This window comes from Cannabis sativa, chromosome 1, assembly GCF_029168945.1.
Source record: "Cannabis sativa cultivar Pink pepper isolate KNU-18-1 chromosome 1, ASM2916894v1, whole genome shotgun sequence".
NCBI lineage: Eukaryota > Viridiplantae > Streptophyta > Magnoliopsida > Rosales > Cannabaceae > Cannabis > Cannabis sativa.
Window position 1 is genome coordinate 33,896,976 of NC_083601.1, and position 144,179 is coordinate 34,041,154.

Below are 144,179 nucleotides of genomic sequence, written 5' to 3' on the forward strand. Positions count from 1 at the left end.
AAGACAATACAAACAACAAATAAACAGAGTAAGAGTAGAACAACTCTTCTCTACAAATCAAAGACTCTCTTTTCTAAAGATATGAATGGAATTCAAAGATACAAGAGAGGTACCAAGAGAGGTACTAAACAAAGACACTCTTTCCTTAAGATATGAAAGCAATTCTAAGTGTATGAAAGAGATGCAAAACCTAGCAGCTATAAGATGTATTTATAATGAATATACATCTCATAGACGACTTACATTCGGTACGAACAAGACCTCAACCCACTAGAAACTTCCCTAAAATAATTCTTCAATCGGTCCAGGAATTTCCGTTTCGTACCCGCGTAATCGTGGGCGATAACTACAACTTTCCTTTTATAGAAAAGGAAAGTTTAGCTCCGGTTTTCTCTTCAAGAAACCTGATCTAAGAAAATGGGAAACTCAACACAAGATCAGATTACACAGCTGGTTAGATAAAAACGAAATGGGTAACCAAACTTACTATTTTTACCTTTTTTCCAAAAATAGGAAAGCTAGACAACTTTCCTTTCAAGTTTGAATACACCAAATAGGAAACCATATTAATGTATACCAGCCGAAAATATACAATGAATAATAAAATATTTTTGTCAATTAAATATGCCAAAAATAGAATTAACAATCTCCCCCTTTGGCACTTTGATTGACAAAACATTTTATTATGAGAAAACCTGCATCAAGTGTTAGAAACCAAAGCAAATAGCTTTTTAAAGATACAAGAGTATAGAAAATACTCCCCCTGCATGAAAGCTCTCTAACACATAAAACATAGAACTTTTTTTGGACGGAAAAGCTTGCAAACCGAAGAACACAACTTTTTAAATGGAAAAGTGTTAAACCACAAACAAGCAACTCCCCCTAAAACCAAGGGTCCAGAGTTGTAACAAAGAGTTCAATGAATCCAAAAAAATAATACTACTCCCCCTTTTTGTCTATCAAGGAGCCAAAGATAACAAAAACAAACATGGACAAAGTCATAAGTTCAAATAAACATTAATAAAAAACAAAAGATAAAAGATTGAACCACTTATTCATCATCATTGGGACGGAAGTATTTCATGATGCTGTCCATCTTCCTAAGAAGCAGGGCCTGACTAGTCTCCATTCTTCCCAAACGCAAATTGAATTCTGCCATTTCTGTAGAAGCAGAAGTTGAAGCAGGTGCAGCAGCAGGATCATTTGTAAGACCAGGGGAAGCAGACCGAGCCTTTCTTTGAGCAGCTTTTCCTTGAGGAGGCTTCTCAGGAATTTTGAAAGTGGGTCCAACAGTAGGCATCTCAATTGATTCATTCTCAAGAATCAATTCCTCTTGATTAGATAAAATTTTATAGATTAAGTGAGGAAAAATGAGATTGAGCCTAGGTTTCTTACCCTTTCGAAGAGAAACAATTTGCTCCCAAATCATGTCAGCCAAATCAATTTTAGCACCAATTGAAACTTTATACAAAAAGAAAGCAAGTTCATTTGAAACATTTACCGGATTGGAGCAAGGAAACCAATTGGATAGGGCAAACCTCATGAGAGCAGCATGTTGATAGGTGAGTTGAGACATATGCATGGTGTAGGAGAGTTCAATTTCATTATCACCAGAGAGATAACCGAACACCTTTTGATGATCAAACTCCACATCAGTTGGCTCAATTCCCATAGGCAAATTGAGAGCCTCAGCAACATCCTTCACAGTAAAGGAATACCAGTGTCCTCTGACAAAAACTTTGCCAAACATGAAAGAGTCCTCATCGAGAAACTCATCAGTGATGTTAGCATAAAATTCCTTCACAATTCTATCCACATACCCATCAAAACCGATCAAGGTATCTACCCATTGTCTTTCTTTCAACATGTTATACACTCCAAAAGGCTTATGAGCAATAACATTAAAATTTTTCTCCACAATAAAATTCCTATTCTCATAGAATTTCATATCTCTAGCATGATCATTATAACAAAAATAATGAGAGTGGGGCTTGAAGTTATCAAGAGAAATACCAGAGGGCCTCTTTCTTTTCTGTGGAAGAACAGGATTTGTAGAGACAATGGGCCTTTTTTCCTTTGTCCTTCTTTGGTACAAATAGGGACCGGAACAGATGCAGAAGTGACGGTGGTCGGTCGGTTCTTCACTCTCGGATCCGTAATCATCAATAACGGGAAGATCTTTGGGCACAAATTCTTCACTTGAATCGGACAAGCCCTCCGAATCATGATCCTCCTCACTTTCTTCGGTTCGTAATCCGAGGAAGAGACCGAAGGGGGATTCTCCTTGAGATTTTTGGCCTTTGAAGATGAAGAAACCACCTTTTTCCCTTTGGATGCAATTTTAGGTTTAACCACTTCAGGCTTTTTAGGAGTGGAAACCTTGGACCTTGTTTGAGAACTCACCGTGGGCAAGGTCACCAAAGCTTGGTCAACATAAGGAGCACCATTCGAAGAAGAGGACTTCGACAATGTGTGATCGGATGAATGGGATTCATCATGATCACCCAACCCAGGTGTTGGAGAAGCAATAGGAGTGGCACCAACAAGAGGAGATGAGAAATTTGCCACTGATTTTCGAGCTTGGGTCTTCGATTTCTTGGCAGACGTCGTCGGAGCAGAAGACGAACCAGAAGCTCGATTCTTTGGTGCGGTGCGGCGCGGAGGCGGAGTCACCGGAGAAGCGGGCGGCATCCACGAGTGGGCTTCTTGGATGGTTGGGCATTCTTAGTTTTGGCCATTTTTCTTTGAAACCCTAGAACACAAACTCTCTTACACTTTGAACAATGTTAGACCTTTGAAAAAAAAAATAGAAGGAGAAGAGAGAGTGGTGATCGTGGGTTTATGGGTAGTTGAGAATATATAACTTTCAATTTTAAATACCCAATTAAAGAAAAAAAAACTGAAAAGGAAGGTAACTTCCTTACCTTTGACCCACGTGTGGAGAGGAAAAAGGAAACCAAAAAAGGTTTTTCAAAATTTGGTCAATGTTTCCTTAAATGAAAAAAGGAAACCAACAATCCCCACAAAATCTAAGAATTTAAAGGCCCTTACCAAAACCGAAATTGCCACCAAAAAGGAAACCAACAAATAATTAATTATTTAATTACAAGTTTCCTATACACACCAAAAAGACCAAATCTCCACAAATAAAGGAAACATTCTAAAATAAATACAATTAAAACATGTTTCCATAAAATGAAAAAATAAAAGAAAAAAAATATTTACAAGGATTCGAAAATGAATTCGAAAAGAAAAATATGCCCCCCTTTTTCTTTTACTTTTTCAAAAAATGTCCCCCAAAGAAAAATTGCAAATAAGGAACAAGAGAACACACCAAGACACAAAAGCACTAATCACCACTTAAGAGCAAAAATTGTGTCTAAGAACATAATGAAACATAACAAAAAAATAACAAAATTTTTAACAAAGCTCACTTGACAACTCGATCACGAACCCTTTTTTTTTATTTTTTTTTAATTTTATTTTTTGATTAAAAGACAGAAAAATAAATTAACCTTGATATTTTTGCAACTAGAATTCACAATGTCCATTTGTCTTTGTCCCTGATGAAAAAATCAAACTCATAAGAATAATTAGAAATTATTTTATCAAACTAATGAAGTAATAGAATGAGGTCATACCGGTTCACAGGAAAAATTGACTCCATCACCAAGAATATTAAAGCACATCAAACAGTATGTAATAGCTTTATAACACCATTTTCGAGAATAAACAAATTTTACCACAAACTGTGTCAAGCATTAGTGTGTGAAAGTGTAAGCAGGGAACATTGCCCAATTTGTCAAAAAGACTTTTTCTGATAAATTGTACCCATAGGAGACGCTGTCACACTACCTCAATGGTAGCCCTTTTCAATGGTAGCGTATCTTCTACATAACTCCTAATTACATAGTTCCAACTTACTCAGAGATGACTTTCACACATTGAGATAGGTAGCTCTATTCATCCAATGGAGCTTGAACACACAGTTTTTTGAACAACATCATTCGAAAATGGTAGCTTACATAACACTGTTTGATGAACCTGAATATTCCTGTGAGGAGTGGACAATTTTCCTGACAAACCTGTATGACATCATAATATTACAACATTAGCAATAAAATAATGACTGAAATTCTTATAAGGTTGAAATTTTCTTCTAGGACAAAGACAAGACATTATGAACTCTAAGACAACTCAAATATCAAGGACTATGGAAAAATAAAAGCATTAAACAGTACAAACCCCTAAGGATTTCCTTAGAGAAATAAATCGGACCGAGTCAAGAGCTTTAGTAAAAATATCTGCAATTTGTTTGCTAGTTTCAACATATTCTAAGACAAGAATTTTATTTTCCACAAGCTCTCTAATAAAGTGATGACGAATGTCTATGTGCTTAGTGCGAGAGTGTTGAACAGGATTCTTAGAAATGTTTATAGCACTAGTGTTATCACAAAAGATGGTTAAAGTTTTCAAATCAAACCCATAATCTGCCATCATTTGTTTCATCCATAACAATTGGGTACAACAACTACCCGCAAAGAATGTACTCAGCCTCTGCTGTGGACAGAGAGATTGAGTTTTGCTTCTTGCTATGCCAAGAAACCAAATTGTTTCCAAGATAGAAACATCCACCACTAGTACTTTTTCTATCATCAACATTACCTGCCCAATCAGCATCACTAAAGCAAACAAGGTTAGAATTAGTGTCTTTTGAAAACCAAATCCCAAAATCAATAGTGCTATTTACATAGCGAATGATTCTTTTCACAGAAAGATGGGATTCCATGGGATTAGCCTTAATAACGTGCACAAACACCAACACTATAGCAAATGTCGTGACGACTAGCGTAAGATAAAGCAAACTTCCTATCATACTTCGATACAAAGTTTGATCTACCTTTACTCCTTGTTCATCTTTGCTTAATTTCAAAGTTGTGCTCATGGGAGTGTTGGTATGTTTGGCTTTCTCAAGGCCAAACTTTTTCACCAAATTCTTAGCATACTTGCTTTGAGTGACAAAAGTTCCCTCATCTGATTGCTTCACTTGAAGACCGAGAAAATAAGTGAGTTCACCTACCATACTCATTTCGAACTCCTTTTGCATTTGGGAAACAAAAACCTGCACTTCGGAGTTAGAGGTAGAGCCAAACACAATATCATCAACATATATTTGAGCAACAATCACATCAGAATTAATGTTTTTAATGAAAAGTGTTTTATCAACATTTCCTCTCTTGTAATCATGAGAAAGCAAGAATTCTATTAGACGCTCATACCAAGCACGTGGTGCTTGTTTTAGACCATACAATGCCTTGTCTAACTTATAAACATGATCGGGAAAATGTGGATCCTCAAACCCTTTAGGTTGTTCCACATACACTTCTTCTTTTAATGTACCATTCAAAAAAGCGGATTTGACATCCATTTGATACAATTTAATACCAAGAATGCAAGCTATGGAAAGAAGTAACTTTGATCGATTCCAGTCTAGCTACTGGAGCAAATGTTTCATCAAAGTCAACACCCTCAACTTGAGTGTATCCTTGGGCAACCAACCTTGCCTTGTTTCGAATGATAGTGCCAAACTCATCACTCTTATTTTTGAAGATCCACTTGGTTCCAATGATGTTCACAAATGGTGGTCTTGGAATCATTTTCCAGACTTTGTTTCGAACAAACTGATGAAGCTCATCCTGCATAGCTAAAAACCAATCTTCATCCATTAAAGCTTCTTTTACAGATTTAGGTTCTAAAGAAGAAATAAAACATAAAAATTGAATTATATTGGCATATTTTCTTCTTGTAACCATGCTCTCATCCAAGTTTCCAAGGATGAGATCTGAAGGATGATTCTTTTTAACCCCGGAGGATGGTTCCCTCGTATTGGATCGGTGATTGAATTTAAAGGATACTCGGATTCTTTTGTTGTTGGATTTTCTGTAGCAACAGATTCCTGCACAGTAACCTCGACGACTGCTTCTGAAACTTTGTCAGGTTCCTTTTCCTCAGCAGCAGGCTTTTCAAGCAAATCTTCAATCTGTTCTTCTGTGGAAAACTCAGAAAAATCTTTTAGATCATCAACAACAACATTAGCAGATTCCATAACAGTTTGGGTTCTCATGTTATACACACGATATGCCCTACTATTTGTGGAATATCCTAAGAAAACACCTTCATCACTTTTAGAATCAAATTTACCAATGTAATCACGATCTCGTAAAATATAACGCTTACATCCGAACACATGAAAGTGACTTACATTTGGTTTCTTACCTTTCCAGATTTCATATGGTGTTTTGTGAGTACCTGGGCGCAAGAATACTCTGTTGATGGTATAGCAAGCAGTGTTAATGGCTTCGGCCCAAAGGCGCTTTGTGAGCTTCTTGCTATTCAACATTACTCTAGCCATTTCTGTTAGAGTACGATTCTTTCTTTTAACCACTCCATTTTGTGGAGGAGTTTTAGGAGCAGAAAATTCATGAGAAATACCGTTAGCTTTACAAAATTCATCATATACGGTATTTTCAAATTCCTTACCATGATCACTCCTAATCCTAACAATTTTGCCAATGTTACAATCTTTTTCAACTCGTAATTTCAAACACAGAGTTTGGAAAGCTTCAAAAGTATCAGATTTTTCTCTCAAAAAATCCACCCATGAGAATCGAGAAAAATCATCAACACAAACAAAAATATACCTTTTACCATTTAAGCTTTCTACAGGATTGGACCCATTAAGTCCATGTGCAAGAGTTCGAGAACTCTAGAAGTATTCACATCTGGGACACTCTTGTGAGAAATTTTCAGTTGCTTACCTAACTGGCATGGACCACATTTTCCCAATGACTCTTTACCTAATTTAGGTAATCCTCGAACAATCCCTGAAACAGATAATTTTTTCAGATTTTTAAAGTGAATGTGACCAAGTTTTTCATGCCATAGGTCAGTAACATTTTCAATGACAGAATGACAAGTGGCATGCGTAGTGAGAGTATAACAATTATCACTAGATCGCAGCCCTTGTAACACAATTTCATCAAGAATATTATATACGTAGCAATGATTGCTATCAAAGCTCACAGTATAACCCTGATCACAAATCTGACTAATGCTAAGTAGATTAGCTTTTAGTCCTTCAACCAACATGACATTTTTTAGTTTAGGAAGCCCTTCGAACTTGAGAGTTCCCATTCCTACGACTTTACCAGTAAGACCGTTACCAAATGTAACTTCTCCACAGTGCATTGGTCTTATGTTCACAAGAAATTCTTTTTCACCTGTCATGTGTTTGGAACAACCACTATCAAAATACCACATTTTAGAAGCAACAGTTTTAAAACAAGTAGAACCTACCAAGCATTTATTTTTGACAACCCATTTTTGTTTTTGTAAAACATGTTTATTTCCAATGTAATTAGATTTAAACATGTTATGCATGGTTATGCATTTAGGTCGAATGTGACCTTTTACTCCACAAAAATGGCAAATAGGAATGAAACGTCTTCCTTTCCCTTTGAAATTGTCAAACTTACCGTGCTGCTTCTTTTCTGTAACAACAGAGTGCTTTGCTGTCGAGACAGAAACCTGCGAGGTAGAAACAGTTCTTCCAGAAATAAAATTATTAGTGGTATTAGACACAGGTTGATTTGGAACATAACCCAAATTTCAAAGCATGATTGGTTTGGCCGATTTTTGAATTTTTTCAAAAATGGTGGAACTCGGATTTAACATTTTAACATTCTTTTTAATGTTATCAATTTCCTTGGTTAAAGAAATAATTTTTGACTCTTTTAAAGACAATTCGCATTCACAACATTTGAGTTTATCTTCCAACTCATTAATGTTGTTACACAAAATTTTATTATCTTTAACCAGGAGCGATTTTCAAGACTAGTTTCCAACCACTTACCAAACATTACCTTGTAGGATTCAATCATGGAATCCTCATCAATTTCGACTCATCCGATTCGGACCTGGATTCTTCCTTGTTGTCATTGATCGTGGATATTGTTCAAGCAAATGCTTTTTCCTTTTTCCCGCAAATTTCTTGACAAAACACTTGTTAGGACAACTTTTTCTTTTTCATCCTCACTACTCTCGGAATCATCACTCCAAGTAACATTCAATCCCTTTTTATTTTTCTTTAAGGTATTAGCACATTCGGATTGAGTGTGACAAAAACCTTCACATTCTCTCGCATTTAATACCTTTTTTATTGTTAGATGGAAAAGGTTCTAGGAATGTTACCGTAAATGTTACCTTTTGGGTTCTTTGAAAAGAACTTTTTATTTCCACCAGATTTCATGAATTTTTGGAAATTTTTTGCCAATAGAACCATTTCATCATCATTTTCATCATCAGAAACAATATTTTCAGAAGCATTAAAGGCAATACCTTTGCTTTTCTCATTCGAGAGATTTTGCTTACTCTTTTTCTTGATTTGTTGATTCAACTCAAAGGTTCTTAAAGATCCCATGAGTTCCTCAACCTTCATTTTGCCAAAATCTTTCGCCTCTTCCATTGCAAGCAATTTTGTATCAAACTCCGTCAGAAGAACTCGAACAATTTTTCGAACCAAGACAGATTCATCTAGTTTTTCTCCCAAGGCAAAAACTCATTAGAGATGTCGATAATCTTTCATAGAAATCATTTAAAGTTTCGGTATACGACATTCTCAATTCATCAAATCTAGTTTGAAGCATGGTAAATCGTGATCTCTTTACATCACTCGTACCTTCAAATTGAATTTGAAGGATTTCCCATGCTTAACTTTGCAGATTCACAAGATGAGATTAATTTAATAAAACCTTCACCAACACCATTAAAAATAGCATGTAAAGCCTTATTATTATAACTGCATGCTTTTTCATCTTCGGTGGTCCAACCGAGTTCGATTTTACCCGAGTATTACCTTTTTCATCATTTTCGCAGTTGAGACCACCCCGTAAGAATAGCTCTCCATGCTTTCTCATCTTGCGATTTGATGAAAGCTCTCATCCCGACCTTCCAATAAGGATAATTCGACTCATTCAATAGAGGAGGTCCAGAGATGGAACTTCCTTCGCAAACAAAGACATCTCACACAAAACAAGTTAAACGGAATAACCTCAAGATCTCACTAAGAATTTACCGACTCGCTTCCGATACCAATTGAAATTCCGTATTTTAATATTCCCAGTTTGATTAATTAATTAAATGATTAATTAAATGCGGAATAATAAAACCGTACCGAAAATGCTTTTACGTAGTTACAGAATGCAACTCTGTAACTCCAGAGAAACCCAGAAAAATAAACAGTGCATAAAAGTAAAAACACACAAGATTTTTGTACGTGGTTTCAACAATCCTTTCAGATTGTTACTAGTCCACGGGGCCACGGCCAGAGATAAGATTCATTAGATCGGTATCAAAAATACAAAGTAATTGACTTATGCATAAATAGACTCCCTCTTATTGTATGCCGCAAGCTTGATGTATTCCACCTACTAACCGAATCTTGATAAAACTCTAAGTGCTCGAACTCCCTTCGATCACCTTGAAGAGTGCTTGAATCCTCCCGATTCAAGGCTTAAAGGCTATCTCCCGAAAGCCTATACAACCATCTCCCGAAGGTTGTGTGCTTGTATCCTCCCGATGCAAGACTTCAAAAGCAATCTCCCAAAAGCTTGTAAATACCCTTCTCCCGAAGGTGCACTGATGTTCTTCTTCGTTGTAGACTTGAATACAGACTCAAGACAATACAAACAACAAATAAACAGAGTAAGAGTAGAACAACTCTTCTCTACAAATCAAAGACTCTCTTTTCTAAAGATATGAATGGAATTCAAAGATACAAGAGAGGTACCAAGAGAGGTACTAAACAAAGACATTCTTTCCTTAAGATATGAAAGCAATTCTAAGTGTATGAAAGAGATGCAAAACCTAGCAGCTATAAGATGTATTTATAATGAATATACATCTCATAGACAGCTTACATTCGGTCTGAACAAGACCTCAACCCACTAGAAACTTCCCTAAAATAATTCTTCAATCGCCCAGAATTTCCGTTTCCGTACACTTGAGTAATCGTGGGCAGTAACTACAACTTTCCTTTTATAGAAAAGGAAAGTTTAGCTCTGGTTTTCTCTTCAAGAAACCTGATCTAAGAAAATGGGAAACTCAACACAAGATCAGATTACACAGCTGGTTAGATAAAAACGAAATGGGTAACCAAACTTACCATTTTTACCTTTTTTCCAAAAATAGGAAAGCTAGACAACTTTGAAAGTTTGAATACACCAAATAGGAAACCATATTAATGTATACCAGCCGAAAATATACAATGAATAATAAAATATTTTTGTCAATTAAATATGCCAAAAATGGAATTAACAAATTTTATATTATATTTTATTAAAATTTACTCAATTTTGAGAGTTTCTTTATATACCTTTACCTTCCACCTAAATATAGTATATGATTTAAATTAATTTAAGTGTAGCACGAATTACGAGACTTCTGATTGTCAGAATCACAAAAAATTTGGACCATTTCTCAATTTGTGCGTGTCATCCTTGTGCAGGGGCCATGCTAATCTTCTCTTTATCGTTCCAATTTTATCGAATGTTTTAATTGTGACAGTCAATAGTCCCGTGATCTGTAAGGGGACATACTGAGTAAGCTGTACAATCCCACATCGCTTGGAGAAGGTCAAGTGTGATGATTCTGAGACTATGTAGGTATGAGATTGCACAGTTAAAGAGGGCTTAAATGGATTGATTGGTAGCCCATCACAAAAGAACTCCACAGTTAAGCGTGCTTGACTTGGGGTAATTTCAAGATGGTTGACTTCTTAGGAGGTTTTCCCAAGAAGCGTGCGAGTGAGGACAAAACACGCTGGAAACACTCACGTTGGTCTGTAGGGTCAGTCGCCAATCCAAGAAATAGCCAGAGTAGCGTACTCGTATATAAAATCTATTATTCCGTAGGTGTAAGAACCCAATAGAAGCTTGAAGCGGGAATTATCTGCAAACAATGAAAAGTAAATAAATCATTAAATACTCCAATCACCAATGTGTTGTTTCTATATTATATTTATATTAAATACTCCATAATTTTATTTATAAATTTATGGCATTATGATTATATTATATTTTTTGTGCATTGTTATATAGAAGTAGTTTTGTTTATACTATATAAGCTAAATATTTTATGAGTACTATTAAGTTAGAGTAGTCTTTCACATGCCATGCGCCCTAATCTAAACCAACAACAATTCATACATCACACATATATATATTAATTTGTTCTAATTTAATTGGTGATTTTCTTTCGAAAGAAAACTTTTATTCTAACCACAAAGAATATTATATGCAATACAAGAGAGCCAAAAGGCATGACACAACACACTGACACTGCACTACCCTTTCAAATATACCTAAAGCTTTCCCAAAAAGCTCAAACCACCATTAAAAGATACAGTGCACGGATATACACTGACAATGAATGTTTAAAAGTAAGATGCAAGAACTGAGTAGTTTATCAAAGAATAGTTATCTTATGGAGGACTTCCACCCCGGCATTGTTATGGGCAGTATGGTTGGAAAGAAACAGTCATCATCTGATAAACTACTCAGTTCCTGCATCGGTGTTGTTCTCATAATAAATGCAACCTTTTTAAACGAGTAGTGACAATAATCGAGGAACCATTTGATCCACATTCTAATACATATTTCAACTTGTCCCATTCCTCATTATCTTCATTCCACACGTCATCCAAAACAATCAAGAATCTCTTTCTTTGAAGCATATCCTCAAGTCGTTTCTGCAAAGGATCAATCTTCATTGCTTCACAAACATTTCCAGTTCCAAATTCTATGATTGCTTTGATCAATCTACGTCTTCAGAAACACAAACCCACATCTTCAACTCAAAATGTTCTTTGAGCAAGAGTTGTCTTTCCCAATCTCCCTAAACCAACAATACAATAAATAGAAGTATCATTGCAGTTGATGGCATCATTAATAAGAAACCCAACAACTCTTCCCTTGTCCTCTTCTCTCCCATACACATGTGGTTGAGTAATAACAAAACCAGTCTGATAACTATCTCTAATCTAATTTCGTCTCTCCCCAATATCAACCTCTTGCAAGTGAAAATCCATTCGCTCATTTCCGATATGATCCAATCTATACCCAATCTCTTTCATCTTTTTAGCAATAGCATGACGAAAGGAAAGATGTTTAGGACCAAAACAAGATAAAGAAGATCGTACCTTATGGATCCACTGATGTTGATGATCATGTTCTAGACTATTCTCCTCCAAACGGAAGGCTTCTGCTTCACAATCATCCAGAACATCCTCCAACTCAAGAGAAACATCTTCCAACTTTTGCAGCCAATATATTCTTGATAGAACAATTTTTCGATTGTCTCTCCTCAACATCTTCAATCACAGCAGAAATGTTTGAGAGCATGCTCCACATCTTTTCCATCTCTTTCTCCACCCAAAGCAGATCCAATTTGCTTTTGGATGAATGAGCTCAGATTCTCTAGGACAACAGTGAGAACAGCTTCAGCCATGATTCCTGGTCAGATCAAAGCAAGCAAAGTGTTCAGACTTGTGAGGAAGCAGATTTGGAAACAAAGTATTTGAGATGGATTATCTTAGCTTCATGGACCTTATGTAACCCATTCCACAAAATAGTTTTATTCTCCATCACATATTTATATTTATACTTTTTTAAAAAGTCATAAATCCAAATGAAGATAGAGAAAAAGACAGAATTTTTCCTAGGTGGTTTGGAATTATGTTCAGAATTTTTATCTCCAAGGTCTGGTTGACAAGACATGCAATTTCTGTCAAAGTAAAACAATTATTTGGTATATCGAAGTGTGTATGTTGATGACATGTCAACTTTTGCTTAGAGATTGTGATTTAACCTCTCAACCCCTTAATGAAATTGCAGAGACATCAAAATTACAAGCCAAAAAAGGTCAACTTAATTATGAATAAATACAAAATTGTAGATACATAAAACAAAACAGAAAAGTCCTATTACTATTGATAAGAATTAAGATATATAAGAAACTCACAAGACTACCAAATCCGATATAAATTGGTTTTCCAGTAGATAGTTTACATCTACTTTTGGACCCAAGTCTGCAAATGAATTAGCATAGTGATCTGCAAACAAATAGAAGATAATACATATAGACCCATGTGTTGTTTATATCATTATCATTTCCTTTTTGTTTTTTAATTTACACCAATGGAATGAGTTACATTGGAAGATATTACTATATCATGTTTGTGAGGCATGTTGTCGAACATGTTGTTACCCAACAATCACAACCTGTATTGTATATGACATGGAACATAATTAATGATTCAAATATCACCATCAAAATTCAAATGAAATCTAATGAAGTTTTGTCAAGTACGAACCATTAATTGCAGAGTTCTGAAGATCCAATTCGAAGATCCCATAGTTGTTTAGGATGATCAATATCGCAAGCGGTGGAAACTTTGGAGACATTAGGTCAAAAATTAAAGGAAAAATTGTAATTAGTATTTTTCTTTTCTAAATATAATTCGAATGTTGAACTATTTAAATTTCATTTTTGACATTGTAATAAATTATTAAAAATTGTTCGGAGGTTGTTTATGGTTTTTGTTCTCGAACTATGATATTGTGGCCCTTAATTTTTTATCACTTAAAAAATAGTTTCTCAACTATTAATAATAATAAATGTAAAAGTATTGAGTCATCCACTCATTACCAATTGGTTTTGAGATGGAACCCATGATTCTAACATGATATCAGAGTCATATTCCTAGCGGGCTTTGGATCTACACATGTCCATATGGTTAGCCAGCTGCACGAGATCCAGATGGTGCAAAGACGCTTGAGATCCGAACAAAAATAAGTGAGCAAATGGTAGGACTGTTCATACGATCCAATCCGCACTTTTTTGGTCAAATAACATCCAATCCGCTAAGTGCGGATTTCATTTTTTGGATCCAATCCAATCCGCACAATAGCTCAAATCCAATCCACAAAAGTGCGGATTGGATCAGTTACTTTTTAATATTAAATTATTTAATATTTATGATTTTTTTTTTTTCACATAACTAGCAACAAAATAAAATAAATTATAGTTATTTTATGTCTCCAACAACACATTAAATAAATAAAATAACAAATAACAAATTCAAGTGAAGAAAAAAAATTGTATATATATAAAAAATATTTAATTTTATTTTAAATTGTATGTTGAAAAAATATATATAAGAATAGAATATACATTTTATTTATTAAGTTTTGCAATATAGTTGTATTATATGTATTAGACTTTTAAATTACTATTTTCTATACATTAAAATACTATTTGTATATATAATTTTTTAATTTTGTTATAAATATGTATGGATTGGATTGGATCGGTTACTTTTACATGTCAATCAACATCCAATCCGCACAAGTGCGGATTTTGAATTTTCCAATCCAATCCAATATGCACAAGTGCGGATATTCGCACTTTGTGGATTGGATTGGATTGGATCGTGCGGATTGGATTGGATCGGCTATTTTATGAACACCCCTAACAAATGGCATGACCTGTGATAAGGTGATTCAAGATTGGTGAGCAAAAATAGCCACCATCTTGAGGGAGATATTGAAGAACATTGTCCCACATGGATTAAATGTAAAAGTATTGAGCCATATATAAGAACATAGGTTACTCCACTCATTGCCAATTGATTTTAAGACGGAACCTCATGATTCTCAATTCTCTTATCAAGTTTTATTATACGTGACAAATATAATGATAATGTAAATATTTATATCAATATCACATTAATACTAAGGTTGGGGGCACTTTCAGGGAATAGGTTGTGGGCGGGTAGAAAGAAGAGAAGGAATTCGACTTCCGACCCTATTTAACTGGTACTTTCCTTATGACTCTAATTATGGTTTTGCCTGAGATTGGACCAATTCTCCCTTTGCTGCTCAACCAGCTCGGTCTGACCTGACTTTGATCGCTTTTTGATAGTTGGTCAATGAAAATCCCAAATCCGTAACCTTATCCTTTGCTGGCTAGTTGTCCCATCAAACAAAGGAATGAAAAGAAGAGTACTTCATTTTATATAAAAAAAAAATATAGTTTTTTTCAAAATCATAAAGCTAAATATTATTTATTTAAGTATAACTAAATTAAAAAATTTAAATATATTTTTTTCAAACTAATTACTCATGTGGTGTGAACATAGAGATAGTATAAACTGTCATATCATCATTTTATTTGCCATATGTGATAAAACTTCACAGACGGACTACTTTACAACAATGAATAATTCAATGATTATTTTTAACGGATTAAAAAATTTAAGAGGTGCAATAATGTATAGGACATAATTCAAGAAACAAAAATTTTAAATTTTGAAAAATAATAGTGAACTGATAGGAAATTTACTTTACTATAATAAACACATTCATGAAAAATAATATTACTCATTATAAATTTTTGAGAGGGTATTGTAGTGTTAGAGCATAAATTATTTTAATTTTATTTTCAATAATGTAAATTATTCGAAATTTTTCTAAAAATGATAAGAGATCTACTATTATAATAATTAACATTATCATGAAAAAAAAATATCACTTATTATAATTTTGAATAGGTTGTGGGCGGGTAGAAAGAAGAGAAGGAATTCGACTTCCGACCCTATTTAACTGGTACTTTCCTTATGACTCTAATTATGGTTTTGCCTGAGATTGGACCAATTCTCCTTTTGCTGCTCAACCAGCTCAGTCTGACTTGACTTTGATCGCTTTTTGATAGTTGGTCAATGAAAATCCCAAATCCTTAACCCTATCCTTTGCTGGCTAGTTGTCCCATCAAACAAAGGAATGAAAAAGAAGAGTACTTCATTTTATATAAAAAAAAATATGGTTTTTTTCAAAATCATAAAGCTAAATATTATTTATTTAAGTATAACTAAATTAAAAAATTTAAATATATTTTTTTCAAACTAATTACTCATGTGGTGTGAACATAGAGATAGTATAAACTGTCATATCATCATTTTATTTGCCATATGTGATAAAACTTCACAGACGGACTACTTTACAACAATGAATAATTCAATAATTATTTTTAACGGATTAAAAAATTTAAGAGGTGCAATAATGTATAGGACATAATTCAAGAAACAAAAATTTTAAATTTTGAAAAATAATAGTGAACTGATAGGAAATTTACTTTACTATAATAAACACATTCATGAAAAATAATATTACTCATTATAAATTTTTGAGAGGGTATTGTAGTGTTAGTGCATAAATTATTTTAATTTTGTTTTCAAAAATTTTCTAAAAATGATAAGAGATCTACTATTATAATAATTAACATTATCATGAAAAAAAAATATCACTTATTATAATTTTGAAGAAGCTATTGAAGTATGTTGTACTATAGACTTTCTTATTATCCATGTATTATTATATAGAGTTGGAAGTTTTTACGGTGGACTCCTAAAAAATGTGTAAATTTATTTTTGTAGTCTTAATTTTTGTGGTATAATAATATATTTTTTAGTTATTTAAAATTATAACTTTTAACTAGTTTTACTACATTAAAGTAATTAACAAATAATTTTGAATATAATTCATATTTAGGTTCTTAGTATGGTTTTTCATTAAAAACAAAATGTATGATTTAGTTTCATACGCACACAATTATTAGTAGTAGCCCTTCTAATTAGCCCATGGTGCAATTGAAGAGTCATAATGTATATATTATAGCTCCATTATTATTATTATTATTATTATTGGTGCATGAAACATTGAACATGAACCTTACTTAGTGCTCACATTTTTTTTCTTTTTCTTCTAAATTTACAAAGTTGTCAATTGCCTAAAATGGCTCCACACCTTCATGAAAGGACAAAATCCCTTGATTTAGGTCCAACCAAAGTGTGCAACATTTGACCAAAATCTCTTTTGTATTCTTTGCCATGTGTTTTAGAGTTTAGTTTTTTTTGGTTTCTTCTCTTCTTTGTCTTCACATGAACAAAAAAAAAACTAAAAAACTATATGGTTTTTATGTTTTGTACAAAGTTGAGATTAAATTGAATTTGTATTTTGTGTGTATGTTTTCTTTTATTATTACATTTTTATTTGCATAACCTAAGTACCCAAGTGGTTTATGTAAATAGTCAAAGTTGGGTTCTTTCTCATAATCACTACTAATTTTAGAAGTTGGTTTGATCATAGGTGGAGTTCAAGTTGGTTTTTGTTAGGTATTTCTTTGTCAACTTGTATTGTTAAAACACAAATTAAATAATTAGCGATCTATATATATTAGCATTTTTTGTAAGTCCAAAATTAAGTAATTGTTAAAAAAAAAAATTAAAAGAAAACTATGTATATTTCTTATTGCCCATGAAAATAAATATATAATATACTCTGATGTTAAACAATCTTAGTTAATACAAAATACAATTTATATTATTATGAAATAAAATCTTAAGAGCTAAGGAAGATATTTCTTGAAAATTTTAATTTTATAACTATATTATGTCATTTTTATTAGAATATAGTATATCATCTCTAGGGGCTTCTAAATGTTTATATATATACAATTAAATTATTGTTATGAAGTTCATAATAACACTTTCTTAGTCACATTATGATTTTTCTAATAGCAATTTTATCTACTCATAGCAACTTATAAATAAGCATCATAAGAGACTTCATATTATTGTTGGTGTATTTTAATATCGGGTCTCATCTATTTTAATGTAATAAATAATATAAAAAATTATTAACTAATTATAGAGTGTCATGTCGATATGATATTAAACACCTAAAGATACCAAATAGCAATACTCATATAAAAATTGAAAAATACTAAAAGATAGTAGTGCTCATAGTATTATAAGTAAAATTAAATATCAAATCCCACATTAATAAATTTAATAATTATTATAAAGTATCATTAGCTATTTGTAAAGTGACATCTCTTAACAATGCTAGATACCACTATAATCTAAGAGAAATACTTAAAGACACCCATGGTGTCTAGTATTATTGTAAGGTGTAATATGTTATTGGTATAATTCAATATCAGGTCTCACTTATTTTACTTTAATAAAGATTGGGCTAATTAGGATTTTTACCCCTTGAACTTTTAAGATGTAACGCCCCGATATTTTGCCTTATTTTACAAAAATACTATTTTCATGTATAATTTGAAAAGATAAAAAAAATAATTTAAATACAACAGTGGATTTTTAAAAAAAATCAAAATGCAACAGAGAAGGATCCTTCATTTGTAAAACAAGATACAGTAAGTAAATAATTTTAAATAATGCATTTCCACTGTGTTAGATTTATCAACTGCTTAAAATAAAACTAAGGCACCACCGGCGTTCTAGATCGTTTGTCCGCCCGTAGCCGCTCACAAGATACGTACTTAACCGACCCTGCTCACTATACATACTTCCCTGTCTAATACCTGTAGGGGGAAAGTAAGGGGGGTGAGCTAAAAGCTCAGTAAGGAAATGCTTATCAAACAATACCATATAATATCACACATACCATTAATGTATTTATTAAGTTTTAGCAATATCATACATGCTCTTTTATAACTATAACCAAATAACTGTACATATGGAAACCTTTATCATACAAGTCTATACTATTTGTTCACACCGTACACATATACAGAGATCATAACTCCAATATCATACTCATAACATAATCATATCAATACTATAGATAATAATAACATTATCACAACATTGACATATCATAGCCATTACTTACATAACCCGGGCCTAGCCTGACCCTACAATATCCTGGGCCTAATCTGCCCATATAATAACATGGGCCTATGCAGCCCTACCATTGTTATAGGATAGGGTATCTCTATATTCAACAAGAATATCACCGTATCATACCCACCATAACAATCTCATACACGACTCAGTAAAATGTAGGGTAGGGTATCTCTACATTCAACGGCCTTATCCCGTATCATACCCCACCATGGTCCCCCACTTTACCTGAGACGTTAGCATACAACATACAACATACAACATGCAACATACAAATATATCATACAACATACAACCTGAAACATACAAATACAACATACAATATATACAAGTCATACAACCATAATCTATGTATCAATTCACAAACTCATATTGTGTCCATACCACACATTCTCGCACCATATACATATTCATAATAACAAATCATAAATCATATTCCAATATATAAAGAATTTAAATTTATGCGAGATAAACACATAGAAAACTATATAATTTCCTTACCTCAAATCCCGCTGCTTAAACTTGTTATCTCGTCACTACTACCTATAATAACACATGGGTCAAGGCCCTAACATTAAAATTCACACTCTTACAGTACAGCAGAAAGAATACTATTTTTGACCAATAACTATACGAATTCAGTAAAAGTTTCCTTCATAAAAATTATAGGAAATTCAATTATCTTTCCAACGATATATAGATCATTAAAAATGGATTAAAACTGAGGGATTTATGATAGTTTTACTGAAACTATTTCTGAGAAGGAATATGGAGTAACGAATCACAAGAGACATCGGAAATACAAAGTTTTGATACTGAAATATTCCAAATCAGAGAATACTCTCTTCATAAAAGTTTTAGAAAATCAAATTCCCTTTCTAATGACACTAAAATCTCTAAAATCGGAGTTATAACGTAAGAGATATAGATATTATACCGAAACAGTTTTCTAGAAATCCTGAAACAAATGGATTTCGAACTACAGCAATAAAACAATAATTTTGACTTAGAATAATCAATAATTAGTGAATGGTTTCTTCATAAAACATTTGGAAAATTGAATTATCTCTTCAACAGTACCAAGATCGCTAGAATCGGATCATTATTCAGAGAGATATTCGGATTTTACTGAAACAACTTATATAGAAAATATGAAAAACGATTTACAACAAACAGCGTAAAAATACTAATTTTTGACATAGATAAATTTCTGATTCAGTAAAACCTTTCTTCATAAGAATTATAGGAAATTTAATAAGCTTTCTATAGACACCAAGATTGCGAGAATCAGATGAGTATTTAAAGAGATATGACAGTTTTACTGAGACATGTTTCATTCTGAAAAATAAGAAAAAGGAGACCTACGAAAATTCTCCTATTGTGATCAATAAATAAGTAAATGTAGAGTTTCTTACCTCAAATACATCAAGCTACTTGGATCGATAGACATAAGATGATGGTGATCAAAGATGAGAGTGAAGAGTGGTATAGATTTGGCTAAGGATGTAATGGAAAGATGACTTGAATTTTTAGGGTTAGTCTTGCTCAGATAGGTGGGAAGAATAGAACGATATAATTTTAGGGTTAATAATGAAACCTATACTATTCTGACTCTTATTAGCTTTAGTTTTATGAATAATAATAATATTAACATAATAACAATAATAATATGATAAATTATTAAATAAACAAATATCTAACTTTTAAATTTAAATTGTAAGCTCTCAATCTCGTAACTTTAGGGCTTAGTTTTGACCTAGAAAAATTACGAATTCTGATATAGTTATTTCTACAAAATTTATAGATCTTTAAATTATCTTTCCAACGCCACTGAAATCACCTCAATCCGAGCTCTAGAACTCCAGATATGATCATTTTAGTAAAACAGTTTTTAATCCTGCGAATTTATCCAAACCTACGAATTTTTAACATTAATTAATTAAACTCACTAAATATATTATAAAACCCTAATGGACCTTCATATTGGGCTTTAATTAAACGATTACTTACTCTGTAAAAATACCATAATATTTTACTTTCGTAGTTAATACAACTTTAACTCTCTCTAGAAAATTGGTACAACTACTCTAAGCAATAATATCAACTCACTAACAACACAAAGAAACAAGATAATTATCCTCGCTCAATTAATATCCAAAAAAAAAAATTAAATACTATTTTAATCTGGATATTACATTCTACCCTCCTTAAAAGAAATTTCGTCCTCGAAATTTAACTTACCAACACTCGGGGTGTTGAGTCGTCATGTCTTTCACCACTTACTGCATTACCTCATTATCTACCATATATATGGACCCAATAAACATGCATTTAACCTATGTCTTATCGGTCAATCCATAACACATAAAATATACACAACTTAATTAAGTATTATTATTTCTCTATACATTACTTTAAATACCAAAATATACTCCATCATAATAACTTACATATACATGCTTTGAATACATAAGTTTTGCAATCAGATGCTCGTAATATATGAAAAGTTTTTCTTTCTCTTATGACCATCCTTACATGCCATTAAGAGTGAAATTATTTATTCTTCTATGAGCATCCTTACATGCCATTAAGAGTGAAATTATTTATTCTTCTATGAGCATCCTTACATGCCATTTAGAGTCACAGTATTTATTCTCTAAATGAACATCCTTACATGTCACTTGAGAACACATTAAACAATACAAAATAACAAACACAAAGAGTAGGGTAAAAGATCTTATGCAAACTTCTCTTTAATTATTCCCATTCTCTCGTTGAATGTTATTACAGACTAAAATCTTACTCTCTCTCTGTCTTTTTTTTTTTTCCACTGTAAAGCTATGGTGTCATTCTTGCAGTTTCATAGTTGTTACTCATCGATAGATACTTTTTCCATGGCACTTGAAAATAAACATGGAATCTCTTTAAAAGGTCTTCTATGTATAAATATTTAACTATCTATCCGACCACCTTTTTGTCTAACGTTCACTTCTTAATTTCCTTTATCCATGCATTCGTTGCACTTGTCATGACTTCCCATTTTCCAAGATAATCGTCTTTGGATCCTTTTGTTGTCTGATTTTTGTATCACTCTATTGTATTTTCTTTGCTAATCTCTCTTATGGTGCTTGGTCCTCCATTACCCCCGTCAATCAGGTTGACTTGATTATGAGATTAGCTAGTTTTCTATACTAACTTTTATCTACTTTGGTATTACATCGATATAGTGATGAAGTTTAAATCGTAATGCCGATAGATTCGATAGTTATGTTCAATGATTGCTTCTTCTAATATACCAGCCATCTGAGGTATCACATAACTTCATACTTATCATATCATTGATTATTCCAGCCATATTCATATCCTATATATATTGTAGCCTTCTTTAATTCACCAAAAAAAAAAAAATATATATCTCAACTTCTTAATTGTACCTCTAAATCTTCCAAATCTCTTAAACATACATTCCAATACTGATTATTTACTTAAGACTATAACATATATGTATTAAAACATAGAAAGCACACTAATAACCCCTTTAAAATAAGTTCAATCCTACCATAGCTTATCGTAGCCCAACTATTTATTATTTGTTGACTTTTAACAATAAGTCAACCATACCAATCTCATAATGTATTGATCATCCAAGTTATCAGGGTAAGGATACTATATATATAATTTGCAAACTATGCCGAAACAGGACCTTACTCGTCCATCACCGTTATACCTCCTATACCCCTACTTGTATTTGATTTATTACTGGAGACTCACTATTTATAATTCCTTAGTCAGGAATTTTTTATTCTTACTTCCCATACTACCTTTAAGCACAAGTCAATAATTTGTTCAAGCGTCTCATTTTACATCCAAACGCCACCAAATTATCAATACCTATCTTGTTTTTTTTTCTTCTTCTAACTTTGCACTTTCAATTGGACAAGACTTAGTAGTGTGCAATAAGTTAGTTATTGTCAGCTTGAAAGAGTCCTTCCAAAGATCTCTATTACTGGCTTTTTAGATTGAGAAAAATATCTAATATTTTTCCTTTTTTTTTTTTTTTTTGCTCTTAACAATTTTAGCTTTTGACAAATCCATAGTCATTTTCTTCTCGGGCACTATAGGGCCTAGAAACACCATCTCTTTTCAGCAGGGCTGGACTTTGTGAGTTTTCCTCTTAGTTTCTCATTAGATGACACTCCAACATACTTATACTATTGCCCATAATATAAGTCGTAATTGGATTGTAGTATCCTTTGCTTACGTTGTGCCTTGAATTCCTTTATGTTGCATGAGTGTATTTTCTAATCCCAACACTTATCAAAAACTTGTATAGTCCTTGACATGCCATGACATTCTTCAATATATGTTACTTTGGTCCTAATTGTGTCTCACTTTTCTCCCGTCTCTAAGTGAGGCTTTCCTAACATTTTCTCATTGAGCTATACTCCACACCATTGTTGTTGCATCAGTGAGTATTTGGAATCTAGGGATGTCACCCTTGAATGCTAATTCCTCCTCTTTCTCAAGTTTTGAATTTGCGATCTACTCTCTATAGTTGTTTGTTGTACACCCGCCACAAAGCTGCATCAACAATCTCTTAGTTGTGTAGTTGTGATCAATTCCGAGTAGTCACCCTCTTAGTTGTCTCTCATTCATGTTGTACCCAAATTGTTAGCCGTGCCTGGACCTTTTTTTGTCTTTCTCCTTTGAAAATGTCTCTATCGAAGCCATACACATTTTTCTCTATTATCTCCTCCACCAAGTAGATGACCTTGAGTTTAAAGTTTACAACTTTCCTTCGGTAATCTAATATTTGTTGATGCTCGCTTATCTCTTAGTGTTTAAGATACCTTCATAAGTTATTACCTCTAGTAATTTTATCATGTCTCTTTCTAACTTCTCATTTTGGATTCTATTCAAAGACACTACACTCCTTTCTATATGATGGCATCGTCCTCTCCCCGACTCATTTCTATAACATACTTATCTCCAATGTCTTTGCATACGTACTCATACTTCTTACCATCTAACTTAGAGTGTGTAACTTATAGAATATCCAACAAGATAGTACCTTCTCCTTAAAGATCTATTATTTCATCCTTCTTAATAAGTAGGTTTCGTAAATTATACTGTCCCAGTCTGGTATAACGTCTACTATTCTAAGTCATCCCTACTTCCTATATGTTGGGCTTCCATTCATGGCTAGGTGTAGACCGCTTCTTCAACCATTCATAGATAGGTGAAAATATATGCGTCGGTACTTAGTTGGCTATTGGTACATTTCATTACGTGCTTCAAGTTCCACTACTAGTGTTGGTGATATTTTGCGAGCTCCGTGAAAACTCTTCAACAAATTGTCTTAGTCATGCTCGTAGTCCTTCCAATACCTCTATTAGATCGTTAGCCTTAACTATTATTGGGTTTTCTAGAACATCAACCATCTGTGGGTCAGCGGAACACACATCCTTAGCCCCCACCTCTATTGGTCGTTCTTTTCACATTGATTCTAACTGATCTTCTAGTTTCATGTGTGAGCTCTTACAAGAAAGGTTAATTTAATAGAAACAAAAGAGTTCAATTATAGGGAGAGAAGATTCCATGAATATATCTAAACTTAATGTTGTCAAGCTTAACTAGTAATATTCTATTTATCAAACAAAGTCTTATGAATTCCTAATATAATTTATTCTAAATTTTCAAGAAAGGAACACTGTCCTTCCTAGTTTCAATTCAAGACAATAAAGAAAAATAAAACATATTCATATTCTTCATAAAAAGTGTAATCAATCATAACAGGTAATATACTCTTAATTTCTCTAAGCACCCACTACAGATGAGGCACTAATTCTAGGAAACATATTTTAACAAAAATCTATGTATCACATATAAAACTATTAACGACAATACCAAGAAAATTAAAACTAACACTTACATAATAGTGAGAGGGATCTTTTTCGCCTCTTCGTATGTATACCGTGAGTATCCTTCGGGCTAACGGACGATCGGCCCGATACCAACTGTAACGCCCCGATATTTTGCCTTATTTTACAAAAATACTATTTTCATGTATAATTTGAAAAGATAAAAAAAATAATTTAAATACAACAGTGGATTTTTAAAAAAAATCAAAATGCAACAGAGAAGGATCCTTCATTTGTAAAACAAGATACAGTAAGTAAATAATTTTAAATAATGCATTTCCACTGTGTTAGATTTATCAACTGCTTAAAATAAAACTAAGGCACCACCGGCGTTCTAGATCGTTTGTCCGCCCGTAGCTCGCTCACAAGATAATGCACTTAACCGACCCTCGCTCACTATACATACTTCCCCGTCTAATACCCGTAGGGGAAAGTAAGGGGGTGAGCTAAAAGCTCGCAAGGAAATGCTTATCAAACAATACCATATAATATCACACATACCATTAATGTATTTATTAAGTTTTAGCAATATCATACATGCTCTTTTATAACTATAACCAAATAACTGTACATATGGAAACCTTTATCATACAAGTCTATACTATTTGTTCACACCGTACACATATACAGAGATCATAACTCCAATATCATACTCATAACATAATCATATCAATACTATAGATAATAATAACATTATCACAACATTGACATATCATAGCCATTACTTACATAACCCGGGCCTAGCCTGACCCTACAATATCCTGGGCCTAATCTGCCCATATAATAACATGGGCCTATGCAGCCCTACCATTGTTATAGGATAGGGTATCTCTATATTCAACAGTAACATCACTGTATCATACCCACCATAACAATCTCATACACGACTCAGTAAAATGTAGGGTAGGGTATCTCTACATTCAACGGCCTTATCCCGTATCATACCCCACCATGGTCCCCCACTTTACCTGAGACGTTAGCATACAACATACAACATACAACATGCAACATACAAATATATCATACAACATACAACCTGAAACATACAAATACAACATACAATATATACAAGTCATACAACCATAATCTATGTATCAATTCACAAACTCATATTGTGTCCATACCACACATTCTCAGTACCATATACATATTCATAATAACAAATCATAAATCATATTCCAATATATAAAGAATTTAAATTTATGCAGATAAACACATAGAAAACTATATAATTTCCTTACCTCAAATCCCGCTGCTTAAACTTGTTATCTCGTCACTACTACCTATAATAACACATGGGTCAAGGCCCTAACATTAAAATTCACACTCTTACAGTACAGCAGAAAGAATACTATTTTTGACCAATAACTATACGAATTCAGTAAAAGTTTCCTTCATAAAAATTATAGGAAATTCAATTATCTTTCCAACGATATATAGATCATTAAAAATGGATTAAAACTGAGGGATTTATGATAGTTTTACTGAAACTATTTCTGAGAAGGAATATGGAGTAACGAATCACAAGAGACATCGGAAATACAAAGTTTTGATACTGAAATATTCCAAATCAGAGAATACTCTCTTCATAAAAGTTTTAGAAAATCAAATTCCCTTTTTAATGACACTAAAATCTCTAAAATCGGAGTTATAACGTAAGAGATATAGATATTATACCGAAACAGTTTTCTAGAAATCCTGAAACAAATGGATTTCGAACTACAGCAATAAAACAATAATTTTGACTTAGAATAATCAATAATTAGTGAATGGTTTCTTCATAAAACATTTGGAAAATTGAATTATCTCTTCAACAGTACCAAGATCGCTAGAATCGGATCATTATTCAGAGAGATATTCGGATTTTACTGAAACAACTTATATAGAAAATATGAAAAACGATTTACAACAAACAGCGTAAAAATACTAATTTTTGACATAGATAAATTTCGATTCAGTAAAACCTTTCTTCATAAGAATTATAGGAAATTTAATAAGCTTTCTATAGACACCAAGATTGCGAGAATCAGATGAGTATTTAAAGAGATATGACAGTTTTACTGAGACATGTTTCATTCTGAAAAATAAGAAAAAGGAGACCTACGAAAATTCTCCTATTGTGATCAATAAATAAGTAAATGTAGAGTTTCTTACCTCAAATACATCAAGCTACTTGGATCGATAGACATAAGATGATGGTGATCAAAGATGAGAGTGAAGAGTGGTATAGATTTGGCTAAGGATGTAATGGAAAGATGACTTGAATTTTTAGGGTTAGTCTTGCTCAGATAGGTGGGAAGAATAGAACGATATAATTTTAGGGTTAATAATGAAACCTATACTATTCTGACTCTTATTAGCTTTAGTTTTATGAATAATAATAATATTAACATAATAACAATAATAATATGATAAATTATTAAATAAACAAATATCTAACTTTTAAATTTAAATTGTAAGCTCTCAATCTCGTAACTTTAGGGCTTAGTTTTGACCTAGAAAAATTACGAATTCTGATATAGTTATTTCTACAAAATTTATAGATCTTTAAATTATCTTTCCAACGCCACTGAAATCACCTCAATCCGAGCTCTAGAACTCCAGATATGATCATTTTAGTAAAACAGTTTTTAATCATAACGAATTTATCCAAACCTACGAATTTTTAACATTAATTAATTAAACTCACTAAATATATTATAAAACCCTAATGGACCTTCATATTGGGCTTTAATTAAACGATTACTTACTCTGTAAAAATACCATAATATTTTACTTTCGTAGTTAATACAACTTTAACTCTCTCTAGAAAATTGGTACAACTACTCTAAGCAATAATATCAACTCACTAACAACACAAAGAAACAAGATAATTATCCTCGCTCAATTAATATCCAAAAAAAAAAAAAAATTAAATACTATTTTAATCTGGATATTACATAAGATCGTTAAAAATTCCTTCTGAACTATTGAAATTGTTGAATTTAAAGAATTTTGTCCAATTTTACTAGGAGAAGTCTGACATATCAAAGTTCGAGTGGCATAATTTGGTAGAAATCAAAATTTGAGGGCATAATGTACTAAAATTGAATGAAATTAAACAAAAATTCTTAAATCCGATAATATCAATAGTTCAGAGGGAACTTTCAAGGACTAAAAATATTCAAAGAGCATGATTTGATACATGTTAAAATTTAAAGACAAAACTTGTAATTAGCCTACATATTATAAAAAATCGCTAACCATTCAGTGTTGTCTCATAGCAATGCTCTATTAAAATTGGAGGTATTGTGTCTTGTTGTTGGAGAATCGCTAAAAAATACTATTAGTGTCTAGTATATCTTTTAGTATCATACTGCTATTGGTATAATTAAGTATTAAATCTCATATAAATCAAAAGAATAATTTTTATTAAATATGGCTAACTAATTATAAAGTATCACCTATAAAAAATATTAGACTCACTGATCCACAATAATAATAATCCTTAGGGGTATGCATAAATCGATCCAATCCAATGAGAACCGACCGATCCAATTACAACTGACCGTCATACATTGGATATCCAATTGTGATCGGATCGGATTGGATGTTATTTTTAAATATCCAATTGGATTGGATCGGATGGTGGATGGTGTGTCTAAAAATCCAATACATCCAACATCCAATCGAACTAATTAGTATTTTCGTTTAGTTTGGATGAGTAATTAGATTTTATATTGTTATACGTCAAATTTTATATGTATATATGAAAATTAACATTAAAATTTTACTCTCTTTTTCTTGGATTAAATGGATCCAGTCCGATCCAATACATACTGGATCTAAAATATTTGATGGATTCGATCCGATTCAAAAAATTACTAAGTCCAAAATATTGGATAAACCCAAAATAAATAAATAAATATATATGAAATACATCCAATAAATAGAACCGATCCAATCTAATATCCGATGGATGTTGGATCGATTGGATGACGAAATTAATTGAATCAGATCGAATGGTAAAATTTAACATCCAATATAATTAGATCGGATCTGAATAGACTTAAAAACATTGGATGTATTCTAATGAACACCCTATTGTCCAAAGGAATCTTTTGGATTGTGGCCTTTTGAGTTAGTGAAATAGATGCTTTTATAGTATTTATTGCATAAGCATAGGCAATAGGCATAGGGATAGTAGAGAAAGTAGACACAAGTCCCTTTCATTCACTTTTCTCAGCTATAAATATCAACATAACACTAAACCAACACCTTTGTGAACCTCTCTACCCATCACCACCTCGCTCACTCCGCCCCAATTATTACAAAAACCCTTTTCTTCTTCCTCCCTCTTCAAATCCACAGGAGGGTTCATCTTGCATCAGATATATCTTCATCTGTAAGTCAAAAGCTTCTTCCTTTTTCTTTCTGTTTCTTTTGTAAATTTTTGGCGTATGGGATTTGATTAGTATTCATTGATTCATGTTGTTTGTGGTTTGGATTGTATTATAATGCTCTTTTGGTATATAGGGTTTGATTATTATCTAATCCTTTTGTTAAGGGTTTGTGTTTTTCAACTCTTTTCTTGGAAGGGTTTTAGGTTTTCTTTTCTCAGAAGGGTTTTTGTTAGATTTTCAATAAATTAAAAACAAGTTGGTTTCTTTAAAGGGTTTTTGTTATGTAAATTTTTCTTAAGAAAAAATATTTCTTTGAAGGTTTTGGTTTGGTTTATGTTGGATTCATGTTCAAACTTTTCTTTCAGCCATTTTTGTCAGAAAACTGCTTCTTGATTTTAGATTTCTTTAGAAATTCGAGTGGTTTTTGAAATGGAGCTTCGAGTGAAGAGCATGAAGCCATGAGCTTGTTTCTTCTCATAAGTGCTCCACAGATCAAATGCTTTCTTGTTTTCAGAAATGAATGGTTTAGTGTCATTTCAATGAAATTCTCGGTTGCATACAATACATTGTATTCTTGACCTTTTATGTTTGATATGTTAAAACAATGAATGAAAGATTATAGCTGTTGAGTTCAATTTCGGGATAGAGTGGTTTCGAAATGGAGCCTCGAGTGAAGAGGATGAAGCCTTGAGCTTGCCTCTTCTCATAGTGCTCCACACATCAAAAGCTTTCTTGTTTTTGAAATGGATGTTTTGGTGCCATTTCAATGATATTCTTTGAGGCATACAATACATTTTTATCTTCCAAACTTTTATATTTGATATGCTCTGATTTTTAGTTGTAGAGATTTTATGTTGAGAAACTGAATGAACGATTATAGCTGTTAAGTTCAATTTCGGGATATAGTCGATTCGAAATGGAGCCTCGAGTGAAGAGCAAAAAGCCTTGAGCTTGCTTCTTCTCATAGTGCTCCACACATCAAAAGCTTTCTTGTTTTCGAAATGGATGGTTTAGTGCCATTTCAATAAGTCTCGAAGGCATACAATATATTTTCTACCTTTTATTTTGATATGCTTTGATTGAATTGTAAATATTTGCTATTGGAAATTTGGAAATTGAATAGAAGATTGTAGCTTCTCACTTCAATTTAGGCCTATAGTGGTTTTGAAATGGAGCCTCGAGTGAAGAGCGAAACAGCCTTATGCTTGCTTCTTCTCATAGTGCTCCACACATTAATAAGCTTTCATGTTTCTGAAATGGATAATTTGATGTCGTTTCTTTGAAATTTCGGATGCTAACAATTCACTTCTAAACTTTTAAAACACTTGCCAGTCCAAATCACTGCATTGAAATAAATAAGAACTCGGTTTGTCCCTTGTTTAAATCTTGCTTAGCAACAAAATGAAATGAGAAGCAACAAATAGTTTGTCTCTTTTTTACTTGCTTTCGGTTTTGATTCATAGAAATTTGTAATGTGAATTTAGGTACAAATATGTCAACCATGTCGGCAACTGCAAGAATCCCCTCACATTGCATGATCAAAACTGCCCCTCAGAACCAACTCGCCACTGCCATTGTCAAATCTCCATTTGCCCTAGGCTCTGTCAAGAACATCTCCAAGTCTTTCGGGTTAAAAGCATCATCTACCTCGTTCAAATCATCAATGGCAGTGTACAAGATTAAGCTAATCGACCCAGATGGCAATGTGAACGAGTTCGAGGCTCCAGATGACAGCTACGTACTAGATGCTGCTGAGACTGCAGGGATCGATCTTCCATACTCGTGCAGAGCAGGGGCTTGCTCTACCTGTGCAGGGAAGATCGAATCAGGCAGTGTCGATCAGTCTGATGGTGCATTTCTCGATGATAAACAATTGGGTGAAGGGTTTTTGCTGACATGTGTTTCGTACCCTACTTCGGATTGTGTGATTCACACCCACAAAGAACATGATCTTTACTGATGAACCGAAAATGTATAATCTGGTATTGGATTAGGGTACTGATGATGATGAGTTTCGGGTATTTGAACACCTTCCTTTTGGAATTGTTATGTTTAGTTTTTCTGTTTGTTGTGGAAAAGGCCATCTAAACTGAATAATAATAATAATAGGAATGTTTTCTCTGCATTCTTCATTTATGAAATTCGTACACTGGTTTGAAACACTAACCAATCCATTTAAAACCGGACCAAATGAATCCGTGGTCTCGACAAATTCCAACTGATTTGAACCAAATAATTCCAATATGGGAATCATAGCTACTAAAAAGCTTAGGTGATACTAGAAAAATAGTTATTGCCTAACTAATTAGGTACACAAGGTGAGTAGCAAATTAGTACTCAAGTCAGAAAAATTTTACATTTTTAAAGAGTAATTAAGGAAAATGAACTTTTTATTTATTTATGTCTTTCATTTTTGACACCATTGCTAATCAATTTCCAGCTACCATTTCTTTGTTACTGTTTTCTTTAGGTAAAGACTTTTTCAGAGTAATAAATAGACTTTGCTAGTAGTTCTATTTTTTTTTTTTCTAAAGGGTGGAAATTTGGATTTCACATAATAATATGATTTAAATACAAATTGTTTTTTTTCAATTAATTTTTTATGTAAATTAAATGACATAACCAATACAAATTCACTATATTAGGCAGCTACATTAATAAAAAAAATGAATTTTTTCATTTTTATACTTCAACACATTTTTTTTTTTTACATTACGAAATTTTACATAAAAACTCTCATAGCAACTAACGAAATAACTTGAATCATAACCAAAATTTATATAGCAACTCACATAGAAACTATTGGAATAATCCAAACTATAAATTTAAAGAAAAATAGTATGTGTAGTAATTTTTCTTAAAAAACCTACCTAATTCAGTAGCATAAATATTACATAGCAAATTGATAACTAATAATGATCCTTGAATTTCTCGGAGAACCATAAAATAATTAATCTTTTGATTAATAAGATAATAATATGACAATATCATTATTGTAGCTGTAAAACTATTTAGTTCCAGCCAAAACTTTTTTTTTTTTTTTTGGAAGACCAGCCAAAACTTTTTGTTAGTGTTAAATATATAAATATAATTTGTCAAAATTAATTACATTTACATATTTTTTTTCTTAAAAAAAAAGCAAAAATTGAAACCTGTCAGACAACCGTGCAACCACCCCAGCTAGAGATAACCAGCTGAGAACGATCATCTTCAGCCGTGAGCATCCGAAGATGATCTAGCCGTTAATCACGCTCTGATTGAACGGTCATATTTCCTCCACCAGGTTTGGTTTCCTGTCTCCTTAGAAATCAAGGAAGCAGAGGTACGAGCCTATAGAACAGATCCTGTTCAAGTAAGGTCGTGACAATTTATCTCAGCAATCTCTATATAAACTTCTCTATGTAGTTGTAAACTATCAATGTGGGAGTTTTGTGACGAGAATTTGTTGGGCTTTTCTTTTTTGTTTTATACTACCAGGCCCTTCTTTAATGTTGGGCCAATTTTCCAATTTTTAGTTGAATAATTAGTTTTTTTAGTCCCTGTACTTATGACACTATACTATGATGTCCTTTAATTTATAAGTGTAGTTAAAAATACCCCCTAAAATATATCAGTTGGAATAGTATAATCCTTCTATCTAATTTTGTTAAAATTGACTAAAGTTGACTGTTAAATTAATAATGTGGTATTATACATAGATAGTAGTTGAAAAATTATATACCATTAGGAAAATAAATTACAAGTCATAAAAATTACAATCACAGGAAAAAAAAAATGAAAAATAACATCCCAAAAAATAGAATATCATTACCTTAATTTTCCAAAAATCTCGTGTTCTTTCTAGTGATATCCATCTCTTCAAATACTGTAGAATCCTAATTTTACACTCTTTTCTAATTTGAACGGCTAAAAAACGATTGGAATTATTTTAATAAAATTATTTTTATTAAATTTTTTTAAAAAGTTATGAAATCATTTCTTAATCATCTTTCATTGTCAGTTATTATGCCACCTCATAGTCAATTTTTCCTCTAAAAAGAGATGAAATTACTACTCTATCCTTTGTTATAATACCACATCATCAATACAAACGGTATTTTTAAACAAAATAAACAGAAGGACTAAATGTATGCATATAAAATTATACAAGGACTATTTATAACAAGCTGAATAGATTAAGGGGCATAATAGTATAGTGTCATAAGTACAGGGGGTAAAAAAGATAATTATTCTTTTTAGTTTGTATAGATTGGATTATACCTTGTTTGTTTGACTACAGATTTTACCAGATGAACTATAATAAATGGAAATCAAAAAGCATTTGAACTATTATACTCAAAAAATAATTTGAAAAAGGTTAATTATAATTTTTTGCCATTTTAACTTTTCATATCTTTAAAATTTTTCTTCAATTATTAAGATTGTTGGATTTAAAGATTTTTGTCTAATTTCTTTCAGTTTTGCTAATATGAAGATTATCCATATTCTAAATCGTGTCCCACAAATTTTAATATTTACAAAATTATGCTCCTTGAATTTTAACATGTACTGAATTGTGCCCCTAAATTTTTATCAAAACCAGACTTTTTTTTAAAGTAAAATTAAACAAAAATCCTTAAATCTAACAATCTTAATAATATTTAGAGAATTTTTAACTATACATATCAAAATTGAAGATAAAATTCCAAATTAGCCTAAGAAAAAAAAAATGATGTAATATAGTTCAACCTAGCAAATATATAAAGCTTTGATAATATGGGATTTTCAAGAAAAGTCACCATGTAAGAACTCAATTTTAATCATGTGTTTATATATGTATGTATGGCAATATATTCATCTAATTGATATGCAAACCCTTTCAATTTTATGGTTAGCTCAATTAGTGTTGTTTATATTAGTATGGTCAACAAATGTTTTGAGTGACAGAGTTTATAGGTGACTTACATTTCTAATAAGCCCTAATATATATGGGTTAGTTGTTTTATATTAATTTTTACGAGTCATTAAAATATACCTTTTGAATTATAAAAATGATTGCAAATATTATTTTTTTAGTTACATTTTGCTTATTTTTGTATGTAATCATAGGTCACAAATATAATTAAAAGTCGACTTAATTAATTTAGGCAAGCTAAAATTAAGTCTATCATACTAAACATACAAATAATTAGGACAAATAAATAGGAGTGTTTATTGAATCATGTTTTTAGGCTTATTTAGATTCGATCTAATTATACATTAGATGTTAGATTTTACTTTCCGATCCGATCTAATTAATTTCAGTCATCAATCGATCCAACATCCATTGAATGTTAGATTGGATCGGTTCTATCTGTTGGATGTATTATATATATTTATTGGTTCAATATGGGTTTATTCAATATTTTACACTTAGTATTTTTTGATCGAATTAGATTTCTCCAATAATTTAGATCCCGTATGTATTGGATTGGACTGGATCCATCTAATCTAAGAAAAAAAGAGTAAAATTTTAATGTTAATTTTTATATATACATATATTTTACGTATAACATTATAAAATCTTTTACTCATCAAAACTAAATGAAAATACTAATTAGTCCGATTAGATGTTGAATATATTGGATTTTTGAACACCCCATCCAACATTCGATCTGATCCAATTAGATATTCAAAAATAACATCCAATCAGATCCAATGACAACTAGATATCCAATTTTTAATGGTCGATTGTAATTAGATGATAGATCGATCGGTTGTTATTATATTGGATCGATTTATGCAAACCCCTAACAATACTATAACTCTAAGAATACAACTATATATTTATTAAATGATCATTAACAATTTAATTTATGCATGTGTTTTTTTTCTAATAATAAAATAGGCCATAAAATATTCATCATATGTTAGATTGAAAAATTGAGTTATTGGTATTTGATATTGTTATTTTAAATAAAGCTGCCTAACCTCATATTAATAAATAAAAAAAAAAGTCTTTCTTTTCTTTTTTTTTTCCTCTCAAATTTAAAAGTTAATAAATGAAGAAAATATATAACAAAACTACCTAAACTAATAAGTAATAAAATCATAGACTTAATATAGTAGAGAGAGACATTGAAATCAATAGATATGATGCCAATATATTTTACTAATTAACAAAAACTATATATGCTTAGAATAAATTAATGGGCCCTAATTTGCTACTTATTATCTTTTAGATTAGATTAGCCAAATCTTATAATAAATAATAAGTTTTACCCACCAAACATTTGGCAATTGGTGATGAAGAAACATTAGTAGTTTAGTCTACTTTTTATTTATTTATTTATTTTCCTAAGGTTGAGTCACAAATAAGGTTTGGTGCGTTTTAATTTTTTTTTTCTGGTGAATTAATTATATAATATAATAAAATAATTATTACTAACTTATATTGTAATTAATTATAGTACTTGATGATGATTCTTCACGCAATAACCAATGATAGAATATTGATTAAAATAGAAGTAAATTGAAATATATCAGATCAAATGGAAAAGTGATTTGATTCTTTATATAAATATATATGTATAATAATGTAATATAGGGTAATGAAATCATAGTAATTAAAAACTAATTAGAGAATTTTAAGTGAGTGTGTGAGTGCCTTTTTATACTTTTAACATATGAAATTAGATGCTATAATAGATATAGTTTCACATATTAAATTTCAGATTATTCAATAAAAATATTATTAAAGATTAAAAATATATCTTGTTCTACATCTATTAGGGTGTGTAATGACATACTTGTTTTTCTCTTATTTGCTGCGAGTGATCCCTGTAAACAGTATTTGAAAAACATTGATACAAAGTTTAGAAATCATAGAAAAAAACTACAACAAGAGTCTAAATTGGTACTAAACACAACAGCAGGAGAACTTGAAATGAAAAAATAATAATAATAATAAATAAATAAATAAAGACAACAAAGCTGGAAGAAAACGTAACACAATGTTGGCGAGACTAAAACAAAGTCCACAGGCAACCACAGAGTGTGCCAAGCAGACTAAACTGGAAAGTAATTAACTATTGCCACCCTTATTTGTTGTTTACTCTTGTCTGGTAGCACTCATATTAAAACCACCCATTTAATCTTTTTATTTTCTTATTATCAAACACTTCTCATAGTCATAACAAATAAAACACTACCTTACATAAGGTGCAAGAGATGACATTGAATAAAACAACATACACAATGATTCTTTTCATATAGATTAACCAATGAGGCTCTCCTTGATGATATATGGGAAGTTGCTTGAAATCTTGAACCCAAGTATGGAGCCGAGGCAAAGTTTTGGGGTCCAAGAGTTTGAGTCCTACAAGTTGTTCTATACATTGATCAAACCAATGAGGTAATTAATTATCCATGTGCTATGTCCACCATGTATGTTTATAGTATCTAGCTCCTAAAGAACTTGGTATTTCCAAGGCTTAATTGCTCTTCCAAGATTTTAAGTGCTTCTACTACTTTTGTTTCATTTTCTCCCTTCTCTCCGCTACTTGTAACTTGTAAGTGTAGGAATTAATACCTACACCTCAGCAAGAGAAAAATCAGAAAACCAAGTCAATTAATATCTTTATGACTCAGTCAAACCTTCCTTTTTGACCTGTGCATTAAATTCTAAAACGACAGCCTTAATTTCCTAGCTACACGTCGTTTAAGCCATACCAGAAACCCTAATCTAAATCAGTCATATATATACTCTCTTTTGCATTTAAACACACATACAGCAGCTCACACAAACAACCCTAGCCGTAAGTCTCTCTTTCTTCACTGTTCTTCTTTGAAGAACTTGAAGAACACAACACAGTACCCAGAAATTTATATCCCCTCAAACCCGAACACCTTCTTCGTTGTTCTTCACTGAAGAACACGAAGAACAGCCCTTTTACACAACCCAGAACAACCCAGAAATTTCCCTCTCTGCCCAGAAAAATAAACCCAAAAATAGCATGAACACAATAGTAATTGCAGAAAATAAATTGGAGAGAACACACCAGAATTTTATAGAGGTTCCCCGAAATTGTGTGGGTACGTCCTCTTCGAGCTCGCCTCGTTTCACTATGAATCTTCAGAGTTACAAAGCTTGGATTCCAACTCACAATGGTAAGAGTGGTAATCCGAATATATACAGTATTTTCTAGCTCTCTATTCTCTCTGTTTCTCTCAAAAATCACTACTAACAATTGTGTATTTTTCTTCTTTGTTACATGAACAACACCTTCTTGAGTTGTGGATCTCCAAACCCAAGCTAGGGCTTCAAGGCAAAACCTCTGTAAGCCTCAACCACGAACTCCCTCCTTTTGTTGCTCTGTTTGATCTCTAGAAGAATATGAATATTTGTCTCTGATCTGGTTTTGTAATGTTCTGTCTTTTGTTGTGTTGTTACTGATCTGGATTTTTTTTCTTCTCCCTTTGATGTTGTAATCTTTGGCTTTATATATATTAGTGGAATACAGTGAATCAGAGAGTATGTTATAAAGTTCTAACAAACTTTATAACTGACTTTATGAACTGTCTAGGTAAATAGAGGCCTAAGGTCACATAGGTTTTATTTACTGCCTTTGTAAACTCTTTGTGTAATATTCTGGTTTTTACAGTGTGGTTAATATGGGGTTTACTTCAACAATTTCCACCTAAACCCCATATAAACAGTTCACTGTAATCTCTGTGTTGTTTCGAGTGTATCCCGAGGGTCTTAGCTCGAACCCATTAAGGGTTTTACCAACCTGTGTCAATCCCCAATAAGCTTAAGCAAAGCTTAAACTTATTGAGGGACACAACCTTAGTGCCCATGTCTGCTGGATTCACTTCAGTAGGCACTTTGTCTATCCCGATCTGTCCTTGTGAAACTTTATCCCTGATAAAGTGATATTTTATCTCAATGTGTTTTGTCCTATCATGAAAATCAGGTTTTTGCATAAATAGATCTTCGCTCTCGACTATCGGAGTAGATTATAGGCTCCTTTTTCATTAACTTCAGCTCCTCCATAAGCCCTTTTAACCATAGAGCCTCTTTAATAGCTTCGTAGTAGCTATATTCGGATCTCGGTAGTGGACAACGCCCGCTGCGGCTGTAATTGTACTTTCCAACTAGTACAATTTCCCCCCGTTAAGAAAAAGTAGGCCGAAGTAGATCTTCTAGTGTCTCTGTCCCCCGCATAATCTGCATCTGTGAACCCTTCGATATTCTGATGTGTTTGGTGACCCTGATAGACCAATCCCAACTTAGATGTACCTTTTAAGTATCTCATAAGCCATTTCATGGCTTTCCAATGCTCCTTTCGGGACTAGACATGAACACGTTTAGCAGCACACTGATTGCATAAGCAAGGTCGAGTCTAGTACTAACCATCAAGTACATTATGGACCCCCCTTTGCATTAGTAGTAGGGAACATTCGCCATCTCTTCTTGTTCTAACTTGGTCTTAGGGCACATAGATTTAGACATAAGGTATTGGTTGGTAATCGGTTTGTGAAACAACCTTTGAATCTTTCATAGAAAACTTTTCTATGATCTTGTTGATATAGTCTTCGATGTAGCATGAGTTTCCCTTTGCCTATCCCTTTGAATGTTGATCCCCAAAATCTTAGTAGCCACACCTATGTCCTTCATTTCAAATTCCGACTTGAGCAAATCCTTGACCTTGTTGACATTTGACCTCTCCTTGCTAATTATTAGCATATCATCCACATAAAGTAGCAAATAAGTGACTTTAGTAATTTCCGAACCTTTAAAATACAAACAAGTGGTCATAGTAGCTATTTTATTGAACCCTTGTTTGGTCATAAAGGTGTCAAACCGTTTGTTCCATTGTCTCGGGGATTGCTTCAATCCATAAAGAGACTTGTCAAGCTTGCAAACATGGTCTTCCTTGCCTTTAACCACAAACCCCTTTGCTGCTCCATATAGATGTCTTCTTCTAGGTCCCCATGTAGAAAAGCCGTGGTCACATCCATTTGGTCAATCTCCATGTCAAACCGAGTGCTAGTGCGAGCATCAACCTTATAGTCTTATATTTCACCACCTAGTGAGAATATTTCTGTGAAGTCTATCCCTTCTTTTCGTGTGAACCCCTTTGCCACCAATCTCGCTTTGAACCTTACCGGGTTCATCCTCGGTTTCTCCTTCCTTGACTTTGAAAAGCCATTTGCAAGATACCACACTCTTGCCATCGGAGTCTAAGTGCAACTCTCCAAGTCTTATTCTTTATGAGAGAGTACATTTCCTCCTTCATTGCTTTCAACAAAGCCTTGTAGTTTCGGTCTTTGAGTGCTTCTTCATAAGATTGTGGCTCATAGATCTCAGCTTTAAGCTTGCACATATAGGCATAGGCAATCCTCTCATCCCACACATTGTAACTGCATTTCCGGTTTGGTTTAGTGGACTCTTTTTGCTCATCTCTTGTAGGCTCTGATATTTCTGTGAGGTCTTCCCCGATTCCCGTCTTCCTCATCTTGAATTTCATGTTCCACACTGAACTTGTTCCACCCGATTTGGTGCTTCGAGGTTCCATTTGAATTGGTTCCACCCGATTTGGATTCAGTTCCCACTTCGCCTGTGAGGTTTTGAGAGACTCGATAGATGTACTGGTTAGTTTCTGTGGAACCTGCATCAAGCTCATTAGTATTTTTACAAGGAAAATCATTTTCTTGAAAAATCACATCTCTACTAATGAGAGTTTTGAAACCTCCTTTCCCTTTCACCCACAATCTATAGCCCTTTACACCTGGGGTAACCGAAACACGCATTTTAGCCCTTGGCTCTAACTTGCCTACACTTTGATGTGCATAAGCCGCACATCCAAAAACTTTCAAATTAGACAAGTCAGGTGGTTTACCAGTCCACCTTTCTTCAGGGGTTTTACCTTCAATTGCGCTAGAGGGACTTCTGTTGATTAGGTATGTTGCGATAACCGCTTCTCCCCAAAATCCATTTGCGAGCCCGCATTGAAAAGCATGCACCTTGCTTTGTTCAATATGGTTCTATTCATCCTTTCGGCAACACCATTTTGTTGAGGAGTTTTTCTCACGGTCCATGCCTTTGGATTCCATTGTCTTGACAAGGTAACTCCGTAAACTCATCATTACAAAATTCTAGGCCATTATCTGTTCTTAGGGTTTTCAATTTCCGGTTAGTTAGGTTTTCAACAAGTAATTTCCAATGTACAAATTTTTGAAAAGCCTCATTTTTATGCTTTAACAGATAAACCCAAACCTTCCTAGAATAATCATCAACAATAGACAAGAAATAGGCACTACCCCCAAAAGTTAGGGTTTTCTCAGGACCCCACAAATCCGAATGAACATAATCTAAGATGCCTTGTGATTTGTGTGTGCTAGTTTGAAATTTAAGTCTATGATGCTTTCCTAGTACACAAAATTCACAAAAATCTACCTTGGTTACCTTGTCCTTACCAAGTAGCTTTTGTTCACTCATAAGTTGTAGCCTCTTTCACCGATGTGTCCCAACCTCCTATGCCATAGGATAGCCTTAGTGTCTTCCGTCACATGTACTCCTTGGTGTTGTGGCAAAAAGCTACGGGGCTTCCTTGCAAGTAGTATAGACCACCATTTTTGAGTCCTTTGATGATAGTCATAGAACCTTTTTGCCAACTTTATTGTACTGCCTCAATTTTGCTAACAACACCAAGATCATCAAGTACACTAATAGAAATTAAGTTTCTAGATAAATCGGGAACATATCTAACATTAGTTAAGGTTCTAATAATGCCATCAAACATTTTAAAATTAATAGAACCTTTGAACCTTCAATGTTGCATGTTTGGTCATTCCCAAAGAATGACTTTGCCCCCTCTAGATTCTGTAATCAAACAAATAAGACTTATTGTTAGTCATGTGAAAAGTACAACCCGAATCAATAATCCAATCATCTTTAAAAGATGATGCAGCCACATAGACATCTCCACTATCATAACCATCACTTAGGTTTGCATTTTGATAGTCATTCTTAGCCTTGTTTGATTTGTTTGATTCCTCTTGATGATCTGAATTTTGTTTCCCATTGCTTTTCTTGTAAAAGTAGCATTCTCTCTTGAAATGCCCTAACTTTCCACAATGGTAGCACCCATTTGGATCTTTAGGACCCTTTGAATTTGATCTCCCTTTGTGATGATGATTGCGCCCTTGTGTGAACCCCTACTAGTGGTGCTTGAACCTCTACTAGTGCTTCTACCCTTATTATGCCATGGTTTCTTTTGTCCGGTGCCTTCCCCTACTTAAAGGTTAACATCCCCATTAGTATGCCGGTCTTTTCAACCTTCATTTCCAAATCTTTCGATTTCAAAGCTGAGATTACTTCTTCAAGAGTGATCTCAGTTCTCCCATACTTAATGGCTGTCTTAACCTCCCTGTAGGATTCCGGTAGTGAATTGAGAATTATAATTGCTTGATTCTCATCACTTAAGGCCTCATTTTCCCCCGAGTTTGCTAACTCAATGTGTAATCTCAAGAACTCATCCAAGTTTTGTTCTAGAGATTTAGATGGACTCATTTTAAAACCAAAGATTCTCTCTTTCAAGTAAATCTTGTTGATCAAAGATTTCTTTTGAAACTGCTCTTCCAACTTGTTCCAAATCTTGGCGGGTGTATCTTCCTTGTCAACCAATCTGATTATAGCATCAGATAGGTTGAAAATGATCAATCCGGCTGTCGTTTCCAAAGAACTCTTCTTGGCAGTCTTTGGTCGTATCACTTGACCATTCCACCGGATCTTTAAGAACCTTCAACAGCTTGTGTTGAGCCAATAGAGCCCTAATCTTCTTCCTCCAAATACGATAATCACCTGAACCATCAAACTTATCTATATCAACCTTCATGGAACTCATAATTGTATATGTATAAAGTTATTTCAAAGAAATTATATAGATAATGAGTTTAGAAAAATCCTGGTGTTGTTCTTTGCAATCTTGGTTTTGTGTGTTTGAATTCTTGCTGGTATGAATGTGAATCTTGATGCTTTCTTGATGATTTCTTTATGCTTTCTTTATGCTTTCTTGATTAATCTTTCTTTACTGATTGTGCCTTGTTTGGCTCTGATACCACTGTAGGAATTAATACCTACACCTCAGCAAGAGAAAAATCAGAAAACCAAGTCAATTAATATCTTTATGACTCAGTCAAACCTTCCTTTTTGACCTGTGCATTAAATTCTAAAACGACAGCCTTAATTTCCTAGCTACACGTCGTTTAAGCCATACCAGAAACCCTAATCTAAATCAGTCATATATATATTCTCTTTTGCATTTAAACACACATACAGCAGCTCACACAAACAACCCTAGCCGTAAGTCTCTCTTTCTTCACTGTTCTTCTTTGAAGAACTTGAAGAACACAACACAGTACCCAGAAATTTATATCCCCTCAAACCCGAACACCTTCTTCGTTGTTCTTCACTGAAGAACACGAAGAACAGCCCTTTTACACAACCCAGAACAACCCAGAAATTTCCCTCTCTGCCCAGAAAAATAAACCCAGAAAAATAGCATGAACACAATAGTAATTGCAGAAAATAAATTGGAGAGAACACACCAGAATTTTATAGAGGTTCCCCGAAATTGTGTGGGTACGTCCTCTTCGAGCTCGCCTCGTTTCACTATGAATCTTCAGAGTTACAAAGCTTGGATTCCAACTCACAATGGTAAGAGTGGTAATCCGAATATATACAGTATTTTCTAGCTCTCTATTCTCTCTGTTTCTCTCAAAAATCACTACTAACAATTGTGTATTTTTCTTCTTTGTTACATGAACAACACCTTCTTGAGTTGTGGATCTCCAAACCCAAACTAGGGCTTCAAGGCAAAACCTCTGTAAGCCTCAACCACGAACTCCCTCCTTTTGTTGCTCTGTTTGATCTCTAGAAGAATATGAATATTTGTCTCTGATCTGGTTTTGTAATGTTCTGTCTTTTGTTGTGTTGTTACTGATCTGGATTTTTTTCTTCTCCCTTTGATGTTGTAATCTTTGGCTTTATATATATTAGTGGAATACAGTGAATCAGAGAGTATGTTATAAAGTTCTAACAAACTTTATAACTGACTTTATGAACTGTCTAGGTAAATAGAGGCCTAAGGTCACATAGGTTTTATTTACTGCCTTTGTAAACTCTTTGTGTAATATTCTGGTTTTTACAGTGTGGTTAATATGGGGTTTACTTCAACAGTAAGTACCGAAACAACATTTTCACCCTGCCGTTTATCGAATGAAATCAAATGAAAAGTAAATAATTAAAACTTTACCCATGAATTATAATGATGTGCTTATATTATTTAATATCAAATATATTATTATGATAAATTAACATTAATATTTACATATTAATAGTTAGGTTTGATTAACTCTTTAAGAAATACTTTTATTTCGAATTTAACTAAAAGTGGAAAAGTATTGTTTAGTAATAATTAGGTCTAATAATTCGTGACACGATATGATAATATCGCATGTAAGTATGTTAGGTAAAGGATCCTCTTCGAGACAGGACAAATCTCTTAAAACATACTCTTTAAGTCAGTGTCACTCCAATTGAACTAAAGTTCTATTTTCTCAATCTCAGTCATTTACACCTTTTATAAATTACTAATAAACCCCTATACTTCATAGTGTAACAAAGTAACTCAAAATTGACAAAATTCTTTCTTCACACCATATCACTATATTTTAGCCAGTGTTTTATTACCATTATTCATGTAATGAACATTAAGTAAAATAATATGACACCAATGATTTCATTTTAATTTGATTTAAATATAACCAAACACTTGAAAAATTCTCTTATTAGCAATTATTCAAATTATTGGCTAATTACCTTATTTTTTATTTTTTATTTTTTTGGTTAATTGCCTTATTTTGATAGATAGTGAAAGGACTAAAAGTATCACAGTCATCACCAAGTAAAAAGTGAGAAAAACCATGTCACCAAAATGGATCATGCATCACTGAAATTTGGCATATATATATAAAAAATAATTACAATACTATATAGAGTGAAATATATATATATAAGTATAAAAAATAAGAGTTGATATTATAAAAGGTCATTTGAGGTGTACAAGAAGAGTAGATTTAGCAAGACACGTAGGCAAGACGTTGAAAGTTCTTAAAGGAGCATAAAAGCAATTTTCACATTTAGAAAAAAAACCATAAAAAACTCAACTTGGTAGAATATTTTTAATTAAAATGTACGAAAAAGTTTTATCTTTGAAGATTATTTTATTAGTTATGATGTGCTAAATATGTAAGGATATGGATTAAGTTTGGCAAAAGAGAGAAACTCAAAGAATAAACAAGAGTATTATAATTTAGGATAAATCTGTCGTGCATTCTCTTAAATAGTAGGTGTTTCGGTAGATTTTTATTTATTTCAGCATCTAGCAGAGTTTTTTCGTCTAATATTTTTTATGATCACATATGTTGTAGCTATATAGGACTACCTGAAAATTTTTAGAAAATTCTGAATAATTTATAATATCAAAAAATAAGATTTACATATTTTACTAGACACATACCTATTTTTCTTATACACATGGTACACTACAAAAAATTGCAACTTTTAGTGACAATTTTTTAGTTGCAATATAATTTTTTTACAAAATATTACTTGTAACTAAAACATAGTTTTTAGATAAGTTGTCATTAATTTAGTTTTAGTCACAACAAGTATTGTGACTAAAAATACATTTAGTCACAACAAATTGTAATTTTTGTGACTAATACTTTTTACCACGGACTTTTTAGTCACAATATAAGAATAATAATTTATAATTAGTCACCACTTTTTTAATTTTAGTCACAAGTTTTGTTGTGACTAAAAGTAAGATTTTTTGTAGTGGTAGTTAACTATTTAAACTTTATTTTTGGCACTATAAAGTAAACTATTCGCAATTTTCTAAAAATTTATAAATAATTTTAAATAGCTATAACGTACACGATCATAAAAAAAAATAAAACTAAAAAACTATCATAAAAATCGAAATAAATAAAAATCTACTAGAACAACCTTTTAAGAGGAATCTACTACAAAAAATTTCCATAATTTATATATAAAGATATAATGAGTTTCTTCTTTTAGATTTATTATTATTATTATTTTTTACCAATTTATTAAACTAATTGCAAAAAGATTCAATTATTAATGTAATCTTAATCCTACTTTAAGTTAGGAAGTACTATCTCTTTCTTTATTGAATTAACGAAATGAGTAAAAAACACCAAATGTACATCTTGAAATAATCTCGGAACAAACAATCAATTTCAAAATGTTCTTTTTTTTCTTGATTCATAGGCAAATATTTTTAACACAATTGTACTTCTCAATACATGACAAGAGCAAGTTTCATCTCAAATAAACAAGAATTTTTCGCTAAATCCAACTCTCACTCGCTAAATTGAGCTATATCTCTCTTTCTTTTAATACTTGAATATTGATTATTACAACCAAATTTACTTTAGCTCTTTCCAACCTTATCACACTACAACAAAAAGTGTTATTAGAGGCGAGAAAAATCCTAATACACCTTGTATTAGCAGTAGAGTAGGAGCCTCGCCATTATTAATAGTTTAAAATAATAAAAAAAAAGGCTATTATAACTAGGGGACATTATTCAATCCAATCTAATTGAACCGAATCGATCCAATTTAATCTAATTACAAAAAATTGGATATCCAATTACAATGAGATGTTAAAAGTTGGATTCTAATTGAATTGGATCGGTTATTGGATATCAATCTCAAAATTCAATTAAAAACTGATCCAATCAAATTACATTTATATATATTAAAAAATTATTTATATAATAAAAAATATTGAAAAATATAATATATATATATTTATTAGATTTTTTTTATGTTGAATTTGTAACACTTGATTGTTTTGTGTATTTATTTTTATGATATTTTGTTTTATTTTATTACTTAAAAATATTGTTGTTTTAATTATTTAAAATTTTTAGCTACATTACACTTGTAACAATAGTAAATTTATGAAGTATTAAACTTAAATAAAAGGTGATACTTAGAGGTTGTTTGGCTTCATAACTTAAAAATTATTTTCTATTTTTTAAAACTGAAAACAATTTTTAAAAACTAATAGGGACCATTTGGCAAAAAATTTTAAAAACAGTTTTTTAAAATTGAGTTTTAAAAAACTTGAAAACAGAAAACATCAAAATGTTGTTTTCAATTTCAAAAATAATTTTTTTTTATCTAACATATTGTATTTTTTATTTTTACTTGCATATTCGGATCCTAGACCTGAAACCATATCCGAACCCAAATGGGTTCGTGTCATGGTATGGTGTTAAAATATTATTTTTTTAGTAAGAAAAAATCTAAAAATATTTTTAAAAAATTTGTGCCAAACACCATTAAATTTTTAAAATGACAAAAAAGTTTTCTATTCTCACATTTAAAATTACAATTTTAAAAACTGAAAACTGAAAATACAGCCAAACAGACTCTTAGTTTTTACGTATTTTTTTTCTTCATATTTTTAAGTTAATATTAAAATTTAGCTATGTAATTGGATAATTCAATTAAAAAATTGATCCAATCTAATTAGTAATTAGATTGGATCTTGAGGTCTAATTGGATTGGATCTGATGATGATTTTCCAAATCCAATTACTAATTTAATTGGATCGGATGAGGAAAAAAAATGTTGGATTGGATCGGATGTTCACCCCCTAATTCTGACAGTTGAGATTAAGAAGAGCTAATTCAATAAATAATATGTTCATACTAAGTCGACGGATTTTTATTTATTTTAATTTCCTTTAATTATATTGATTAGTTTTATAAAAGACAAAGTGTGGCAATATTATGGTGATAGACTAATTAAATCCAGAAAAAGGGTAGCCCATACGTAAGTAATAGCAAATATGTTGGTTAGCAAAATATCATAATGGATGAGTAATAATTTGACTAATGTGTCTTTTTATTTTGTCAATTTTCCACTTTATATATATAGTTTTAAAAATTTATGTGGTATGGTAGAATTCTAGGGTTGTTTTAGTAGATTTTTTTATCTGCCTTTGGTATTTAAAAAAATAATTTAATTTTTATATGATCGCATGTATAGTTATTTATAATTATTTATAATTATTTTAGAAAACTCTAAATAAATTTCAATACTGAAAATTAAATTTAAAAAATTATTTACCACAAATATTAGAAAAATAGTCGTGTAATAAAATATATAAATTTTATTTTTCGATATTATAAATTATTCAAAAAAATTTAAAAATTTATCAGTGGTCTTAAATAACCATAACGCATACAATTATAAAAACATAAATTTTACTTAAAAACTCTTTCATAAGTCATAAGTCGAAGCAGATAAATACTCTACTAAAACATCTATTTAAAAAGTATAATGTAAACTCTTCTCATAATTTAAATTAATAAATATGGTCCAAAAATCCATGTCATATTTGAGATGGAAATATGATTTATGACTAGATGCTTCACCAAATTTCCGCATAAATTCAAAACATTAAAGCTATTAATGACCCATTTTGAAAGTGACTTATTTAGAAAGTGTGTTTCCATTACCAAACATCTCTATGTTTATTTTTGCATACAACACAAAAATTTGTATAATTTACAATTATTGGAATGGACCAATAAATTAATTAGTTTAATAATAGTGTAAGAATTTTGAATATAGTGAAAAAATTGGGGAGCTATTATAGAGTCCTTTGCGTATAATTATGAAACTCTTCATCAAATCTATAAACTCTTTTAAGTGTTCATACTTACTTCATACTATAAATTCATGCAACTCGATTACATATATAATTTTTTTTAATATTAAATGTAGTTATTTAATAAAAATTATTAGTTTAAATATTTAAATTTAATTTAAAAGTATTAAAATTATAGTAATTTATATTGTAAATATTTAAATTTAATTTTCAGTTATAAATAAATACTTTAATTTAATGTTTGACGTCAATAATAATTAAATTATATTTTTACAACTTTAGTAGGTTTTTTATTAGTAAGTGTCAAATTAATATCATATATAAAATAATTATACATAATTTATATATATTTCATATATAAAATTCTGTATTTTGTTTTCTTTATTTATTTATTGCTATGTGTGTGATTGGTATAGAGTACACTAAGTTTACTTTCCGAATTAGAAAATAACAAATCAATCCCAAGATTATTAATGATCCTAAAGGTAATTAAATAATCTTTCAAAAAATTCTTAAGGGTGAAACATTAAACAAAATTATTATCATAAATTAAAAAAAAAAAGTTACTAAAATTGAAATAAGATTAATCTCTTTTAATGACTGGTATAAGATTTTAGAGATCTAGTTGTAGCAAGTTAGTACATAAATAAAAGATTCTTTTACTAATAAATAAATTTATATGTTTTCAATGAGAATAAATGGATATTTTTGGTATGTTAATTTAATAATTAATTTTATTTTACATGAAAAAATGTGATATCACAATCAATACAAAACATCATTTAAAAAAAAAACAATCAATACAAAACATGGCACGTGCGACAGTGAAGTATGTGTAAATTCAACCGAAGAAACCGCCTAAGGACGGTGGCTAACACGTGCGATCAGCTAAGATTCCCGTCACCATTACCTTCCTTTCTTTTATTATTATTTTTAGTTTTTTTTTTCTGAAAAATAGAATTAATATTTTTTAAGAAAAAATGGAAATGGAAATTTTTGATAAAAAAATGAAATCCCAGATTCTTTATTTGATATTTTAAATTCGTCATAATAAATAATTATTAATAAGGTAAATATTAGAAATTTTTACATGAAAAATCTATTTTACACAATTTATTACAAAATTACTCACACACGCCTATGACTACATTTTTACTTACAAAGTTACTTTTATTACACAAATACCACTTAGTCATCATTCCATCCATCATCAATCAAACCCTACTCTCTTCCCTCTCTTTTTTCATTTTCTATCAATCAATCCATCATTTCACTCTTTTTTTTTTCTTTTTATTTTTAATTTTATTTCAGTTTTTAATTTTTAATTTTTAATTTTATTTTCAGTTTTTAATTTTTAATTTTTTTTCCATAACAATTCTTCTTTTCTTTTTATTTTTAATTTTTAATTGTAAAGCTAGTTTCTTATATATTGTTGCTTAGGTCTAGGATTGACTTCTATCAATCAATCCATCATTTCACTCTCTTTTTTTCTTCTTTTCCTTGTATTTTTAATTTTATTTCAGTTTTTAATTTTTAATTTTTAATTTTATTTCAGTTTTCAATTTTAAATTTTTTTACATAACAATTCTTCTTTTCTTATTATTTTTAATTTTTAATTGTAAAGCTAGTTTCTTATATATTCTTACGAAGAAACGGACCTTGATAACATATGGAGCGACTGTGTAGAGAATAAAGCCAGAAAGAGTATAGAAATCATTGTGCTTCTTATGTATGTTTGCTCAACAAATACTGCAGAGATTTCATTGTCAACGTTTCTGGGAAAAAAGCTAATGTTGGTGATGATGTTCGAACCGAGGTTTGTTTTCGGTTTCTTTTTGGTTTTCTCCCATATTTGAAATTTTACACCTTCTATATGTATTTTTTTAATAAGTTTTTTATCTAGTTGTTTCCTGTCCATTTTTATATCATCAATGGGTAACAATGAGATTTATCATGGATGTTGATGTTCAAAGAGTTTTTCCTGTATTTTAGTTTGTATACAGTTGTTTTGTAGTTTTATTATAGTTTTGCTACTTGCATATGTTATTTCACTATAAAATTAATATGCAACTATTTGCACAAAACTTACTATGTATAACTACTATTTTTTAGTCCCCATCAAATTAAATTCTTGCATAATATATAAACTATCATAAAACGATAATGCAACTATAAGGCAACTGTTTGCACTTGCATACAGTTGTTTTGTAGTTTTATTATAGTTTTGCTACTGGCATATGTTATTTCACTATAAAATTAATATGCAACTATTTGCACAAAACTTACTATGTATAACTACTATTTCTTAGTCCCCATCAAATTAAATTCTTGCATAATATATAAACTATCATAAAACGATAATGCAACTATAAGGCAACCAAAACAAAAAATAAATCAAAATGTAACTGTATATAACGTAGATGTATTATTCATGAGGTTTTTTTAAAAATTTCACATCATACATTGTTTTGAATTTTGTGGGAGGTCTAGATCTGTTTGTTACAGATCTACATTTCATGAATCTGGATTTCGATATTAGGGGGAGTTGTTTTGATCGAATAAAACAGAAAACAAATGTGTAATTTCAGTTTCTTCAGCTTTTCCGATTTTTTTTTCGTCATTTTCAGTTTAGATCATTGCAGGTATTTTTTTCCAGTTGTTTTTGCCAGAATTAATAGTTGTATTTTTCTCGTTTTGGTTTCATTTTGGTTGTTTTGCGGTTTTGAAACGAGCGCGTATTTTCATCTTCATGGTTCGCTCCGTATACCAAGGCTTAGTGCATGTGGTATTTTTGTAAATATTTGTATGTGGACTGTATAAATGTTTAATGGGCCGGCCCAAAGTATTTTTGTAATTTTTTTTCTTTTTTGTATTTTTTTGTTTTTTTTCCCTAAATATTATTTTAGATTGAGTAAATACCATTTTAGAATTTGTATTTTATAAAAGTTACCAATTAGACTCTTTATTTTATTAAATGATAAAATAGATCTTGTATTTTTCTAAAATTATACAAATAGGACCCTGAACTAATTTTTTATCAAAATAAAACTTAATAATAATTTGATCTAGAGATGTTATGACAAAAATACTCATGTTTTCTGTATTTGTTCGTGTTAAAAAATACCTTAATGTTAGTTATATTAAAAATAAAATTATTAAAAATTAAACTCAGGGTCCTATTTTTACTATTTTAAAAAATATAAGTTCTATTTTACTATAACAAAATAGATTTGCAAAACACAGAGTCTAAAATAATATCTACCCTTTTAAATTCAGTATTTTATAAAAATTATTGATATCCTTCGCTTTGTCAAATAATAAATTGGAGCTCATATTTTTTTTTTTAAATTGTACTAAATAAAACTCTAAATTAATTTTTTTTTTTATTTTATAAAATAAAATTTAATAATAAACTGATAACTTTTATAAAATATAAAACTAAAATATTATTAACCCTAATTAATATACTAGTTTTTTTTTTCTCATCATATTTATTGAGATCCTGTTGGGACCTTCCAAAAAAGCTAAAACATTTTTTATGCTTGGCTTTTCAGCCAATGAAAGATTCTGATGTTGACATCTGTCCATAGAATTGCTACGTGGAAAATTCACTAATCACTTGTTATATAAAAATGACATAAAATATAATTCCTTTACTTTATTCTTCCACCTATGTTTTTTTTTTCTTTCAATATTGGAAAGTTTTTATTATAGAAAGTTTCTATACAAATAACTTTAATATGGGACTTGAATGAATATTATAATATACAAAGAATAAACATTATTCATAATAAAAATAATTTATTTCCAAAGCAATATCATCTTAAATTCTTAATTACCCTTAATTTTTTGTATAAAGATAAAATCATACTTGGTGAAATCATAGAATAATTGTAAATTCCATAATCTCATTAAACATGTAAATATGTGTATGTATAAATTAATTAATGATCAAGTAAATAATATAAACAAGATTATGTGGAGAGAAAAAACAATAAAATTTTGATATTGTAAGTTAATTGTTTTAATTTAATTATTTTGAATTAATTTAAAGAAAAGTTTATATCTATCTATGTTGATGACTTTACACTAGCTACCAATAACAAATGTATGATTTAAACACATTCAACGAATCAAATTACATATACTATTCACAAATGATAATGTGTAATTAATTTAAAACACATAATTAAAAGTAATGTAATTCTCCCTTAAATTAAAGTATAACTAAACATTCATTCAAAAAAAAAGTATAACTAAACATTATACCAAATATATGATAATTAGAGATTTTAGTTTTCATATTAGTTTAGAGATTTTAGTTTTCATATTAGTTACATGCAAGAAGGTTCTTAGAGCCCATATTTTTTTTTTATTTTGAAAAAAAAAAATTATATTACATTTTTTAGGATTTTGTAAAAACAAAGAAAATTAACAAGTGAGTGGGATATTCACTAACAAGTATTATTATTATAAAAATAAATAAATAAAAATTGGCAACTGAATACGACATAAATAAGAATTTCCTTCATTATCATGAAAAAAACATGGAAAATTAAAAAAAAAAAAAAAATCAATATAGACGAATGGTTTGACCTCTCACATTCCCTTTTCAGGTTTCCTTTTTTTATTTATTTACTCTCATAATAAAATTACACGTAATTAAAAAAATTAATGAAAATTTAAATTCAATAAACAAATAATATGTCGGTAAAAAAGCACATGTTGACTGAGATAGACCATTCCTACGATAAGACACGTGTAATCAAACTATTGGCTAATGAAAACAAAGCGAGTGAAGGCCCACCGTTATGTGAACAGAACCGCGTACACAAAATCAAAGCCCATACGTATACTCAATTAAAACTCTTCTCCGTATATATATGTGTAAAGATTTAGCTGGAAAAGAGAGAAAAAGGGAAACAAAACGTCGTCGTTAGGAGTTTGGGTGGCTCTAGTGGCGGTGGTGGTTGTTTCTCCAATCAGTAATGGCTAACTCTTCTTCTTCTTCAATCTTGTTCTCTTGTTACCCAATTATTCTGATCCTAATTCTCACTTTCTCAGGTATGTTATGTTATTTTCTTTGTTGTGTTTGGTTTCCGAGAATGTGTGGGAAAAAGAGAATTTTGTGTGATTGAGTTGATGGAAAGGAGAAAAGACTCTTTTTTTAGACGAATTTTGTTGTTTCTTACGTTGGGTCTTTCGTGTTTTTGAAAAAGAAGAACTGAAAATTTACTTAACTAACCGACTTTTCAACTTTGCTCTGTTTTACTTCATTTTCTTAGTAACCAAACTGAGCATTTTCATGTATGAGTTTGTTAAGTTTGTTGTCTTTCAACTTTTTCTCAGCTAGAAATTTTTTATCCACCTATCCAAACAGATTTCATCTCAGCTTGAAACTTATTGATCTAGAAATTTTCTCATATTTTCTTTGTGTAATTACTCTGTTTTTCAGCATTTTATTTATGCATTTTTACGTTAAATTTTTCGTCTTTCAACTTTCTTAGCTCGAAACTTATTGATTTAGAAATTTTCTCATATTTTCTTTGTGTAATTCCTCTGTTTTTCTCACTAACCAAACGGAGCATTCCCATATATGAGTTTTACGTAAAGTTTTCTCTCTCAACTTTCTCAGCTCGAATTTCTTTCTTTCTTTTTTTTTTTTTTTTTTTTTTGAAACTTTCTCATCTTTTCATTATTTAATTTCTCTGTTTTTTTCATAACTGAAAATTTTCTCACTAACCAAACAGACCTCTTCCCATATATGAATTTTTTTACGTTACGTTCTCTTTAAAGTTTAAACTTTATCAAAACTAACTAAAAATTTATTACTTTGCTCTGTTTTCCCGTAACTGAAAAATTTCTCATCTTTTCTTTATTTAACAACTACTCTGTATTTTTCGCACTAACCACACAGACCAATTCCCCATATTGCATTTCAAGTTGTTCAACTTTATGTTCAATCAACTAACAAATTTTCTCACTTTTTCTTTCCTCAGCTCCAAAACTTCCCATTTTTCCAAACAGATCTTCATCTCATCACAAAACTTATTAATTTAGAAAGTTTCTCTATCTTTTCTTTGTTTCTTATTTACTCTGTTTTTTCCCACTAACCAAACAGACCCAATTCCCACATATGAGTATTTCACATTAAATTAACCAAACAGAGCATTTCATATAAAACAAACTTATTACTTTTCTGTTATTCATAACTGAAAATTTTCTCACATTTTCTCACATTTCCTTTCTCAGATTCCAGAATCCACGTGGCAAGCATCGGAGTCGGAATAAACTACGGCCAAATAGCAAACAACCTCCCATCACCGTCACGAGTCTCAACCCTTCTCCGATCACTAAACATAACCAGAGTTAAACTCTACGACGCCGATCCAAACGTACTCAAAGCTTTCTCAAACACCCAAACAGATTTCACAATCGGACTCGGCAACGAAAATCTCCAATCCATAGCCAATAACCCAATCAAAGCTCAACAATGGATCCAAACACACCTCTCACCTTACTTACCCCAAACACAAATCACCTCAATCGTAGTCGGAAACGAAGTCTTCAACCTAAACGACACTCAATTAATGTCGTCTTTGTACCCTGCGATGAAAACAATGTACGATACATTAGTCAATTTGGGGCTAAATTCTAGGGTTAGCATAACAACAGCTCATTCATTAACAATTTTATCAAATTCATACCCACCTTCAAATGGTTTATTCAGATCAGATCTAGCTCAATACCTAAATCCAATCCTCAATTTCCATTCACAAACTAAATCACCATTCTTAATCAACGCTTACCCTTACTTCGCTTACAAAGATAACCCTAACGAAGTATCTTTAGATTACGTTCTCTTCCGTCCAAATCAAGGAATGACCGATCCAAATACGAATCTCCACTACGATAACATGTTGTACGCTCAGATCGACGCTGTTTACGCCGCGATCAAAGCCTTGGGACACTCCGGAGTCGAAGTGAGAATCTCCGAAACTGGTTGGCCTTCGAAAGGTGACGAAAACGAAGCTGGAGCTACACCGGAAAATGCTGAGGTCTATAACAGTAATCTTCTTAGAAGAATCGAACAGAATCAAGGTACTCCGGCGAATCCGACGGTACCGGTGGATATTTACGTTTTTGCCCTTTTTAATGAGAATATGAAACCTGGTCCGGCATCGGAGAGGAATTATGGACTGTACTATCCCGATGGTACTCCGGTGTATAACATCGGATTACAAGGGTATCTGCCGGAGCTGGCATTGGATACTTCGTCGTCGTCATCGTCTTCTTCATCGTTCTTTGGTTCAGTTTCTTCTTCTGTTATTATTCATGTAAGAAAATTGGCCTTTTTTAATTTATTTTCTTTTTTTATTTTTCTATTTTTTGTTTATTTTGAATAAATGATAATTTTGATTCAAGTAAGATATTTTATTTAATTTAACTCAATTTTTGTTTGTATTATTTATAAATTTTAATAATATTTTTAGTTAGTTTTTTTTTTTTTTGTAATTTATTACTTTTAAGAAATTTTTTATATTTATACTTTAAAATAATTTTTTTTGTATTTTTATAAAAATCCACATAAAATAATTAATATCTCTATTTTTAATTAATAATTTCGAAGGATAATTAATGTTTTTGTTCTCACAATTTTGATATATATATATATATATATACCATGTCATTGAACTTTTTATTATTCATGTAAGAAAATTGGGGTTTTTTTTTTTTTTTTTTTTACTTTTTTGCATCATCATTATTATTATTATTATTATTATTATTATTATTATTATTATTATTATTATTATTATTATTATTATTATTCATAAACCATTTATTAAAATTGGAGCACACAGAGAGTTTTAACATGTAATAATAAAAATAATCAACTTAATTTCTTTTACTTACTATTTTTATTAATTTAGACACATTTCATTTCTAACTCAGGTTATAAAAAACAGCTACACCACGGTTTTACCGTTTAAAAAATCAGTTTTAAGGTTAATTGCAAACCTAACCAAATTTATTTAGAAAGTTCGGCCATAAAAAATGTTACAAATGTAATAAAATACAGTAATCTGAAAATAGAACGATATCGGTTCTTCATATTAAAAAGTATCTATGTATACATGACAAGGACTAAAAGTAACAAAGATCTTTTTAACCTTGATTTTGATTGCAAATTTTCTCTTTGTTTCATTTTCAAAAAATTCCAAAAGTGGTAGAATAAAGAAAGTGTTTTAGAATATAAAGCTTTTTAGATCATATTGATCATGATATATATTGAGAAAGAAAGCTTAGGAATCACTTGGTTGGAAATTTGGTTTCATATGAAAAAATAAATATATGGTATCTATGACGTATACAACTTTATATAATTATATATATTTATGCAAGAATTGCTAAAAGTTACTATTAATATTTAATTAATATTTTCTTTAGTATTATATTGTTATTGATGTAATTATAGCGGGTTTCATATAATTTTTTTTAAAAAAAAGCTAATTTTTAAAAAATATTACTAATTTATTACTACCTATAAAAAATTTAGGGCACCCTTATGTTATTTATACACATCATTAATCATTGTACCGAGTGGAATATATTGAATGGCCTAACATAAAACTATAATATGTAATAGGCATGTTTGGAAAGTTAATAGGGAATTAGAAATGAGATTATTTCAAAATACACAAAAATAATAAAACAAAATTATAAAATATAGTTGTATGCAATTTTATACATTTTAACATTTGTTATGATTTTATTTACAGAAAATACGATCTTTTGATATATTTTTATATTGTACCCTTGTTAATTTGTTGTTGATTTTTAGTTATTTATATGTTAATTTTTGTTGTTGGTTTGATGTTGTTTTGATGTTATTTTCATGTTACTTTTATGTAGTTTTCTTGTTGATTTTATAAAATACCGTAAAAATATATATATAAAAATATTTGAACGTATAAATATAAAAAAATTACAAAAAAATAATGTTGTGTAATCATCCCATTAGAAAGGAATTATTTGTATTTAATTTTGCATATTTGTTTGACCACGTAATTATATAGTAATTGTGTAACTGGATATAATCGAGAGCACTCGATTATACTCTTCAATTCTCATAACCCTATGAGAATTAAATGTAATTATACTATATAAAAATTATTTTTTTTTATGTAATTATTAATTATTTTGTCAAACAATACTATATTAAAAATAATAATTACACTTACTAATAATTACACATAAACTTTCAACCGAATCAAATAGTGTTAGGGTTTACATACACATATATGTTCTACTTGATTTGTATCAAGCTAATCATTGTATGAATTTAATTATTATTAATATTAATAAATTTTTTTCTAATAGTATTTTCCACTTGCATTCGTGCAAGTGAATCTTTTTATTTCTTTCTTTTTTGAACAAAATTCTTCTTGTCTTAACTTAAGGCTTACAAAAGTCAAAATTAGGTTTCTATCAAAGAAAGAAAAAGAAATCTTTTCTCTTATCTTATCTTCCATTTGATGATGTTTTGAAAAATAACATTTTTCTGTTGTTTCAAAGTTAAATTTGGTTTTACACAAATCCCGTTTGTTGTCGTCTTTCACGAAATATTTGTGACAAAATTACTCAAACTTTTGTGTGTGAGAAGCAACCGTTCAAAATTTTCATTAACGTCAAAATTATTTAAATTTTTTAATATAGCACTCCGCCCCTACTAATTTAGTAGATATTAATTTGCTATCGAAAAATAAAAATAAAAATAAATATTGTAAATGAGTCTTTCATATTTATGGCGAAGTGGCTAATCACAAAGCATTATTATAGCACGATCAAATAGTTTTACTGTCAATGAAAAGCTTCAATATTTTTGTTACATTTATAAAAATTTAAGTAATTTTGCCACCAATATAAAAAAAATTAATTACATACTATTCTTACGAAAACTTGAGTAATTTCACCGCAAATTATCATTATTTTTTTAAAACTAATGTCACTATCTATCTTAATCCAATATTCTTAATTTCTTATGAAAGTTTTTAGACTTCATTAACTCAATCCTTCATGTTATTGAATAGACATTTATTAAGAGCATTATTATTGAGCATTAGTAGTGTCCATACCTTTTATAGTTAGCGTTCCACGATTGATGAGCAATATTCATTAAAAGTTATTTTCTTAAGTTACATGGGACTCGACACTTTATTACACCAATAACAGTATAACACTGAGAAATATACTAAACTCCAATAGTACCTTTTAGTAATTCTCCTATCATAACTTATGAAAATTAAAGTGAAATTGTTTCCACCACATTATTAAATTGATATTTTTCAACAATGGCGATTATTATTATAATTAGCAGCCTAATTAATTAGTGGCTTCATTTTCATAATACATATAATAATGACTAGTTTGACTCTTCAAATTTTGTTGGGTGGTCAAAAACAGATAACTAACACTATTTTATATTATGATATTTTAGAAATATATAATTTTTTCCACTCATATATAAACTTTTCATATAAAAAAATCAACATAAGAATCATGTTTTTGTTTTTTTTCTTTTCTAAGTAAAATAATAATAATAATACTCTATTATAATGTTTGGTGGCTTTCAACATCATGGACCATAAGTATCAAAATCAAAGGATAAATTATTAGAAAAAAAAAACCAACAACAAAGGATAAGATTTACAGATGGCTCAATACACTTTATTATGTGTGAATGTTTAGACTAGTCTAATTTTGTTACCAAATTAGTGAACATAATGACCAAATAAATAAATTATTATATATTATTAGATAATGGATTTTATTTGTTAGAGGATGCATTTTGTTCACTTCATAATTATTAAATTATAATTTAACTGATCGAACGATTATTAATATCTCAAATCAAATTTATAATATAAATATAATTTATTATTATTTTTATATATAAATATAGGACAAGATTATAGTAAGACTTAGCAACAGTTCCTTACCGCTAGAGATTTTTTTTTACCATTGATTTTAGATTATGCGGTTATTATGATATAAGGTGTATACTCTTACGATAAGATTGCTTGTATACAATTAAAACTTTATACATATTATAAAAATATTTAATAATATATTTATTTTTTTAAAAAAATAAAATAATATTAATAATTAAAAAATTTATTATTTTTTTAATTTGAATTATTATTCTTTTAAAAGTTAATTTGAATTGTAAGTATTTATTTTCAAAATTAATTTTACTTACGAAATTTACTATCGATCAATGTTTTTATACTATTAGTTAACTATAACAAAATTGATTACTTAAGTACTTTTACCACTAATTTATTTACATACATAGTTCTACCATAATTATCTTTTAAATTATTTTGCTTTAATATTTTATAAAATTATGTAGTAATATTTTTATTTGAAATATTTTATTATTTTTTTTTTATCAAAAAAGATATTTTCTATTAATATAATCAAGACAATTATATCCACAAGGGATTTTTCTTTAAAAGAAAAAAATTTACAACTCTTTTACATTTTTAAGAACAATTCTATTTATGCTAGACAACTTCTTGTAAGTGTTGTTGTTGAGCTCAAAAAACTTTTTTAATTTTCCAAAAAAGATTAAATCTATTTTTGAATCTTTCTTTAATGTCACTATCTATACAACTTGGATTCACATTTTTTCTTATTTATACACAAATTTTAATTTATTGTAAATATCATTAATTGCACTTGTTAATATACTCTTATGAACATTATATAATTTTTATGATACTTTTTAATATATATTTTTTTAAAAAAAATATCTGTGTTTTTTTTCAATTGCAACAAAAAAAAAAAAAAAACAAAGCTTATCAACTTGAAGCAACAAAAAAATAAAAATAAAAAATAAATCAGTCCCAAAAAAAAATTGCTTTTGTATGGTGGTGTGGTACACTGTGCGGACTGTGTGAATATATTTTATATAAAAAAAAGTATTAAAAATTTGATTTAAAATAAAAAAAGTATTAAAATAGTTCGGGGAGAATTTTTAACGGTCAAAAAAGTTCAGAGAGCACGATTTATTACATGTCAAAATTCAGGAGGAAAAATTACTAATTAGCCTAAATTAAATAATGGGAATATATTCTGCTACAACTCTTTAATGGGATAATATCTACATTTCACTTTTTCTAATTTTCCATTAGTTTAATTTACTTCCCCATAATATGAGGACAAAACCATAGTTCCTACCCTAGGTTTTCCCTATAAATATATATTATGTTATCTTGTTACTTATTAATTATTATCAAACAAGATGAGTAGATGTATAATTTTTACATTGAGAAACACCTACTCTTTCTGGAAGATATTATCTTTATATTTTATTTTATTTATTATTTTTTTTAATAAAAATCATAAGATCTATTAATTAATAAATTCGTTCAAAATAATAGAATGCACTTTAGAGGAATAATCTTCCAACTGTAGCACACGACTTGTAGAGAAACAAGAGTCTCTTGCCAAGCAATGAGCCAACTTATTTGCATATCGTTTTACAAAATACTAATTGTGAAGGCATAAAATACTGCTCTAAATCGATTGGACACACACCAAGCTATCTGTTTCCAACATGACTCTATCCCGCGAATGAGTTGTAATCCAACTCAATGCTTCTTTAATATCTATTATCTCAGCAATTACAGGTTGAATACATCAAATCTTCCCCTTCTTGAATGTTTTTACCATAGCACCATGATGATTCTGAGCTACACAACCCATCCAAAAGACAAGACTCCAACTAGAAAAAACTAAAAGGAAAAGACTAAAAAATCATGTCAAAAGACAAGACTAATGGAAAAACTAAGGTGGCGTTTGGTAACACTTTTTTAATCAGTTTTCTGTTTTTAAAAGTGAAAAAGTGAAAATATTTTTAAAAAACATGTTCTATAAAACTGATTTTACTTTTCAATTTTATAATTAAAAATCAAAATTTTAAAAACAAAAAAAAAAATCACTATCAATATTTTTTTAAACAGTTTTTTTCTTAATTAATCTTTTGAATTACAACCAGACCCGGACCAAAATCCCCTCCTGACGGCCTTGGCGCTGAACCCAACTTCTGACCTGAACCCGAATCCAACCCAGGATCTTGACCTGACTTAAATAAAATCAAAAAATAAAAATAAAAATGAACTTTACAAAACACACTTTTGTTTTCTTTTTTTAAAATTGAAAAAGTTACAGAACGTATTTTTGTTTTTTAAAAATAAATTTTTAAAAACAAAAATTTTACTTTCATTTTGTGATTAAAAAATTAAAAAACAAAAGTGTTACCAAACGACACCTAAATTAGTTTCAACACATAAACACGATCACAGCATTAAAATTAATTAAAAATGAACTTATAATTCTAACCCCGTAAAAACATTAATTGGAATTAAAATATTTATATTTTATTTAGATTCAACTAAAAAAATAACAAAAATGTTTATTAGAAAACTTAAGGGTTAAATTCAATAAAATTAAATAATAATAAAAAAGAAACTATAGATAAATTCAAAATTCAAAAGAAGTACATATAATTTTTCCTTCACAAAATTAATATCTATGCAAAATATCTATTGGTTATATATATTTATTTGTAGCCACATAAATATTTTTTTCCTTCTCTTTTTAGAGAAAATCAATATATAGATTCTATGAAAAATATCTAATATAGTAAGGCACATTATATATAATGACAAAAATAGTAAAATTTGATTGGAGGACTATTTATTGATATATTTAGATATAGGCACACTACTTTCTTTCTTTTTTATGTCAGCATGAATTTCACCTCAAAATAATGAAAGAGATAATAATAAAGCTTTTAAAAAGTGTATATGAATTGATGATATAATAATAGTGACCCTCTTTGTCTTTGGTCCCATTATTAATTATTGTCCCTTTCATTTTCATCACATATTTTTTCAGATAAAAATTTATATTTGTATATATACATATATAATAATAATAATATCTGTTTTGTACAGGCTATTTATGTTGAAAAAGTTGGTCTTGCTTGATTTATTGTATGTTGATTTTCTTTTTAATTAAATTATATAAGTGATTTATAACATCATTTGTCTATTATATTTGCCATCATCAACACCAAAGTTACAACAAGAGCAATTTTCTCTTAACTTCCATGAAGATGGAAAAAGAAAACTTATTAAAACAAAAATTAATTAATAAATTAAAAAATAAGACATATTTGCAGTAATAATACTTAAATTTGTTCGATTGTTACACATTAAACTCAATTATTTTTCAATAAATACCATTTTAATTCTATATTTTACAAAGTTATTAATTTAACATTCCATTTTATTAAATAACAAATTAAACTTTATATTTTTTAAAATTATACACAAACAAAATAATCTCCTAACTCAATTTTTGTTTATTATTTTTTTTTAATATAACCAATCTAAAATTAATTTCTAACACCATAAGATACCAAGTAATATAATTAATCTAATTTTAGAAAATAAAAAGTCTTCAAAATAGTGCCTACTCCTTTTTTTTACGGTAATAATACATAATACATAATGTTAATATTTTGTTACAATTAAGTACAAATCATTAAATTTTGTTCTTAAAACAATAACATGGCAACATATATTTTAATACATTTTTATTTAGTTTATACTTCATAAATATTTTTGTTATATATGAAAATATAAAGTTAATACTCACAATAAATATGTAAATAAATACTACTTTGAACCCTATATTTTGTAAAAATTACCAAATAAATCCTATATTTTGTTAAATAACAAAATAAATCTTGTATTTTCTAAAATAGTAAAAATAAAACCCTAAGCTTAATTTTTAACAATTTTTTTTTTAATATAACCAACCTGAAAAACAATTCCTAAAAAGAATTGATACCGAAAATATAAACAATTTTATCATAGTATTTTTAAATCAAATTATAATTAACTTTTATTTTAACAAAATATCAATTTAAGATCCTACTAGTATCATTTTAAAAAAATACAAGATCCATTTTATGTCAAATTAATAACTTTTGCAAAATACAAGATCTAAATGATATTCCTAAATATTTAAAGAGATCGAGTAAATATCCAAAGGACTAGGGGTGGGCATCCGATCCAATCCAACTTTTTTTTTCTCATCCGATCCAATCCAATTAGTAATTGGATTTGGAAAATCATCATCCGATCCAATCCAATTAGACCTCAAAATCCAATCCAATCCAATCCAATCCAATCCCTAATTGGATTGGATCGGTTTTTTAATTGGATATCCAATTACACATCTAAATTTCAATATTAACTTAAAAATATAAAGAAAAATACGTAAAAAACTAAGTATCATTTTTTATTTAAGTTTAATACTTCATAAATATACTATTCTTACAAGTGTATTGTAACTAAAAGTTTTAAATAATCAAAACAACAACATTTTTAAGTAATAAAATAGAACAAAACATCATGAAAATAAATACACTAAACAATTAAGTGTTACAAATTCAACATACAAAAAAAATGTAATAAAAATATAATAAATATTTATTATATTTTTTAATATTTGTTATTATATAAATATTTTTTTAATATATATATAAATGTAATTGGATTGGATCGGTTTTTAATTGGATTTTGAGATTGACATCCAATAACCGATCCAATCCAATTAGAATCCAACTTTTAGCATCCAATCCAATCCAATTGTAATTGGATATCCAACTTTTTGTAATTAGATTGGATTGGATCGGTTCGGTTCAATTGGATTGGATGATGCCCACCCCTACAAAGGACCATTCCAAAATACATTTTTGCCTAGATAAAAATATTTTCAAGCAAAAAAGCTTCCTAGTTCGAGATAACTTTGTCCAAACCCTAAAATGTCCAATTTCATCCCATTATGTTATACACAAAACATGCCCTGAATGAATTCAAGAATTTTTAAAAATCAAATTTGTTTCATCAAATATTTTTATAAATATTAATTGAATCCGATATGAGGAATTTGTCCTTCCAGTTTCTTTTTTATCGACTTCGATCTCAAAATGTTTTTAACACTGAGATTATCATTTTTATTTTTCGGCGTTGTGATCTTCTTCCACTTTCTTTTAATTCCGGGCCATACACCGAAAAAAATACTAAACCATGAGTTCTTGCATCTCTATATTATTGCTTTCGCCATAACAACAACACAAATAATACTACAAAAAACAAAATCCTCTAACGAGCTCATTATCGATCGAATCAAACATTACCTTCTCAAATCCGAACTCTTATCTAAGGTATTGTAATAGAACTCTCCAACCCTGAAATCGAACAAAAAGAATAAACACAATTAGTTGTTTTTTAAAAGAACAAAATATAACTCTCACCAGGGCTCCATAGACATAACCGAATCAAAAGTCGTGAAAATAAAGCGATCCTATTCCTACCATGCCGTGGAACTAACTCTCGGCCTTCTTTCCCAAGTCTGACCCTCGTTCCTGTTTTCCATCTTGTGAAATCCTATATACATAGAATGCCCCCACTGCTCCGCTGCATGAGAAAATGAAGTATTGGATTTAAACATTTCAGAAGCAACAGACCAAGAAAGTGGCGGTAGCATATTCAGTGGTACGTTACTAAATGACTGAACAAGTAACCACAACCCGGAATCTGAATGGCATAAACAGTTGAAACGTATCCAGAAAAGTAATGGCAAGAGCTCCGTATATTATGAATTAAGGTTGGGTTTGGTTGGAAGGATTGAAAACAAAGAAATAGAAATGAAAACTGCTCCTTTCCATTCCATTCAATTTCGTTACTTCCAACCAAACACAACCTAAGAATATGATGAAAGCAAAGCAAACAAATCTAACATATTGAATCATTGATAGGTGTCAATATTACAAGAAAATAACCTGATAAATGCCGTTAAAACACTGATAATTGATGGTCTCTGCAAGAGAAAAAAAGAAGATAAATAGTAAATTTTAGAAGCATGGAATGGAAATACCTTCAATACAAGTTTGTATATGAATGCGATATATATCTAGAACTGTAAAAACTTCTTACCTGTGCTAGCAAGCGTACCTCCCTCAGGAAAAGTATACTTGCAATAACTGCCACATTAAAATCAATATTAATCAAGACTGTCTAAACAAACGTCAGCTGAAACACACCGAAAACTCAGATAACAAAACAAGTATTACACAGAAATAGTATATATACTAACCCAGTTGCCCTTTAAGAGCTAAAGAAGATTGTTTTCCTTTGTTATGTGATCTTAAACTAATTACGCTTAAAGCCAGAAGAGAACCACCGAGAATAACACCAAACCTAATGGCGGCTGTACTTCCCGTTACCATGAAGCCGAGAAAGCCACCAATAGAAAGAACTAAACCTGCATACACGAAAATTGAATAATGTCTTCTGATCATTTTGTCTTAATTCATAAAATAGTTTCGTTAGCACCTGAAGTATTATAAGATAAGATCCTAATATAGTTTTTATTTTATAGTATTTGAATGAAATTAATTTAGTCGATTTAAATATTTAGTATTTAGGCTCGATCGAAATGGGAACTATAGTATTCATTTTTATGCTAATGTCAATGAAAAACAAGAAATAGTTTTTCCCAAAATACAGACAAATGGAAGTTTAACTCCTAAAGCTTTCTTGTGTCGAAATGGTACTTCCTGTTACCGGACGCATTGACTTAGCAAGAGGTTTTATTGTAAGTTAACATACCATACGGTATCCCAACTCGGAAGTCGTGGATTTTCGAAATGTCACTCAGATCATCAGTTGATGAAGTGAACGTTTCCACAATTTCCTTAACTTCAGGAGATTGTTCTGCAGCTGTTGAAAGATAGTCTTTGCCATCTTCACTAATTTCTTTTACGATCTCACTCAAATCATCCTTTGCTTTATCAGCTTGTATCTTCAACTGTTCTGATGTTTCTTTCAGAATAACCAACGCTTTCTTAGAGTATACCTCGTATGCTTCCTGAGATACACTCTGAATCTTTAAAGCTTGTTCTTTAAAGGAAGCTAATGCCTCTCTCCAAGCTTCCTGAGATTCGTCAGCTCCCAGTTTTATATTATCCTTTTCGTTCTCCACTTCAATTTCCGAATGCTTCTGGAAATATTTACAATATTAATGTCACGAAGCAACCTTATTCAAAGACGAGGAAATTGGAATGAATGAACGTGTACACTAATGCACCATAATGTGCTTAATATCATCAAAATATTAAAAAATGTTTTATTTATTTAAAATGCTACACCGTGCACAAACGAAATCAACGCCTATTCCAGAAGAAAACACATTTGATTAATTTAAGACAAGAAATTTTAAATACATTGATCAATTATAATAAACAGAAAGAAATTCAATACACATATATGAAAATCAAGATTTGCCCTGACAAAAGTTCGGTTTCATCACAGTGTTCAACCCTTCAGCATATACACTATCATCAATAACAAGAAGAAAACTGTCCATTGTTCAAAAAAAAACGACAATAATTTCAACATATACATGGCAAGCATTAAACCATAAAACCGCCAATTAAATTTCACACTCAAAAATTAAATAGCGATAAAAACCTCAAAATTATCGGCTTACAGAATCCTCGTGCGAAGCGGCAAAGACAACCAGCTGTCGAGTCGAGGAACCTTTTCGATGTAGTGAAATTGAAGCAGAGGCTAGTCCTCTGGTTGGTGCAGCAAACAGTCGGCAACTGTGAGCTCTTCCAAGTGGATCGAAACACAAAGAAGACGGCGAGGAACGCAAAGCCATTGGAGCCGCTTTCTTCAAAGAGAGCCAAGAACCGGTGTTACAGCTAGGGTTTAATAGCGAAAGTGATTCCATCGTCGAACTCATTTTCGCTATTGCCTATAATTTCAGTTACTGTTCAGGGAAATATAAGAGAAAAACTAGTAAAAAAAAACATTTTTTTTTATCTAGTTTCAAATTATTCAATGAAGCATTGTCTATTTTGCTTCTCCTATTAAAAAACAAGATAAAAATTTGAAACAACTACAAACTAATATCATTCTCTCCAATAAACAAATACAACATTGTTCCAACAAGTAACTTCGAGCATTTCCGACCATGCTCTCTAAACAAACTCCTTAGCTAAAGTAGAGAGTGAGCCTTGAAGAAAATGAGCTCCCACCATACAAATAAATAGCTCTAAGAATGGATAGGGAGCTCCCTACTTTTTCAACGATTTTCAAAACAAACGGATTAAAGTTCTGAAGTAACATCTACGACCAACATGTGCAGCTCCATTAGCATCTCAACATTATTAAGTGAATCTAATCAAATGTACTTACTACATTTTTATTATTTTATTAAACTAATTACAATTTAACAAATTCAAATCATTAAAATATTATTAAAATAATCATGAGAGGATAATAATTGGAGTAACATTATGAAAAATGACTCTCCATTTTAATATTTTACCTAAAAAAATAAATACAGAATCGCCCTTAGAGATGTTCTTAATTGTATGACTATTTGTAGTTAAAATAATTCCAATTCAAATTGCCTAGCTTAGCTATAGAATCACTTCATCATCAACACCAAGATATATATAATTATCCTAAAATTATAAACACAAAATAAAATATTTGTAAAAGCAATACAATAGCATGCAAATGATATTGATTCACAAACGAAAATCAGAAAAATTTAGAAAGTTTGGGCAGTGAGTGAAGTAAGTATATATAGTACCTGAAGTAATTGTGTTAACAGCCAATGATTGAAACGGAATTCCTACTCTTCTCCGATCTCCGATCAGAACGAGGTTGATGATATTTCTAGGGTTTACAGAGAGAATCGAAGAAAGGACAAAAAGAGTGATAGAGTGAGAAAGATTGAGTAAGGGAGAGAGCAAAGAACAATGTGACCAAGTAACTGGGCTTGTGCTTAGGCTTGGGCTTGGTCTTGGGCTTGGCTTCTCATATTGGGCTAATAATAGAGGTCTTTCTGATTTAATTTCTGAGGAAATTATACTCTATACCCTTTTTATGTTGTCCTCTTTCATTTTTACCCTCTTTTTTAAAGTTTATCATTTTTGCCTCTTTTTTTAAACATTGTACCAATTTTGCCCTTGTAATTTCAAGATACTCTCCATGTGACTCTCTTATGTCTGGGTATTTTGGGTACAATACACATAAAAAGAGGTATGTTTCAAATAAATATAAAATTAGAGGCAAATTTGGTTAATTGATTAATAAAATAGGCATTTTTCAACTTACCCCTAATTTCTGGGGTAAGTTGAAAAATCTCTTTTATTCATCAATTAATCAAATTTACCTCTAATTTTATATTTATTTGAAACATACCTCTTTTTATATGTATTGTACCCAAAATACCCTTACATAAGAGAATTACATGGAAAGTATCTTGAAGTGACAGTGGCAAAATTGGTACAATGTTTAAAAAAAAAGGTAAAAATGATAGATTTTAAAAAAGAAGGTAAAAATAAAAAAGGACAATATAAAAAGAGTATAGAGTGTAATTTCCTCTTTAATTTTTTGGATAATTTCAAAAAATATACAAAAATAACAAAAAAAAATTATAAAAATAGAGTGTACGGAATTTTTAACATTTTTATGAATTTTTAGATTTTATTTATACAATATATAATTTTTTGGGTGATTTTACAATGCACCCCCTTAAAAGGGATGTACTGATACACCCTTAACTTGTTTCGGCCTCGAAAAAAATTTTTTAGTCTAATTTTTTTTCATATTCACGTACGTTATAACTATTTAAGATAACCTACAAAATTTTGAGAAATTCCGAATAATTTACAATATAGAAAATTATGTTCAAACAGTTTATTTTACACGCGTATAAAATAAAATAGTCACGCGTGCAATATACTGTTTGAACGTAGTTTTCGGCGTGTTAAACTTTTTCAAATTTCTTAAAATTTTGCAGGATGTCTTAAATAACTATAACGTACATGACCATGAGAAAAAATTTGACTAAAAAATTATTTCAGGTGTTAAAACAGATAAGGGTGCATCGATGTATCCATTTTTTTGTGTATATTTATGTTGTACTCTTATTATTATTTTATTAGATTTTTGTTATTTGTATATTGTTTTAATGTTATTTTCTTATTAATTTCATATATTTTTTTTTTTGTATATTTATAGAATACCATAGAAATATATAAAAAAAAAAAACTTTGAGCATAAAAATGTAAAAAAATTTACAAAAAATATTATTTTATGTAATTATTCCTTAATTCTTGGAATATTTTTATAATACCAACAACTTAAAACAATTATAAGAATATGATTGTACAAAATTTTGAATATTTTTACTGTTTAGAACCATAAAATTATCTATTACGGTTGTACAAATTTTAAATATTTTTCTTGTTAAATACAAGTGAAATAACAGTTGGAAAGATTTTATAATAGAGCTCTTTCTAATTTAATTCTTGGAATATTTTAACGACTAAATCCTTCCAACTATCATTTCACTTGTACTTAACCATCTAAATTTAAATTCTTGTAATATAACTCTTCAAACTACTAAAACGTTAAATATTATCTATTACCAGCAAATATTACATGAATACTCTTATACACGAAGGAAAGACGATATTACATTACAAAATCCAAAGCCAAAACTCATTAGATCATATTATATTATATTAAATTGAATTATATAACATGTTTATATAATACTATCTTAAACTTTAATGTTTTAATGTTAATACCAATGTATAGTTTTACATAAAATACAATTTAATATAATATTGTCCAATACAATACGGTATAATACGGCATACCAAACGAACTCTAAGAGAATTTTGATGAGTATTTTTACAAAGGTGAAGAGCAGAACACAGATTCAATTCAAATTGACTCAATAGAACAAACATGATTTGTCATATGACAGAATATGCATGTAAATGCAAAATCAGCTTTCTTTGTCAGAATTTTTGTTGGGATTTTCAGTTTCACATGACTGATATTAAGAACTCAAAACATAGAACAGATAAGAAAAGAAGAAACAAATGAATATCCAAAGCATTAATTTCTAAAGAGAAAAAAAAAGTTGAACATAAGTGTCTGTGAATTCCATGACATTTCCACGAAAAGAGAAGGTAACGGTAACAATTTCAAGCCATTATCTTGGCCGATCTCACGTAGAGACTATCGACCACCTTGCCAATGTTGGTTAATGTTTCCAACGTGGCCGGGTATATGGCATCAGTCTTGCCATCTTCAAAAATTACTAGGCACCCAGCACCTTGGTCCAAAGTCCCTGCAAATTTTTTGTCCAAAATCATTTGAGATAACTTCTTCTCTACGTGATCAATCGGAAGTTCAATCAACTCAGCGATATGCCCAATCTCAACTCGCGAGAACGGCTCTATCAGCCTGCACAAATTCTGCTCCAAGAGGGTGTCGTAAAGCGATGAAAGGTGTCGATGAACAATGGGATCTTCTGATAACTGACCCTTGAAATCCCCAAGGGCAGTCTCAAAAAGCTTCAAAGAGCGTTTTGAGTAGGCTTCGGCCACTGCTTTCATGGCATCCAACTCAGGCCCAACATACTGCAAACCTGCTTTTGATGATATTACTCCTGTAACATCATCAGCCTGGTTCACCATGATTTTACATAGAAGCATATACTTAAGGCTATACACAGCCCTACTATCTTCTAAAGCATTAAATGCTTCGAAAGCTTCAAAGAAGTAACTGTACGCTGTTTTGTAGTCCTTCTCCTCGGCGTGCAGGATTCCACTCTGCAAATCAATAGTTCCCTGCTGAGCTGGGGGAACATATATGGCATTAGCTGCTGTTCTAGCAGCTGTGAGGGCAGCTTTCGCCTTAGGAAGATTCCTAAGGGAGAAATGGAGCTTACTCTCCAATAAATCTATGTCAACAAGCAAAAGCTTGTCATCCAATCTTCTAACTTCCTTCACCAAACCCGAAAGAAGGTTTAGGGCCTCTGAGTACTCCTTGCTCTCCATCAAAAGAGCTGCAAGCCTGGCCTCCACTCGCTGTCGAAGAAAAGTCCTTTTCTCGTCACGAGTCCACTGGACCATTTCTTTGCAGAGAGAAATCTGAAGCACTGCTGTGCCTGGTATCTTGGCCACTGTATCAATGATTCCGCGAACAATTTTCGCAGTTTTGGCCTTGGGAATCAAGTTAAAGAAAGGCCTCAGTTGAGTTAGAAGGTTTCTGAGGTCCTCAGCCCGGTTTTCTTGCCTGAGAAGATCTGAAAGATTTGTGATTGCCTGTTCCTTTATCCGCAGAGCATCAGAAGATGATGATGGGTTTTCAAGAATTTTATAGAGAATAGAGATGGCTTCAGATGGAGCCTTGGCTTCTAAAGCCTGAGCAATCGAATCGGCAGTGGCTGGAAGATATGATGAAGCCATTGCTACTGCTTTGAATTCACTTGAACTGCGATGATAAAGAGATAACGTACAAAATAATTGAAATTAACAAAACTATAATGATTAGAAAATAGATCGAAGAAATTTTGGAGTAATTGGAGTAACATAACTCTATTTTAATATTTTAGCTAGAAACAATATTTGTAGTTAAAACAATTCCAATTCAAATTGCCTAGCTTAGCTACAAACACTTCATCATCAACACCAATACATATATGCATAATATTTATAATCATCCCAAACGTATAAAGATATGGTAAGAACAATACAAATAGCATGGAAATGGGATCGATTCACAAATCAAAATCAGAAAATTATGAAAGTTTGGATAGTGAGTGAAGTAAGTACCTGAAGTAATTGTGTTAACCGGCAATTGATTGAAACGGAATTCCTACTCTCCTCCGATCTCCGATCAGAACGAGGTTGGTGATATTTCTAGGGTTTACAGAGAGAATCGAAGAAAAGCCAGAGAGAGATTGAGTAAGGGAGAGAGCAAAGAACAATGTGACTAAGTAACTGTGCTTGGGCTTGGGCTTGGGTTTGGGCTTTGGCGTGGGCTTCTTACAGTGGGCTAATATAGAGTTTAAAGGGGGAAGTTGAGGAGTACCCTTTTTTGTATTAGTTAACCAAAAATACCTCTCCACATTAGATTTGATTGAAATGGGAAATTTTATTTACACCCCAAAATTTTCTAAAGGCACCCCATTTTAATAATTTTTATTTTATATAAAATTTATATCTTTAATTGTACTAAATTTTTTTAACCTTTTTTTTTTCAATTCATATTCTTAAAAAATATACCTATCAAACAAAAATAAATTATATTTTAAATATTATGAGAAAAAAATTAAAATAAAAAATTATATAAAATTTTCTTAGAAAAAAAAAAAATATATACATGAGTTAGAAAAAATTATGAAAATAAAATCAAAATAAGTATTGAAATTAACATAAAATAATGTGAGAAAAAAATTTTAAAAAAATATTAAGAGTAATTTTTAAAAATTATTTAAGTTTATATTTTTTTTTAATAATAGGGTGTACTTATCATTTTGTGGGGTGTAAATAGAACTCCCCGATTGAAATATACCCAGTTTTACAAGTGCATTACCTAATATGCCCTTCACACAAATCACATCCATAGCCATTAACATCCCAACGGAACTCTAGATTCTGCCATCTCTTGCCCTCCCAACGTACCCACCATTGCCAGCATCCCTCTGCCTCCTCCGCCAGGCCATCAACACTACACATCGATAATAACAACCACATCAACGCTACACATCGACAATCACAGCCGCCAGCATCCCTCTGCCTCCTCCTTCTATTTGAATGTATGTAACTTTGTCTTTAGCTTTCCTTTTCAAAATTTGTATTAGTTTCTCTCTTTAGTTCTAGTTTCTCCACTCTCCAATTTTTTTTTTGTTTGTTTGTATTGCCTTTGTACATATTTATATATACTACATAAATTTGTGTGTTTATTAGGATCATTATATAACAATATAATGCCTTCTAAATATTTGTTTGTTGAAATAACTCATAGAAAGTTCTCTTCTTTCTTCATAACTCCACACCAGTTTTTCAATGGCATAATATGCAGTTAATGATCTAACTCGTCTAGCTAGTTATTGTGAAAATAATAATGGGAAATCCATAAGAATAATAATGGGAAATCCATAAGAATAAGACTTTTTGTGTGAATGTGAGTGTGTGTTTTGAATATAAGACTATGACAAAAACGATATAGTTGGGGAATACATGATCTGTGTGCACGCCTAATACATCCATATAAAATTATTTTCATGGATTCATGAAAATTATAGAAAAAAAATGATTGCAAAGCCTACGAAGATAGCAGTGAAGCTCGTGGAGCCTCCTATAGGCAGATATGCCTGTGAAGCTTTTAGAGAAAATTAAGAAGAATATCACATTAGAACATAAATAGAGATTGTGAATGGAAGGGGTATAATGGGAATAAAAACTGAAAAAGAAGGTATAAGTGAGAAAATTTAAAACTAAAGGTAAAAACAAGAGAGTCTAACTTAAAAAGGGTACAGGATTTAATTTCCTCGAGTTTAAATCTGATTTGATTTGGGATAAGTTGAAGAATACATTTTTTTTTTTATCTATTAATCAAAAATACTATCATATTATATTTCATTAAAATCTATCTACTTTTGTGAGTGAGTTGTCTAATATACTCACCCCTCCATTTAAGTGTAGCACATGATTTATATTAATTTAAGGAATATAATAGGAACATCATATATAAAAGTGGGTATATCTCAATAAATATAGAAATGAGAGTGAAAATTAAAATAGATAAAGTAAAATGGGTATACAATACAATTTTCTCACTTTTAATTTTGGGATGATTTCAAAAAAAAAAAAAACGAAAAATAACCAAAAACAAATTACAAAAATACGGTCTGTACGGAATTTTCAATATCTTAGATTTTTTGAAACAAATATTTTATATTTTATTTACATAAACTACAATTTTTTTATATTATATTCTTGTTATTTTGTTATGGGAAATTTAATTTTCTATGCATTTTTTATACCTAAATTTGTTCCCCAAACTAATAGGTATAACTATTGAAAAAATGGGTACACTTTTCCCTAAACCCTAAAATACCCCTCCCATTTTTCTTAACCTCTCTCTCTCTCTCTTCCTCCTTTCTCTCTCAAAATAAACCCAAAACCCACAAAGCCTCCACGCCGAGCCACCTCCTCCACCGCACAAAACCCACGCCGATCCACCTCCTCCACCGCACAAAACCCACGCCGATCCACCTCCTCCACCGCACCGCTCGACCGCCGCAACCACCGCACCGCTCGACGCCGTGACCACCATGAAAACAGACCAAAACAAAAACCCACGCGCGATCGGCCACCTCCTCCACCACGAACCCATGTCTATCGAACCACCGGGTCCGATGCAGTCCGATTCAGACCGATGCTCCATGTGAATGGGTTGGGGAAGACGAAGACCCGATGGGTCCGATGGGGACCCACCCGATGGGGTCCGATGGCACCCGATGCTGAGTCTGATGGGGTTGGGTCCGATGCTTGTGTTGAGTGATTTTTCAAAAAAATTGTGTTGGGTACGATGCTTGTGGAGTCAGATTTGAATGAGGAGGTACTGTGGGAATTGAGTAAATATTGTCCTATTTTACCAATATAGGCTATTTTAGGTTTAAGGAAAAAATTTCCCCTTAATGTAAGGATAAAAAATCAAATTTTCCTTTGTAATTGATTTTTAGTTATGTGTCAATTATTTTTTATATTATTTTGTGTTATTCTTATGTGTTTTTTTTTTCTTGTATTTTTATAAAATACCATAAAATATTTAAAAAAAAAAACTTTGAACATAAAAATGTAAATTATTTTACAAAAATTAGTGTTGTATGTAATTATCCCTTTAATTTTTGAGATATTTTCATAAATACCTAGCAAAATTAAAACAATTACAAAAATGAGGTTTATTGAATTTTGAATATTTTTAAAATTTATTATGTTTTTATTTACAAAGTATGAACTAATAATGTTCTCGTTCTCATGTTGTTTTAATATTGTAATTTTGTTATTTTCTTAAAGATTTCAAATAGTTTAAAGTATTAAAAATAAAGTTTATGATATTTTAATTTATTGTACATGTTAAAAAAAAATTCAAAGACAATAAACTATTCTTAATCTTTTAAAATTTTATTGTGATGATGTTTTAACATAACAAACATATTAAATGAAAAGAAATATTTCAACACTTTCTTAATAAAGAAATTGTTATAGAAGATTCTAATCAGTGCACTCAGAATAATTTTACGGTTTATAAGTTTTTATTTACACAACTACGAACTATTTATATTTTCATATTATTTTTGTGTTGTAATCTTGTTACTTTTTTTTAAAAAAAAAATAAAAATTGAAAAGTTTATAGTATCGAAAGTAAAGTTCCTAATATTTTAATTTATCGTGTGTATTAAAAAAAATTCAAATTTATTTTCAACATCTAAATTTTCTAGAATTTTTTAAAAATTTCCAAAATTAATATTATAATTATAATAAGCACCATCATAAAAAATTTAAGAAAAAATATTCTGACATATATTTTCAAATACATAAATTAAGATAACTATTATAAATATAATTAAAGTTTTGGAATAAAAAATTATAATTGGTGATTATCAATAATGTACTATTTATTTATTTGGTGCAGTTTATAACAGCAACTGGTATTTTTTCCAAAAACTAAAAAGCTGCAATTGTAATACAATGAAAAATTAAAATATGGTTGTGACTTTTGAGTTTAATTTTCATTTTTTATCTTGAACAATATAATACAAGACTAAATATTATTTTGGATTTGTAAAAGTTACTTAGAGACTTTTTTTTTGGTTAAATAATAAAATAAATTATGTATTTTTTAAAATAGTATAATAGAACCTTGAGCTCAATTTACAATATTTTTTTTAATATAAATAATTTAAACAATTCTTAATACGAAAAAAATATAATAAATATAACTAATTTTGTTATAACACGTCTAAATCAGGTTATTATTGAATTTTGTTTTGATAAAAAAAATCAATTCAAGATCTTATTTGTACCATTTTATAAAATATAAAATTTATTTTATCATCTAACAAAATAAAAAATTTAATTAGTAATTTTTACAAACCACATAATTCAAAATAATATTTACCCATAATACTAAAAAAAAAAAAAAAAAAAAAAAAGAAAAAAAAAAAGCGCAAATGTACGTTACAATAGAGAAAACAAGAGAAAATCTAACAAATGTACATTACATTACAAGCCCAAAGCCAAAACTCAAAAACTCGTAAAAAGAATTTCATGAAAGTAATTTTACAAAGGATCACACAGATTCAACTCAATATGACACAAGAAATGGAATGATCATGCACATGAACTCGTCGTAATTAAGAGTTGCCGATCCAGAATACTGCTTATCCTTCTCTTTAAATTTTTCGGTCAGACCCTGAAATTCAACAAAAACACGAAATTACAAAGCTATGATTATGTTGAACAAGTGTTGTTTGACTTCTTAAAGAGTAATTAGAAGAGTGTCTTACCTTGACAATCATTCCACATCTGTAAATCAACATATCACAATGTTAGAAATGAGAATATTGAAAAATTTAATTCAACATATATGTCAATTAATCGAAAGAGTACTTACTCGACGAAACTATCAAAATCAAGCTCAACTCTTCGTCCACTTCCATTGTTATACTTGGAAATCAGAAGTTGAAGAACAGAAGCCGGGACTGCGTAGCCTAAACCAAAAAGAGCGTCTCTTAGCTCCGTCAGATCAATTTTCCCACTTCTATCTCTATCGTATTGCTGAAATATGCCCTGTGAATCACAGCTTAACAATTTTAGAGTTGTGCTAAGCAAAAGACAATAAGAGGTACAAGTTCATTGACACAAATAGTTCATTGGAGAAAATTGAGTTATCTTCGTTCGGATGATATGTTTGAAAGAATTAATGTTGGACTTGTTGGATCCTTATCAATTCATGCAAGGATTGGTCCTTGGGGATCTCTAAAAAGTCCGTTTTATGAAATCTCTGAGAGATCTAAAAGAATTAATCCATTTATAATCCTCAGCAAGTTGGATTAATGGATCGTCTAATTAGAAAAAAGCAAAGAAAACGAAGCATGTTCAAAAGTTACTTTTTGAAGAAAAAAAAGAAAATAGATTTTAACTCGATTGGTGAAATAGATTTAACTCTCTCCAAAAAAAACGCATATATTTTTTTAGTAAAATCAGAACCGAAGTTCTTCGGGGAATAACAAGAGATGTGTCCTTTACAAGACAAGTAAAATTTGTGAATTTCAACTACAGCAAACCGAGGACGAGCAACAACACGAGTACGAGTTATATAAGTTTCGCAACATATCAGTTTGTTTGATTTCTTAATTAGAAAACTTAAAAAGCCCTACTCATATGAAAAGCTATAAACTAATATGAAGACACAAACAAAACCAGAGAAAAAGAATGTTAAGTTAGGTACTTACGCGCCATTGACCAAGACAAGTCCACATTGATGAAAACTCTTTTGGACCTGAAATAACACAACATATATATAGGTACCATTAATATTTATTACCATTATAGTCAAAGCCAACTTAAACAATAATTAGAACAGTCAACAACAATCGGTTATCATCATTATCAAAAAAAAAAAAACACAGAAGCCAATATTGGATATTCAATAAAGGAGACCCTCTTTACAGAATTATACAAAAAGACCAAAATTCACACACAGCAACATAATCCAACTTGCAAAGTTGGAATAAGACTAATTAAGAAGGTTAATTTGGATTATATGTACCAAATCGTGACTTCGAATTTATTGTCATTGAAAATTCGGTTGGATGCAAAGAACTTCCTTCTAACTCTATTTGATTTTAGTAACGGGCGCTTGATGTGGACGGAAATTTAGTAAGCACAATTTATGTTAAAGTTTAAGGGATCCGATTTGGTATATGAATAATTTTAGTAAACTTGAACATAATTGAATAGAAGTCTTTAAATCTAACAATCTTAATAGTTCAGATAAATTTTATTAACCTAAAATGTATGAGAGCATAATTTTATACATATTAAACTTCAGCCTATTATTTTTTTAACTTGTATTAAATTATGCCTTTGAATTTTTCAAGTCTAAAAATCCCCTAGAACTAACGGCTAAAAGATTGTTTATGAACTTTAAGATGTACTAAATTATGTTAATACCTTGTACCAAATCGTGTACTCAAACTTTAAACTTTTTAGGCCGTTGAAAAATTCTCTGAAATCTATTGAGGTTGCTAAATTCAAAATATATGTTCAAGTTTACTAAGGGACAACTAATGTAGCTATTGTTTACGTACCAAATTAAGTTACCCAACTTTGATATTAACAAAATTATATTTTCCGAACTTAAACTTTTGTACTTTAAAGGCACGATTTAGTATACCTCAAAATTACAGGCCAAAAAATCTTAATTAGCCTAATATTAATATCCAAATTGGTCCCAACAATAGGTCATCATCATCATCATAAAAAGAAAAAGAACCCCAAAAGATTCAATAAAGGAAACCCTTTTTACAGAAATATCCTAATAATTAATAAATGAAAATGAAAGGAGAGTAAATGAAATTAGAAAAAGAGAAAAACTTTACCAATTCTGAGAGAATCATGGGTATTCTTGAAGAGAAACATGAGCAAACGAATCGTTCTAAGGCTAAACCTTTGGTACCCAGAAGAAAGTGCTTGCTGCAACTCATTTTCATCGATGAATCCACTTCGATCTCTATCCACTAATTCAAAGCTCCTAATCACATCAGGACTCGTCCCTTGTGGGAATTTCCCATATGAATTATAGCCGTATGAAGAATTGGGTTGATGGGCATGGAATTGGGGATAAGAAGAAGAAGGAGGATGAGGGGTAGAATTGTAGTAATTTTGTGATTCGTTGGGGAGAGAATTGGGTTGATGGGCATGAAATTGGGGATAAGAAGATGAAGAAGAAGGAGGATGAGGGGTAGAATTGTAACTTTGTGAGTCGTCGGGGACAGGAGGAGCGGAAGGAGTGTATGATGATGATTGAGAATCGAATCTTTGGAAAGATGAAGCCATTTTAATGGAGGAGTTGGAAAATTCAGATGATTAATTTTGTATAAAGATCAAAACTTTATATCATATATATATGAGATTGAGATTGCTTAGTGTGCGAGTTTATTAATTTACGCGGCTATTTCAATTATCATTATCATCTTCTTCTTGAATGTTACTTCTTCCTTCCACTTTCTATTTTATAATGTATATTTTATGGAGAAATTTTATTAATATTTAATAAAACCCTAATAATAAAAAGTAATATTAAATTAATTTTTTATAAGAGTTTTTTTTTTTTTTTGGCTAAACTAGAAAAATCCTCCTAACTATTAAACTGCTTGTAAATTGGAAATATTATCCATTTTTTTTATAATTAATTAACAACATAGACAGCTTATGTGTACATTTTTGTACATGTGTCAAATTTATATTGACACACCTAATATTATTATTTTAAAAAATTATTTCAAAATTTATAATAATTTTTATTTTGTTTAAATATTTATTTTTATATTTTATAACTTTATTTAATTTTAAAATGAATTTTGAAAATAATTTTTAAATAATAATATTATGTGTACTAATATAAACATGTTATATATACAAAAATGTATACATAAGCCGTCCATAGTAACAGTTAACATAATAATACCTTAAATTTGCTATTAATTTAGTAGTTTGAAAGGTTGTACCGCCAAAATTTGAACTTTAAAAGTTAAATGCAAGTGAAACAATAATTTAGAGAGTTTAGCCGCAAAAAAACTCTTTTTTATTTTTATTTTGTTGTAATTGTACCTTTAAGTGCTAATTAAATTTGTTAAATGTAAAATTACATATAAGTAGGTTTTTGATCAGTTTATACTACACGTTTTTTTAATTTAATGTAAATATCGAGCTGCAAAATTTTAAGTGTAACTCATCCAATTAAAAAAAAATATAACTCGACCGTCATTGACCTAAGTGATTTTTTTAGTTTCAAAATAAATAAAATTTCCACCCATAAAATATTAAAGAGAGAAAGTGTGAGAGGTCATTGGGTTTTTTTTTTTATAATTATATTATATAATATTATTTATGTTATAATAAAAGTTAAATATTAAAAAATACAAAACTGAAAATGGTATTTTTTTTTTTGTAAAACAATGGTATTTGTCGGGTTAATTCAATTAAATCGAGTTTATTAGGTGAGTTGTACTTATTTTTAATTTGCTCAATTCATAAATTGGACTGTTTATAATTTGGTCAATTTTTTCGGTTTATGTTTTTTATTGATGTTTTTAATTTAGTTTTGTTGGGTTATTCAAATTGGTTGGTTTATGAAAATTTTTGTACAATCCTAATTAAAAGTCAACTCAAAAACTCGTAGTCGTAGTGATATATTATTGGACTACGTATTAAAAAAAATAATGTCAATTTTACTTTTTTTCTTTTAAGAAAATCATTTTAAAATTTTACACATCATTGATCTACGATTTTTAAAAAAGATTGCCACAAAGAAGTTAGGGATTTTGGCTTTCTGGTTGACAAGATGGCGCGGCGTATTGAAGGATGGAAATCTAGGCTCTTATCTCTCGCGGGTCGCACTACCTTGATTCAATCGGTGGCTTTGAGCGTCCCTATCTATACTATGTCTTCCTTCCTGATCCCTAAGAGTATCTGTACTGCCTTGGATAAGTTGGTGCGCCGTTTCTGGTGGAAAGGGTCTGATGATTCGAATAGATTTCTAGCTTTGGCCAACTGGGATTCAATTTGTGTTCCGAAGCGGTGGGGTGGTCTTGGTTTCAAGAAGTTCGAGGATCTTAACTTCGCCCTCGTGGCCAAACTTGGATGGAATCTTGCGGCTGGGAGCAATGCAGTGTGGTGCCAAGTGTTCAAGGATAAGTATTTTAGAAGATCTAGCTCCTTTTGGAGCACTCCGAAGTCTTCCTCTTGGTCTTATGGAGCTAGAAGTATCGTGGCCACTAGAGAGTTTATCCGGGATGAATCTTGTTTCATGATTGGGAATGGTGATTTGGTGGATATCTGGAATTCCCCGTGGCTGCCCAGTTATGAGTGGGAGAGGTATGAAGCTTCCTTCAATCCAAGAATCCGTGAGAAAGGGGTGCGGATTAGTTCCTTATTTACCCCGAAAAGTGGCGGTTGGAATCGGGAGGCCCTTGAGACTTGGTTTTTACCTGGCTTGGTTAAAGATGCCCTCGAGGTTCCTAGGCTTCCTTTGGTGGCGAAAGATGAGCTTTTTTGGAAATCAGCTCCGGATGGTCTATTTTCGGTTAAAAGGGCATACTTGGCTCGCACTCGAGATCGGGGTCTTCTTGAGACACTTTGGAGTGCTCTTTGGAAAGTTTCGGGTCCTGAGAGGATTAAGATTTTCCTTTGGAGGCTTGCTAGAGACATCCTCCCGTTTGGGTGTAGGATCCAACGCATTTTCGGTAATAGTTCTCAATGTGTGCTCTGTAATTCTGGGGAGGACTCGGCTCTTCATCTGTTCTTTCACTGTGATTTTGCCGTTCAGGTGTGGAGATCGGGCCCTTGGGGTTTTTGTTCAGATTCCATGGCTTTTGATGACAATTTGGACTTGGTCAAGTGGTTGGTGAATCCTTGGGGTACCCCTTTGAGCGGGAGTGACATTGCTAAGTTCTCTACTTATGCAATCTCTCTTTGCTTTGTGATGTGGAGGGCTAGAAACTCAGCGTTCCATGAAGGGCATACTCCGGTAGTGCCTAAAATTCAGCATGATATCTCTTTGATGGTGGCCGATTGCTCTGTTTTTGAGCCTCCTTCTTTGGAGCAGCAAGGACAGGCTCTTTTACAGGTGGAAGACATTTGGGGAGGACATTGGACTGATGTCAATGTCTTTGTGGATGCGGCGATCCGTGGAGATTTTGGCATCATTGCGATCTTGGTGTTGGATCGATCGGGTGTGATGATCGAGGCTGCAACTGCTAAGAGGAAAGCTTCCTCTCCTTTTGCTGCGGAATTGGAGGCGTTCCATTGGGGCTGCTGCAGAATATTGCAGTCGGGGTGGCATCATGCCTCTCTTTTCTCTGACTGCCAGCAGGTTGTGAAGGGCTTGGCTGCTGGTTTCTCGTCGGAGTGGAGAGCTCGTGCTCTGTTTGATGACACTCTCAGCCTTCTTAATCAGATGCCGAGTTGCTACTATCACTGGATCCCTCGTCGGTCGAACTCCGGGGTGTTAGACTTTTATTTGGGCTTACATTATATTTTATTGGTTTTATTAAAACTTGGGTTGATTGGATAGTTCTTTGCTGTGTTAGCCCATGTTGTTGGTGATCAATTGTTAATGGGCTTAGCATCTGTGAGTAAAGTCTAGGTGAAGCAGAAGTGTGGGCTTTTCTAGTTGACTGAAGCCTTTGATGAGCAGGCCCAGCCCAACTAGGGTTTTGTAGCTAAGTCCCCTCCCTAACTCTATAAATACATATTGTCTCATCACAATTGTATACCTTTTGATAATCGAGAAAATAAGCGCTTCGATTTAGAGATCTAGGGAGGAAGACTTAGTTGATAGTATTGCACTATCAAATTGGAGTAACTGCTGTGGATCAATCAGAGATAATTGCTATGGATCAATCAGGTACACATACTCAATTATCATATACTACTATTGTGTTCTATGTTATATACAAATAGATCTTGGGTTAATTGTTAATTTTTCTAACATGTGGTATCAGATTACCAATTGTATATGATTTAGAACCTATAATTTGTATAACCATTAATATGTATATGTTAATTTTCTTCAATTACATATTAATTTCGTTATTATTTTATGTTGAATTTTTTGTTTTTCAATCTTAAAAGTTTAGGGGTTTTATTCCTCATTAAATTCTCTTTCTTTTGATATATTATTTGCATAAAATTATTGAGTGATTTAAGAGAATTTTAAGATTAAACTTTTAGGGTTTATATATTTTCTTTATGAAATTAATTTTGTGTTTTTCAATTCTATTGATTATAATCTGAAATTAATTGTGCATATCTCATCAATCATTGATTTAAAATGTTTCTAAAAGTTTAATTTCCGAAGTGGATCAAATTTTCGGGTTACTTTGCTTCTTTAGTTTTTGGATTAGTTTTATTTTAGATCTACCTAAGTTTATATGTTGTTGCATGAAATTAATACCATAGATCTATTAGAAATTGTAAACCAATCAAAATCCCTCTTTTTCCCGTCCGTTTCGTCACTTTTTGGGCCGGAATTTCGTCCCGACCCGCTCGGGTCTGAACCGGGTCGCACAAAACCCATTTTTTCAGCCATGGAGGTTGCTGGAGGTTGAAGACAACCCGCTGGGACGAAGCCCACTCGCGGCTGCCGGAGAGTGAGAGAGAGTGAGGTAGTTTCGTGACTCCGTTTTCGACGATTTTTTTTTTCCAGCATTATTAGAATTTGATTTCTGATTTTTTGGTGATTTTTAATTAATTTTTTGACGCCGTTTAATAATTATTATTATTTTAATGATAATTATGCAGTTAAAAAATTATTAAAAATAATTTTTGATGATTTTTCAAAATCCGTAAATCATAGAAAATTTTTTGGGTTTCTTCTCTTTCCATAAGATATAGTCACTCTCTTATTTGATTAAATCTTGACTATGTAATCTCCACCAATATTCTTTCTTTTCACATCTTTCCATTATTTGTTGTTCTAAAGTTATAAAACTTGATTGTTTGATACAAAAATAATGTGTTATGGTGGACACTTTATTTTTTGCTTATCAATATAATAAAAGCAATTATATATCTCTTTTGGAAATTTGGTTGAAAATTATTAATTTTCAATGATTGTTTTATCACCAAATTTCACATGTTGAAGAAAATATTATATTTTTGGTTGACTATATGTGTAATTACTTGCCCAAAGGTAGTATTTACATATATTAGTTCACATTCCATGAAGTGAGTTAATATTAAATGTATATATTTTAATTATTTGCCCAAAGGTAATAATTTAAATATATAAATTTATTATTATTTTTTGCTTGAATTAATACATATTTTTAAGAAATTTATTTGCCCAAAGGTAATAAAATTCTTAAAGGATATGTATTTTTTCTTTGTTGTTAACTTCATGAAGGTAAATCATGTGTGTGTTATATTCTCACCCCAAAGGGGAGTTTATAATGACCAGTTGATTCTACAATATTTTCTAATACATTGCTCATATTGCTTATTCAAGTTTTAATTTTTGAATTTTTCAGTCTCCTTTTCTGTGAACAACAATAATGCTTCCATCCATATTTTGAATGCTTCCAACTTTAAGACATGGAAACGAGATGTGAAAATTGCTTTAGGCATAATAGATTTGGACTTGTGCCTTCGAGAAGAAAAATCTCCTGATATTATTCTAATATCAGAATTGTTGCCCTGAAATTCTTCATGCACATTGGAAAAAATTCAAATCATCTTAGTCTCATTGCTATGAAACGTTTAATTCCTGAACATCTTTTGGTGGTTTGCCAAACACCACAAATGCTAATGAATATTTCAAAGAAGTGAAAAAAAAAAGTATTTAACACTAGTGAAATCGCTGCAGTTGGACATCTTTTGGATGCTATGACAACCATTCAGTATGATAAATTAAAGGAGTGAGAGGTTTTATGTTAAAAATCATTAAAGTTCAGTACAAGTTGAAAGATCATAATATTTCTCTTCCTGACTCTTACATCATTCATCGAGGTTTTCATACATCTTCTCACTATGTTTCTCAACTCAAGCCCAACAAAGGATAAAGAAAATATGAAAATAAGCAACCACAGCCAGGGGCTAAGGGATCTTAGAAAGCCAAGTGAGAGGGAGTCAATGCTTACAGTGGGCACTTATATTGGAGTTGACGTTATTTATGTTGGCACATTAATTCTTGAATTACCATTTAGTGTTCAGATTATTTTGAATAGTACCTTCTTGATTCCTACTTTTAAAGTAATTCAGTTTCGCTTCTGCTTTTAGTTAAACAATGATTTTCTTTTCGTTTTCCCAATTAAAGTGTTGATATTATGTTTGACTCCGAATAATTGGAAACTGTTTTTACTCTGATATTCTTTTCAAATTATCATTGACTTCCTTAGCTTCCTTTTTTCAATGCTGTGAATATTGTGGGTAAGAAATCTTATATTAAGATAACATCCTTATGGCACGATATATCAGGTCATATTTCTAAACAAAAATGATCGATTCCTTCTAGCTAAAATTCTTCCTCCTGTTGATGTTTCTGGTCGGAATACTTGTGCTAATTGTACTTGTGAAAAATTGACTAAAATAAGAAAGCAGACTGCTATCTATAGTCACTCCTTATAAGAGATTATCCAAACTGACATTAGTGGACCTTATTCCACCACGTTGTGCAGAAACAAGTATTTATCACTTTTATCAATGATTTTTCTCGTTATGTATTCACCTATTTAATTCAAGAAAAATTCAACGCTCTTAATAAAGTTAAAATCTTTCGAAATGTTCTTTAGAAACATTTAGGAAGAGTCATCAAAGTTGTTCATTCTGATCGTGGAGGAGAATATTATGGTCGTTATATAGAATCTGGAAAACACATGGGCCTTTTGCAGAGTACTTACAAGAAAATGGTATAGTTGTTCAATACACTATGCCTGGTTCACCTGAACAAAATGGCGTTACTGAAAGGAGAAATCGCACTCTCATGGATTAGTGAGAAGCATGATGAGTAGAACAAATATTCCAGAGTTTTTATGGGGTGAAGCACTTATGACTGCAACTTATATTTTAAATCATGTTCCCAGTAAATCTGTTCCCAAGACCCCTTTTGAGTTGTGGACTGGGCGGAAGCCTAGTCTGAATCATCTTCGTGTATGGGGTTGTCCAGCTGAAGTACGGATTTATGATCCTAATTTGAAAAAGTTAGATTCGAGAACCAATCGCTGTTATTTCATTGGTTATCCAATGCACTCAAAACACTATCGCTTTTGCTATCCTACTCGTGGTACGCGAATTTTTGAATCTCAGACTGCTAAATTTTTAGAATTTGATGTTGCTGAAAATATTCCTTCGACATCTCTTGAAACGGGGGAGTCATCTAAAGGAATTTTTATTCCTATGTCTTTTTCAAGAGATGATAATAATAGCAGTCTTATTCCTACTCCAGTTGGTAATGCTCCCATTGTTGATGAATACATTGCTCCCGATATCGAAGATGATGAAGGTCCTATTATTGATGAAGGGCCTATTAATGATGAAGCTCCTATTGTTAATGAGAATCCTGTTATTGAAGAAATTCCAGTTGTGAAAGATGTTATTCAAAACAATGATCAACAAAGAGAAGTTATTCCAGAAGTACCTCCTCTAAGAAGATCTCAGAGACAAAAGAAGTCAACAAAGTGTCATGATAATTTTGTTTATCTTGGAGAAGGAGAATATGATATTGATCATTTTGTGGATCCTGTCACTTTTAGTGAAGCACTTAATAGTCCACAATCTTCAAAATGATTAGCAGCTACGGATGATCAGATCGACTCCATGAAGAAAAATGGTGTATGGGAGCTAGTTTTATTACCTGATGTTTTTAAACCAATAGGTTGTAAGTGGATTTTAAAGGCTAAAAGGGATAAAAAGGGACAGATTGAAAGGTTTAAAGCGCGTTTAGTGGCTAAAGGCTTTACTCAAAGAGAAGGTATTGATTACACTGAAACTTTCTCACCTGTTTCCACTAAAGATTCATTCAGAATTATTATGGCCTTAGTTGCGCATTTTGATTTAGAATTGCATCAAATGGATGTTAAAACTGCTTTTCTGAATGGAGAATTGAATGAGGAAGTCTATATGTCTCAACCTGAAGGCTACAAGGAGAATGGAAAAGAACACTTGGTTTGCAAGTTGAAACGATCCATTTATGGTCTCAAACAGGCATCTCACTAGTGGTACTTGAAGTTTGATAAGGTTGTGACACTGTTGGGTTTCATCGAGAACAAGTTTGACTAGTGTATTTATATGAAGATCAGTGGGAGTCATCATATTTTTTCTTGTTCTTTATGTAGATGATATTTTACTTGCCAGCAGTGATTTGTCATTACTAAATGAGACCAAAAGTTTTCTATCTACCAATTTTGATATGAAAGATCTTGGAGAGGCATCTTTAGTTTTAGAGATTGAGATTTATCATGATAAGAATTGAAAATTTCTTGGCTTACCTCAAGAAGCTTACATTAATCGTGTGCTCAAAAGGTTCAACATGGATTTGTGTAAAGCTGATTCGTTCTTATTTTTAAAGGGGACAAGTTCACTAAGCAGCAATGTCCTAAGAACGACTTGGAAAGAGGAGCAATGAAGAACATCCCTTATGCAAGTGTAGTGGGGAGTTTGATGTATGCTCAGGTTTGCACTCGACCTGACATAGCTTTCGTAGTCAATGTTCTTGGGAGATATTTATCTGATCCTGGTCTTGATCATTGGGTTGCAGCCAAGAAAGTTTTGAGATATTTGCAAAGAACGAAGAGTTTTATGCTTGTGTATAAGCAGGTTGACAATCTTCGAGTTGTTGGTTATTGATTGATTTTGGTGGTTGTGTAGATGATTTAAAGTCAACTTCTGGCTATATTTTCACCTTGGCAGGTGCTGCTATTTCTTGGAAGAGTGTCAAACAGACTTTGATCACGTCATCTACTATGTATGCTGAGTTTGTTGCATGTTATGGGGCATCTTTGCAAGCTTTATGGTTAAAGAATTTGATTTTAGAGATACGACTAGTTGATCCTATTTCCTCTCCTATACTAATCTATTGTGATAATAGTATTGTTGTTTTCTTTTCAAAGAATAATGAGATTAGTAGTGCTTTTAAATATAAGGAAATAAAGTATCTCACTATTAAAGACTTGGTTAAGAAAGGAGACATTGTGATAGAATATTGAAAGACCAAGTTGATGTTTGCAGATCCTCTAACCAAAGGATTAAGTGCCATATTGTTTGATAAACATGATTTTGATATAGGCATTTTATAATCTTTTGCTCCTTTGGGTTAGTGGGAGTTTCTTGCTTTATCTTTTGAGATTACATTTATATGTAATTTACTTGTTGATGTTATGAACTACTTTGTGGGCCAATACTTTTTTTTTTATTATTGGATGTTTATGCTTTCAGTTAGGTTTTGTTATATTCTCGAGAATAATTGAATTGAAAGCATGTAGTTCATATCTTATTGTGATCATTGTATTTTAAGTATATTTGCTTAATAACAATGATATTTTGTTGGCTTAATGTTTTAAGCAAGTTTAGTGACACTTACTTATTTATTAAGTAGTGTATGTTTAATTTCACTGGCTTATTTATTAAGCATCACGGTATCAGTGAAATTGAAGACTGATAAGGATATTATGTTATTTTAAATTGATCACATGTTGAACATAATTCCTTACCACACTGCTAGACTTATTGACCATGTCGATTTAATACTTTGGTATTTGTGATTATGAATGTCTTTTGTTGAGCTAAAAACAATATGACTGTCATAGTTCATTATCAAAGGTTAAATTGGACCGGTATGTTGAGATGCTATCAGAGAACTATCAGTTTTTAAAGTGGCCACAAATGTTTTCTTGTTGTTCAACCCATGAGTCGTTTTCAAACAAAATTATTTTGATATATAATATATATGTATTAAAATCAATGTAGCCCAAGTGGGAGAATGTTAGACTTTTATTTGGGCTTACATTATATTTTATTGGTTTTATTAAAACTTGGGTTGATTGGATAGTTCTTTGCTGTGTTAGCCCATGTTGTTGGTGATCAATTGTTAATGGGCTTAGCATCTGTGAGTAAAGTCTAGGTGAAGCAGAAGTGTGGGCTTTTCTAGTTATCGAAGCCTTTGATGAGCAGGCCCAGCCCAACTAGGGTTTTGTAGCTAAGTCCCCTCCCTAACTCTATAAATACATATTGTCTCATCACAATTGTATACCTTTTGATAATCAGAGAAAATAAGCGCTTCGATTTAGAGATCTAGGGAGGAAGACTTAGTTGATAGTATTGCACTATCAAATTGGAGTAACTGCTGTGGATCAATCAGAGATAATTGCTATGGATCAATCAGGTACACATACTCAATTATCATATACTACTATTGTGTTCTATGTTATATACAAATAGATCTTGGGTTAATTGTTAATTTTTCTAACACGGGGCGCATAACCTTGCTGCTTGGGCTGCTTCTTGTAGCAGTTTCAAGTTCTTTTCTTCAAGGGAAGTGGCACCCTTTGTTGCCACTATGAACTTGGGCTGTTAAGCCTTTTGGTTTTTAATAAAGTTTTGTGTTTCATCAAAAAAAAAAGATGTAAATAGACGATTTTATCGTCGATAATTATCAAGTAAAGCCATTTATTATGACTAAGTGATCTTTTTCAAAGAAAAAAAAGCCCAGCTCAAACCCGATCCCGACTCCAATCCACCCGAACTAGAGCCAACTCAGACTTGAAACCCAAAAAATTGAGGTCACAAATGGGTTGGTTCGGTTCCTATTTTTTAAAATTAAAAAAATTTACTAGATGTACACTCCTACTAAAAGAAGTTTTAGATGTAATTAGACGGTTTTATCATCAAGTGAAGTCATTTATTATGATTCAAGTGATATTTTTCAAAAAAAAAAAAAAAAAAAAAAGCCTAGCCCCGAGCTAATCAAGACCCGATTCATCCGGACCTGAAACCCAAAAAATTGAGGTCACAAACAGGTGGGTTTAGTTCATATTTTCTAGAACCCGAACCCAAAAACTCTAAAAATTTACCTAATGTGCACTCCTACTAAAAGAAATTTTTAAGATGTAACTAAATGATTTTATCGTCAATAATTATCAAGTGAAGCCATTTATTATGACTCGAGTGATATTTTCAAAAAAAAAAAGCCTAGCTCAAACCAGATCTCGACCTCGATTCACCAAACTCGAGCCAACCTGTACTTGATTCACCCGGACCTAAAACCTCAAAAATTGAGATCACAAATGGGTGGGTTTGGTTCCTATTTTCTAAAATTCAAATCCGAAAACTCGAAAAATTTACCACTCCTAATAAAAGAAGCTTTTAGAGTAATTATCAAGTGAAGCCATTTTATATTTAGGCAATCGAACCAAATAGATAATAATAAAAAAACCTTAATAACATTTGCTGAAGCTCTCTTTTATCTAGAAGGCAATTCTTATTCTATTCTATGTTGAAGTTGAAGCCTAAGCCGTAGCCGCCGCACTCGCTGTCGACGACGATCGAAGAAGACGGAAACTCTACACTCGCAGACGATCAAAGCGTGTCCATACAATCAAAACTCTTTCAGTCCATCGAGCAGAGAGAGGGACCAAAGGCTTCATCATCAATTGAAAATGGCCGACGATGATTACAACGAAGTCGATATGGGGTTATTTCTCTCTTTCTCTCTTCATATATATAACATCATCTTATCTGAGAACAAACTAATTCAACGAATCGAATCTTTTAGCGCTATTTTAACTTGATTGAGTTAGACCTGATTTTGTTGAAAACTCAAGGGATTAGAAAGTTTGAACCGCACAACTACAAGTTCAGTCTTTGATTGTAGTTATGTAATCATGGGGTTTTGCATTTATCATGTGTGTTCATTCAGAAAAAAGTTCACTAATTTCAGTCAAATGTGCAATAATTTTGTGCCAAAATGTCTTTAGCTTAGAACAGAATGAATATTGGTACTTGAGCATTTGACAAAAGTAGTGAGTAAATGTTATACAAACTCTCTCTGTTTTCAATTATTTTCATTACAGTTACAGAACTTTATGATTGTGTTAAATGTATGTATCAAATTTCTGTAATTCCCTCCTTTTTTTTCATGGCAAAATAGTTTAATTTCCAAATAGCAGACTTCTAATATATAATATCATTTCTTTTAAGAAATGGAAAATTTAATCTTAGTTAGGATCTCTATAAAACAATATGCTCAAAGTTACTATAATTATTGATTGATGTATGTTTTAGAAGCTTCATTTCTAACTAGTTTTTGCTTGATATTCTCTTATTTTGATTCAATGGAGATTTTTTTCTTTGCGAAACTATTTCAATTCATCTTTACTCTCAAAAATTGTTATCAGTTTCGAATGTAGATTAGTTCTTCTTCTCTACACTCACATTTTTTTTAACATTAAATTTGTAGAACTTCATCTGATGTATGGAGATTGAGGTCTTAAGATTGAAGTTCTACGAATTTATTGGAAGCACTTTGTTACCAAACATTAAAATTGAGGTCTTAAAATTTGAGATTTCTTGCTTGTACATGAAAGTAGATGATACGCCAAACGATAATCATAAACGAATAAATCTCCAATTTTAAATCATACGTCAAAGGATTAACCTCTAACTCTTCATATAAAATTTGGCGCATTTGTTGTACGGTTGTGTCAATTCTAACTGTCAACGTCAAATTGTCTTCGACTTTATAAACTCAATTAAAACTCTCTACACATCAAACACCATCGTACAAGACAACAAAAAACACAATCGATCTTGCAATTTAAAACAAAAAAAAGGTAAATTAGGATAAATTGCCAAAAATTTATAAAAAAAAATTGATACCATATTAATAATATTAAGTTGTGGAATTTTTGTCCGATCGACAAACTATCGATATCATATCGATAATGCACATTGCATGTCATTCACGTGTACAATTAGACATTTAATGCTAATTAATTTTTCTCACATTTCCAATTTCTATTCTTAGAGTGCTAATTAAAATCTTCTATTACAATTTCTTCATTAATTTTTTTAATTAAAAAAAAAGTTGATTTTTTTTTCAATTTCTCTTATAATGGTGTTTGTTACGTTACAACATCATTATAATAAAATTTTAAAAGATTAAGAATAGTTTATTGCGGAAAACAAGTTTGAAGAATTTTTAACACATATAGTAAAATAAAATATCAAAAAGCACATGAGAACGAGAACGAGAACATCAGTAGCAGGGTCGGCCCAAGCATATAGCAGTTTGGACCATTGCACAAGACACCCTATATTAAAAGGCCTCAGTTTGTTATCATTTTTTACATATATTATAATAATTTTTTTTGATAATGTATAGTATACATATAATAAAAGTTCATAACTATATAAAAAAACCGTTAAAATATTGTGGTCCCAATACACATGATTTTAAAATTTATGAAGTATTTTTTTTTCAAAATTGAATTTATGTAGTATTAATTAATAATTGTTTTTAATAAAAGGCCCAATTTTTATTTTTTGTCCAAGGCCCCAAACTGCTTGAGTCGACCCTGATCAGTATCTCATATTTTTGTAAATAAAAATTTAATGAATGGTAAAAATGTTCAAAATTCAGTAAAAACCGCACTTTTGTAATTGTTTTAATTTTGTTGGGTATTTATAAAAATATCTCAAAAATTAAAGGAATAATTATATAAAACACTATTTTTTTGTAAAAACATTTACACTTTTAGGTTTAAAGTTTTTTTATATACATATTTTTATGATAATTTATAAAAATACAAAAAACAATAAGAAAAACACATGAAAATAATATAAAAATAATATCAAAATAACAACAAAACAATATAAGAAAATAATATATAATTAAATCAGATTTAAATATGGGAAATTTTCATATATATACGTAATTTACAATCTATTAACGTAAATGACGTTAATTAATCTAATGCACTCCTAATAACGTGCCACCTCATCACCATCTACCGTAAATCCAAAATAAACCCAGACTGCCAACGTCATCAAAGGCGCTGCAATCATCCGAAAATCAAGGGATTTTAATTCCTAAAAAGCGCGTGATCTATAATCAAAAAGGAAACCTATAAATCTATAATCCAAAATCTGAGAATTCAAATCAAAACTTGAAAAAAAAAAAACCATTCACGAACAAAAAAAAAAAAAAATCGTTCGACAACCGATCGAACATCCTAAAAACAGTTTTCGATTCTGCAAACTGCACTAACGATTTGCAAAATCGCTTCCCTGCGATTATACAAATCAATATCACAACTGCAAAACTTCTCTCCAAAAAAAAAAAAAACTCCATTAACGAACAAAAAAAAGCTTCAGAAACAAAAAAGTCACAGCTAGCTGAATCAGAATCAACGACAGATCAACCAAATAGTCAACAGAGCAAATGCGATCAAGAATCAAAGCTTAAGAAAAAATTACCTTCTGCAGAGTACTCGACGACATGTACATCTTCATCGTCTTCCTCTGCCTTTCCTAGAAGCACCACCAAAAGCTATCAAAAATAGGTAATTATAAAAGTTAAAAATACATAACTGATTATTATACAAACAATACTTTCAAATACTTATGTGAGAAAATCGTTTTTTATACGTACATTTGTCAATAAAAAAAAATACTTAGAATAATCAAAACTGTTTATAATAAAAGTTACATTTGCATTGATTAATGACAGTTTGATATGGAAGATCCAAGAACAGTTATGATATTTTATAATGGACAATGGGTGGACAAAACAAACTACACAGATTTTGAAGTGACAGGGATATTGATACCATCAAAATGTTCTTACAACCTACTTGCACAAACAATATGTTCTACTTTGGGTTTGGACAGAAGTAAACAAAACATTGATGTTCAATTCCAAATTAAATCAGGAATACCACCCATGAAGATTACAGATGACAATGGCTGCAGATTTTATGAACAAATCAGAAAAAAAGATGATGATGAGACCAAATACCCTATGATGGTAAACCTTTCAGCAGCCATTCCACCAGAAAACATTGGTAGCAGCTCCATCAATCATGACTACTCTGAACATACAATGCAAATCACACAGCCTATACCTACAAGGACAGAGTATGCACAAAACATGGCAGACTTTGTAATCAATCAAGTTGAAAATGCAATTGAAACAAGCCAGCAAGCAACAAGTCAGGTGATCTCAGATCCTCATGTTGATAACATATTTGTTGGACAAGTTTTTTCAAACAAAGAAACACTACAAAATGCTGTCAGCCTATACTCAATAAGAAGAAATCAGCCCTTCAAGGTAAAAAGATCCTCCAAACTTGACTACAAGCTAGTTTGCATCGATGAAAATTGTAAATGGAGTTTCTTGGCATCAAAACATGGAAAAACAAACATGTTCAAAATCAGAAAGATTCAGCATTCTCATACATGCTCATTAGATGTCACATCTGTAGACCACCCTAATGCAACAAGCAACCTGATTGGTAGTGTAATAAGAACCAAATTTGTAAACCCAAAGAGAGACTACACACCAAATGAAATAGTGGATGACATGGCAGATGACGATAGTGTCTCCATATCTTACCAAAAAGCATGGAGGGCTAGAGAAAAGGCTATTGTAGATGCAAGACGCTGTCCACACGAATCGTACTCTGAAATACCAAGAATCTTGTACATGATGGAAAAATGCAACCCAGGTACTACTTCATAACCCTAAAACCAATTTTTCCAAACAAAACTATAAAAAATATAATATACTAAATAGTTTATTGAATTACAGGAACAATCACAGACCTTGTCACAGACGAGAATGGCCACTTCAAATACCTATACTTCGCAATAGGTGCTTCCATCAAAGGTTGGCAACACTGCAATCCAATAATAGTCACGGATGGTACTTTCTTAAAAAATCAACATGGTGGAACATTGTTAATAGCTAGTGCACAAAATGCAAATAGACACATATTTCCACTAGCATTTGCAATAGTAGACTCTGAGAATGACACTTCATGGAACTGGTTCTTCAGCAAACTAAAAGAATCATACAATGAGAGAGAAGGGCAGTGCATTATTTCAGATAGACATGAAAGTATTGCGAAAGCAGCAAATACAAACTTCCCAAACCTCATGCATGGAGTTTGTTGCTACCACTTGCTAAAGAATATCAAGACCAAGTTCAAAAAAGGTGGAGATGAACTCAGAAATGCATTCAATGGTGCTTCCAAAGCTTACAATGCTGCTGAATATGAAAAAAATATGAGAGATTTAGACAATATTCATAGCGGCATAAGAGACTATCTGGTAAACGAAGTTGGAAACAGTAAGTGGACAAGGTTATACAGCCAAAACAGGCGATACAAAACAATGACATCGAACATCGCAGAATCTGTGAATGCAGCACTCAAAGAAGTAAGAGAGTTACCAATAGCAACTTTACTAGAATGTCTTCACTCTTTGGTCCAAAAATGGTATTGGGACAACAAAAATAGAGCATTGTCTACATTCACATACTTGGCACAAAAACCAGAGAAAAGTCTACGAAAAGAGCGAGATATGAGCTTAAAGTACAAGGTAACATATCTGCCTTATAAAAATTATTCCATATTTATATAAAATAGACGTATTGGTTTATTTTTGCACTTTATTACACTCATACAGTTATTAAATAAACTTATTAGTCTATTGCTGCATAACAAAAATCAAACTCGTTTGTATACCAATAAACATGCTTAATTTTTTTTTTATATGCAATCAATAATGTAACTAAATATAACTACTTTCACAGGTGGAAACATCAAACATGATTGTATACAAAGTACATGATTGTACCGACTCATACATAGTAATACTGGAAAAAAAAAACATGCAGCTGTCAGAAATTTGAATATGATGAAATGCATTGCTCACATGCAATGGCTGTGTTAACCAAAAGGAATCTATCATGCTACAGCTACTGCTCTTACTACTACACAAAAAAGGCTTTTTTGTCAACATATGAAGATAATATCTTCCCACTAGCAGATTCTACAACTTGGGATATACCGGATCATATAAAAGATATGATTGTTCTACCCCCAACACACAAGAGGCCAGCAGGGCGGCCAAAAAAACAAAGGTACAAAGGTGTGCTGGAAACAAAAACACAGGTCAAATGTGGATCATGCAACCAAAAAGGACACAACAAAAGATCGTGCAAAAATGAACCAGTTCCAAAGCCAACCCGAAAGAGAAAGAACATCAGTACTTAAAAAAAAAATAGCATTTTTTCACAACATTTGATACTTACAGTAATAAGTACTACATTAGTACTATGTCTTGGACTATTATGAACATAATGGTTCCTCTGATTTTACAAAAACAAAAACATGTCAAAAAAATAAACAAACATGTTACCCATATCCATCCATTTCAGGTTTTATATTTTCTTATAATGATCTTCAAATGAAAATTAATATGCAATTTTTTAAAAAATAAAAAATAAAAAAAATTAATATATCTATTACCTATTCGTATCCTCACACCAATTATAAAAAAAAAATGTACCTGTTACCCTCTCATATCGATATGTAAACAAGAAAAATATCTGATGATAGTGATTTGTTTCCTGAAAAAAAAAATCCATTTTAATTAGATTGATCATCAATTGAAAAAAGAAAACTAATCATCAATTGAAAAAGTAAACTAATTAGTTTCTTAAGTACACAAAAGTTTCATTTACACAAAATAATGTTCCACAACATACAAGGTCCGTATACCACCTAATTAAGTGTTCCAACCCAAAAGAAAACTTGCACACACAACAGTTACATAAAACCAAAAACTACATGTTAAAGTTTGCAAAATACTACAAGTGCTAATTACAAAACATCAGGAAACCACAAAATAACAGTCTAAACTAAACGATAGTAATTGTAACACTAATCATCCAATCTTCAAAGCTCCCCTAGTAGCTTTGGGCATCTTCCCAGTAAACTCTGAACCAGATTCATATCCATTCAACTCCTTCTTCATAGCATGCACAAAAAGCTCAACGCACATCTTCTTTCGGACGAAATCCATATTCAAAGTTTTGGGGACATTGTTGATCATTTCATGTATAAAGTATTCAGCATACTTTATAACGAATACACCGCAGTCACTACAAAATAAAGAATAAAAATAACAGTCAGAACCATCGTAAACTAAAATGTTAATAAAAAAAATAAAAAATATACAATATAGTTACCACTGATCTTGTTGAGGCAATTTATCTATAAAAACAATTTCCAATGGATATGTATCCTTCACTCCCTGAAAATACTTAGTGCTCTTGTCAATATCAGACCTCCGACCATAGAAATCCACATGAGACAATAAAATCGGCAAAATAACAGCAAATGCATTCACAAAACTGCGACTGTCCTTAAACTTTCCACGCCTCAAAGAATTGCACACCTTAAGACATCTCATCTTGATGTCAAAGACGCACAAAATCCAATGTGCCAAAGCCATTACATTGACCGGAAATAGCATGAAATCTAAAACGAACCATGGTTTACCACACAACAAGCCAAATCCCGCAATATACGCAGCTGCCTTAGTGCCCCGAGGAACAGAATTAATATCCTCATCATTTGCACAAAACTTATTGTACAAATCAAATATATGGGCTGCAAAAAAACAATCAGTGGTGCTGGCAGCAACCCTCACACTTTTGTCATACTTAATTTGCTTCCTCAAGTAATAAAAGCACACATCAATATGCTGCATAACGTATAACATAAAAAAAAAACATAAATTATAAACAAATAAATGAAAACTCAAACACAAACATAAAAAAAACAAAACTCCCATCAATATATCATAAGAAAAAAATACTAACCGAACATGATAAATTTCTCCCCGGGGTTCTCAGATCGTAAAACCACATTTTATCGTTAACCTTCACAACAACAAAATCTAATGGCACCTTCAATACTCGATCCTCTTGTTTGAACTTCTTCAATTTGTTTTTATCATTGAAACCAGCCTTGAACCATTGCTCAAATGATTTAACTTGAAGCTCATCTGGCATGGCCATCAATCCATTTGAAAATGGAAACAATCCATACACTTCACCAGTTGGTTTACCACTGCTGGCCGAACCAAAATTTGTTGTGTAAGGACTCTTCATTACAGATCCAGGCTTCGCAGCCCTTTTAACAACCTTGGGCGTAAACTCTACATTCAAATCCTACCAACAAACACAACAAACACAAATTTTAAAAATAAAAATAGTAATAATAAAAATAAACTAAAAAGTTTCAATAATAAGTACATAAACAAAATTAAAAAATAAATGTTGGTAGATAATAATTAAACATTTAAAACATGAAACCTTTGCAATATTCCTCTGATTAGAAGCCATTACTTCTTTGTGCAACACCTTACCCTACAAAAAAAAAACAGTTAAAAAAAAACAACCTAATAATCCATAACAATTACCAAACACGAACATAAAAATACCTTTGCAATTGTTTCCTCAATATCATTGATCTTCTCTAAAGCAGATAGTGTTATACTATCCTCTGTACCTTGACTATCACCCAACTTTTCAGTTGCACCAGTAAACTCTTTAGTTTCTTCATAAATCATCTCATCATCAGCAACCTTCTCATTTACACTAACTACCTCCTTGCCTTCTTTGACAGCTGACTCCCCAGCACTCACTCCACCACTAGATCCACCAACATTACCTCCACCTTTAACTTCCTTGGCACCAACCCCATCACCACCAATACCCTGCAAAAAACAAAATAAAAAAATAAAAAAATAAAAAAATAAATTATCAATATGCAAATATATATATATAACTCACATACCAAAATATATAAATAAAACACAAAATATAACCTTGTCATCGCCATCATTATCATCTTCCCTTAACTTGTTAGATCCGTTCTTGAACATCTCATGATCATCATCAACCACTTCTTTCTTGTCATCATCCCCTTTCTCATCACCAGGTTGGGATGTAATAAAACACATTATATCAAAAGTAGGCTGACTACCACCATCATTCTACAATAAAAAACAAATCATAAACCAAAATGTTACTGATTTCTAAATATAACAAGTAAACAACAAAACAAAAACTACAATAAAAACATAAAAAAAAAAAAAAAGTTACCTTATTCTCTATATTCGTAACATCTAAAACTTCCTCAACCTGTATATAATTTCACATTACACTACAAAAATAATAAAAATAATCCTAATAATTTACATCAATATTAAAATTTAAAAAAGTTACCTTATTATCTACCAACATTTCATCTCCAGCTTTTTCAACCTAAACAAAAGTTTAACTTTATATTACAAATATTATCAAAAATAATCAAAACAGTTTACACAAAAACAGTTTACATAAAACCCAATAATTAATCTAACAACTAATTAAAAAACAGTAAACATAATAGTTTCTTAATTAACTAGAATTACCTCCACAACTGGCTCTTCTTCATTTGTCAAAACAAGGTCATCATCATTCTGAAAATAAAATACAATACACACAATAAAAACACAGCATTATAACTAATCACATACTCAATAAATAAAAAATACACACTATCAAATAAAAATAATCTTAAACACATACCATATTAAAAGTATCCTCATCGCTCACTACAACATTTCCACCATCATTTCCACTTAAAAAGCAATTTCTCAACTCATTGAACTTCATGTCCAAATAAAACTTCAAACTTCCATCAATTTTTGCATCGATATAAGACTTCATATTCAACTCACATTCCTTAACACTACACTTCATCTCAGTACTCAACAAACTCAAAGACTCATCAAATTTTGTTTGATTACCAACAAGCATCTTCACATTGTTCTTTAACTCTACTAGATCAGATTTCCCCACACCATAACTTCTCTGTATACCAGATGGGTCACCTTTCTCATAATGCTTCCTTTGTAATGGCTCATCATCAAAATCATCTTCAGAAGTTTCCAACACGGGGAAATCAAAACCTTCAAGTTTCATCATCTTCCTTTCAACATCAGTGGGGAGAATAGCTTGAGCTTTCAGCTACAAATAAAAAAGTAAAAAACGAGAAAAAGTAAGCAGATAAGTTTACAAAAAATATATCACACCAATAAACAGAAACAACTACATAATTTTAATAAATACTTATTTACCTTTGATGACATTAAAATTTTCCTATCCAGCTCCCCAGAGTTAGGATTTCCAGTACTTGACCACCTACAAATCCTATACTCTTGCGAAGCATCATATTGGCATATAGATGCCTTAAGACATAACGGAATAGTTTCATACAACCAGACCATAAATGCATAAGGGAAACCAGGTAACTTGTATGTTTTACTATTTTCTTTCGTCTGTTTGCGTTTCACCTTAGCTTTTCCCTTACCACATGAATCATCAGACAGATCTGTTCTTTTTCTGCCCCTCAAAGCAATCATCAAATTGTGCAATGTAAGATCAAAAACAATTTTCCCCCAAGGGAAACTATCGTATTCACCAAGCCCCACAATATTCATCAACTCATCAGAAACTTTTTTTACAGCAGGACTACAAATCAACCCATTGGTAAGAAGGTACAAAATTGCCATTTTAACAGCATACTCATCACTCTTGAACTCACTAAACATAAATCTTTGTTCAACCGCACCATGAGTGACTTGCTGCTCGAAAAAAATACTTATCAACAAATGCATTCTCCCTTTTTGCATACTTTTTCATATCATTATCACCATTACACAGTAAACCAGTTATGACCGCAAACTCAGCCAAACTAAACCTAAAATTTTCACACCCAAACTTAAACCACATCTCCTTCTCATTTTTTTGATGTACCTCCCTAAGTAGAGCATTATGTATTAACTGAGGTTGATATAAAATTGGTTTCATGTCTAACAAATGACCAAAACATGATTTACGAAAAAGCCTAATTTGTTCAGGGCTCAACTTAGCATTGATATTTGCAATCACTTTGTTCTCCAATGTATTAGGGAAGAAAATCATCTTACCCTTAACACGACTCTCAGGTTTAAAATATTGCTCCCACTCCTACAAAAATAAATAAACACATAAATCAACATAAAGATACTGTAAACTAAACTATAACAAAAATAACACTAAAGAAGCATTTTTTTGACTATAAACTAACACGTATATACATTCTACCAGAAATAAAACACCCAAAAATCCCAAATAAAAAGCAACATAAAGATTCTGTAAAACTAAACTATAACAGAAATAACACTAAAAAAGCACTTTTTTGACTATAAACTAAAACGTATATACATTCTACCACAACTACAACACACAAACAAAATAGTCCAAAACATTTCAAAATGGGAAAATCAAACTTATAAAGTGAATACACCAATACATATTTAACCCATTTCCATTCTCAAATAAAAAAAAATATATTCTAACAAAATTCCCAAAAAAAAAAAAACAAAACAATAATACAAGCAAAATTATATAACTCTGAGAAGAAAAAACAAAAACTCGTGGGTCTTGATCCCAATATTGATTATCATGATCATCACATTCAAAACAAGTTCCTAACAATGCAATTAGTTGCACAATCTATACAAAATTTCTGAGTTCTTTTTTTAAAGATAAATATATGTAATGTCTTAACAACTTGATAATTAGTTAATTACAACACTTAAACAGTATACATGATTAGAAATACTAGCAACACTCTTCTTATGGCTCTATTTCACTCACTGTCTACTCTCTATTCTCATTGTTTATCAACATGTACGATAAGGGGAGAAAAATATAACATTTTGGGTCAAGCTATAATTTGACATATTTTATCAACTGAAAAACAGAATTGCTCAAAAGCCTTTCAATTAATCTTTGGTGTTTAAACTTTCCGATAAACCCTTTTGTTACAATAGAAGCTGTCATAATATTAGAAGTTCTTGTTTAACAATCGTTTCGGTTTCATAACCAACTAAGTTATTAGAAACCAAGAAAATATTCCTTTCGTCAAAACAAAAAACAAGAAAAGATACAAACACAGTTCATGATATTCCTTTCGCCAAAATAAAACTCATGGCCATCACAGTTCATGATATTTTTTCAAAAAATTGGTTTCGTTGGATATGATCAAATTTCAAGAAATCAAATTAATCATAACTTTCATCGACAAACACTTCCACTCAACGGTTACGTTTTCCAAAAAAGAATACATACATTTCTAATAAAAACCGTAACCCATAAATCCATCAAAACAAAAATTAAAAACAACAAATAGACTAAAAAAATTACAATAAAATAAAAATTATATATGCAAACTGTAAACCCTAAATAACCGAAAACATAATAATCACTAAAAACAAATTAATATTTGAAATGTATATACTAAAATTTATTGAACAATAAAAAAACAATAAAAAAACCATAGAAAACCCTAAACACAACTAAAAAACATCAAAAGGAAAAAAATAACACACATGCAATAACTTAAATTGAAAACCGAAAAAAAAGAACAAAAATCCAAAAACAAATCCGTAAACCATAAAATCCATCAAAACCAGAATATTAAATCAGACAATAAACCAAAAAAATTACAACAAAATATAAAATATATATACCTTAATACTATCTGGAACTCCAATCTCCAAATCGTCACTATCATATTCAACATCGTCTTCTTCAATCACTTGCTTCATCTTTTTCAACGGACGATCTGCATGTTTCCCCTTCTTAGACCCAACATTGTTCCTCTTCCTCTTCGAAGAAAGCTCAGACTCTCCACTATCACTACCCTCGGACATTGTTTCTTTTGATTTGTTCTTCGGATTCATCGCCTTGGAGGACGCGGATGGAGATATAGACGAACGTGTTTTCACCATTACTAAACGTTTAGAGAAAAGAAATGAAGTTGGGAAAAAATGGAAATAACACTTATATTGATAGGCATATAGGCGGTTTGGGTTTACAACCCACCTTTTGGGTAAAAATTTAAAAAAATTCAAAAAGTGAAACGTGCCCACGCGCCCACGCTGATAAGACGCCTATCACATTTCAACTGACACTGACGTCAGCCCCTCTCATCCACTAAGCGTGTTGAAGAAGCCAAAAAATAAAGAAATGGTATAAAAATCAAAAACGGTAAAACTGACGGTAAACTTAATAATTTAAAGATAAACGGTATTATTAGAAATAAATGGAAAAAAACGTGTCCCAATGTAATTTTCCCTTTAAATATTATTAGCCCAATGTGAGAAGACAGGCCCAAGCCCAAGCCCAAGCACAGTTACTTAGTGACATTGTTCTTTGCTCTGTAAACCCTTACTCAATCTCTCTCTGGCTTTTCTTCGATTCTCTCTGTAAACCCTAGAAATATAATCAACCTCGTTCTGATCGGAGATCGGAGGAGAGTAGGAATTCCGTTTCAATCATTGGCTGGTTAACACAATTACTTCAGGTACTACATATACTTACTTCACTCACTTCCCAAACTTGCATAATTTTCTGATTTTGCTTTGTGATACAATCTCATTTCGATGCTATTTGTACTGTTCTTACTTACATATATTTTTATTTTATATTTATAAGTTTGGGATGATTATATATGTACTATATGTATTGGTGTTGATGATGAAGTGATTCTATAGCTAAGCTAGGCAATTTGAATTGGAATTGTTTTAACTACAAATAGTGACAATTAAGAACATCCCTAAGGGCAATTCTTTATTTTTTTTTAGCTAAAATATTAAAATATAGAGTTATTCTTCATAATGTTACTCCAATTTTTCCAAAATTTCTTCAGACCTAATCACCTAAGTCGAAAATCGATTAAAAACGAATCAGACCCAGTTTCGTTTTCTGATCGAGGAGTGCTTTCTTGGCTTTCAGTTCTTTTCTTTTGGATCCCTTGCACGTACTTTCATCGGCGAGACTGGAATTTGGATTTTTATGTTGTTTAATTTTGCAGATTTTCACACAAATTTTATGTTTTGGGTTTTGGATCCCTTTTATTTGACTATGATTTTTGTTTTTTGTCCTTACAGAACAATTTCTTATACACTGAATAACCTTGTTTTGGAATCGTGATTATATCGAAGAAGACGGAAACTCCCCACTCGCAGACGATCGAACCCTAAGCGTGTCTATATAATCAAAACTCTTTAAGTCCACATGGCCGACGATGATTACAACGAAGTCGATATGGGGTTATTTCTCTCTTTCTTTCTTCAAATATATAACATCATCTGATCTGAGAACAAACTAATTCAACGAATCGAATCTTTTAGAGCTATTTTAACTTGATTTATTTAGACCTAGTTTCATTACAAACCCTAAACACAGGCTTTGAATTTAATGATCGAAACTTTATATTTGGTTGGGGTGCGGATTAGAAAGTTTGAATCTCACAACTACAAGTTCAGTCTTTGATAGTAGTTATGTAAATCTTGAACTATGCTATGATGTTTTGCATTTACCATGTGTGTGTTCATTCAGAAAAAAGTTCACTAATTTCAGTCACATATGCAATAATTTTGTGCCAAAAGGTCTTTAGCTTAGACCAGAATGAATATTGGTACTTGAGCATTTGACAAAAGTAGTGATTTAATGTTAAACAAACTCTCTCTCTCTCTCTCTGTATTCAATTATTTTCATTACAGTTACAGAATTTTATGATTTTGATTTATGCAGTTACGAGGATGAGCCCCCAGAACCTGAAATTGAAGTAAGAACTTAGTTTTTGTTATTTGGTTGTCTTGTTTTTTTTTTTCAAACTAGAAGCCATTGTTTGTATTAATATGGAGGAGTGTACAGGAAGGTGCAGAGGATGATGTAGAGAATGCTACTGATGACCTTCCTGGGGACGCCATTGAAACTGAGGAAAAAGAAGAAACAGAAGCTGTCGAACGTCCTCGTAGAACTTCGAAATTCATGACGAAGTATGAACGGGCAAGAATCTTGGGCACGCGTGCCTTGCAGATCAGGTATGAATTTTATCTTAAAACCTAAGTGTTGCTGTTTTTTAAGGGTAATTAGTTGATAGTTTACCGTGTTTGTTATTTTGTTTTGTGATCTTCAGCATGAATGCACCAGTGATGGTTGAGTTGGAAGGTGAAACAGATCCACTTGAGGTAGGACTCTGCACCATGTTTGTTGTTTTTTCTGAATATTTAATTATTGACGGGTAAATAGCGGTATAAGTATCCAACCCAATGTTTATTTTTAGAGGCATAAGTACTCAATGTTTGTAAAATTATAATTTTCTTCTAGTTTCATCGGTACATACTCCTTTTTGTATTTATTAAAAGAACATTTGGAAGTAACTGATACTATATGTTTCTGTCTAAATCCAATGACCTAGAATTTGAGCCTTATATGTGCTCTGTTTAAGACAATAACAGAGTTTGTACTAACGAAATTAGAAAAAAATTACAGTATTACAAATATGGGGTACTTATGCCGCTAAAAATAAATATTGATTTTATGCCACTAATAAACTTGAAATTTTAAGTACTTATAACGCTATTTATCCATTTTTGACCTATATAATCTGCAGTTGCAGTCATATGCATTAAAAATTAAAATTCTATCTTTTAGATTGCTATGAAGGAGCTTCGGCAGCGGAAGATTCCCTTCACCATTCGCCGTTACCTGCCTGATGGGAGGTGAGGCCTGCGACCTACTTTTAGTAGACATTGTTGGAGTTTCGACTGCGTGCATGTCTAGTGCTTTTCGACTGTTCGGGTTTCAAAAATAAACTAACTTGTTTGTTTTATGACTGCAGTTATGAGGACTGGGGTGTTGATGAACTGATTGTGGAGGACTCATGGAAGAGGCAGGTTGGTGGTGATTGAAGCTACTCACTTGGTCATGGAGATCTGTATCATTAGGAATTTTCTGAAAGTTTTTATATGGATTTGAACATTTTGGTGCTTAGAATTTATCTTTTGTACTTGTCAAATCTGATGATGAATATGCTAATGACTAGGGAAAAATTATATTTAAACATCAAAAAAAAAATCAGGCCTCCATCTTCTACACCTACCGACAAAATCTATACAAGAATACCATAACAATTAGAAAATATCCATTAATTTCAGTGTGATTGAAAAAAAAAAAAGTGAAATCGACGTCAAATAAATAATCATGACAAAATAAATGTAAAATAATTGTGAAACAACATTAAAACAAATCAAACAAAAGAAAGAAAAATATGATTAAAAAAAATTAAAAAATATTTTGCACAGACTCAATATTCAATGCAATAGCAGTTATATTTGTAAGTCTAATCTTAAAAAATCAGAATAAAAAAATTACTAAAACAACACAAAAACAAATGTAAAATAATAAGCAGACATAACTACTTAGAAAAGCAAAAAAGAACCACACACCTTAAAACTTTTTTTCTAGTGAGCTCGTCAAATGTATTTTTTAGGCGAACCAAAATAAAAAAAATAACCACAAAATAACCATAGAGAAGGAAGAAGAAATGTAATTTATAGCCTCCATCTTCCACACTCACGGATAGAACCATCACAACACCACGAGAACACTCAGAAATCAATCATTAATTCCAGTGGGTGTGGTAGTTCTATCTGTGGGTGTGGAAGATGGAAGCTATAAATTATATTTTTTCTTACTTCTCTATGATTATTTTGTGGTTTTTTATTTTTTTTTTATTTTTGTTCTCCTATAAATACATTTAACGAGCTCATTAGAAAAAAATAAAAATTGAGGTGTGTGGTTCTTTTATATTTTTCTAAGTGGTTATATCTGCTTATTGTTTTACATTTATTTTTGTGTTGTTTTAGTAGTTTTTTAATTCCAATTTTCTAAGACTGGGTTTGCAAATATAACCGCTATTGCATCTGGTATTGAGGCTGTGCAGAAGATTGTTAGTTTTTAATCATTTTTTCCTTTTCTTTTGTTTAATTTGTTTTAGTGTTGTTTTACAGTTGTTTTGCCTTGATTATTTATTTGACGTCGATTTCACTGTTTTTTCTCAATCTCACCGGAATTAATGGTTGTTTTCCGATTGTTCTGGTGCTCCTGTGGTGGTTCTATCTGTGAGTGTGACAGATGGAGGCCTCATTTTTTTTTTTTTTTGGTGTTTACAGTATAAAAGAAAAGAAAAAATAGGCCAGGACAGTATAAAAGTTATTTATGCCGTGTAGCAGTATTTTTGTAAAGATTGAACCAAAAGTCAGTATTTTTGTAAGTTTCCTTAAAAAAAACTAACAGTGTGCTTATTTGGTAATTAAAAAAATATTTTTATAATATTTTTAATTAATCAATTCACTAAATATCAAGTTTTAGATATTTTAATTTAAATTTAACACAAAATTATCAACTGTTATAGTATTATTGAGAAAAATATTGTGGTGCCTAATACCCTCTTCGATATCATATCACTATTAATATAATTAAGTATCAAGTTAACTTAAGATAATTATTAAAGAATATTACTAATTATAAAGTATCACCTCTAAGTAGTGTTAGACACCACTAATATTTAATAGTAATGCTTATTATTAAGTGGTACTTAACACTACTTAAAAGTAATACCTTACGATTAATTAGTAATATTCTTTAAAAATTATAGTGATCTAAAGGTTGAATTTTGTTCTGACCTACTTTATTAAGGATGTGCTTGCTGACCTACTTATAATTGAATAAATATGTATATTTATAAAATAAAATAATAATAATAAAAAAACTTGTGTAATCATTATTCTACACTGTACATACACGACCGATTTTTCAAATTTATATTACACGCACGCATAGCTACTAAGTCATATTTTCATGATAACGTTTGTGGTAATTGGATAAATATGTGTTATTGAAATTACTCTGCTTTCTATTTATGAATGAATGAATCATATTCATATAAACAAGTCTTACAGCCAAAGCCAAATTCATGTCAAGACAAAATTGATTGTGTTACAGTCAAATTAATGAACTCTTTTTTTCTCATGTAAACATGGACTTACATGAAATACTCTTATAACTTATTTTTTTTTAATTATATATACACACACCAAATATCTATATCTTGAAAAGAATGACCAAAGAATTAGTAGAAAAATAACAAGATATCACTTGAAGTTGAAGCTCCCAACATGGAATTTTGATAGTGTTGAACTCATTTACTTTCACATAAAATTGGAGTTGGCCCATATGATAGAAGTGGAGGTACCTCAACTCTGCATCATAAGCAAAAACTAATTAATTAGTAACTTCAAAAGGAAGCAAGAAATAAAAATGCAGCAATTTTGACGAAAACACAATGCAAAATTTCTCGACTCTCTTGAGTGTTAAAAGGGGAAAAAAGCTAACTATTAGCAGCAGAGTTAGTTTATTATACATAAAGGTTTTCGTTTAAAGTACTAGAATATATGGACTATTTTGGTGGAAAGACGATTCCTATTCCCATTCCTATTCTTGTATTTTCATTCTTTAAACCAAATGTACCCTAAAAGTGAACATGTCAACTTCGAAATTACACTATAATTCTGTTATTGTGGCATTAACAGGTGAAGATTTTATTCTAGAGACAGAAAGAGGCCACAGATTTATTCATTTGATTCTAATTTAGTTCGAAAACAAACAAAACTTGCAATGAAACAGATCTGTTTTACCTTTGTCTAACTTTGATCATTCCAGTGCCAAGCTGCATTGGTATACCCATGATTATGCATTCACTTACGCCTTCGATCATGTCTTCTCTTCCGTTTACTGAAGCATTGAACAAGTGATCTGATGTTTTCTCAAACGAAGCAAGCATGAGTACACTCTTTCCCATTTTTTGAATCCCGAACCTAGTGATTCCAAGGACTTCACCCTGTTTTGACAAGACATTAATAAGCAAAATATCATGCATTGGTTTACTAGTTATTTTCTTTAAAAAGCTAGATAGAATAGCTTGAAAAAACTTGCCCTGGAAGTCATCACATCTGCTAAAAGCATCATATGCCGAGTATCTATGCTCATTCCGTGACTTTTCATTGTATACTCTATCTCGTCGATGATACAGGTTCTTGCCGCTTCTATTCCAAGTGTCTGCTGCACTTCAATGATGTGATTACTTTTGGTGTTAATCCCATCTACTCCTTCGGTGCCCATAACTTGTAAAAGACCCGTTCTAAACAATGCAAAACAGAAATTAGTTCGCTACTAGGGTAAACTTTTGGTTGACAAACATATTTTCGATATTGGAATTGAGTACTTTAGTCAACAACAATGAGTTGCCTATTTCACTGAGAAACAAAATTTTCATTTTAGCCAACGATCCGACTGATTGGTATTAATGTATCGATCTAGACAGGAAATAATTTGCTTACGTATCACACACTAGGAAGTGTGTAAACATAAATACAGCAGTTAGAAGAGGTAATGCAAAAGTGTATAAACTACAATGTGACTTCTCTGCCTTAACAACAAAAAAAAAAGGATTGATCAAATAATTGAACAACCGGGATCAGTTCATTTTTTAAATAAACGATTTGAAAACGTATTGATTCTAACAATTGATGGCAGAGTTCATTATTGGGACCTTTCAATTCATACATAGATGTGGATCTCGGACCTATAATTGGGGATATTCCCAAAGCTCAAAGGGAAAAAAAGGAGAAGTGCTGAAGCACAAAAACAAACTCACCCCTCTACCAACAATTTGTATTTGCTCGTCTGCGTTTTTTTATCATCTTCTTTGCTAATGACAGCACGTTCTACAGTTTTTATTCCCTGCGATGATTCAAATATAAAACTAAGTAACTCTATTCTTTCGTGTTTCAACAAAACAGAGGTTTAGATGCGACACCTTTATTATAATATTCGGAAGCATCGTCTTAAGATGGTGGAGATGAAAATGAAGTTTGCTTCTATCTGCCTCATAAGGAGTGATTTCTAATTTCCTAGGATCTGGAACCCTAATATGCTGCAAAAATCAAGATATGATATTAAGTGTTAACCGAAACAATAAGAAGATTTTTCAACAAAAATATTATTGAGTGATTTTCACCTCTTGCTTCAATTTGATTCTTGGAGTTCGTAATATTGAATCTTGAACTAAGTAAGCATCTATAGACAACATTGCATCCTTAATCGTTTCCATGTCAAGTGTGACCGTTACAGATGCTGATCTTGAAGTTATCACAACCTTTATACTCTTTGCAATCTGCAGAGTAAGAGAAAAATAGTTTAAAACATACTTCTGTAGAAAACATTTGAATATAGAAGTTAGAAATATTTCAATAACAGAGAAGCCTTTTAAAAAAATCGAAATTCTGGAATTTTCGGTTAACTGATGACTTCTCAGATTTGTATCCAGGAAATGAAAGAAATAATAATAACAAATCTACCAATTTAAGAGCTTTACTGTGGAACTGAAAAGAAGCTATGATAAATGTCAAATAGCAAAAATAATTATGCAATAATTTTGTCAATACTTTTGAAAATTATATAGGAAATGTTACATACCTGGCCCAAACTAATTTTCTCCATCCGACCTCTTACTATCCTTGCTGCATTTACATTATCGTCACACTCTAGTGCTGCAGTGATAATGGGAGTACTAATCCTTTTGGCACCGTTAATGATTTCTTTGATACGAGGAACTCCAAGCGTAACATCTAAAGAAAGAGTTAAAGAACACATGCTGAAACAACCCAGTTAGAGAACAGAATATGTCCTCTCAAATGATCAATGCAGTTTATTGTAGCTTTAGACCTTGCAGACAAAAAAAAAAGAACATTTGAATTTTCTGTTTATTAATCTATATTTAATTTTGAATTCGAAGTACTAATAAATAAATTTTTAAATTTTAAAAGGGTACAAATCTAGTGATCAAAAGTGGCATTCTAAATGTTAAGGATAATAATGTTCTTTTATACTGGCTAAAAATATAGAAAGTACAAGTTGAATAATAAGCCAGACTATAAGTTAGAATGTATTCATGCCAAGGAATTCTAAATACTTGATCGAGCATTTTAAGCCACCGAAGCTAGCTTAGTAGTGAGAGAGGGATGGCTTCATAGTGTTAACCATATAAAAAAGAATTAATTATTTCGCTTATAAAAGAAAAGGGTTTGAAAAACTAAAGGATACTCATGCTAGCAACCCCAGCAAAGTGAAAAGTTTTCAGTGTCATCTGAGTCCCGGGTTCTCCAATACTTTGAGCTCCAATTGCTCCAATTGCAGTTCCAGCTTCAATCTTTTTCGAATGATAGCGGGAGATACAAGTATCCAAAAACACCTAAATGCATATAAATGTATTATTTTCCTGGTACAACAAACTCTCAAAAGGAAAAATACTAATATAGTTACAAAAGCTACAAAACAAAGATTATTCTAAATAATGAAAATAATTAAACAAACTGGAAGAAAAAAAAGGAGCATAAAATAATCCAAACGATTACAAGAAAGGGGCGAATGAGAAGTAAAAGGGGACAAATCTCTAGTAGAAAACTTCAGAAAATATGATTCGATACCTCTAACTGTTTAGCAGTAACTCCAGATATATGTTTGACAATATATTCTGCAGTGGTTGAATTTTCCTTCCCAGAATGATCTTCTTTCGATTCAAAATTTTCTTGTGTTCTATTCAATGCTTTTACATATTCATCTAGAAAAGACTGCAGAGAAGTTTTGAAAGCGGCTGAGCAACCTCCCTCTGGTGTCAAGTCATGTTTTGAAAGCCTGGTTTCAACTATTTCAGAAACTTTTTCAGGAGACAGCTTTTCATTTCCTCTAGCAGGAGAAGTGGCCTGTGTAAAACAACATTATACAAGTTTATCAGATAATAGTATCAAACAAGAATATAATATATATGGACAAGACTATAGTAAGGAGACCACTTTTGTCCCTACCGATAGGGAAATCTAAGATTTTGGCATTTCAAGAAATTATAATTCTATTTTTTGGGATGATTTATATTAAAGTTATAGTAGTCGTTCTATATGTTTTTGAAAAATTCAGAATAATTCACAATATCGAAAACAGAGTTTAAAGTGCAACTGAATGTTTGAACCTTGTTTTCAACACTATAAATTATTCTAAATTTTTCGAGAACAGGTGAATGTCTACTATAATTACAGCGTACATTGTCATATAAGAAAATTTTAGTTTTAATTTCTCTAAACGCTAAAAACAGAGATGACTCTATTGATAGGGGCAAATGTGACGTCCCTACGATAAAATTTCCCAAATCACAAAACTAATTAAACATTAATAATGATCAATTACAGCATTTCAAACCTTTGCTTTGAAAAACAACCGTTCAAAATTTAAAGGCGCTCCATCTTTTCCTTCCATATGTGCAGGATCCATGCCATCATCCCCATAGCAGAACTGAACTATACCTCCACTTGCATTCCTTACAGTGTTATCATAATGGATAAATAAGTCCTCCAAAGCTTTTATCAATCTACGAGACATGTATCCAGTGTCAGCTGTTTTGACCTGCATCGATTAGAAAATATAAAACTACAGATAAGGGACCATTGCTGGTTGAAGAAGTTAATAACAGACTATATTAAAACAGAATTTCCTTTATTAAAATAAACTAGAACACCGAACAAGTGTAACTTAAATATCAATTAACATAGCCAAAAACAAATCCTATGTTGAAATAGAAATTGTAAGATGACCTCAACCTGCAAGTGTGTTACTGGGTTCCTGACAGACAAAGGCCAATGAGAAAGAGCACAAAAGCTGTCTATAATGTGACAACCATAGCTGTCTATAAACTGTCTTTTAATATCCAAAATAACTATTATGCAACTCTTTGGGGACGAGCCCTCAATGATCAACTGAGCGAGCCATAAGGGTTGCTAACCTAGTAGCAGTAATTACTGCTTTTTCAAAAGCAATGACCCCTTTACCAACAAATAAAATACGTTATTAATTTTCTGATGCGAGTCCTCATGCTGGTAATCATGGTTTAATAAGTTATTATTAAATAGTAAGTTTTGGCAATTAAAAGTTGCAGTAGACTGGAACAGTAAATTTGTTTTCAAACATTTGAAATGAGGATAACATTGAATTTAAATAAAAATATTTAAAGTATAGACTACATACTGCTGTATCAACAAGACCTTCTCGCCCTCCCATAGTGTGGAAAAAAAACTCTGTAGCTGATAAGCCATCATAGAAGGAATGGCCAACAAAGCCTTTAGCCTGCAAAATAATTTAATAAAATTAGAAACCATACCTTATGTATTAAAGTTCATTCTTATAAGACTATTCCAAAATAAATACCTAATTGTTTGTCTTTGCTTTCATAATATGATTGAGTCAGAGGGTTCAGGAATATTAAATAGAAGGTTACTCCAATCATTTAAGCTTACACTTCATTCAATCACAATTGACAAATCAAATGTGAGATTACAATAAGATATATTTTAGAAAGCATAGCTTGGATGATACGGGCTTTTCCAGAGAATTCATCTGATCCAAAAAGGTTTCACTGCTAATTAATAATAGTTGGCTCCAATCATTTTTTTATGTTTTATTTACAATTTTACGATTGAAAATTTTTATTTACAAAAACATACTTTTCTCAGCAACAAGTTAAAAAACAACCAGAAATCAACCTCACAACAATTATAAATAAACTATAAAACAACCAAAAACAACCGCATGCCAACAACTATAAATAAACTATAAACAAACCAAAAAAACGGTTTATTATTTTAATTGAGAAGTATTTTTGTAAATAAAAAAGTTCAAAGCGTAAAAATAACATTTTTTCCGTGTGGATGTATTTTAGTAATTCTTTTCAGGCCATCGAAGAGTGCAGAACAAAATGATACGGGTTTTTTCAGAGAATTCATCTGATCCAAAAAGGTTTCACTGCTAATAAATAATAGTAGGCTCCAACCATAGATACATCAAACACATTTCTACGGGGGATAAAAAGAACTAAAATTGTAAGATATAAAGAGTGAAACTTACTGCAGGGGTTTTATCTTTTCTGGGGAAGTGAGGTAGACTTCGATCTATGAATCCATTAGGTGCACGTTTACCACCAACCGATTGCTGACCAACACACGCAACCATCTGACTGATATTAATAGGAGATCCTTTGGAACCACACTGAGACATGATCAAAGGACTATTTCTCCAATGAAGCTCTTTCATGCACAGCTATTCAGGAAAAATGGGGGAAAAATCAGTTCTTCTATAGAGCAAATAGAAAGTAAAACAGAATATAGAACCAATTGAGCAGAAGCAAAGCCGGTATGCTCTAACTTGAAGCAATGTTATGTAAGTGAAATGATAATAAGATAGGTCTCACTTTAATGAACAAATAGTTTATTACTAAATTAAGATCAAACATTCACACTTGATAAAACAAATAATACACACGAGAATAAAGAACCAATAACATGTGCATCAAGGGCATAGTTATACTAAGAGCATGAAAGATTTCTACCTTCCCAGTTGCATCTCGAATACCATTTAATATCTGACTTATCCTTGCCTCCAGTGATTGAGCAGCATCACAACCAGGTTCAGGTGGTAAATTCCCCTCATTAAACAACTTTATTTTCTCATCACATGTGTTAGCGCCTTCATTGATTATCTGTTCTTTCTGAGCATGCAAATTTTTACTCGGTTGGACATCATCAATCCCAATTGAAAATCCATGATTACCAATCCATCGAGCACTGCATAGCACATATTACAATTAAGTCTTGCTAACCATTGTAGCATCGATAAAAGGGTTCTGCTTCTATACACAAGTGATGGTGATTGAATCAACCACCTAATGCGAAACACATTCTAGACTAGTGTTTGTATGTTATTCTCACATTACACATCATATTCAAGAAATGGAAAAGGAAATATAGGAATACATATACCACAGCCAGTCAACCATTATTCTGAAAGAGGAATAAAAAAGGCATAAGTGTGGCCATGGAAACAGGGCAACCGACAAAATATCCATTAGTATGATAAGTGTCCGTGCACAAAAACCAAGATGGGTAAGAACACCATCTTGTCACTATGAGCACTTGAAAGTGGCTAAGCCACCATTTGCTAAACCGCATTGGGACAAATTTTATCTTGCAAAGAGTTTAGTAAGAATACAAAGTTAAACAAACTGGGTAGAAATATACCTCAATTTAGCTAGGCGATTCATGCAAGCAGCAGCAGCATGAGCTTTGTAGTCTCTCAAAAGAACTGAGTAAAGTCCATCCTTGTTACCATTTCCTAGTGTGACATCATGGATACAAGATATAACATTATTGTGGACAGAGAAAGCTAAATCAAAAGCAAAAGCAAAAGCGGAAAGTCAAATAGAACTGTTGCAAGAAATGACAATTGAACTAAACATTTAAACATCAGAAAGGCACCATAGAAAGAGAGTTATTTTGCCCTTTTCTCGAAGAAAAACAAGATTAAGGAAACTTTTTTTTTTGCGTGGTAGGAAACTTTGCACGTGAAATAAATATTAAGTTATAACTTATAAATATATTTTCCTTTTATAGGCATGCTTCACGGTTCACGCAGCAAATCACGAAGACCATTAAGCAGAACAAAGTAAAAGAGCTTCATTCCCCCTAACAAATCACAAAGATGAACACATTAAAAAGTAAAGCTAGAAAAGAAATTAAAAGACTTGCCCAAAGTTGCTTTCCCAAGTTGCCCAGATATCAGTTCACTATTATAGAAACAGACAAACCCATCACTTGGACACATTGCTTCAATTTCTCTTCCATTTACTTGTAGTTTGGTGTAGTTTTTCTCTCGGACAGTAAGATTCAAATAGACTCTCACATTTGCATTGGGTCGCACTAGGACACTAAATAATTGTTTTCCAGTCCAAAGCTCTACTGGCTGTAAAACAAATAAATTGATTCTACATTAATAATAAATATCTTAGCTGAATATTAGAAAAAACCTTTAATGGTAAATAATTTACAAAATGCATCATTTTCCCCATTATCAGAAAAAACCGTGTTAGATTGATAAACATTCTCCCAATAAAATAACAATAAATAGCTTCCAAATTGCATTTGAAAGTAAACCTTTAGAACTCAGAAGACAGCATCAACCAAATGGTCAAATGACTTATATAAATCAGCAAAAAACACCATAGTATCTCCTTTAAATGTGTGAAATGATAATAAAAACAAATCTTAAGTTAAACAACAATTAGGATTGAAAGTCGTAGTGGAGTTAAAGGTGAAAGCTACTAATGAGAAAATCAAATACAAATAAGATTACAAAACATCACTTTAAAACAGTTTTGTACAGCTTTGAGCCGAGTGTTATGCTCAAATAGTTAATGTGATAACTGATTATATAATTATGATATTAAACACAGTTTCAAGTATCCTTAGATGATAGAATCTTTACCATTTAGAATGAACAAGGGAAAATGTTCGCCGGTGGAATAATTTAAAACGGCATAATTGAAAGGTTCACCTACACATCTCACCTTAATAACAGCAGGTGTTGGCAAATCAATATGTTCCATGCCATCCCCCATGTATGAACACATCAAACAAAAAGCTGCACGGTCATAAAATGTATCCTTTCGAGTAACCAAAAACGATGTTGTTAGAAAATCTTGGGTAGATGCAACCAAAATCTCTCCATTTTTCGGGGTACATAGATTGTTCTGCACCTGTGAGGACAATAGAATATTAGAGTCAAGAGGCATGTGACATGAGAAATTATACAAGAAAGAAAGAAAATTTGGCAATACAATCATGAAAAAGGTGCCACGTTCGCAATATTGTAATTAATAGTGTACAGATAAAAGAACAAGTACTTTAGCATAAAATTTGGCAATACAATCATGAAAAAGGTGCCACGTTTGCAATATTGTAATTAATAGTGTACAGATAAAAGAACAAGTACTTTAGCATATAATATGTGAAAATATTAGATAACTCGGCCATAAAATATAACAGCATGATATAGACACAAAATAACGAAACTGCAAGCGAAAAAAAAATTACCCCCATCAACAAAATTGCCTCTGTTCGAGCTTCCTCTGTTTGTGGGACATGCATATTCATTTCATCACCATCAAAATCAGCATTGTATGGATTGCAAACAGACTCATTAAACCTCAATGTTCTCCAAGGCATAATCCTTGCCTGCATGCACAAATGAGCTCACTTATTCTAGTGTTTGCAAATCGGCACTCAGATTGATAGATATAAATAAATGCAGTTCTGTTTCTTAAGAGCTAATCTCACAGCATCATATTCAGGTTGTAAGTGGCCCTTAATTAAAAAAAAAAAAACTAGCCCCCATATTCTAATCAATCTGTTGCTTAAGCTCACACATGTGTAAAGAGTATAAGCATCGACCGATCAATTTTCAGCCATGGTACAGTACTTAACATTGTTAGTATATAATGATAGAGTGGATTGATGCCTCTTACCTTTTTCGAAAATCAATATCTTCAAATGGCAGGAAATCCTGATTGTCTAAGTGGTTAGTGTGTGAAGCTTATGTTTGAAGATAAATTTTCCAAGGGTTATATTCAGCTCAGTTCACTGTGTTCAACCATCAATATAGTTTTTCAGAAAAAAAAATATATATAAGTAATAATTTTTTTTCATCCTGATTAAAACTATGGACTATAAGTTTAAATTGACTTGATATAAAAACTATGCCACAAGAAATCAATTCAAATGTGTAAATACCCTATGACTCATGATAGACATTCGATGCAAACTAGGTTGTCTGTTGAACAGAACAATGTCCCCATCCTCTAAGTGACGCTCAACTATATCACCATACTTCAACTCATCTGCCAAACGCTTTCTGGAAACCTTGATAGACCTACAGTACAAACAATAAATCAAACGAAAAATAAATAAATAATTAATTTATGTGTGCTAGCACATGCTGTAAGTAACTATATATGAGCCCTTGCCATGTAGAACCATCAGCACGCCTGAGCATCCTTGCACCAGGATATTTATCAGGGCCATTACTGACACATTGCCTCAACTTCTCTATATTATGATGGGAAACACGTTCAGGGTAAGTCAAAATCCGAGCCATTCGTATAGGAATCGCAACCTGAATATGTGCAAATTAGAACAAGAGAATCAATAGCAGATGCAAAAGCAGCACAAAATTAAGTTTGTGTACAACTTCAACTTCCTAACCTCAGTAATTTTTAGATTAGGATCGGGAGATATAACAGTTCGACCAGTATATTCAACACGTTTTCCAGATAAATTCCCACGAAAACGTCCCTGCTTCCCCTTGAGACGCTGAATCAAACCAGCTAGAGTCTTTTGAGGTTGATACATGGCAGCAGGACCAGCACGAACATCACTATTTATATACTGTGCAACTTCAACTTGAAGAAGGTCCCAATTTTCCTAAACCAACAATCTTTGCATAAGTAAGATGCACTCCAGAACAATTGCAATAACTATTATACATCTAAATTTGTCAAAGCCCACGGTGATAGCAAAGACATTAGAGTGATAGTACACTGTTAATAATAAAAATTATTACAGGTGTTGAACAGCATGTATTGAATCATAATTCGTTGGAACTTTTTATGAATGTCAACTAAGTATCGTATGTAAATTGGTCCCAGTTAAAGCAATACTAAACAACAATAAAAAATTGGATCATACAGATACTACAAATAATTAAAACAAAGTTTGAATAAATGAGCAAAATAATTGACAATCATAATTATTAGTAGCTCATACCTGGTGGGCACAGAAAAAGAAAATAACAAGAAAAATGTTGTTCGAAATCATAAGAAAAACTGAAATATATTTCTTTTAATAAAAATTAAAAAAATTTACATCTAAAATGTAGCACATATAAATGAGAGCATAAATGAATCACACCATGCTTGAGATAAATATTCACCATTCCATATATGTTCAGACAAATGGTAAAACTGGCATTTTTTATAATAGGATTTCAGACCAAATATAGATAATTGCAGCTGCTAAAGATGAAAACCCTATGACCCCAAAATAGTTGACATAATCAAAAACATTTATACATCTTCATACTAAATCTTACAGGAGAAATTTAAAGTTTTGTACTGCTATCACACACCAGATATCTAGCTGCGGTACTTGGTTCTGATGTTTCCTTTCGAATACTAGCACTGACTTGAATAATTTGTTTCAACCTCTCAGTTAGGTCATTTTCATTGCTGAAACAAAGGAATTATATAAACATATATCTATCAACAACTGCATCACCATAGACCATAAGACAAAACAAAATAAAACCCCCATAAAGATGAAAGCAATAGCTTGATAATTCGGCAAATGAAAGCAAAGATAACCTCTGCGATCCATCCATAATAACAGATGGTCGAATAGCTATAGGTGGCACAGCGATGTTTGTCAAGATAAGATTCTCGGGTCTACCAGAAAGATAAAGCAACTCACAGTCCTGAAATATTTTAAAAGAGATTGCATGTAAGTTCTACTGTTAGTAAAAGTTAAGCAAGGAAATGCATGACACACACTTTCTTTTTTGCCTTTATTTGAATAAATCAAAGGCAACTTTAAAATAACTAAAGAAGCAATTCACAGTCTTGCAACAATTTAAGTAAACATTTCCCCCAAATTGCTATGTATTCTCATACAAGAAATCTCCATAGCTTGGGCAACTTTACACTTCAAAACATTTATCACCTTCATCTATGTAGACCTAAGAGTATACCTCATCAAGCATCCTTTTAAAAAGGTGTAGAACTGTGGCTGGATTAAGAATATGACTTTGGATATTAATGGATCCCTTGGACTCTTTTGTGTGTGCAATTGCAGATCTGCACTCTTCTAAACCGTCATTTAGTTTTGAACGATCATGAAGAAGGCCCAGTGTAGACACAACTTTCTTCACAGATCCTGCAATAGATGGCAAATTTCAGAAGCCACTACCATACAATTTTCTATTCAAAATAAATAAACAAATCTTACAGGTATGGAAAACAAAATAAAAATCTTTAACATCGTCTGAATATATGTATATTGAACATCTCAAAAGCTAAAATGAAAGTAAAGAGCCTCAGTAGTAAGAAACACAAAAGGGAGCAGGTCATTAAGTCTTTTTTTTTCTTCGAAAGTTTAGTATAAGTTTCTTCAGCATAAAAGGACAAATATTGTATGTCTTTGATTGCATTAGAAGTTGAAAACTCAATGAGAGGCCAGAAATTCTCACTCTTGCCCAAACGGAAACCATGTCAGGTGACCTCTCCTTTTAAAACCTATTATTCATTTCTGCTCACGCAACTCAAGAAGTGTTATGATGTTCCTTCCAAAGGAACGGGTTTCTATCTAAAAGGTTAACCTATTAAGTGGACTAACCTAATTCCTTGCAAAACAATTCTTATTATTATGTATTGCCAATTTGGGACTTTTCTAACAAACTGTTCTTTCTTTCTATTTTTTCTGAATTTATGATTGTCATTCTTTCTAGCTATCTCAACCTTCGGTCTTTCAATTTTCAATTTCCATACTCAAAATTTGAGTTTCAAACAGATCAACAAATGCAATACTAAACACCTTTTTAAGAGTACATAAGGTCTACTTCACCAGCAGACTGCCACCTGCTAGAGCTAAAATTTCCATGAAAGAACAAAGAGAAGCCCTTCTTTTACAGTCAAATAAGGAATGAAAACCAAAAGGCTATAAAGTTTTAAATTAAATATTAAAAACTTATGGTTTGATTATTTACATCTAAATTCTGGAATGAGGTGGACAAATGGCTCAAGGTCTGCACAGAAATCCATACAATTTTAAGGTACTTTATAGAATTTTGTTAAGGAGAAATTCAATCTTTGACGTTTGACATAAAACAAAAAAATAAAGGGATCACCCAAGTCAGCATATAGCAGGAATCAAGTGTGTTTATTAAATTACTGACTAAGGAACATCGAGAGAGAAAGAAAGAATCCAAACCATTAAGACTTCCACATTTGGGGCACTTTGCTGCTCTACTGTTACACTTCTTCACTATCTTTTTCATCAATTCAGTCTTCTTCAATGGCTCTATCTTAGTACTTCTCATCTTCTTCAAAAAGTCTAAGCGTAATTTATCATCCAGAAGAATACGAGAACAAGTCTGTGAAAGATTCAAAGCATTAGCGATAACGAGTAAAAAATTAAGCTTAGACCATTTTCAAAATTTTAAATATACATTTACATTTTAATGGGGCTCTAGTAAAAATCAGTAAAGAGAAACAAAGCATAACCTCATCGTGATTAGTTCACTATGACAAAACAACGAGTAAACTTTCACTCAAGCAATTATAAGTTTTAGTAGTGTGTGTAACATTTATATAAAATTAAAAAAACATACAGGCTAGTATTTATTTAAGACAAAAACATTGTAAAAGATGAAATAAAATATTTGGGATAAAGGATATGAGAAATGTTACAGGAGATGGATTTGCAAGTATGCCTCACGATATCTATGTATTCAAAAGACAATGTCCAAGTTCTTGGACTTGGACAACTGATAGACATCAAGCAATACAGGTAGAGAAAAACAGAGGGACCAAGAGGGAGCTAGCTTTCGGTACCTTACATATGCACTTCAAAATGTCCAATATGGTGCTCAAATATCCAACATTGTATACAGGTAGAGGAAGCTTGAAGTATCCATAGTGGCCAGGACAATCCGAAAAGCGCCCATGGCATGTTGCACATTCAGAAAACTTATTTGCAGCGCCCTAAAAGAAATATTCCAACAAACAGAGCATTTAGTTACAATAATTAACACTTTTCACCATAAAATATAATTTCATCTAAAATGAAAGGAGAATAAAGGGTAGATTTTGAGAGCGAGAAATAATCAATCTATATAAGATATGTACTTGAAATAAAAGAGTGCAAAAAAAGAACTGGTGACGAAATAAGAAACAAAAAAAAAACAAGCAGAGATTCCATCCCCAAGATCAACATGCTGAAAAAGTCAGCTGTATTAAAGTAGACTATCTTGTCAAAGATTCAATTGCCTCACAGCATTTAAATTATCACGAATCAAACACAAGAAGGAGATCTCTGCACTGAAATTCATCATTGAAAAAAAACAATCTATTTAAAGAAATTTGTTAAGAACTAGAACGATAACGATTTCATATGCCCCAATTGATTTGTCTCCAAGTCTTCAAAATAGTTCTCTCTTCAAACAAATAAAAACGATGATGATGAAAAGGTATACAATTCTATCCAAAGCACTAATCGAAATGTATTCTCTGCTACAAAAAAATTCAAGTCTACGCAAAGTTCAGTAAACCATGGACACTAAATCATCGACAATGACAAAAAAAAAATGCAAGATCATACAACAACCAGCTATAAATAAAAATGATGATGATGATGATAATGAAAGGTACACAATTTTATCAAAAGCACTAATTGAAATGCATATTCATTCTGCAATAAAATCAATTCAAGTCTAAGCAAAATTCAGTAAACCATGAACACTAAAATCATTAACAAAGACAAAAAAAAAACTGTAAATAAATAAATAACAAAATCACAAAATAGTTCTCTGTTCCAACAAATAAAATCGATGATGATGAAAAAGTATACAATTCTATCAAAATCACCAACCAAAATGTATTCATTCTGCTACAAAATAAATTAAAGTCTAAGAAAAATTCAGTTAACCATGTACAATCCAAACATTAATAAACACACAAAAAACTGTAAGACAATAGAACAAGCACCACCTATTTGTAAATGGATTTTAAATGATTACCTCAAAAAACTTAACCAAAATTAAGAAAGCCCAAATAACAAAATCAGAAGAATGAAGTAAAAGAAAAGTGAAGATTACCATGCGAGGATCCAATAAGCCATCAGCATAAGGTTTCCGAGTGGGATCATAATACTGACCTTTCCACACTTGAACCTCAGCCATTTTGGCAATCTCAGCAGCCGATTGTACGGTGAAATGCATTCCTTTTCTGTAAAGTAAGATTCAAAAACCAATTGTTATCTATGATAAATATTCTGAAAAAAAAAAGAATATACATATATATAATTCTCACATTTTACGTGGACCAACATCTTCGATGAAGGGTTGTTTAGTGAAGGCTACGTTCTGAGCTTGGTCTTTACTCGTCGTCATCGCCATGATTAGTAGCAGAAATGGGAGCTCAGTTGTAATGGTTTTAGTAGGGGTTTTGCTCACTGTATATATATTAATATATAAATCTATATAAAACAAAAAAAAAATCACACAATCAATTATCAAAATACATTTACTATACAACCAATTATTCACACAGACATTATATCAAACATTATATACACATACATATATCAACTAAAACACTATCACTGTATTACATAATATCAATATATAGCTATATAAAACAAAAAAAAAAGTAAGGAGAAAGAGAGAAGAGATAATTTACCGACGAGGAAGAAGCAAACCAGGTTGATTATGGTACGAAGAAGAAGAAGAAGAAGAAGAACGGAAATTAAAAGAAGAAAAAAGAGGGAAAACAAATTAACAATTAAAGTGACGGTGGTTGGAGTCGAACCCTAGACACCACTGATCGATAACACTAAGGATTAGCTTAAGTGGCCACCAAGCTATGAATTTTAAATTGTAAATGTGCTACAAGTTTTGTATTTGTTCTAAAAATACATTTATGAAAATTCTACATCCCAATACATTCTTATCTCTTTCGACATTTGGAAATTTTTTTAGTTATCCTTTTTTTTTCATGACTAAGTATGTTATAGTTATTTAAAATATTATGTAAAATTTAAAAAAATTTAACTCGCCAAAAATAGAGTTTAAAAGTGTGTTGTATATATAAATTTTTAATTTTATACACATGTGAAATAGAGTGCTTGAACATTATTTTTTATATTGTAAATTATTTTAAAATTTGAGAACTTTTTGTAGTTATTTATAGTGAAAGTGATTGTGGTTAGAGTCAAACCCTAGACGCCATGAATTGATAAAAATAAGATTAAGTAAGCAATCAGCTATGAATCTTAAATTAGAAATATTCTACTAGTACTTTTATTAGTTATAAAAAATATATATGAAAATTCTATTAACCTGTGTATTTTTATTTGTTTTGGCATTAAGAATTTTTTAGTTTAATTCTTCCACTATTGGAAATTGAAATCGGAGAATTTTTTAATTTTTTTTATTCCTGAATGTCAAATGTCGAAATAGTAAGAAGGCCTATTTACAAAAATGTGGGAAAATAAAAGTAAGTTTTGATATATATGGCATAAAAACTTAATTACACTAAATATAACATTTTTTAAAAAAACTTACAAATATGGGAAAAAGTCATGAGTAATGTCATAAAAAACTTTAAATTTTTGTTTCTTTTTACTTATTTTTTCTTTTTTTTTAAAAAATAAAATACTAAAATAAATAAAAAATGATCTCAACTATAGATATTATTTTTTTTAATAGAAATTAAACTTGTTTTTTTTTTATTTAAACTACTATTTTTTTGTTAAAAACTAATTATTTCATTAAAAGCAGCAGAAAAAAAAAAAACCAGTTTCATCAACATCATCCTGAAAAAAAAAATATAAAAAATTATAATCTAAAAATAATATAAACTTTAAAAATCAGTTTCATCAACATTGAAAGAAACAAATAATTTTATTAAAAGAATAAAAAAATAGTTTCATTATGTTATTAGAATTTTTTTTCAAGTTACTTTTTTATTATTTTGTTTCTAGGTTGGAAATTTATACTTATATTTTGTTATTAAATTATTGGTATGCATTATGTGTTGTTTTGATTATATTTGTGATTAGTATTTTTTTTTTTGTATTTTTGTGTGTGTGTGTTTTTTTATTTGATTGTCTGATGAAACTGGTTTCAATTAACTTTATTATTAACATTTGTATTTTGTTATGATTTTTTATAACGTCAAAACTGGTTTCACATGTCGAAATTGGTTTCACAGGTTTTAACTGTTCTGTAATGGGGTTGCTCCATTTTTATGATATTATTGTATATTTTTTAGTTTGTATAAAACTAGTTTTATTATTGTATGATATTTGAACAACAATTTTTATTTTATTTTAATTAATCAGTTTCTAACAAACATATTATTTTATTATTTTCATAACTGGTTTTTTTAAGTAACTAGTTTTTATAACTGATTTTTTTTATTGTTGTTCATTATTGAGTTTTATTCAATTTTTTATTAATTTATTTCAATAAACTGGTTTTTATTTGTTTGTTTTTATTTTGGTTGTTTTACTAACTGGTTTCTCACATTCCACTGTTTTTATTTTTTTTTTTATTTTTTTATGGTTTTTATTGCATTTTTGTCTCTTTAATTTTCTTTGTTTCTTTTTTTTTCTCTTTGATTTTAATTTATGATTCTCTTTGTTATATTTGCTGCATATTGTATGTTTAAATTAAGTTTAATTTTTGAGCAAGAAAATAAAAAATTAAATGTCAAAATAAAGAATGAAGTTAGAAGTTTGATTATTAGGTATTGATATAAAATTTATATGTTCGAAACTGGTTTTTAAATTTAGTATCGTTTGTAAAAGTTTAGTTATTAGGCATTGTGTATTTTTTATTATGTTATTGATGAAACTATTTTTTTTTTTGCCTCTTTTAATGAAATAATTCGTTTCTTTTAATATTGATGAAACTGGTTTTTAAAGTTAGTATCGTTTTTAGATTGTAATTTTTTTCATTATCTTGTTGATGAAACTTCTTTTTTATTCTTTAAATGAAATTATTAGTTTCTTTCAATGTTGATGAAACTAGTTTTTAAAGTTTGGATTCTTTTTAGATTATGATTTTTTATATTATTTTTTTTCAGGATGATGTTGATGAAACTGGTTTTTTTTTCCTGCTGTTTTTAATGGAATGATTAGTTTTTAACAAGAAAAAACAAATAGTAGTTTAAATAAATAAAAAAAAAACAAGTTTAATTTTTGTAAAAAAAAATGAAATATAAAAATGTACACTTATTATATATATTAAGAGAAAAAAATTAGTTTGAGAAAAAATATTAAAAAAAAAAGAGACACAAAGAGAAATTAGAAAAAAAAAATAGAGAGAGATAAGAGAAAGAAAGAAAAAAAAAATAGCAACTGACTTAAAAATTGAAAAGAAAAAAGAAAGCCAAAATTAACTAAAAAAATATATAAAAAAGACAAAAAAAAAAAACTTTATGAATCTTCAATAAGTAAAAAACAGTAAAAAAGAAAAAAAAAATTAAGAAAAGTACAAAAGTAAAATGTTTTGTCAAATTAAAAATGTAAAGTTTGAAAAAAATGTAGTATTTGGTGTAAATTTTTCAAATAGAAAAGAACCTTAAATGTAAATGTAAAATAAATTAAAAAAATAAAATAAAACTAATTAAGCTAAAAACAAAAACATAAAATATGAGATTGGTAATAAGTTTATAAAAATATGGCATATCAAATACCATAAAAAATCTTAAATGTGAAAAAATGCCATAGAAGAGTGGCAAACCTATAAATGCCATATTTTTCTAACTTTTTTATGAAATCTCATATTTGATGTAATTTTCACTAGTAAGAAATGTATTGATTTACTCTTTTTAAGGGATCATTATAGAAGCACCTAAGAAAAATATCAATTTGGCCCAAATACATTATTATATTTTTATAAAATAATAATTTAGATGTTGTATTTTTAAAAATAAATTAGAATTTCACTTTTGAATTTGATTTTAGTTAAATAATTTTTAATATAACTAAAATACTTCTTAATTTATGATTTAGTCTAAGTACGATGATCTCTCTTTCTAGCCTACTACAATGTTTGGCTGATTGCCCATTAATTTTGTTTGGTTAAATTTGCTTTGTTTTACAACCTTTTTTTTTGTTAATGCTTCATAGGTTTGATATGTATTTGCTACACACTCGATTGTTGAAGATGTACTCGATGAGCTTGATGGGTGTTCAATGGGTTCTTGATAAGTTTTGTATGAGCTAGTGATCAACATACTCAACTCGATTAGGTTCAATAAGAACTCAATAGGGCCTAATGTGTGATTTTCATCATGAGCTCGATTAAAACTCAATAAAATTCAATAGTGACTACTCATCGAGAAAACCATGAGGATCCGATTAAACCCATCAAAGCTATCAAGCAATAGTAAAAAAATGTATAAGCCATAAATTTATTAAGTCCCTGTCGAACCTTATTGCTGGGGCCCACATTGCCATTCGGACATGGGGACGTAATCCTATCAACTTGTTCCGATCGAGTACATCTTCATCATCAAACACATAAAAATCCATTTTATTGTATTACATGGTACTCTTTTAGTTATAGAGTTACACTATGGGGCGTTTAGTTGGGAGGAATGAAAATATAGAAATAGGAATAGAAATGGGAATAGGAATGGAATAAAATTTAAAATACATAAAAAAAAAATTAATAAAAAAATAATTTAATTTTTTTTTTTCTTGTTACATTGGGATGGTCATTCCTTTCTTTTTAAAATGGAATAGCCATTCCACCAAAATGGTAGAAAGAGCATTCCTTTGGAATGCCATTCCAATACTTTAAAATGCAACCAAATAAAAGAATGGAATGAAAATTGTTTCCTTTCTATTCCATTCCATTTCATTACCTCCAACCAAACGCCGAGTGTAAAAATTTAAATTTGTCTTGAAAGTTATCCTTAGAAGCTTGAGCTTCATGAAAGGTAAACTAATTAAGTAGTTTATCCTTTTCGTTCTCCACTTCAATTTCCGAATGCTTCTGGAAATATCAACAATTTTAATGTGAAAAAACAACTTTATTCAAAGGCGCACCATAATAAGAGGAAGCATGTAATAACAAAATCGTAATGAATGAACGTGTACACTATTTTAATATTTTAGCTAGAAACACTATTTGTAGTTAAAATAATTCCAATTCAAATTGCCTAGCTTAGCTAGAAACACTTCATCATCAACACCAATATATATATACAAATAATATACATAATCATCCCAAACTTATAAATATATGGTAAGAACAATACAAATAGCATGGAAATGGGATCGATTCACAAATAAAAATCAGAAAATTATGAAAGTTTGGGTAGTGAGTGAAGTAAGTATATATAGTACTTGAAGTAATTGTATTAACCGGCCAATGATTGAAACGGAATTCCTACTCTCCTCCGATCTCCGATCAGAACGAGGTTGGTGATATTTCTAGGGTTTACAGAGAGAATAGAAGAAAAGCCAGAGAGAGATTGAGTAAAGGAGAGAGCAAAGAACAATGTGACTAACTGTGCTTGGGCTTGGGCCTGGGCTTCTTAATATAGAGTTTAATTTGATTTAATTTGGGGTTCTTACACCATACTGAATTTTCAATTTATTTTTTCTTTTTTACCGTAGGGTACAATTTTTTTTAAAAAAATACTGTGTTTTTTTTTTTTTTTCTAAAATACTGTGTATTGTGTTAAATTTTCACAGTTATTTTACTGTTGTTTTTAATTGTTCTGTTTTGTTATTTTACGGTTGTTTTACAAAAAGATAATATTTTTGTAAAACATTTCATGTGGCAGTAAAATTGTAAATTTTGACCCAAAATCCAGTATTTTTGTAAAAATTCGTTTAATTTTGGGAAAATTAAAAAAAAAAAACGAAAGTAACCAAAAACAAATTACAAAAATACGGTCGGTACGAAATTTTCAATATCTTAGATTTTTTGAAATAAATATTTTATATTTTATTTACATAAACTACAGGCTTTTTATATTATAGGAATATTGGCGGCTAAACCACTTGAACTTTACGTTTTGTAACACTTAACCACAAAAACTGAAATTTTGGCGGCATAACTACCTAAACCCTAGTTCCGTTTTGCTCTGCGTACCTCCGTCCAAAAATCACAGTTAAGTGCCACGGTGGACTGTCTACGTGTACACACTTGTACACATGGCAAATTTTTAGTGGTCCACGTAATATTAAAGTTAAAATATTTTAAAAATAATTTAAAAATTAAGAAAAAAAACAATTTATAAAAATAAAAAATCTTTTTTTTTTCTCTTTCTCTTTCTTCTCGTCAAACACCATCATTAATCTCCTTTCACCTTCGTAAAACCCAATCCTGCTGGTGGTGCCGAACCCAAGGTGCTGGAAGAGCGTGGTGGCGATAATGAAGGACTGGTAGTCCCAGAATCCCAGAATCTTGTTATGGAAGGGATATATATTTTCATAAAAGAGAACATCTCGATCATGCAAAATATAATTGGTTTGAATGTCAAGTAAACTGTATCCTTTCATATTTTCAGGATACCCACTGAATATGCATGCTTTAAAATTTGGTGAGAATTTGTGTTCATGTGTTATGTGAGATACATATGCAAGACATCCAAAATTTCTTAAATGTTCATAAGCTGGTTGTTTTTTGTGCAATATTTCATAAGATGTCATGTCATGCAATAATACAGAGGAGTCCTATTGAGGAGATAAGTTGTCGTTCTTATCATGTAACTCTAATAGAAGACGGGTATGTTAGACTGAAAAGCTAAAGCAAGTGCCACATTCAATATGTGTTGGTGTTTGCGCTGAACAACTGAATTTTATTGAGGTCATCCAACACATGACTGATAGTTGACAATATCTTAGTATAAGCTCTTTGGCATTGTCAGTCCTAATAGATTTGATATTTGTTTGATATTGGGTGTTGACAATGTAAAGAAATTTTGAATAATATATGGTGCATCATATTTAACTTTAAGAATGTAAACTCAAGTGTATCTTGAATGGTCATCTACTATTGTGAAAAACATACTTGTACCCTTCACTGGATGCAATAGGGTAGGGGCCCAAATGTCCATGTGAAGGAGATAAAAAACAGCAGGAGCAATATTGTTATTTGAGATAAAAGGTAGCTTTTTTTGTTTAGCAAAGTGACATGTTCTGCAATAAAAAACGAAATTTTTTATTAATCTTATTGGTAACTAATACAGATGGATAATTATAGAGAGTATGCCATTGTGTTTATTAAAAGAAACAGTACAAGCAGTAGGCATTTTATAGTTTGCAAAAGGATTTGTCTCCTGTTTTATGTATTATAGATTGCCTATTTTCCTAGCTGTCCAAATCCTCAATATCTGAGAAGATCCCTGAATAAGATATTGATTACTTGTGAATAATACACTATTAGAGCAAGTTCGTAACAATGCACTTACTGAGAGGAGATTAAAACGAAACTGAAGTACATAAAGTAAATTAGTTAAAATAATTTTTGAGTTGATAATTACAGTTCCAGTTTTAATTATTTGAACAAAAGTGCCATCAGGTAATGTCACTTTATGTGCATTGTTTGTTTTGTTAAAAAATGCAAAGCATCTATCGTCATAACATGCATGGTGAGTTGCCCACTATCCACAATTCAATGTGTTAGGAAAATCAAAGATTTTACCAGAGAAGTTGGTAACGGCTGGAATGTCATTGGAAGTTGAGGGAATTAATGGTAGTTGTTGTGCCAACATTGAGTAGTTTTGACACTATTTTGGTGTGAGTTGAGATGCAGTGACATCTGATTGTGGTCCAGTTATTTGCGAAGCATGAGGATTGTTCTTAGTGTTATGCGAATTGTCTTGTTTTCGGCTTGAATTGGCATTACTATCGCTAGATCTGCGATTGCCATATCCAGGTGGAAATCTATGAAGGAAGTAACACTTCTCCTTGAGGTGACCAGGTTTCTTGCAATGGGAACAAGTGGGACACATTCTTTTATTCGCGGATGCTAAATTAGCACTAGGATTGGAATCTGTAGTTGGAGTGGAAGATGTAACAGCTACAATTGAGGGATTTATGCGAGTTCTTAGAGTTCTTTGATGTTCTTGTTGGACAATCATTGAAAAAACTTTGTTCAATGGTCGCCAAGGGTTGATTAATAGAATCTGAGCGCAGACAGCGTGATAAAATTCGTTCAAACCAGTCCAAAACTAAAGAACCTGGTCATTGTTCATATATGCTTGATTCTGAGTTGAAGCGGCACAGTGCAAGGGAGTCGTGGACGAAATTAATTGATCTCATCCCACATAACAGTCAGTTTGGTGAAGTACTAACAAAATCCTCTCCTTGTCGAAGGTATATGGTCAATTCATTCAATTCAAAGATCCTAGGGCCATTGCCCTGGTTGAATCGAATGTTGAGAACAATCCACATCTCAGCTTCAGTATCAAAGTACATGATGTTGCTCTTAATCTCAGGGGATACAGAATGCAAGATCCAGAATATTACCATTTGATTACAACAAGTCCAAGAACATGAAAGTTGATCATGAGGACGAGGTTGCGGAACCTTACCTTCGAGGAATGGTGTTTTATTTCTGGCACCAATGGAAAGCTTGAAATCTCTTTTTCATAATTGAAAATTTCGATTTGTGAGGATTGGAATGGCAAGAACAAGCCTTGGATGATCTGCATTGCTCAAGAAGTATGGGGGCACATCTTCACAGGCTAGCTGATCATTTGCAACAGGGAAATTTGAAGTTGGAGGAGGAGATGTAACTCGAGTCATCCCAACTAATGTTTGTGATGGTGGCAAAGCAACTTGATTTGTGGCATCGACGATTGGATCTTGACCAGTGGTGGTAGCTAAAGATGTTGGGCGAGTTCTCGTCATTATGTATTGAAGGTTTCTTGGAAAAATCACAGGTTAACTTCTAATACCATATAAGTTGGACAAATATTAGCTTGAAGCTTTGTTTTATTATTGTTTCTATATATTGTGAATGGTACAAGATATGAGAGCCTTTGACATAGGCAGAGGGAGGAGAAGAGAAATTAGACAGACTAATTAACATTACAATTAATCTAAGCGAAGATTATAAAACCATTAACTAAATGTAGGACTACTTATCCTAATAATGTAGACTATACAAATAGGTTCCAGACAAGAGCAATAACACAACCGATGATTTTACTATCAAATTTCTGTAACAATACTTGCATAACAATGAATGAAACAAAAAAAATTTAATGGTAACATTAATGAGAAGATATTATAGTAAGACAACTTATATATAATACAGATCAATCCACGTAAATGCAACTAAAAAGTCTCAAATAAGTAAAACGTAATGGACAAAAAAGATGTGGGGAAGTTCAGACAATCACATCTATGACATAGTGAGCGAATTGGTCACTACTCATACATCCAAGAAGCTCATTTGTAGGTTCCCATACCAACACCAGTTTCTCTACCTGTATAAGGTTGGAAGCTTTCTCTGGCGCTGGAGTAGCATACATAGTAAAATTCTGAGATTATTGCAGTTAAGAACACAAAAGCTGCACCAGCTGCGAAAACTCCTTTTCTCACGGTCTCACAGGATGGAGGGTTGTCTATACTGAAGAAGTTCCTGTACTTGGTATGGTAGGCATTCCTAACTGAACCAGCCAATAAGCATGCCTCCGCAATGATGAAAAATACCCTGAAAGAAGTCATATAATAAGCATTCATTAGATAACAAATATCCATGATTATACTTTTTGCCTTTGTCTAAATCAAATCCGAAACACAGGATGGTTATAAGATAGATATCTCAAAAAAAGGAAAGAGTTATCATGGTGATAGTTACATACCAGCAGATAATGAAAAGAACCACTGCCCAGGCCCTTGATCCTCCAGGACTTAAAGGCTTCCCGCAACAGAAGCATCGGCTTGCCACCATTATAATGATCTGACTTACCATAAGAAACAAGAATGCACCAACACCATACCCAGTTGCAATGTCTGAATTATAAACGCAGTAGTTGTAGTTCTTATCAGCATCTTGAACAACCCACCCCTGTCATGGAATGTGTAACTGGATCAATACGTTTTTTTTCAAACACTACTAAATTATAATTATTTCATGGTTAAACGTGATAAACATTACTCAACCATTCCCCAAATTGGTTATGAACTAATGATAAATATTGCTAATAAGACCAAGACTGAAGAACTCAGGTAAAATTATAAAAGGTATAAGATTCTATTCAAGGTATTGGATGGCTACTTTATGGGAACAACATGGGGCTAAAGTAAAATCTAGGCACACATAAAACGAAAGAGGCAATTACCAATTGAATATCTATATGTTCATACATGAAAGTATAATAGAGATTTAACCAACATAATAATGTTATCACGACTTAACATTGCAAATTATTTCCTCAAAAAATATAAGAAGATTGCAAAATATTTACAAATGTACTGAAGAAAGAAAGTATATGCAGTTTTTCATTATTCATGAAAGATGTATCTGGAAAACCATATGTTCCTACAGATCTAGCTTTTAATATACCAATATCTAAAAAACCAGTACACATAGTTTCCAAGGAAAATAAATTTCTAATTTCCAGTCCGGGTTTTTCTTTCTCTCACTCTTTAAGAAAAATTACACTTGCCCTCTCCACTCAAAAACAGTCTTGAAATAAAATTTCAGTGTGAAAGTTAAATTTTACAATAATAATAAAAAAAAAGAAATATATATGTACATTACATATGTCGTCAAGATTCAGTTGCATAAATAACAAAAGGAAAATCCAATTAATTTTCTTGCAACTCTTTTAGTTTTCTCGGGAGCCAAACAAAACCCACCAACTGAAAACACCTCATTAGAGAAACCCAGAAAGCATTCATACATACATACATACATACATACATACATACACAATAAACTACCATTTAAACTTAAGGAGAGAATAAAAAAAGGATTACTCACTTTGGTTCTCCTCTGCTCAGCCCCAACAGCCAGACCAAAAGCAATAATGTCTAAGATGAATACCGCAATCAAAAGCAGCTTTGACGCCATTTCTAGAAAGCTTCAGAGCTTCCTCTCGCAGATCTACTACTGCTTCTTCTTCTTCTGCTCGCTCTGACTTCCTTGTTACCCCTGTCTCTTTGTCTGTCTATATAAGCGAAAGAAAAAGAAAAGTGTAATCAAATATTAAAACAGAGAGAGAAGAGAGAGAGTGAGAGAGAGAGAGCTGTTTTTACCAATAGATAAGTACCTCCCAACCGTGGACTACAACTGGGTACCTCACCGCTTACACTAAAATGTCTATAATACCCTTTTCTCTATTGCTAAGCAAAGCAAACCACACACACGAGGAGTTGGTGTGTTATTTAAAAAACATATAAAAACATATTTTATTGTTTTAATTTGATTAAACTTTGGAGAATCCAATCATAATAGATTATTGTGTCATATTTTAAAATAACTCATTTCTCAATAATAATGTTATTCTATCTTAATTTGGCTATTTATTTATTGAGATTTGATTCTTAAAATTACCAATTTATTTATTTAGGGCTCGTTTGGAACGTTGTTGTATTAAGTCGTATTATATTATATTGAATTGAATTATATATATATTATATTTTTATATAATACTATATTAAACTTTAATTTAAGCTAAAACATTATATATTTAGGTGTCCACAAAAATTAATACCACATATAATTTTACATAAAAATATTATATAAAATATAATTCAATATAATACAATACAATTTAATACAATGTTCCAAATGACTCCTTAATAATTATTTATATCTATTATTATAATCATACAAGTGAATAACTAAATAAATATAATAAAATCTGGCCTCCAAGTGATCTACAAAAACCATCCATTTTACATTAGCTAGAGTCTGGTTTACTCTAGAGAGTATAGATAGAGCTTTATTTTTATTTATTTAAAAAGAGAAATTATTCATTTATCCTATATTTTAAAAGAAAAAAAAAACAAAAAGAATCATGCCACCAACACTAAAGAATTGTCATCAAATTAACATGTTAGCGACTTATGCTTTGTATGCAATTCATAATAAATAAACAAATAAAAACATGGACACAAAAGATTAAGTACATTTTTTTTTTATCTGAAAAAATTTACATTTAGTTGGCATGTGTAATTTGTTTTGGTTGAGTAGTAGTGAAAGGGTAAAATTGGAATTTGAAGGAGATGCATGAGAGTTTTAAGGGAATAGTCAGAGTGCAACCGACGATAGTGACTCATACGGTCATTTACCAATAAGGAACCGTTGAAAATAATTATATATGTTGTCGGTGGCACTGGCCAGGTGTGTTTAATGTTTCTTTTCTATATTCTTTTTCTCAAGAGATAAAAGAAATACAAAATGGAAGTGAATCAATGCTTCTTCAGCGTAAAGTTCCATTGTTCTTATTTTGCCTTTACCTGATGTGTAACTTATAATTATTCGGTCACTTCTACGTTGTGCCTCTTGCATTTAGAGTACTTAGTATTACTCTCAATCTACTATTATAATCTTTTAATTAATTCTTACGCCCGAAAATATATATTAAAATATATTTTTTTTCACAGTAATGTTCGTTATATTTACGACATCATCTCTGTAAATCTTTAAAAAAATTTAAATAGTTTACAATACTAAAAATATGTTTGAAGTTTTTTGAACACACATAATAAACTAGAATATTAGGTTTTCAGTACTCTAAACTATTCAGAATTTTTCAAAAATTTACAATGATGATACTGTAACTATAACGAATAATCCTATGAAATTAAATTTGAAAAAAAAATATTTCAACATGTAATTTTAAACGTGGAGGTTAACTAAGACGTTGTAATTAGCACTCCTTTTATATTTATAGTATTTGTATTGAATTATATAGTATAATATTGTGTTAGATTCTCTTCGATTTAGGTTTGATTTTGATTCGAATTTAGATATGGAGTCAGGTTTGGAGTTTAGAATTCGAAGTTAGGGTCAAGATTAAAGTCTTGGCCTAATTTCCAACTCCGAATTCTTTCTAAATATAATAATACAAGTTAATATAGATTATTTATTATGTATTAATACTAAGTTTAGTAGGAAAGAAAGAGATTTAAATGGATAGAGAACTTAGTGGAGATGGAGAGTACGAAGGTTGCAGAAAATAATTGTTCTCTTTTATTTTGTTTAATATTAGATGCGAAGTTAAAATGATAGAAAAAAAATATTAGCAAGATTATAAAATTATTCGTGTGAATATAAATATAAGTCACTTTTTGAAAAAGGATGATTATTGTATTTTTTTTTTCTTTTTTATCTTTTTTTACAATTCTCCTAAAATTAGAGGGATTGAATTTTTAAAGTTACGTCTCTCCTCTCTCTTTTACTCTCCCTTGTAGAGGATTTATCTCTCTTTCCATCACTCTCCCTTCACTCTCTCTATCCCTTACTAGATATAGTGTAAATAATACAATTGGCATTGTATTAAAATCTATAATCATCATAATTAATATAATACAAAGTTTTATCTAAACATAATATTTCTTATTATCTAATATAATAAGATATTTAAACCAAACAAGCACATAATAATTAAATTTAAAAAAAGGACAGCATAAGGGCAAAGGTAGATCTAAAAAATAATGTGGAATAATGTGGTTTGGAATGGAATGCTTGAAAGAAACAAAAGGTGGGTGTGGGTGGGAATCCGAACAATAAAATTTGGCCCTCATGAATGAATGTGTCTTCTCTTAGGCTAGCATTAAACTCTGCTCCAAAAATGAAATGTGTGATGTTTTCATTTCAATTAAGAGATTTTTTTATATTTTAATTATTATTTTATTTGCATATGAATTTTCTTTTCGAGACCATATTATTAAAATAAACAAAAACAAAAACAAAAACTTAGAGATAATGACTGCAATAACTATTTTCAAATTTAGCATTTCTTAAACTTTTTTCTGTATTTTGACGATTCATTGTCAAACATGTTTTTTATACAAAGAAAATGTTATTTAAGAAATATATTTTAGATCAAACAAAGTATTATAATAATTTTTCTTTGGACTATAGCCAGCCCTGAATGTAGGTAGACTAGAGTTATGTTCAGGACTCATTTAAAATGGATTCTAAAGTTTGAATTATTAATTTCTCTTTATGGCCTTCGATTTAGACAATCATTATTTTACATATTATAACTTTAAAAAAAAATGCCATAAATATTTTGTAGGAAAAAAATTATTTTACATATTATAACTAAAAAAAAGTGCCATATATTTTGTGGAAAAAAAACGATCATGAAGAACTTTGCCTTATATGTTATCCTAATATTTTCAGCCTATTATCATACTAATTCTAGATATTTGTTAAAAACACATTGTTTCACTGTGTTTATCAAATTTAATTTCAATAAAACCATATTATTCTAAATCTTTCCAAAAAAAAAAATAATTAATTAATTAATCATATACAATATTTTTAACGATTGTGCTTTCATAATGAAAAGCAACCTATAATTATTTTCCTGATTAGATGGCATACCACTACAATCTAAAAACACCTTTCCATAATGAAAAGAGTATTTACTGGATTAGATTTTCCCTTTACCCCTAACAAATATTCATTTCAACACTGAACGTAAAAGTTAGAAAGACAACCTTTTCTATTTTGTATGTAAGTTAGAAAGACAACTTGAATAAACATCAATGGCAAAGACTCAAAAATAGGTTGAGAGACTAGTTCAATAGTGAGGGAGGGATAGGAAAAAAAAAGAAGTCATGAGTTCAAAACCAAAATCGCTAAGATATTAGTAAATTGTAATAACACTAAGCTACACTAACAAAAAAAAAAACGTTTGTAAACTCATACATAAACACCTTTATTCACAACAAGCTCTGAAAAAAAATACAAACTATAACTTTTTTTTCCTTCCCTTTGTTTCTATGCTTCCAATTAAATAAAGAATACAAAACATACAGAAAAAGATTCACAGTATTGAAAGAAGGTAAGTACACAATATACCAAATAAAAGAGATTTTAACTGTTTATCCATTCTCTACAATACAATACATACGCCAAAATCGATAAACTTACATATAAACTTCCCCGCGTGGCAGCAACACCCAAGGCCTTATTGTGTAGGGAAGCATAGCTAATATTCTTTTAGGTTCCTCCACATGAAAAACCACATCTTATTTCACCAGCTGCAATGTTCAAAGACAAACACAAAAGTGTTTTCATGAAAATGGAAGATTTTGTCAATTCACAGCAGTAGTCTTGCTTTTCTTTCCAAAGAAGAGAAGCTTCCTAAACCCTTTGGTTGCTTTAGGAGAGCTCTCATCACTGTTCCATTTCTTCCTGCTAGAGTGGAGAGCTTCTTCCGTCGTTTCACTACTTAATGGAGGTGTAGAGATTTCAATCTCTGAGATTTCCTGTGAGAGTGGTGAGATTTCAACTGCTGCCCTGTGCTCTTCGTTGTTCACAAAAGTGACGACCGAAGATTTTTTAGGCGATGCTACATTGGGATTTAGAGTACTTTCAGCAGTCTCTTCTGTTTTTTGCTCTTCAATAATGACAACTGGAGATTCCTTTGGCATGACCTCAGCATTGCCGATCAGCTGATCATTTTGTAAAGGCTGACTTTGAATTGGCTCAGATGAAATCTCGTCATATGTTCTGTCATCCAAGACTTTTACTTCATTATTTTCAACTAAAGATATGCTTGGCAACTCCTTAACATCTTCCGAATTGCTACCGGTATGACTAGGCTGCACTGCAATTGCAGCTGCAGGATTCACAGACTGTGCTTCTGTGATTACAACGCATTCTTTTTCCTTGGCATCCGATTCAGAAGAAAGTACACGGTTTAACTTTTTTGGCTCATTCTCTGAAGGCTTCACCTTGTTTGGGCTTGGTTTCTTATTTGTAGCAGCTACACTATTACTTTTCATGGGTTGCTTCTTGGGCAGGCCATTTGATTGAGGTGTGGACACTTTTGGACTCACAGTCCGTGCTGTTGCGAGGCGTTCTATGGTAGAACTACGAAGAACTGGCTTATTTGGCTTTGTAGCTCCTTGAGCCTTCTCACTGTTTGGGGAACTGTTGCCCATTTTGCTTTCTGATGAGGCCCGTTTAGGTGTAGCTCTAGTAGTCCCCCTGGAAGTACTTCTTTCAGCAATTCTCCTCTGGCGTTCGAGTCGCAATTCCTCTAGTTTCTTCCTGTTCTCTTCATCCTATTTAGCACAAAATGGAGGAGATTAAGATTATATCAGAGTTACATCAAACATTATGTGATGAATTAGCAATTGGCAGATTCTGGAAAAGGTTTTAAAAGAAAAATATAAGAAAAACTTGAAACAGTTTTAGAAAAGGTGACATCTTTCACATTCTTTAAATCAATTTGAAGGCTTAAAGGTTTGTTAAATACCCTCTCCGCTTTGCTCTTTACAGATATGCTTCTGCCTGCTGGAGCTGGTTTCTTAGTCCTTGATGCTATATCAGTTCTGTTTCTTCCTAAAGATCCATTTAAGCCTTTTGACCTTGCTTCTTTGCCTGCACCTTTTCCTCCAGGAACTCCATTAGTTTTGCCAGTCTTTTCCTTGGAATTAGGTGAGTCGTTCACATCAGCACAATCAGTGTTCTCAGATTTAACACCCTTTTTATTTGCTACAGTTGATGAAAAGTTGTTATAATCCATCTCTGGGGTCCATGATGTCATAGTTGCTTCAGCAGCTGAATCTCTATCAAGCATCATGTAAAGGTCATCGGGCTCATGGGTACTAAAAGCTTCAGGCTTATCATGTGAGGCTTCTGGGTTTCCATATTCATAATGAGTAGCTCCCATCTCAGGAACAAAGCTCATATCATTCCTTAAGAGGGAATCAGATTGATCTACAACTAATCGATCATGAACCATAAATGAATCATCAACGAGAACATCTTTCTTGTTCTTCTCAGCATGGAAGGTTGAAGATGAGGAATAAGCACCATCATATATATTAAGATCTTTGCTTTCATCCACATTTGCTGCAATATGTGTCTGGTTGCCAAGGAACCATTCCCCGTCTGTTGAACATTTGTTTTTGGAGGAGCCATCAACACTATCGGATAGATTAACATGAGATTTGTTCCCAGATTCTTCAATTCTTTGTGAAAACAACAAATCCTCTTCAGGGCTATACTTCTTAGTAATTGGAACAACATTTTCACCACCTTCGAAGTACTCAACTTGAGTTTTGCTCTCATTCGTTGTCCCCCTTCCTGTAACAACAAAATCATCGCTGGAAATTCCACGTTGCTTTGTGATCTTCTCTTGTTCAAAACCTAGTGTAGATTGTTTTCCTTCTTCAGAGAAATATTCATGCATAGGGCGTGGTTCCTCATCAAAAGTACTTGTATCTTTGTCTTGCAATAGAAGATTTTGGAAAGCATCCCAGTTCTCATTTTTCTTTTCGGGATTATCAACAGCATTTACGCTCTTACTTTCTTGCTCATCATTCCCATTTGAATATTTAACACCACCTTGTTTCTTATGACGACGCGAGGAAGGTTTGTGTCTCCTCTCCAATGATCCAACAGCTTCCTCCACCTGCTGTTTAATCGCATCACCATCGATGACTCCATTCTCATCAGATGAACTTTCCTCAGATCCGCTTCCTTCTTCATCTCTCTTAGAGCTTATATAGTTAATGTTCCGAATAACAACCTTTCTTGAGGACTTTTTACCATGTCTTTTCTTCCGTGACTGCTCTTTTGAAGATTGCTTTTTTCCATGATGTGTCTGCTCATCCGATTCACTATCATAACTTGACTCACTTTCCTCAGTGGATTCATCTTGCTCTGCATCATCCTGCATTTTCCCCTGAGAGTATTTCTTCTTACTCCTGCGAGACTTATGATTCCGATAATCAACAGTTTCTCTATCTACATGAGGACCAGAATCTTCCATATTAGGAGGCCATTTCATATTCCCTGGATAATAAGGAGGAACCTGCATACCAGGAAACATGTAGCCCTGATATGGATGGAAAACAGGACCTTGAAAATTATGCATGTACTGTGGAAGATGGTTGGGCCATGATGCTGGCATTTGAGTTTTTCCATCAATTGATGATGTCTGAGAAGGTAATGGGAGGCTGTTATCTGCAATTTTTTAGCATCAAAGATGAGGCATTAGTACAAAGAAGTAATTGTACGAAATTAATTAAAATGAGAAAACTTATTATTATAGAGATGAAAGATGAGTATTTTCTTTATAAATAAATCTATCTTATTTTACAATAAAGAACGGGAGCTTGAATGATCAGTTTCCCATAGGGGCCATACCATTGTTTGCATCCAAACTTCCGTGACTAGTGGTGGAGTCAGAAACTGATGTGTCCAAGGCACCATTTGATTTCCCATTTTGGTTAACATTTATCATCAAATTAGGAATTTGAGTAGGATCAATGTCTTCCCCAGCAAGAATGATTCCGGATGTCTCAAGATAGGGCATGACTGGCTGAGGGCATGCCTGCATTGCTGCTAACTCATTTATCCAAAGCCTATCCTCATTCTTCTGTTTGCATAGCTCAATGAAATTTATGCATGCTTCCCTGAAGAAATCAGTAATATATTATAGCCTTTAATAAAAATTATACACCTCGAAGCTCCCCCAACATGTAGAATTCATAAAGAAGAGTGGGGAAGGGGCAAAGAAAATGGTTTGCAAGGTAAGTGGGAACATACAGGTAGTCTGCTTGTAGTTAGATATGTATACATATATTGTTAAGGAGTCATTGTTAGTCTGTTACTGATGTTTGTTATTTCTGTTATTACTGAACTGTTCCAACTGGTTTTTCAGTTATATTCTGTTAAGCCTGTTGCTTCTCTCAAGTGACAAGTATATAAGTCACTCATTGTCTGTAATCAAACAACAATAACAGAATGACTCTTTCCAATTCTCTTTCTCTTACTTTCTGTCACTCTTCCCAGTTCTTCATTCACTTTTATCTTTGACTGTTCTTGATCTTGTTCATCATGAATCGGAGGATTACTAATCCTAATATGGTATCAGAGCTTTTTCCGCCATTGACGGCGAACATGGCGACTGTGGCAGCTCAAAACCCAGCCAATCCTTCGAATCTTGGAAACTCGACGAATACACATCCCAATCTGCAGAGAAGTCGAACCAGAGATGCCGATGAGTTCTCTCCTGTTCATTTCACTCATAATCTTTCTGTGAAATTGAATGATCACAATTTTCTTCTTTGGAAACAGCAGGTTCTTGCTGCGATTCGTGGAAATCGCTTGCTCAAATTCATTCAAGATGAAGCTCCTCCACCGCAATTTCTCAGTGACGCCGATCGTGCTTCTTCAACCTACAACCCTGAGTTTCTTGATTGGGATGTGCAAGATCAATTGTTAGTTTCATGGCTGCTATCGTCTATGACTGAGAGTCTTCTCACTCGAATGGTTGGGTGCCACACTGCTCGTCAAATCTGGGCCAATTTGGAGAAACATTTCACACTGAAAGTTTCCTCAAAAATCTTGGAATTCAAAACCAAGCTTCAGAACTTAAAGAAAGGGACACTATCCCTCAACGACTATCTGCTGAAAGTTAAACAGCACGTTGATCTCCTCGCCTCCGTTGGTGAAGTCCTCAGTGATCGTGACCACATAGCAGCTATTTTCAAAGGACTTCCCAGCAACTATGACACCTTTGTCATTTCGACAAATACTAGAATCGAAGGATATTCAGTCGGAGAAATTGAGGCCTTATTGCTTGCCTCTGAATCAAGAATCGAAAAGACAGAACACGAACCTGAAATTGTAGCCAATCTTGCCACTTCTGAACCTGAGCAACAACCTGAAGTCAATCTTGCATATCAAAATCGATTCAGCAGAGCCAATTATCCTTCGAGACCTCCTCTGCAATTCGGAACCTTCTCTCCCCAGTATTCTGCAGCAAGGGGTTCTCCTTCCAGTCGAGGTGCTTTTCTGTATCATCCCAGGGCCAATGGTTATGGAGCTCCTCAATACAATGTCCCTCATCTCACTCAGGTTCATCGAGGAGGCTTCAATAGAGGAGGCAGATCGAGCAACTCATCCAACAGACCCCAATGTCAACTTTGTCTCAAAATTGGGCATACTGTGGTGGATTGTTTTTATAGATTTGATAAAAGCTTTACTGGAGTGCAATCGAATCCCTCTGCTCCCTCTCCTCAGGCAAATCTGGCTCACACTTCAGGACAAAATGATACCAACTGGTATCCGGACTCCGGGGCAACAAATCATTGTACACCAGATATCCACAATCTGGTTTCAAACTCGCCATATGAAGGATCTGAGCAGCTGGTTGTAGGTGATGGCACAGGTTTGTCAATTAAACACATTGGTCATTCTACTATCTTGCCCTCTACTCATAACACTTCTCCTCTTATTCTCAATAATATGCTTCATGTGCCTGAAATTACCAAAAACTTGATTAGTGTTTCTAAGTTTGCTAGAGATAATAGTGTATTCTTTGAGTTTCACCCTGATGTTTGTCTTGTTAAGGATCAGGTTTCTCACAAAGTATTGATGACTGGGACATACCAGAATGGCCTGTATTCCTTTAAATCATCACAATTGCACTTGCTGCCCTCTCATTTGCATACAACTCTCAATGGCAACACTTCACAACAACCTGCTCATTCTCCACACACTCTTACTGCCACTGTCAGTCAGCCTTTTCATTGTAGTAGCTCTCTTAATTCCAATAATACTACTTGTATTTCCCCTTTTGATGTTTGGCATAATCGACTTGGCCACCCCTCTGAGAAAGTGGTCAAGTCTGTTCTTACTTCATGTAATATACTTTGTCCAAATAAAAATTCAGTTTCGATTTGTCAAGCATGTTGTTTGGGAAAAATCCACAAGTTTCCATTTCCAAAGAGCTCTAATACTACATATACTATACCTCTTCAACTTGTTGTTTCTGATCTTTGGGGTCCCTCTCATACCCCTTCCTTCAATGGTTATAAGTATTATATCCATTTTGTTGATGCATATTCTCGATTCACTTGGATATATATGCTTAAAACCAAAGATGAAGCATTAAAAACATTTCAGCACTTTAAAGCTGAAGCTGAGTTACAACTTGGCACCAAAATCAAAGTTTTACAAACTGATTGGGGGGGTGAGTATAGATCATTCACAAACACATTAAAAGAGGCTGGTATCATTCATAGACATCCTTGTCCTACCACCCATGAGCAAAATGGTTTAGCTGAACGTAAACATAGACATATTGTGGAGAATGGTCTCACACTTCTTGCCCAAGCTTCAATGCCTTTAAAATTTTGGGATGAGGCCTTTAGAACAGCTGTCTATATTCATAATAGACTTCCCACACCTGTTCTCAATCATAAATCACCCATTGAGACATTATTTCAAATACAACCAGATTACCCTAGCCTAAAAACCTTTGGTTGTTCTTGCTATCCCAATATAAGACCATACAACAAGCATAAAATGCAATTTAGGTCTACACCTTGCACTTTTATTGGATATAGCATTAACCACAAAGGTTATAAGTGTCTTGACACTTCTGGCCGTGTGTACATATCAAGGGATGTCATTTTTAATGAATCTCAATTTCCCTATGCTTCACATCAGCAATCTCCTATAACACCAGAAACTATAGCCTCCTTTTATCCATCTGCTGTTATTCCTACTGTCACACACTCCTCATCTGGTTTAAGTCATCATAATGCATCTATTTCATCTCATACACATACTATCTCTAGCTTTTCTAACCCTGTGCAGGCACCATCAATGATACCAGCCACCCAATGTGACATCTCTGCCATTCCTACA

At 31.3% G+C, this 144,179-nt stretch overlaps 11 protein-coding genes, 2 long non-coding RNA genes and 2 other non-coding genes across 22 annotated transcripts in view; 3 read left to right on the top strand and 12 right to left on the bottom strand.

Annotated features, from left to right (window-relative positions):
* Positions 1 to 9,402: 9,402 nt before the first annotated feature.
* Positions 9,403 to 13,684, bottom strand: LOC115704662 (uncharacterized). Of its 2 annotated transcripts, XR_004009283.2 has the most exons (4): positions 13,430 to 13,684; positions 13,078 to 13,337; positions 12,257 to 12,569; positions 10,176 to 11,007 (listed from the first exon to the last, which is right to left on the bottom strand). It is a non-coding gene; the product is annotated as an uncharacterized LOC115704662 (long non-coding RNA). The 2 variants fall into 2 exon arrangements; XR_009687256.1 differs by lacking the exons at positions 13,078 to 13,337; positions 13,430 to 13,684 and having other exon boundaries at positions 9,403 to 11,007; positions 12,257 to 13,041.
* LOC115708524 (U6 spliceosomal RNA) lies at positions 10,519 to 10,621 on the bottom strand. Its single transcript, XR_004010017.1, has one exon. It is a non-coding gene; the product is annotated as a U6 spliceosomal RNA (small nuclear RNA).
* Positions 13,685 to 28,904: 15,220 nt separating the features above from the next.
* Positions 28,905 to 31,254, top strand: LOC115706238 (ferredoxin, root R-B1). Its single transcript, XM_061113267.1, has 2 exons — positions 28,905 to 29,131; positions 30,614 to 31,254. The coding sequence occupies exon 2, from the start codon at positions 30,622 to 30,624 to the stop codon at positions 31,087 to 31,089; it is 468 nt and encodes a 155-aa protein (XP_060969250.1). The 5' UTR covers positions 28,905 to 29,131; positions 30,614 to 30,621; the 3' UTR covers positions 31,090 to 31,254.
* A 1,024-nt stretch (positions 31,255 to 32,278) lies between these two features.
* Positions 32,279 to 32,491, bottom strand: LOC115708523 (small nucleolar RNA U3). The gene has a single exon (XR_004010016.2). It is a non-coding gene; the product is annotated as a small nucleolar RNA U3 (small nucleolar RNA).
* Positions 32,492 to 52,751: 20,260 nt separating this feature from the next.
* Positions 52,752 to 55,373, top strand: LOC115706240 (glucan endo-1,3-beta-glucosidase 14). The gene is made up of 2 exons (XM_030633822.2): positions 52,752 to 52,932; positions 54,121 to 55,373. Exons 1-2 carry the CDS (start codon positions 52,857 to 52,859, stop codon positions 55,272 to 55,274), a joined length of 1,230 nt encoding a protein of 409 aa, XP_030489682.1. The 5' UTR covers positions 52,752 to 52,856; the 3' UTR covers positions 55,275 to 55,373.
* An 8,457-nt stretch (positions 55,374 to 63,830) lies between these two features.
* LOC115706245 (protein FATTY ACID EXPORT 3, chloroplastic) lies at positions 63,831 to 67,789 on the bottom strand. 5 transcript variants are annotated; one of them, XM_030633833.2, is made up of 8 exons: positions 67,618 to 67,789; positions 66,502 to 66,786; positions 65,622 to 66,009; positions 65,107 to 65,274; positions 64,947 to 64,993; positions 64,793 to 64,830; positions 64,325 to 64,427; positions 63,831 to 64,198 (listed from the first exon to the last, which is right to left on the bottom strand). In XM_030633833.2, the coding sequence occupies exons 2-7, from the start codon at positions 66,757 to 66,759 to the stop codon at positions 64,337 to 64,339; spliced, it is 990 nt and encodes a 329-aa protein (XP_030489693.1). In that variant the 5' UTR covers positions 66,760 to 66,786; positions 67,618 to 67,789; the 3' UTR covers positions 63,831 to 64,198; positions 64,325 to 64,336. The 5 variants fall into 5 exon arrangements, with proteins under 5 accessions (XP_030489693.1, XP_060969265.1, XP_030489690.1 ...); XM_061113282.1 differs by having other exon boundaries at positions 66,502 to 66,771; positions 67,618 to 67,777; XM_030633830.2 differs by having other exon boundaries at positions 65,622 to 66,012; positions 66,502 to 66,771; positions 67,618 to 67,777.
* A 2,131-nt stretch (positions 67,790 to 69,920) lies between these two features.
* On the bottom strand, positions 69,921 to 71,920 carry LOC115706244 (26S proteasome non-ATPase regulatory subunit 11 homolog). The gene is made up of 2 exons (XM_030633828.2): positions 71,666 to 71,920; positions 69,921 to 71,324 (listed from the first exon to the last, which is right to left on the bottom strand). Exon 2 carries the CDS (start codon positions 71,297 to 71,299, stop codon positions 70,031 to 70,033), a length of 1,269 nt encoding a protein of 422 aa, XP_030489688.2. The 5' UTR covers positions 71,300 to 71,324; positions 71,666 to 71,920; the 3' UTR covers positions 69,921 to 70,030.
* Positions 71,921 to 76,060: 4,140 nt separating this feature from the next.
* Positions 76,061 to 79,144, bottom strand: LOC115706247 (probable calcium-binding protein CML48). Its single transcript, XM_030633835.2, has 5 exons — positions 78,508 to 79,144; positions 77,359 to 77,405; positions 76,518 to 76,693; positions 76,411 to 76,429; positions 76,061 to 76,316 (listed from the first exon to the last, which is right to left on the bottom strand). Exons 1-5 carry the CDS (start codon positions 78,962 to 78,964, stop codon positions 76,209 to 76,211), a joined length of 807 nt encoding a protein of 268 aa, XP_030489695.2. The 5' UTR covers positions 78,965 to 79,144; the 3' UTR covers positions 76,061 to 76,208.
* Positions 79,145 to 94,959: 15,815 nt separating this feature from the next.
* Positions 94,960 to 97,904, bottom strand: LOC133036669 (uncharacterized). Its single transcript, XM_061113305.1, has 3 exons — positions 97,512 to 97,904; positions 96,876 to 97,393; positions 94,960 to 96,788 (listed from the first exon to the last, which is right to left on the bottom strand). The coding sequence occupies exons 1-3, from the start codon at positions 97,800 to 97,802 to the stop codon at positions 96,572 to 96,574; spliced, it is 1,026 nt and encodes a 341-aa protein (XP_060969288.1). The 5' UTR covers positions 97,803 to 97,904; the 3' UTR covers positions 94,960 to 96,571.
* LOC115704463 (uncharacterized) lies at positions 97,823 to 102,921 on the bottom strand. Its single transcript, XM_061113297.1, has 7 exons — positions 99,267 to 102,921; positions 99,110 to 99,157; positions 98,922 to 98,960; positions 98,799 to 98,837; positions 98,522 to 98,689; positions 98,135 to 98,410; positions 97,823 to 98,060 (listed from the first exon to the last, which is right to left on the bottom strand). Exons 1-7 carry the CDS (start codon positions 99,663 to 99,665, stop codon positions 97,923 to 97,925), a joined length of 1,107 nt encoding a protein of 368 aa, XP_060969280.1. The 5' UTR covers positions 99,666 to 102,921; the 3' UTR covers positions 97,823 to 97,922.
* Positions 102,904 to 106,950, top strand: LOC115706252 (DNA-directed RNA polymerases II, IV and V subunit 6A). The gene is made up of 7 exons (XM_030633838.2): positions 102,904 to 103,092; positions 103,679 to 103,840; positions 104,325 to 104,358; positions 104,448 to 104,617; positions 104,713 to 104,764; positions 105,231 to 105,298; positions 105,418 to 106,950. Exons 2-7 carry the CDS (start codon positions 103,806 to 103,808, stop codon positions 105,485 to 105,487), a joined length of 429 nt encoding a protein of 142 aa, XP_030489698.1. The 5' UTR covers positions 102,904 to 103,092; positions 103,679 to 103,805; the 3' UTR covers positions 105,488 to 106,950.
* A 520-nt stretch (positions 106,951 to 107,470) lies between these two features.
* LOC115706254 (DNA-directed RNA polymerase III subunit 1) lies at positions 107,471 to 123,286 on the bottom strand. The gene is made up of 28 exons (XM_030633841.2): positions 123,022 to 123,286; positions 122,653 to 122,818; positions 122,439 to 122,568; positions 121,177 to 121,326; positions 120,554 to 120,716; positions 119,316 to 119,500; positions 118,933 to 119,042; positions 118,698 to 118,797; positions 117,776 to 117,994; positions 117,538 to 117,686; positions 117,305 to 117,443; positions 116,609 to 116,749; positions 116,083 to 116,271; positions 115,265 to 115,478; positions 114,758 to 114,851; positions 114,070 to 114,304; positions 113,589 to 113,780; positions 112,713 to 112,811; positions 111,891 to 112,094; positions 111,125 to 111,400; positions 110,742 to 110,889; positions 110,115 to 110,266; positions 109,657 to 109,812; positions 109,456 to 109,572; positions 109,294 to 109,379; positions 108,573 to 108,777; positions 108,275 to 108,477; positions 107,471 to 107,839 (listed from the first exon to the last, which is right to left on the bottom strand). The coding sequence occupies exons 2-28, from the start codon at positions 122,736 to 122,738 to the stop codon at positions 107,779 to 107,781; spliced, it is 4,203 nt and encodes a 1,400-aa protein (XP_030489701.2). The 5' UTR covers positions 122,739 to 122,818; positions 123,022 to 123,286; the 3' UTR covers positions 107,471 to 107,778.
* A 3,574-nt stretch (positions 123,287 to 126,860) lies between these two features.
* On the bottom strand, positions 126,861 to 128,125 carry LOC133036676 (uncharacterized). The gene is made up of 2 exons (XR_009687264.1): positions 127,703 to 128,125; positions 126,861 to 127,349 (listed from the first exon to the last, which is right to left on the bottom strand). It is a non-coding gene; the product is annotated as an uncharacterized LOC133036676 (long non-coding RNA).
* Positions 128,126 to 131,501: 3,376 nt separating this feature from the next.
* Positions 131,502 to 133,683, bottom strand: LOC115706255 (uncharacterized). Of its 3 annotated transcripts, none has more exons than XM_030633843.2 (4): positions 133,580 to 133,683; positions 133,305 to 133,491; positions 132,181 to 132,386; positions 131,502 to 132,029 (listed from the first exon to the last, which is right to left on the bottom strand). In XM_030633843.2, exons 2-4 carry the CDS (start codon positions 133,392 to 133,394, stop codon positions 131,765 to 131,767), a joined length of 561 nt encoding a protein of 186 aa, XP_030489703.1. In that variant the 5' UTR covers positions 133,395 to 133,491; positions 133,580 to 133,683; the 3' UTR covers positions 131,502 to 131,764. The 3 variants fall into 3 exon arrangements, with proteins under 3 accessions (XP_030489703.1, XP_060969301.1, XP_030489702.1); XM_061113318.1 differs by having other exon boundaries at positions 133,594 to 133,608; XM_030633842.2 differs by having other exon boundaries at positions 133,305 to 133,603.
* A 3,512-nt stretch (positions 133,684 to 137,195) lies between these two features.
* Positions 137,196 to 144,179, bottom strand: part of LOC115706256 (COP1-interacting protein 7) — an 11,190-nt gene continuing 4,206 nt past the window's right edge. The window contains exons 7-9 of the mRNA XM_030633845.2: positions 140,667 to 140,935; positions 138,769 to 140,483; positions 137,196 to 138,574 (exon numbers count right to left, since the gene is read on the bottom strand). Coding sequence (XP_030489705.1) covers positions 137,600 to 138,574; positions 138,769 to 140,483; positions 140,667 to 140,935 — 2,959 coding nt within the window. The 3' untranslated portion in view covers positions 137,196 to 137,599. The remainder of the gene's footprint in view (positions 138,575 to 138,768; positions 140,484 to 140,666; positions 140,936 to 144,179) is intronic.

Coding starts and splice junctions, on each gene's coding strand:
- LOC115706238 (XM_061113267.1), top strand. CDS start 30,622: ATGTCAACCATGTCGGCAACTGCAAGAATCCCCTCACATTGCATGATC.
- LOC115706240 (XM_030633822.2), top strand. CDS start 52,857: ATGGCTAACTCTTCTTCTTCTTCAATCTTGTTCTCTTGTTACCCAATT. Junction 52,933..54,120: donor CCTAATTCTCACTTTCTCAG/GTATGTTATGTT, acceptor TTCCTTTCTCAG/ATTCCAGAATCCACGTGGCA.
- LOC115706245 (XM_030633830.2), bottom strand. CDS start 66,759: ATGAGTTCGACGATGGAATCACTTTCGCTATTAAACCCTAGCTGTAAC. Junction 64,831..64,946: donor AGGTACGCTTGCTAGCACAG/GTAAGAAGTTTT, acceptor TTTCTCTTGCAG/AGACCATCAATTATCAGTGT. Junction 64,428..64,792: donor GTTTTAACGGCATTTATCAG/GTTATTTTCTTG, acceptor TTTCTCATGCAG/CGGAGCAGTGGGGGCATTCT.
- LOC115706244 (XM_030633828.2), bottom strand. CDS start 71,299: ATGGCTTCATCATATCTTCCAGCCACTGCCGATTCGATTGCTCAGGCT.
- LOC115706247 (XM_030633835.2), bottom strand. CDS start 78,964: ATGGCTTCATCTTTCCAAAGATTCGATTCTCAATCATCATCATACACT. Junction 77,406..78,507: donor CCATGATTCTCTCAGAATTG/GTAAAGTTTTTC, acceptor GTGTTATTTCAG/GTCCAAAAGAGTTTTCATCA. Junction 76,694..77,358: donor CTTGTCTTGGTCAATGGCGC/GTAAGTACCTAA, acceptor TGTGATTCACAG/GGCATATTTCAGCAATACGA.
- LOC133036669 (XM_061113305.1), bottom strand. CDS start 97,802: ATGAAGAGTCCTTACACAACAAATTTTGGTTCGGCCAGCAGTGGTAAA. Junction 97,394..97,511: donor GGAGAAATTTATCATGTTCG/GTTAGTATTTTT, acceptor TACGTTATGCAG/CATATTGATGTGTGCTTTTA. Junction 96,789..96,875: donor TTGCCTCAACAAGATCAGTG/GTAACTATATTG, acceptor TTTATTTTGTAG/TGACTGCGGTGTATTCGTTA.
- LOC115704463 (XM_061113297.1), bottom strand. CDS start 99,665: ATGATGAAACTTGAAGGTTTTGATTTCCCCGTGTTGGAAACTTCTGAA. Junction 99,158..99,266: donor ATGAGGATACTTTTAATATG/GTATGTGTTTAA, acceptor TTTTATTTTCAG/AATGATGATGACCTTGTTTT. Junction 98,411..98,521: donor ATAATGATGGCGATGACAAG/GTTATATTTTGT, acceptor TGTTTTTTGCAG/GGTATTGGTGGTGATGGGGT.
- LOC115706252 (XM_030633838.2), top strand. CDS start 103,806: ATGGCCGACGATGATTACAACGAAGTCGATATGGG. Junction 104,359..104,447: donor CCCCAGAACCTGAAATTGAA/GTAAGAACTTAG, acceptor AGGAGTGTACAG/GAAGGTGCAGAGGATGATGT. Junction 104,765..105,230: donor GTGAAACAGATCCACTTGAG/GTAGGACTCTGC, acceptor TCTATCTTTTAG/ATTGCTATGAAGGAGCTTCG.
- LOC115706254 (XM_030633841.2), bottom strand. CDS start 122,738: ATGGCGATGACGACGAGTAAAGACCAAGCTCAGAACGTAGCCTTCACT. Junction 117,444..117,537: donor CGTGCTGATGGTTCTACATG/GCAAGGGCTCAT, acceptor TTTGTACTGTAG/GTCTATCAAGGTTTCCAGAA. Junction 112,812..113,588: donor GAAAAGATAAAACCCCTGCA/GTAAGTTTCACT, acceptor ATTATTTTGCAG/GCTAAAGGCTTTGTTGGCCA.
- LOC115706255 (XM_030633843.2), bottom strand. CDS start 133,394: ATGGCGTCAAAGCTGCTTTTGATTGCGGTATTCATCTTAGACATTATT. Junction 132,387..133,304: donor CTGAGCAGAGGAGAACCAAA/GTGAGTAATCCT, acceptor ATTCCATGACAG/GGGTGGGTTGTTCAAGATGC. Junction 132,030..132,180: donor GTTCTTTTCATTATCTGCTG/GTATGTAACTAT, acceptor GACTTCTTTCAG/GGTATTTTTCATCATTGCGG.